We start from the raw sequence: 121,896 nt of genomic DNA, 5'->3' as shown, positions 1-121,896 counted from the left end.
AGTTTCAACTCAAATCTGCACTTAAATATGCCTCTGGTGTATGCACAGGCTTAGGTTAGACAGCAATGATGTGTAAATGGGACTGATGTCGGTATCACCAGAATAGCTGACAGTGGGTGACCCTCACTTACTGCCAGACATGTCTGGTTTCTATGTTCTACTGGATCCACCATTGCCAAGGCTGCCCCTTTCTTCCTAAACTTCCACTATCGCAGAGGATTTCCTTCACGCTCATGAAACCTTTCATCCCCACGCTTTCATCAGCTTGAGGTAAACTAGCTGCAAGGTTACCCCTCAGGGCTGCATATAGCCCTGTTCTCTCGATAGCGTAACTCATGAGCACGCTCCTTCGCTCCTCCTCCATCTCTGCTACCTCTGCTTAAATTCCCGCAGGTGTAATTGTACACAATGCTTAGTCTTTAATGTCCTGTAGCTCTGACCATCTAGCCTAGGAGACCGCTTAAGAGAGGACTACCTAGTAAGAGCACCTTATCCTCAGCGTAGGATCCAGGTCAAAACTTTCCCCCACCGGTAGGCTGTAGCCTTTGAGGCTCACTCCCTCTGCTGGCGCACCCGAGCCTCAGTTTGGCAATCTCAGGGAACAAAGGAAAGGTTGTTAATTTGGTTGGGGCTTTTGGTTAGCCTCTTCCTCCAGTTCGAAGCAGTACATCACTCTCTTATAACTCTTTGTAAATAACCCCGAGCTGTTCAGATCCTGGTAGAGGTGCTTCAGGAGCTTTCCCAATCTGAATGTGCTGTGTTGACATCTGTGTTGTCATTAGTCCAATTGCAAAAAAAGAAAAAAAAAAAAAAAGTCTATACCTTCAGACTTGATTTGTAAGCCCAGACACAAAACTACCAGTTTAAGCATTTTGGCGGAAGCTTAAAAAGCAAGCCTACTCAGGCTGGTACTCATCTCTGCTTCTCAAGCAGCTAAGAGAACACCAGCAACGTGACTGCAAGAACAGGGCCAGGATCAGCATGCACAATTCAGCCATACGAGGAGCCAAAGAGCATCCCAGGACTTCCAGATCACAGGCGGTGTTCTGTATCCTCACTGACCTGGCGTGCTGCCTTTCTCTGAAGCACTTGAACACGCACATACTTCATCTCGACTTCAGTGGGACTACTCCTTTCTTTAAAAACTCAACCATATGCTTTGCTGAGTAAGGGCTCAAGTGAGTTTAGGGTACAAAGTGACTCTTAGTTCATCTACTGCTTTAGTTCTAGACCTTAGATCTCATGAAAAAATTCAGCTGCTCCCTTTCTAAATCCTTTCAGGTCATTCAAACCTGCTTCGCTGTCAATAGAGGATTTGTTGTTCTTCATAGTTCATTTGTTTTGTTTTGTTCTTAAAAAAGGTTTCAGCTATGCCCATATTTAAAATGAGTTCTGAAGTCCTAGGACAGCATACGTCAGTACCTGGTGTTCGCAACCTGTCTCTTCAGCGCTTTGGGCCAGTGTATTATTAGATCTCCTGCACACCGTAGGAATTGAATGGGTATCTGTAAGCTGTATCATGCACTTGCTGCATACGCAGTCCCCTCCCTTGAACTTCATGGAAACTGCATACGTTTAGCTGAAAGCAGATTGACTGTACCACCACACCATTGCTTGCACACAAATGCACCTGCATATTGAAATCCCACTCAAAACGTCTGATTTCAAGTTCTCGAGAAAATAGTTTCATTTCTCTAAGCCTGACACTACTTAAGAAAATTTTAACGCTTTAACAAAATGCTTTACGAATAGGAAAATGCTTTAGACATTATAAGAAGGCTTTACTGTCTTTACACAACCATCAACACACATTCAGGTAGTATTATTTAAAACATTTATTAGTCTTTCATATTACACTGGTCTGGAAAACATTTTTAACCTTTATGAATAAAATGTGCATTTAGCTCCGCTCAAGCCCTAGTCCAGCAAAGCACTTTTCAAAACCAAGCACGGGGTTGTTTGAAGTGATGCAAGTGCTCTGCTGGATCACGGCCTTATTCCACAATTCCCACGTCCTGTTCACTCAGACTAATCAAGGCTTTCGGAACCGCTCCTAGTGTATTCTACTGAGAGAGTCTCCCCTGTCAACTTAAAAACAGGCAGGATATGTGAGAAAGATATCTTACACTGTCTTGCACCTCCCTTGGACCCACTCAGGATTTAGAGTTATTCCTGTTCACCAAAAAAATCTTCCAGTTATATCTGCTGGATTTCGATTTCTGTAAAGTACTTTTTTTTTCCCATCTTTTTCATCTTGTTCATTCATTGTACTTAGCTAGTTTTAGCCTAGGTATGATGTTCATTGACTGCAGTTCTTGGAATAAGAGTTTACAGGCATAAGGGATGCGCAGAGAAGACACATGACATGATGATTTGCAGTAGTGGCACCTAGGGAAACAAACAAAAAGAAAGTCAGATTTGGTGCATAAATGAAGCTCTGCAGAAAAAAAAAACAGTTGCCGCTATCCACTGGTTTCTTTGTCCACCTGTATGTATACACTGGGCTCAGTCCTAGAAAGAGCCAAATGCTTGAGACACATTTTAGCGCTTAAGTAAGTCATAACTTCAAGCCCATAAATAATCTGACTGAAGTCAATAGGAGCTTAATGTTAAACCTGCACTTTTCTTGGAGAAGAATCACAGTGCTCAGCAGCTAACAGGACTGACTTCTACTTTTTCACCACTCACATTATTGCCAGCACAAATTCAGCATTGCACAATGAGAGAAAGGAGGTGAACAAAGCTAAGTATTCCTGAAAACACAGTTAATGGTCCAGTTTCTGTCTTATATATATATGTCACAAAAAAGAGGCAGGAAGAAAGAAGGTTTACACTTAGGTTTTTTCCTTATACTCAGTTTCACCCTATGATGTCTCAAATTAGTTCATATTCCAGAAAAGAGGCATCTCTAGTCTTACGTCTCTCTGTGTGAACAGCCAAAGCTTTAGTCAAGACGGGAAACCAGTAAAACTGCTTTAACACATATTCGTTGCGCTCTTCATTCAAATAACGATCTTAAAATTCTGGGGGAAAGGGATTTTTTGTCATTTAGATATAATGTTGACCATATTAGGAATATATAGGCTGGTCACTCAGCCATCTTTCCAGTATCGGGACTCAAATGCAGCAGTGGTAGCAACTGTTTAAATTACTTCATTTCATATTCTGTGTACACACAAAGGAAATTAAAAATCTTTCTTATAAATACCGGTTTCCAACCTCCCTATTTCCTCATTCTCCTGTATATTCCATCTTCTGGTTTTGGAGAGTTGAGAAAGCCAGGCCTTTGGGAACACAGAGTGACTCAGCACTTCCTAATGGTCTAACAAAGCTCTTTTTTTGCTTCTGTGTTTCAAATCTATATTTCTGGCATAAAGTCATAACAGTCTGAAGATGCAATTAAGGAAGAATTAGCAAAATTCCTACATGCTTCTGTGGTACAGAATGAGGCTGAAAGTCAACATCTACAATAAAGCCAATGCTCAGTCACTTGTTTCTGTTACCAGTAAACTTGACCTAGAGCACGTGGAAGTCAATGGGGACAGGTCCAATAAAGTTGGTTTGTGTTAATAAGGTTCTTGGTTATGAGAGCTGGCATTAGTCTTCCAGTTACTTTTTCAGACTCTGCTACTTCTCTTTTACAGACATACTTAAAGTGCATGTAGAACAGCCGGTTATTTTCCAAGAAAACTGTGGTTGCCTTGACCTCCACATGCTCCATACTTGGGGTATTTTTTTATTTTTTTATTTTTTAAAAAACCAACAAGAAAGCTTTCAACCAATGGTACAGAAGACTTAATTACATTTCTGCAGTTCATGATGAGGAATGAAGCTTCCCTTATTCCCAGTAATTGCTCTGGCTTTGCATCTGACTATAGGCAGTAAGAAGGTAATAGACTGAACTAAGTGTTCCCCTGGAACGGGCTTCTCCTGTAGACACTGTTACATAAGGGAAACGCTACAGCTAGCATGCCTTTGAAACAGAACAGACCTCAACTGCAGGTTTATAACTGCTCCCTTAGTCCGAATTTATAGGGATAGGTACATTTTTATGGTGGGAGGAAGTGGCCTAAACAAAAGCCATTTTCCGATGATAACATAGCAAGCAATTGGTCTCAACAGAAGAAGTCCTGCAAGCCCTGGGAGCCTGACGTGGCACAACTTTTCTGCCATGAGCAGATGTCTGGCATCTGATTACAGCTACTAGGGACTGAGGAACAACGACTACTCACTATACCCAGGCTCAAAGCTACACCGTTCGGGGCCTGCTTTGTAGCGGGGTGGGGATCACCCAGAAAGGTTCAAGTGCTGTAAGCACGAAGCTCTGTCAAACAGAGAACACAGAAACTGAAGTACTTGAAAGACCGTTTGGTACTAGAACTGATACTAAACTGGATAGGAAGAGGCAACTGTGCCAAGTCTGAATCTGGACCAGAAACAAAATTTTTCTTCATGTGTATTTTAAAATGCTCAGACTCTAGGGATCAGAATAACTTCTCATCTCATCATCAAAAAAGGACCAAATTCTGCTTATTGCATTCAGTGAAGTCCTGCCCCTGAGCACCTGTACAACCGCAAAGTTGTAAAATTTGCATAAAACTGGTACGTCACAGTAAGTTTCTACTGTATTTTTTACGGGGACAAATTCTGTCACTGCCACAGCGGTCCCCTTCCCCTGCGAAAGTACCAGTTCAGGCCCCAACACTGATCTCCTGTTACTGTCTTGCAGAAAAACATACCCAGTGGCTAGTCCTTGTCTGGGAGGAAGGGCTCACCTTCCTGAAGACAAGTGCCCTTAATGCTAGCCACTAAACAATACGTTTCTAATAGGTTGCTTGCAGCAATGTCTTATTAACGCCAGAATCACTGAAAAGGCCTGTTTGGAAGTTTCTCTTAACGACTTGGTCTCTACTGCGATGCTCATTATAGGGCCACTTGCTTCAGCTACTGGTAGAGACAGCGTATCATTTAGCAGAAACTACCTCTTACTGATTACTCTCACACATCAGACAGCTTTTCACAGAATCAGATTGCAAGAATGTCTGGCTCTGTCTGAGAGAGTAGTTTCTTTCACAGTTATTTAAAGAGAGTTACTGAACTTTGTTACAAGCTTCAAAATATGAAATATAATAACAACACCTTAAAAATAAAATGTAATACTATTTCTAAAGTTCAAATTCCTGCTTTTCTTCAAGGTGCCCTCACTTCCTGTGGTCTCTGAAAATCTTCAATGACCGCTTTGAAAGCCAAGGTCTTATAAAAAACATAATTGAGCTGCATCTGCAAGCGAGTTTTTTTAAGGCAGTGCTTTACACAGTTAGAAGCGGTTGGTTGTTTGACTTATGGCATGCCCTTCCTTTCAGATAACTTCCTTCAACTGTCATTTGCATTGCAGTAGTTTTAAGAGACCTGGATCAGAAAAAGGCCTCACTTGTTACATACAGTGTACACACACTCAAGAGAAACAGGACTCTCAAAAATACTTACTGCACAAAAGCCAGTAGGACAATGCCCGACTAAAAATCACCAACCACAATAGGATGCGCAGAGTAGGCCTTGTCTCTCCTCTGGATTTCACCTGTGTTTACCTACCTCTGTCTGAACTTCTGCTCCACAAGGAACAGAACTGCTGCTGCTGCTCTTAGCAGGCAAGCGTGGTGCTTGGTTTCTGGCCAGAAGCCACACGCTTCAGAAGAAAGGTCTGACCAAGGGCAGAAGAGGTAGCTGTCACTTTCACACATCTACAAACTGAGAACACACCTTACTTTCCTACTTCATTATATCATGGAAAAATCACTCTTGAAGCATTGAAGTGAATAAAGTCCAATTTCCTGCCTCTCCCAATAGATTGATATTGGTATCCAAGATGTGGCAAGTTTCCAACAATGTTCTTTTGAGGTATTTAGAAATGAATCTTTCTCCTCCTCCTTCCAACTCCCCATCTTCCCCCAACATAAATATTAAAGTAACTTGTAACTTGAGCTCGCACCATTTATTTTTTCCTCCCTTAGTCATGGGATTCCAGGTCACCTGTTTTCATGAAGCTTGCAAGAACGCTCTATCTCATAAATTCCTATTGGTCTCACAAGTCTGTTTTTCTGCCTGGCTAAAACAAAACCAAGCTAAAGCAAAACATTTTCCTCATCTCTAAAGAACATAAAAAGAAGTTTCCCTGTCTTCTAATGATAGTGGTGTATTTCCAACATGCTACAGGGCAACTTTAAATCTAGCATCTCAAAATTACTGTAGAGAAAAGATGGTTAGAGCAAAGCCCATAGTGTTACACGTGGTGAGCTCCACATAGTTTTGACGTTCAGTTTTATGCTTCCCCTACGCGGAAAACCAGTTTGTTTGCAGGAGATAAACTCAGTACTGGCTTAGGACCCTGAGTAAGACAGCAAGACCATTAGCTAGTCTAGAGATAAGTTTCTTAGGGATAAAGCAGATGGGCAGAAGCCAGCTGCAATTTCCAACCAGAGAGCTGCTTGTCTCTCGGGCTCCAACAAGGGATCGGTGCATTTGTCTGATGCTTCGAAGAGGAGCTCCTTGTTTCACAAGACTACAAAGCAAAAGGCATTTGGGAGGGGCACAGTCAAAGAACGCGGTATGCATGTGATCCTGAACTCCATAGCTAGAGAACAAGAGAGCAGGAGATGTTGCTTGCTTCTCTCATTCTTCTGTGCCCACTCTCTCTCTTCAGCCTTGTGAGGTTCAACATGTGATGTACCAGGAAGGTCTGTGACTAGCCTAGCTACTAATCTCATTTCTGATGTCAGAAGAGTCAAATACATTGACACGGCTATTTTCCCGTTTTCAAAAAATAGACGATATACAGCATTGGGCGTTTGCTAATCCCCTGCAAGAGCAGGAAGGAAGGCAGCAGACAGAGCAAAGGTAACTTTTCCCACAAGCACAGCTGGCTGGAGAAGACAATACCTGTGCTCCCACAACAGGAGAGACCCCTGGCCCACTGACTACACACTCACTTCAGTCCTAACTTCAATCAAACCGGAACAAAGAACCATCCCCTGCCACCAATTTTCCAAGTACCAATTTTGAACGTTGACACTGGTTTTGATTAAGGTGCGTGGGACTGTTAATCGGTGTCTGTGAGCACTTTAAAACTGAGAAGCACTATAACTAAGGGCAAGGTTCTGTTACATAGAGACACATTTACTCTGTACCACTTTGCTTTATGCATCTGAGGTCAAGGGGTTTTTTGAAAACATGAAACATGTCACATGCACAAAGTGAGGAGGAAACACCATGATTTACAAAAAGCATTACAGTTAAGACAACTTACCAGCCAGAGTACCCCAGCAAGCCACACTGTCCACAAACATCCACTTCAAAGGCATCACTTGAAATCATCAGTCTCTCCAATAGAAGCATGCTGGCTCCATAACCTATCAAACAATCCCGTTCCATCTCTCCAAGACGTAAACCACCATCACGGGATCGACCTTCAGTGGGTTGCCTTTGAAATAAATTTTGGAAAAAATGTAGTAAGTGTTCCAGAACATACATTCTACAACTCTAGGAACGCCTGTCTCCAAACTGTAGGAACGGTACAGGATCAATGGACAGCAGCGTTCCACAAACCAGAGCTGCTGACGTCGCAAATGTGTTATTCAAGTTAAAGCAATTCATCTTTGCTCCTGCACTAGCGATATGATGGAGTTCTGTGAGTGGCAACTGCAGCGCCAGGCCACAACTCTTTACCTCACAGAATGTGGCTGAATAAGTGACAACAAAAAGAGACCGAACGGTATCCAAGAGAATCTGGACACGGATTTGGTACTCTTTTTTGATGAGACATTCGTTATAGTTTGTAGCTAACTAAATGAAACAATATTCAGCAGCTAATGAATGAATCATCGAGTTAGTGTTTCAGCTGAACTACAGTTAAGACTAAATTCTTAAAATAAACCCATTTTTGATCTGAGAGAGAATACCAAAACAAAGCAGCAAACAAGTAGTATGCATATTACTAACTCATTATTGAAATCCTACTTTTTTTTTTAAGTAACATTTATCTAGTTTATTTTTTTCATGTCTGATGGTTAATAGACTGATTTTCCTATTGTAAGGAAAAGCTTCCCGGTTTTCTAGTTCCTCAACACAAATCAAACTCTCATTTTTTGCCTGGAAAGACTTCCTGTCCTCATGGTGCTAGAGGGAAGTTTTAACAAAGCAATGTAAGTATACGCTAAAGATTTTGAGGTAAAAAGGCAGGGTATAATATATTATTTAACATTATGACTGTTCAAGCTAATTTTTTTTTTGTTGGACACAGTCAAAATTTTTAACCTCTGGTTTGTCATACTGCAATTTCACACAGCATCAGTTCTACTCTCATGTACTATCACAGTGCTGTAATACTTAGGCTGCAAATATTAGAGTGAACTATGAAGCAAAAACAATCTTAAACTCCTGAAGCACTAATATATCGCATGCATTTTATTAAATCTTTCCATCTTAGTATATTCCCTGAAACATGACAGCAAAGAGAAGGAATTTAAAATTTGTTATGGGCAATCATAAGAGGCTTCGCTGCTCAATGAAACTGCATGTTTAGGTGCTGTTTCTGATACCTGCAGCAGCGTAATCCACCTAGAATATCCAATGACAGATCTGGCCCATAACTTTTGGAGTACATTTTGTTTATATTATATCAAACAACCAAATTTGTTAAGCATACTAAATATATTAAAAGTAAGTTTTTGCCGACTTACTGCAACTCAGAGAAAAGGATTTATAAAAGCTTTCAACATCTAATAATCTTTTGTAACAAATGTAAAAAAAAAAAAAAACAAAACAACTAATTACCAGACCAAAATATCTTCTAAAGATGCAAGTTCTATTTGTTTTTAGGGGGAAGTAGTTTCCCTTACTCTGACCACACTGGAACCTTAAAAGTAATCTGCTTGTAATTCAAATTGTCCTTTTCATTCATATAACCTTCTATTTTTCCCACTGTTGGGAGAATGGATAGAAGTTGTTTACATCCTGATTAAACTCCCTAGGGCCCCCTCCCCAGATGATGGCACCATCACTGTTCAGATGCTGTTTTAAAGGACGAACCCTGTGGTGAATGCAGTTTCTCTTCTGAAGTCCCAAGAGACAGATTTTAAAAGCAGTTCGACCTCCAAAGATCCAGGCATTTGCTGCAGTGCTAGGAGCACCCGAGTTCCTTTTACCAGCTGACTCATGTAATATTAGTTAATGCACAAGCCTACTTTCAAAAGTTTCACCAGGTGGTGTTCCACAGGATAAAATGACAAAATAGCTTTATAAATGCGAGTCCCAATAAAGTCTCAATCCAATTAAGGGAGGATAAAACCCCTGGAAAAATGATGGGGTCTCAACTCCAGCCCTTTAAAAGTTGATATGCCATGGGTCTTCCAACAGATACAGGATGGAGATTTCTAAGGCAGCTGAAATCCCATTAAAAATCCCCACAAAAAGCCCCCCAAAACAAAAAAGCCCAACTTGAGTTTTAAGCTCTTAAGTGTTTCACTCCCACTGTCAAAATGACCTCATTAAAAAAACAAAACAAACAAAATCCTTCCTCCCTAAAAAGTAGTTTTCTAAAGTACCAAAAATTTCAATATTGAGATTGGGCCTTTGAAAGAAGTCTATCTTATGCTCCCTAAGTCTATCAGATTTTTCTTCCAGCTCACATGGGTTTGAAAATTCCTCATACCACAGGTTGTTTAAAATGTTAAAACAGTATTTGTAAAGCATTTGTGCTTCCCCTTTCCCGCTACACACACGTACACTGCAGCTGTTGCCCTGGGCAACTACTTCCATTCTTTATTCTAAATATAACATTCTGAAAACAAAGCAGACTCTTGAAAATAAGATTGGGAATATAAATAAAAAGAGATATTTTTCATATGTTAAAAAAAAAGTAAGTTCTTAAAATTCTTAAATGCTAAATAAAACACAGTGATTCTTTAAATAAAAAAAAAAACCAAGGCCAAGTGGTCTTCATACTATTTAACTGCTGCATTTAGAAAAAAAACATAAAACAATTAACTTCAGTGTTTTTAAGCACATTAAGAATTTATAGGCACTAATTCTGCCTTTTCTGGAAGAACACTGGGTTCAGTTTTATGGCCCTGTTCCTTGTTTCATTGGCCAGTGGGGGGAAATAAGTCTACCCCCATGAATAAGAGCAGGCTGCCTAGGTCTCAGCAGATCTCCCTTGTGCCTGGTACAGAAAACCAGGGGCTAACTCGAAATGGAGTCGTTGGCTGAAACACGGATCTCCAAGAAGTGGAGTATTACCTGGAAAAACGCTGCCTGAAGGAGGAGGGCGTACCGTGCTCCCACAGCCCCCGAGCGCAGCGAGGAGCCCTGCCCAGTGTCATCACATTACTCCCTTGCAGTATAATAGGACATCTGATAAGTTCAAAAGACACGCAGGTGGCAGCTCTGACAATGTCCACCAAAACAACTACGCATGCAGAAAGCTTATATTGATCTCTGGTAAGGAAAACTAAAAGCAGTTTATCTATTAAAAAGATTTAGCAGGACTGGGTATCTAGGCAACACCATATATAGAACTGTGTTTTAAATTAATTGTCAACTACTCATGGCAAAATAAATTAAGTATTGTGTTTCATTTAAGAAATACCAATTCAGAGGGCAACATCCTGTTGGTTTTTGACTGTGTTGACAAAGAGCGCTGCTTTGCAATTCTACAAAGTCTTGTTTTAATCAGAACAATATCTAGAATCAGTGACGTTCAAGAAACTCAAGTCTTCTGCCGTATTCCAAATGGAAATAATAGTTTTGCTCTGTCAGTTAAAGTACATTTGATACATAATAAAATGCATTTCAAGACAATGACAGCCAAATTCCATGTTGGAAGCTGTTACAGGATTACTTTTAAAAGCAAAAAACAATGTTAGAGGCAATCTAGTCTCCAGGAAGTGCAATGGATGATAAAACAATAGTGAGTACAAAAGCTGGCAAAGCAGACTCTCCCAGCTGAGGCGATGGCAGTAGCAGAAGTTTAATTAGTTGAGGAGAAAAAAGAAAATTCCTAAAAGACTAGTCAAGAGGCAGCACAAATTGAACATCCACTAGCTTTCCTGAAAGTCAAATAAAGAGCTCTAGCTACATAGTATGATGCTACTGACTGGAACAAAGAATTCAAAGAAAGTAAGGGGCAGGGGAAAATCACACCACCTTCATCTTTACATGTGAACATTACCTTGACTTGGGATTTAGGTTTCATTTAAATTCAATATCTCTAAACAGCTGAGAAGTTGGGGAGACAATACAAAAGCAGATCAAGGGATTTGGGTAAGCTAGGAGGTCCAGTAAACCAACTGCGTTCACCGTTAGCTAAGATGGCGAGTTTTCATTTTCCTGTGAAGCACCAATACCATGACTAATAGACTGAAGAACAGAAAATGGGGCAGACAGCCCATTATTTGGATATATCACTTATGTTCATATAGGCAAGCAGCTGTGGTAGGAAATAATGGTTGTGGTACACTTGCTCTTCTTAATGTGGTTGGTGGAAAAGTTCAGCCAAGAATTACAAAAACTTTTCATGATTTCTCTCCCAGTTCAACCACTGGTATTTACTTCCATGGAAAGTGAGAGACAACTTCAGTTTGTCCTAGAGACAGCATGAGGTTGGAAAGCCAAACGGCATAGGAAATACGCAATGAAAAGCAAAAGAGAAAGATACTTCTGTATCACGTACAGCAGAGACCTGCCCCTCCACCCTCTCATAGCACATCAACAGGTAGAAGTTGCACCTATTAAGAGGACAGACTTGCTAACTTGTTGTGCAGTCCGGCAAGGCAAGAGAAGCAGATCAGCACATGATAAGAGGCATAAAAATAAATTAAGCATTAAAGAATATGAATCATGCTTTTTATAGGGAAGAGTAAGGGCAGGACAGACATGACTTTGTGCTTACATCTCAAAAACAGTACAAAAGGGATTGGTCAAAAAGAGGAGTATCACCGTGCAGCAGGTGAGGTGTAAATGGTGTACATGATAGTCCAGAAAGACTGGCAAAGGACATTTGGAATGATCTTTGCTAGAATATTGAAGACTAGCTGGTAATTAACTTTCTGGCAAGATTTAGCAAATAATCCTACTGTGATGGAGAGAGGTGAACTAAACGATCCACTAGAAGCCTCCTCAAAGCAAAGCCTGTGCCACTGAACTGCTTCTTGTGAGCCAGGAATATCAGCAATTTAGAAGATGAGTGCAAGCAGCCACAGAGCTTGGCTTTAAGGAGAAAAGGTAAGTAACATCAGTGAAAGCAGGATGCTTCCAATTCCCCAAAGGTCCAGATAATCACAAGCCCACCACCAGGAGCATCTATTGCTTATGGCTCAGAGCACATCTGCTTGACTTCAAAATTTGACACCAGAAGATATCAACATGGTAATCAACCTTTTTGTTGGAGAGAAACCATGTTCAGGCTTAGTACAATGATCATGACTCCAAATGAACTGAGGACGTATCTTTAACTGGGCAAGTAGAAATGGAGATCGACTGTTGACATCTCTGTAACTTTTGCAATTTATTAGTGTGAAAGTGCTATTCTCTTGCATGGTATAGAATGATAACTGTGGACCAGCACATACAACCCTAAATTCAGTTTTAGAGTTGAGTGGAGGAGTCTGCAAGGCAAAGTGCAGTATACTAGGGATGCCCATTATTCTAATGCTTGTTTGCACTAGGGCCAATGCATTTGCTTTGCCTTGACAAGTGAAGACATGGGCTGCATCAATATTAACCTGCTGAATACCAAAGGATGCTGAAATATTAAAAGAAATTTCTTCCTTCTACTCATACCTGATTTTGTAAACGTACAAATGTTAAAGAAAAAAAAAATCCTCCTAAAATACCTTCAATATGAGCAATCTGACAGGAAAGGGCCACAGTACACACTGTGAATCAGCAGATGGTATTTTTACCAACTGCTAACAGAAGTCTGAGAAGCAAACTCACTTTTGGAGCACACAGAGCACACCTGCACATTCAGAACAACCTCCTGCCACAGTCTGCTTGAGAGCATTTGGTCTGTAACAGCGTATTAAGAGGTAATAGCATTTTGTGTTAAGTATCAAAAGGCAAACAAACTTTGTTTTATACCCGTCAGTCAGCTGGGCACACTTTTGAATGTACACAATCATTTTGTGCTTAGCCTGTAACGATACCTGGTGAGCACTGCTCTGGGTCCTCGAGCTCTTGCATGCATTTTATCCAACACCATGTGCTTTAGTTTCTGGTAATACACAGGGCCAAAATAGATATATGCTTCCAAAGGTTCCCTGAAGGAATAAAAAACCAAAACAAAACCAATATTCACAGTTAGCACATAGGTACCTTAAGAGAGACAAGAGTGTCGTGTACAGGAGGAATTTGAAACAATTTGGGAATCATGAGTCCTAGAAAAATGTGTTTGGGCTTTCAGGGCAATCGGTCTAAAAACCCCACAGGGAACCCTTCTGAACACAAGAGCAGTACACTTCCAGCACCACATACTGCTGTATCTACCCTAGCGAGGAACAAGCTCCTGACCTCTGGCCACACGCTGTGCAGACAAGCTGCTATAGCTGCAAGTACCTGTTTCAGCTTTACCATGTTAAGTCCTTCCTCTGTCTGTGCCGGAGTATTTCAATAGTGTCATCAGTAACCGATAAAGACTGTAAATGTGTCAGACTCTGAGGAGTTACTTAAGGTATTTCTATCTACATTCCTTCGCTTTACATCATTCACACACAAAACAAAGGTAAGCATATATGTAAACAAATACACGCAGCATAAATGCTCAAAACATCATTTTTATAGGTGCACTTTAAGGAATTTGCGTTTGCAAGGATAGCTTAGCACTGGCACAACATAAGCTTGACAGTCTTCCCATCCACTAATTCTCCCTGTGCACCACTTTGAAGCACAACCCAAGACCCAGATGGGTGAAAGCCCTCCCTGAGCGGCTGTGCATCAGCACAGCTGCTCCTGCAGCCCGGCTCAGCAGCTGTATCCATAGGACAAAAATCGCTGCCCTGGCTGGCACTGGGGGCTCAGACGCGCCCGGTAAAAGGGCTCTTGAGAATCATCATAGAATACCAGGTTGGAAGGGACCTCAACTGGTCCAACCTTTCTAGGCAAGAGCACAGTCTAGACGAGATGGCCCAGCACCCTGTCCAGCTGAGTCTTAAACATGTCCATGTTTAGGCACTTGCATCAGCTTGGGAACATCTGTAAGCAGTACGGGGGGTGTTACTCCATTCTACAAGCTGGAGTAACGGCTAAAGAGTTCTGTGTTTAAGACACTCCGAACTGTAAGAACAGCATCAGCGCCTACATATCAGAAAGCAACAGTTGAAAGCACTCAGTCATTTCCCAGCTACCACCTTCAGGACTAAGAACGACCAGACTTAACACAAACAAACTCAGCACTGCCACTGATTTATTTTTAAAAAATGTATGTGCAATGTAAAAACAAGCAGGAGACAACAGTATTGCATCTCCCATTCAGAGTCATTACTGACATGATGTAGTGTTATTTCAAAAGCTGCCTATTAAAGAAAATAATAAAACTTAACTAGTCATTTGGAATTTGCAAACCTCCGCATTGTTATGAAATCTGCCTTCAGATTTCATAACAAATAGATTAAGCATCTGAAATTTGCTTGTAAGAGTATCTGTATCCTAAAGCAAAGTCTCTAAATAGGGTACGACAAAGTTGAAGTTTGGGGACGGGGGATTTTTAGAGCTAGATGATTTTATTCTCCCTAGGAAACAAGATCAGTCAGATTTGTTAAAAGTTACCATGATGTATCAACAGAAAGTGTTTCAAACACCAGGATACCTGATGTACAATTTATGTAATATGGAGTGGGTAAGGAAAACAAAAAGAGAAACAACATATGGAATAAGTTGGTAGGAAAAGCAATTAAAATAAAAAGTATTAAAAAAAACCAAAACAAACAAACAAAAAAAACTTACAAAAGAGACCTAAACTTGTTCCTTGATAAGAAGGGGACTGGGAGGATAATAAAAATAGCAGGAAGGTAGGATTAAGATACATTTTGGAAGGGCAGGCATGTGAAGCCATATGGCCTTTTCCTGTTCCTAAACTATCTCATGTTCTTTGAACTCTGTGTCTCAGAAGCCAGTCTGATCAACACAGCAGGAAGTTTGCAGATTAGAGTATTATGCCAGACTGAATCATTGTGTAATCGACAGAAGAAAAAAAAAAAAAAAAAAGAAAAAGAAAAAAGAGCACACACACAATATTCCCAAGGAACAGACACCTGCCTCCAAATCCATATTTTACAGTACTATTAATGTCAACATGAAAATGCTTATCTGATTCCAAGCATATATAAGATTTGCTGCCAACAGAAACTTGAAATTTCTTACAATCTCTCAGAAAGAAAACCTTGATTTTACCTTTTTTGTCATGCAGTAGAGGTTGGGAAATTTTTGTATGTACTACAAGGTCCATTCACATTACAGCCATGCAAATACTAGCAATTTTTAAAATGTGGAACCACAAAATACTTCTAAGGAAAAAAAAACCCTGCACCATTCTTCAGCCCCTTCCCTCCATCTCACAGAGCGGTCTGCAAATAAAAGAAAGTTCCTGAGCTCTGAGACACGAGAAGATTTTTCAGATGTGTCTCAACAGGATTTCCCCACTTCCCTGAAACATCTAAATCTATACAGCAGATCCTTACCCAGTGATACCAGATGTTACATAGTCCTTCCCTAGGTAGTTATAACCATGGCGAATAAGATCCTCACACACATCCTTAACTTTACTGCCTCCAAAAGCTGTTCCGTAGTGAAATCTGCCATCGAGGACTCCAGCTTTCCCAGCCAGGAGTTCAATTAACTTTCCTACCTGGGCAAAGAAAAGCAGAGTTAACAGCCTGCTCACTAGTACGGGCACATTGCTGGACTGGTCACAGCGTAAGTTAGCCAGGCAAAGTGTCCGAGACGGCAGCATGGGTTATTGCGTGCAATGGGAGGAGTGGAAGAACCCCAAGAACGGCGTACTCCTTTGTGAAGGGGGAAAACCGGACTCATCGCAGGGTCTGGGAACACCTTTAAGGTCCAGAGTCAGGCAGCTCCTTTTTTTCCAGGTGTCTGGAAAATAAGCAGGATCCAGTGTGGCCTTCTGCTGTAGGAAAGAGCCTCAGAGATTGGCAGGCTACAGTGCAGCAGGGGGAACAGAAGCGAAGCAGCTAACAAAGAAAAAAAGATCAGAGGCTGTACGAAGTAATCAGTGGAGGTCTCATATAAAGGCCAGGCTGTGTGGTATTTAGTGTGACCCTGCAGCACAGGTGCAAGATTTGCATCGGTTCCAGGGAGGTTCGTGTAATGTAAGAAGTTACATAGGTCTAGATCTATTATTGAAACTTCTCTCCAACCTTCACCTCACAGTCTGCCCCAGCAGGCTTAGTGAGCATAGGCAATAGGGAAGGAAGAGGAAGAGCACGACATTTTCAGACAGAAAGGGTGCAAGTGAGGTATTCAGTTGCTTCCTACTAGCTCAATACAGAACAAAATGAGAATGATGCACAAACAGCCTCCATCCCTACTCCTTTTGCAGTAGGATGTTTCAAAACATGCAAAACAGAGGGCTGAATACTTATAGGAGAGCAAGCGTGCGGCACGATGACTGGAGAATATTCTCAGTGAAACCGTGTTTCAAACTTTTTTTTGTTTCTTCTGGCTAATCTACTTCACTTTCCCTATCAGGGGACACTGTCTCTTTAAATCATAACATAACCACTAACCGTCATACGCGATGGGAAGCCATGAGGGTTCATTATGATATCTGGACAGATTCCTGTATCGCAAAATGGCATGTCTTCCTGAGGAACAATCAGTCCACACACCCCTGCAGAAGAGAAAACATTTCAATTCACAAACAGCAAACCACCAGCAGGGCTGACGCACATCACCAGATTTTCTTTAGTGTTTTCCTCCTCCTCTCTTTCTCATGGATCACTTTTTACCCAGATTCATTACCATGACCAGTGCTCACAACCTTGCAGGCTAGAAGAGAGCCCTTGTGACAGGACTGGCAAAATTAGCATACCCTTATATAATGCTCCCACTGATTTGTGAGTTAGCAAATTAGGGAAGAAAGCTTTAGATACAGTGTTCAGAGGCAACCAGAAACTTCTGACCAGTCAGACTGGAACTTCTCACCTAGTTTTTAAAGTTGATGCTATAATTTCCTGAAAAAAAAAAATTAAGAAATCATGCTTCTTTGGACATACAAAACTATTACTCATTTGAAATCTGTTTATCATATGTACCTTTGCTAAATACTGTGAATAAAAGCAAATCAAGTCAGGACTTTGACAGGAATTGAGAGGAGATAAGGGGGGTGGGGGAACATATTTTTTTCGGGTAGCATTCATCTTTCAATGAATTACAAAGTACAATCCACTCCCCAGAATGCTTATATTTTGTCAGTCTGTGAACATAAACTGTACCTTTAAAAGTTTTGCAAGCTCTTTCAGTTTCCATCAGTATTGGATGTAAAACAAACAACCCCCCCCACACACACTCTAAAACTATTTAGGAAAGATTAAACAAACATGAAAACTCGTTTAAAATAGTCTATCATAGATTCCAAAATTTGTCTTCCAACCCTTACAACTGTTTCTACAGTGCACTCTGCAGATCAAAATACTGCAGCTATAAATGACCAAGAGATCTAACATTCAGATTCAGGTGCTAAAATGCAGCTGCTTAAGCCCATACTCCTTTGAACCAAAGCTACTGTTTCAGTTGGACAATTTCTTCCAGAAGCCCTTAGAACTGAAAAAGTCTGCAAGCTATTTGAGATCAGCCTGCTGCAACTGCCAGACCACGCTTTGGGAACAGTCCTGGAGAGGAGGGGGCTCCTGGAAGACTGAGGGTGCTGGTTACATCCTTAAAAAGGCATCCCCTGACCAGCCAGTTCACAGGGGGATATTGGCGTCTGCTCAGGAGGGAGCTCCTCTTCCACTGTCCAAGCAAGACAGGGATAGGTGTATGGGACAGTAGTTAATAGAATGAGAATGGTAAGTATGGGGGAAGGGAGCAGGAAGAAAAAAAAAAAGGATTGGAGCGTCTGGGGCAAGGAGGGGGGGTTGTTGTATTTAGTTTTTAAACCTACTGAAACTAATTTTCGTTGTTCTATTATGATAAATCAATAACATCCTTCTACCCCTGCCCGCCAAGCAGCAATCATTTACTGAAAAAAAAAAAAAACCAAACCAAACCAACCAACCCACTATCTCTTTGTGCTTTTTTATCCTGAAACTGTATACATAAATACTTTATTATATATGTATTATGGCATGTACATTTTGCCATATTCGCATTTACTTCTAAGAAGGCATTAGGTTGCATCTGGACTTCACGGCACCTGTAAGCCAAAAATTAAATCTTAGCTAACTTAAAATTACTTTAGGCTCTGAAAACCTTTTATATGCCAAGCTGGTTCCCATAGCAGACAGCCACTGTGTTGTTTGTTTTGTGTGAAAGTGAATGATAAAAGATCCATGAAATCGACACAGAAAGGCAGAACAGCAGAAAGAACTGAGGGCTCTCCATCATAGCGGCTTCTACCCTCCGCTGACTTGTATAACAATGGGACCTACACACCCAACTGCAGATCTAACACAGCTGTGCATTTCATTAGATGAAGAGCACTAGTGACACAAGTAAATAATTAACTTATTCTGGTCCGCTGACTGTGGTTATGAGACCAGTCATAGCTGACAGATTTTAATACAAGTTAACACAAAGACAGCATAATGAGCTTAGAAGTTAAAAACAAAATATTTAGACAGAATCCAGCAATGTGAAGCTCACTAGGCCATTTATAAAGTTTCTATTTTACGGGGGGGGGGGGAGAAAAAAGAGAAAGCTATGAAACCTCAATTCCAGGCTTCTGTATTTTAAGAAGTCACTGAGTTTATAACAGATCTATAGCATGCCCATGTGTATTTAGAGAACAGCACAGAGAGAAGCTTCTTCCCCCTGTTTTACGAAAGTTCGTTCTTTCTCATAAAAAGCTGTTTAAAAAGCTGAAAGACATCTTTCCTATATACAACACTACTTCTAAAAGCAAGTAACTGCAATTCATTTAAAAATGTAAACTTGATTTCATTCTGCAGTCACTTGCCTTCAGAAGCTCTTCAGAGGCTCATGCTGGCGGGTCTGCACGGTAAGCTCCTGAATTTGCTACTCGCTTTCAGCCCCGATCACTGAGCCAGGGTTTGCAGCAGGGCAGTAAAAGGCAAGCCTAGCAGCTCTCCATTGCTGAGCAGCTGCAAAAGAGTGTGATCAAGTGAATTAATCCATACAAGTGCAATTATCACTTGCAACTGGTTAATAAACCAGTAAAGGAGAAAAGAAGAGGCTGGATTTAAGACAGCCTCAAGTTCCAAATGTTGCCCTGTCTGTATTTCACAACTGAGCTGCTCAACTACTCCCAATCCAACATTCATAAATAGGACACAGCCAAACCAGTAGGTAACTTTGCTTTGTGGTTCTTACTACAGGTTATTAAGATTTCCTAATTGTTACCGATTTAGATATCACATGAAAATTGTTCCTCATCATTGACACAGGACATACAAAATAATTTGGTTTCATTCACTTCTCTTCCCCTCACTATTTTTATATGCTGCATCTAAAATTTAGCAATACGTTTTCAGATGAAACGCTATACTGCGATGGGCCTGAATCTGCTCTCACCTATACACTCTGGAGTTCTCATCTAGGACCAGAACCAAACCTTAACCACCAGAAAGGCCTGAAATTATTTTTCCAGACAAAACAAAAAACAAAATTTTTTTTAATGTGTGGACTAACAAGAGGGTTGCATGCTTGAGTAAGAGAGCATCTAGCAGCTTGCTACATCTAATTTCTTTTCAATTGAAAAACAATTTGAATTCTAGAAAAAAACCTTTGTACATCAATTTCATAATGACAGCTTAGATGAAAAATTAGTGGAAATGCTAACAAATTCTTTTAAGATCTCCCTCTCAAAAAAACCAAAAGTGGATTAATAAGCATGGCAGTTTACTGCAAGGATGATAGTTTAAATTAGAATAAACTTAAATCAGACATCTACAGTGGTTTAACATGCAAGTATAAAACAGCCATAGGCAGTGTTTTTCAATGCTATTGTATGCCAGCCAATAAATGACAGCCCTCTGACTATGCATGATGGCCCCCATCCTCACACACGCTATCTGCATCAGTCCCGACAGCATCTCAACACCCTTGTACCTCCACAAGGCCCTGACAGAGCATAAAGGTCCCCTCACTCCTGTACTTTTAAGAGTTTCTTTTTCTAATCAGGAGAAATTCAGGTTTCCAGAATTGATATCTTCTATGTGGTTGCTGTTACAGCTTGCTGACAAACACGAACGCACGCAGACTTGTAACAACAGCAGTTCAGCGGAGAAGGGGAAGGGGGGCGGCGGGGAGGGGGCAGGGACAGAACACAACAGTATGGGAAAGTTTTTCACCGGCTACGATAAGATGCCTTCTATACACACACATGCCAAATGAAAAAAAATCATCAAATAAGTCAAAACAACCTAATATAGAAAACTAATTACTACCAGCAGGAGGGACATTAGAGAGCAAAGGAGACTAAGTGAATAGAAGCAGCGGTAATACCAGTTTCTATCAGCAAGATAAAAAGAAGCACGTTACTAAATGTGCTTGTTTACTCATTCTAATGATACGGTGGTAAAAGAGCTAAAACTAACTTGAAAGGCGCCTGTTTTAGATTTACCAGATTTGCCAGAATTTGGACATACTCCTGAGAAATAAGACCACCTCACATAATTAAGAGGAGTTGTAGTTAGAGCACAGCACTGTATATTGTGGGCAAGTGACAAAGATTTGCAAAAATTAGTAACGTTAAACAAAAATGTACATCTGCTTTAAAACTCTCTAATTACATACTGTGTTGGCTAACTAAGCATAAAACAAGTCCAGAAGAAAAAAAGTGCTGCATCACATAAGCTTTGTTCAATATTGAATCATTCACTGATCTATCATATCACTTGCTACATCCCATTTGACATAAGAGGTAAAGAACAGAATTAAAATTAACAGATAAATAATGCATAAGTAAACTTGATTAGTTTTCTTATTAAAAACATCACTCTAAATGAGAGGAGGTGCTAGAAGACAATACAGTTTGTACACTGCTTTCCCATGAGCTGCTGAATGGTCTGATGTGATAAATTTGCATAGTCTGAAGCACACAAAGAGCTGATTAATTGAAACCCTTACAATGCTTCTGGAAGCAGCTATTGTAAAACAATAACCATAGGAACTTTACAAAATACACATGGCTGAATGAGTCAAGAGCTTAATAAAATGTGTGTTCAGGATGCACTATTTGGAAACAGAATTAGAGATTTTTATTCTGTGCCATAAAATGCTAAATCACCCTAATTTCAGAGGTTCAGTTGAGGATATACTGAAAAGGTCAGAAGGTTACCTGTTTGCTGCTCGAGATAAAAAATGCTGTAATTTTCTTCTTAAGACAGCAAGCTAAGCAGTGGTTTTGTTAAAAATAAAATAGAAAAAACGGTATGAGAAGTTTTAATGGTATTCTGACATCTCATTTTCTCATATTCAACTTCTGAAGATAAAAATAAAGTAAGGAATTCCTACTTTTCCTGATGCCTAATAACTACTAATCATCCCACATTCCTGCAGTCGATAATAGCAAATTCTTTTTAATGCCACTTCAACCGTTTAATTCCTATAAACCCACTGATGTTTTATTAGAGATAAAGTACTAAGTCTGACTTGTAACGTGGGGGAATATGACACAAGTAGCTATTTAAAACTAACATCTTACTTTACATGTTCTACTTATACGTACTGTACAAGTGCCCATTAAAAAGAGAAAGATAAGTTGCTCTCAACTATGAAGTTAGGCAAGCAGAAGACAGACGCTCAAACTAGTAAAAATTTTAAAAAGTAAGCAAGGTCAGGCTTTGGTAGATAAGCGGTATTGTCATGAAGTTTATGTAGTTGACAATGCTGTGAATGGATTTTGTTTTGACACTAAAGAACATGGTTCATTTAGGAAAACAAAGACCATCTTTCATGAATTTAAACTCGCTTCCTTGTCTTTAGAGTTGTTTAAGTGCAGATACTTCAGAAAGGTTTAATCCTTTATCTTAGATCTTCAGCTATTAAAAAGCTTCTGTTTGCCAGTTCAAACAATCTCTTGCTTAAATACAGTTTTTCCACTCCTCAGGAATACTGTTCAGTATTGCTGCTTAGTTCTGTGATCTACAGGACCTTTGTTGGAGGTGTTAATCCTTTTTCACATGAGAGACTGAGAAATGTTCTTTCAGAGAAGTGATATATTGCTTTTTTCACATCAAAGGAGCCCAACTTTTTCCTCATTGTGACTTGTAGCAAAGGAAGAGGAAATCTGGAAATATAATAATTTAGTTTGTATGGAACTCAGATGAAGCTTCTTTAGCTTAACAATCCTTTAGCCTTCTGTGCTTTGAAAAGTGACTTTGCTTAGAGAACGCAAGATTAAAAAACAAAATAATTACCCAAAAAAGTTTCTTTATCCTTCTGGAAAAAAATACGATGCAATATAGTTAAAACAAAGTCCTAAAGCTCAAGAGAAGTCCTCCCTGGTAGGTATATGGTTTTTTGTGAGATATGAGAAGCCTAAGGGCTAATAGACAAAAGTGACAGTCCCACTCCCAAAGATCTTACTGCAACGTCCAGTTTGAAGATGAATATTGGGATAGAGCAAAATATTTGCTGGTGTGCTTCCCAATACAACGTGATGGCCTCATTTGGGTTTTTTCTCCTCCTCATACACTTCTTTGTTGACAGGTCTTGAAGGAAAGGCTAGCTTTTACAGGCCATTTGGAAGAAGTGTACTGAAAACATGGACTTGAATGAAAAGAGGGTGTTGCGGACAGGCCAGAAGTGGTGACCCTTGCCAATACAGTGTTGACATGTGACAGGACACAAAGAAGGTAGCAAATACAGAGGCAGCGGCATAGTTCTGTATTATTAGAGAGACCTACAAAATCTACCTACACATTTAATGAAAGGCTCTTCTGTAACAAAAGGCTAAAGCTGGATTGTGAGATTTAATCTGTCATATCCCAGACACTTTCCAATTCTGTTACTTCACTTCTTTCTGCCCCAGCGACAAAGTATAGCTGTGGAATACAACAATTTGGAATACAGGAAAAAGCCCATGAAAAAAACTTGAGAAATCTGGTTTGTGCAATCTCTTATTTTGCACATATTAAATTATTTTAAAACTACTACTACCATTCCGTGAAATCAAATCTCATCTTCATGCATTCCTTCTACAAAATAAAAATATTTCACAGAAAAGACTGACAATACAAAAAAGAGAGAAACATGCTTTCTCTCCTTCTCACTGAATCAAGGTACTTGTTAGTTTAAGCTCATCATCGGTTTAAATGGCCCTATGATGGGCTTAAAGCTAACATTCACAAATTAAACTCGAAGTGGTAATCGCCTGCATTCCGCTGAAGATGAGAGAAAAAAATCAGGGCTAATTAAAAATTCTCTCAATGGAAAATGTTAAATTGTTAGTGTTACGATTTCTGTTTCACAATTGCCTATATTCCTCTGTTATGACTGATCCTTCCCTGATTTGATGTCAGAGAAGGATGATACTGCTGGTACTTTTAAACAGCTAGCAAAGAAGATTTTTTCCTTTCCGTTTCATGCCTTTTCTCCAGTTCTATCATTGCCTGTAATTTAAGATTAATGTCAATATCTAGTTATTCACTATATACTGAAGTTGGAAAACAGTAAACTCCACTGTTCTTGTCAGTATTTTTTTCTTGGTATCTAATACATGTATCTTCTCCACTAAGCACATTTCTCCCTTCTCCCATTTATTGTAACATCTTTTCCCATAATGTACTACAAAGCCAGTGAACTGAGAGGTCTGCTACCAGGAAGGATGTGTGTCCTAGCAAAATGTAATAATTTAGAATATGATCACTCCCCCGAGCACAAGAGATTACTACAGACTGATGTACTGGACAGCTAAAAGCACATGCCTGCGAACTCTGTAACACAACCGTTGCAATGTTCCCGCTCGTATCTCCAAAACCAAGCTGAAAGGGACATTTGCTATTCTGAATAATTGATAGTTTTGGCTTATTATTTTTAGAGGTCCAAAGCACAGATACATGGGAGATCTGTCATTCTAACCTGATGCAATGCCAAGCAGAATTATGGGTGCCCTCAAAGTTCCCTACAGCATTTAGGATGCTGTTTTTCTTTACCATGGGATTTCCACAGGTATTTTACTTTGGGGAAAAAAAAAAAATATTACTAACTTTCTATGGCTTTTGGGATATTAAAGAAAATACCACCAAATTCCAATACAGTGTGTATTAGTTGTTTCCGCATTTGACCATGAATATCAGGGTTTGATGAGTAGCAAAAGTACTCGTGAGATATCTGTCCTTCAAGACTTCTAAAATGAGCTTGCTCTAGACTGCGAGATGCCTTATGTGCATTTAGTGGTATGGAAGGCCCTCTGCTCCCTAAAGCCATATTGCAGCCTGCCTGACACAGTTCTGTTTCCTTCTGGCATTCTTCCGCTTCCATCTTTTCTCCTCCGATGGTTCTAGATTTGTGGAGCACCCTTTTTCTTGATTTTTGGAGAGGTATGAAAATCAGTTCCATTTAAATCCTGTTCAACTAACTATTTCAATAGGTGCACATCAATAGTCCAAGCTAGGAGAAAAATCTTACCTTCTTAAATTTTTCATGCAAATGCCTATAAATATTTATCATGATTAACCAAGCACCTTCTTTAATACAATTTGTAGGCATTTTTTTTTAAATTCTAGTAAGAAAAATTGTCCTGCACAGTACTGATTGTATTGTTATATAATAACTTGCAGCTAAAATGCCGCATGCCACTTATAAGGAGAAAGGACTAATTAGACAAAGCTCAAAATATATGAAGAAATGGGCTTTGCTCTAAAAGCAGTCATAGGCTTAAAAGTATTGCACATCTTCATTGTGTATGAGATTTAAAAATTATTTGAAAGAGACTCTAAACAAAATCTTCCTGAAGGAGAATCCTCCTGGAGAGAAGGAAGGAATGGGGCAGTGGAACCATTCCAACTGCTCAGCTCTTTCTGTTTGCTTCTGAAGCTAATGCTCTTCCCTCTCACGTACCGAAACTATGCTGTATGGCTGTAGTGCAAGAACTACACTGGATTTTAAAAGTCAAGTCAAGAATGTACTGCTGCTTCTTTACTTTTTTGAAGCCTTCAGTAGGTTTCCAAATCACTTGAGGACTCTGTGAGAATTGCTTCCTATTTTTACATCAAAAGCCATCCTGAAAATACAATCAGGAAAAATGTTTCAATGCTTATCAGAAGAGTTTCTATTTCTTAATGACAGCAGAAACAACGGAAGGATTTTTTTAGAATACAGAGTTTCAAGAACCAGTTTTATGGGTCTATGGAAAGATGCTGTGGAAGTAAAGGTGATCTTGGAGAGAGCTAGATGTACTCAGAAAGCCTGCGTTGACTGTACTCCATAGAAAACACACACAAAGAAGCTGAGACAACATCTGGTAATGGCTGACATTATGATCAACTACTGCCTTTTGTACCCATTTCACCTCTTTTGATTGATAGGTTTGCTCTAGGTAGATGCCCTGATCACTGAACCTAGAGACTACAGAAATGAGGATTACTGTGGCTAGCCGTGCATCTCACGACATGGATGCAGTCTTTCACTTCAGTTACACCTGGCCACCTCATTGCCACTGATGCTTATGTACTTCCATAGCCCCAGTAAGTCATAAATGAACTCAAGTTTGACTTTAGGCTACACACGTGAGTAAAGAAGTAAATGGTGGCACAGAGCGTTATAAAAATGGCTTCTTATTTGTGCCTGGGGTCCACCCGTAAGCAACCACTCTTCATACCTCTTCCAATCACACAGGCACTAAATACCCTAGAGATGATTCTGTTTAAGCTTCATTTAAGAGAGCTCTAGAACTGGATACTGCCTGTGTACTGGAGATATCTGTTGCAGTTTCATCTCTTTTCACTGGCTCAGATCTACATATGGATGTTGTGCAAGTACCAGCTCTCTGCTGACTTACTCCAGGGCATATTTGCCCACAGAGTTCTCTGGTTCTGCTCCAAGAATACAGGATGTGAATCAGCACAACAAGGTCAGACCTAACATGATGCTGGGAGTACAGTGGGACCGTGTCACAAACTGCTGAAATGGATGCTTTCAGGGTGCTCCTCCTAACAAAAAGCACTCTCTCTTCCACGTGTCTTCTGACAAAGAGAACACTGCTCATGAAAGGCCAGTTTGTTTGCAAGACAACATCCCTTAGGTAGTATCGTAATTTGATGCATGACTGCAAAGTTCACTGACCACAACTAGTTTTAAGTATAAATGTTTCAAATCTAAACAGCGTCCTCCGTTATTTCCTCAGTTCCCTCCCTCTGCAGACCTAGCGGATACTTGTGTTACCAGATGTAAGAGGCTGGTGTGCTTTATACTTGATGCTCTGGTTCCAGTTCCTCAGAAATCAAAGCAAGGATTTTTTTTGTTTCAGTAGTTATTAAGACAGTATCACATTTGTCCAGTAACAGGAAAGGAGTGTATGTGCTGCAATGGAAAGGATTTGGTAATGTCAACCTCTTTGCCTCCCCACCACATCTGACAAAAGACCGAACAAGGTTCTCTAACCAAAATAAGACCTAAAAATGTAACAAGATTACAACATTCGGGTAATAGGTTTAGCACAGTACATGCAGTAAGGCAGAAGGTCATGCTGAAAGTACTAAAAATCTAGATTTTCCAAGTGTACAGATAGATGAAAACATGTCAAAACCTGTCCCACATTGGGACCAATGGGATCAAAACATGCTTTTAAGTCAGTTACAGTCAGACTGTTTTCAGTCACTTCTTTCTTAACACCCCTCCCACAACTCCCAGCCCTTTGAGATCCAGAGAGGATGTTCTGAGTCACCGTTTTTGCCATTAAGGTCAAAGGGAGTCCACTGCTTCTTTCAATAGATATGGAAACAGGCTCCTGACTTTCACCTTACTTATAACATTAACATTAGAGACCTACAGGCCACCAAGCAGCTTCCTATTAGGTACCTATTTTCAACTCTCTGTTTGGAGATCCAGAGGTGTCCCAGATCATGTCCAGGGTATATTTTCAAAAACATTTTCCCCTTCTTTCCGGTCTCTGCTGGTGCACTCCTAGTAGCATTCCTGATTTGCTTCCTTTTTACACCATGGCTCTGAGCTACCTATCTGCAGTCTTGTATTCAGAGCAGTATGTCTGCACAGATGATCTGCAGACATCCCATTCCATCTCTGGTCTTTTCTGTCCATTCAGAATAGGCCCTTTCACTCCTTCCTCCAATCTCTCTCTTGATAACCCACTGACAAACCTATCACCTAAAACCAAATTCACACTAGGGAAAAAAAACCCAAACAAACAAAACTCAAAATCCTGTTCTTGTTTAAAATGGGCAATTACTGTATTTTCCAGATTTGTAAGTCAACACAGAATTGCGTTTGCCAATTCCTCTCCTCAGGTCCAGAAACGTCATTGCTAAATTAGGTGAGCTTAAGCAAAAAAAGGGATGTGGTCTTCTATGGCTGCATTCATAAAAGATCTGAACCAATCAATGGAAACATGCATGATATTATGTATGTATAGTACACATACTCAACATGCATTTATTTTTATTAAATGTGTAGCTTACCTTTCTGCCCATGACGACTGCTAAATTTATCTCCAATTTCTGGACGTCTAGTTTGCCTCAGCAACATTTTGATCAAGAAAGCATCCTCTGCATTTGATGAAATCATTACTTTTTCAATATAAGAATCAGTCGCACCTTTGTAGCTAGCATGAGAAGACAAAGCATGAGTATTACATCTATGAACCAAACACAAGTTACAAACAAGTATCTGTGTATTGGTAAGCTTCTGGCTAAACTGTAATCTTCATGGAACTTATATATGGGAGGCCAATTAAAGTTCCAGAGTATAGTATGTTTCTGGAAAAGGCTTAAGAGATACAATAGAAACAAAGGGAGAATTAAGCTGAACTTATAAAGAACAAGGTATATTTTTTTGTCATGTGGGCTCTTTTTGACAGAAAAAAGCTTCCTAGTATATTGCAAATTTCTGGATCTTCAGTTAAACAAACAAAAGCCAAACAGAGAGTTATAACTGAAGAAGGGAGTTTAAGGAATACACCATGAGAATTTAAGAACAAAATTAAGGCATAGTATCCTGACTGAAACTATGCATCAGGTGCAGGTGTGGAAACGAACCAAGGGCAAAACATAGTATGAGGTACAGGAAGAGAAGAACTCTAAAGTCCGAGATGCAGAGGTTTTGGAAGGAGAGAGGGAAAAAAAAAAAGAAAAGGAAAAAACGGTAGGCATGACAGAGCAGGAAGGAAAAGGAAATTATTCTGGTGTCAGCTTTTTTCTCTATATTGCAGAATGAGGGCAGAGCAGATTTTAATACCTTATTTAGGAGATTATTTTGTCTTGTTATTCAGGTAGCTGAGATGGTCAAAGTATGACACCAAAACTAAGATCCATGTCTTTACCTGGCAGGATTACTTCCTTCCTCTTGATAATTACACTGTTGCCTCACTTCTTTATTAATATCTTGTAGAAGTAAACCTAGAGCTTTCTATTGGTTATGAAACACACAGAAGTGCAACAAAGCTAATTCTGCCTTTCTGACCTGGGCACCAATTGCTTGCCTTTCTCTCTGCTAATTTACCAAACTGTCAAGGCTATTCCTGACAAACCAGTGAAACCCCCTTCATTATTTATTTATTTTTGTATACATTTAAAGCAAAGTTTTCATCTCACACCTCAGAAGCCCCCTCCTGTTCTTTAAGGACAGGATGGGAAAAACTCTTATTGACTGTCCTTTCCCATTAACTGGTGCCTTGGTAAGGGATGTCTGATTGGAGGGGCCAGAATGAGCTGAGTGTCAACCTCTGAGCTAGGAAGGCCTCCATCTCCTGGCCTCCTGCCTGGCAAAGTGAAGGCTGAGCAGCAGTCAGCATCGGCCATTTTCTGTGGGAGCCAGTATGGAGATGTGCCCCCTCACTAAGCACACACGTGTTCTCTGCCCTCCCACTCATCCTGCTTTTCTCCTGTTTCTCCGTCACTTCATCCATGAGTGACTCCTCTCCCCTCTACCACTGTCTTAGCTCTCTCCTCGTTTCTCCTGCGAACCTACTCAGTGATTCCTCTCTACACATACATCTTCAGGAGGGTTCCTCCCTCTCTTTGCAATTCCAGCCTTTCAGGTGTCAGAATCTAACTTATCAGTGATGAAGTGGCTAGGCACTTCTGAAAATAACTAAGGCTCTGAAAAATCCTGTGAGAAATCATGACCTAGAGAACTAGGTCTGATTTGCAGAGGGAAGTTTATTCCTTTGACTTTTCTAGACTTGAATATTTTCTCAGATACCTTTCCTCCATGTACCTTCCCCAAATATAAAGTTACAATGCAACATACGTTACTGGCACATCTTTGTACTGTGGCTGCTGAGGCACACTACTTCCTTCCAGAGGCGTCTGGGTCACAGTTGGCATAGATTTGTTCACAAGGACTTGCTTATTTTCTACTTTTTCACCTTCAAAGAACAAGAAAAAAAGCACCATGAAAACATATCTGGCTACCTATGTTCGAAATATATTTTAAGTTTCAAAAAAAGGTAAGCTGGAAGACAAACTGGGAGGAACACGTCCAGGAAGTAGGCCATGTTATTTTATTAAATATTGCATGGTAAGGGAATCATTAAACTAGCTTTTTTTTTCGTAAACCCAAACAGAATAGCTTGCATGCTGGGTGCACTATGAGAATAGCTATTCAGCATACCCTGGGTCTAAAGAATATAAAAAAGCATCTGAAGTCACCTGCCGTAAGTAAGGGGAAAATTAACAAGCAACACTGTAACTGACAAATTTTAGAAATTCACACTTTAATTCAGGACATCACATCATTTCCACAATGAGCTGTGCAAGACTACTTTCAGCCTCTCCTTGCAATTACTTTTTCCTATTTCTTCTGGCCTCATGCATCTGCTATTTTCCCCTCTATTCCCTTTTTCTGCCCTTCACATAGAAAACCAGATTAGTAGCATACCCAATGATACTAATGCAATCAAGTACCTGCCTCCCACCTCCTCCACAAAATTACACTCAACTTCAGCCTATGTCTCTTTTCTGTCCAAATGAACTATTTCAAAGAGGTTTTTACCTACACAGCGAGAACAGCCTCAGTCTGGAGTCCGTCCCAGTCCTATCTATCCTAATACTTCAGAAGATTCTTGCCTTTTTTTTTTAAGTAACTTTGAAAGCTCTGTTGTGATGTGCTAAAGAGCAAAAGTGACCCAGTTGTGCTGCTATAATGGAATTAAGTTTAGTGCCTTTTACAGCACCTTTCTTATTAGATCTCAGCAGCTCTATTAAGCCATTTCCTAATTGAAGGATGACAGTATGGGAGGATTCTTTCTCAAATTTATTTTGATTGGAAAGTTATACGCCTATCCTCATAACTAAATGTAGTTGTATTTATTTTCTTATCTCTGTCCAAAAGTATTTCTAAAGTGTTAAAAACACAAGGTTTTACTTCCTCAAACAATTGCATTAACTGACAGCATGCTAGGAGGTTTTGACGTACAAAATCAAAATAATAAAGAATCTATCCTTAAAAAACAACAACGACAGAACATATGAGAGACAAACAGCAAAAAACTACAGTATTAAAATTTGCCAGTTTGGAGATATAAGAAGAATAGAAATTCTAATGCTTCAATAGATTCATACTGTTAAAGACTCACTCTTCTACTTAAACATAAAGGTCCATTTCCTCATGCACAAAAAATCCCCCAGTGACTGGTACCACGCTGCTTTCAGAAACTAACATTTTTTAAATTTTCCATTACAATACTGCCACCTTAAAGAAAAAAAATTAATTACACTAAGTATAAAACAAGGTGCACAAGAAATATTAACAGAACATTAATTTCTACCTCAGATTATGAACATATCATGACTGAACATGTAGTTTGACATACCTGGAGAGCAGATACCATCAGCATCTAAAATTTCATGGCGCCAGATTGGTTTACGGGTAGCTGCATCCAACATTGGACCCATAACTTTATCAAATGTCTGGTTTGTGTAACGCTTCAGGGTACACTTGGCATTCTTATATACAAGACACCTTCCAAAACCTAAAATGCAACACAAACTCATCTGCCTAGGAGTTCAAAGATTCTTTACAACTCATTATCAGAATAAAACAAGAATGCTGAAACACCTGCTGAGCTACAGAATATAAAATATTTTTTTATTAGTTAGATTATTCATTGTCTTGAATATGCCTAACATTGTACATGGATACCTAGTAGCTCACAATTTAAAAATCAGATCATGCATGCTACTTTTTTTAGACATTTTAGACATTTAGACATTGGACTACGGTCCAGTTCTGAAGTTGTGCTAATCCCTTTCTATACTTCTGCACACACATGCACGCATCATTTCTCTTACCTTTGGTGGTCCACAGGGAGACATAACATAGAAGAAGAGACTGTAACAGGACGAGAACAGCACCTCTTCCTTTCGGAAGTTGTAAGAAACCTGAACTTTTACTCGTGTTCGTGGTTGACACAAGCTAGGCTACCAGGAAAGTACTGATAGAGTGTTTCACCCATTACTCGCTTTTTCCCCAGCTGAAAGAATTCTGAATTATATATATTGTTATAGAATAGGTTTGTTTAGGTTTTTAGATGAGAAAAGTAGCATCTCTGGAATCTCTCTCCAAGTACAGCAGCTAGCCACAATACTAAATACTTTCATCACATTTAGAATTACAGACAGCCAAGAGCAAGGCTTTCTAATAATCCTACGTTATTTTAGTTCATTTGAAAGATGGTTGCGGCCACATACAGTAGATCTATATCTTTAGATTATGTCAAGTAACTCCTGACAAGCACCACAGCTCTCCCTGTAAATGTTACCAGTCTACCAGAAAAGAAAACATTCAGTTTTAAATCATGCCTGTTGTTGTTTTAGAAAAGGAGGCATAAATTAAATGCGGCAGACATTAATGCCAAAGATACATGTCTAGGAATACTATTATTGCTGCCTAGCAACTAGGAGGCAGGGAGTGTGTGGGGGAATAAAGTCATGGAAGAATCTGATTTTGGCCACCCGAAACTAAAACCAATTTGATCACACTGCACTATGTCTTCTCTCAAGGGAATTTATTTAGAAAAGAGAGAGAAGAGAGACTAAGTTTTCAGGCAACTCTCCTCCAACCCCCAGCAGCATTAACATAAAGCGATGAAGAATTGTGGAGAGAGCGAGACAGGTCAGACCAGCACACACATAGGTTTCACTTTGTTACCTTCTATTTGGTGCTTATGTACTTTTACTTAAAATACACTGCACTGCATAGATTTTTATTTTATTTTTTTTTTTAAGGAAGCGGGTCATTAGTTTATCTCTGAATAAACACTAAATTATTTTGCTTTAGACAATACTATTATTTTCTCTCAGAACGTAGGCAATACTGCTGTTGCTCCCTCAGAGCATCAAGTTCACAATGACACAAACTGTCACGCGTTCCATTCCTTTCCCAAATACATTCAGAAGTCTAATTTCGTCTATTGCTTCTGTTACTGGTGAAAATAATGAGACCCCTCCGTTAGTCATGAACAAAGGTTCAGGTAACCATCTAAAAAGCAAGCCCAACAGAACAGATTATCTAATACCTTACATTTTTTATAAACTAAATATTTTCAAAAAGGGACCATTTACACTTCTTTGTTTGAGGTCAAAAGTTAGCCATTTTTTGTTATAATATTCATACTCAGAAGTTTATTCACACGTTGGCAACTTCACTGCACTATTGCAAGCATGGAATCACAATCACCATTCATGCAGAAAACAAACAAAATGATTCTATGATAAAAGCATTCAAAGCAGTTTGGGAATTCGATTTCTTAATTGGAGATGTACTGTTCATAACTGCAATAAGAGTTATTATAGGATAACACTACGAGACAACAAGTTTACTACAAAATGTATTAGAACACAGACTAGAGAAGTGGGAAAGAATTGATGGTTCTTACCTCTGTCCAAAGAGGCCTTGTTTAAGACAAGAGCATCTTCGATATCGTAACCGCTGTAGCTCATCACAGCAACCGTGGCATTCTGCCCAGCAGGCAGTTTCTCAAAATCTATCAGTTCAATTGTTTTTGTTTTTACCATTGGCTTTTGCGGATAGGCTAGAAGATACATAAGAGTATCTATCCTGTTTCTTTGATTGTATCCAATAGTACCTGTACGTAAAAGAAAAACAAAAGTGTGTGAATATTAGTGAGTTTCCTAGAAATGTTTTGACTAAAAAATTACCAAAATGCAAATTAACTAAAACCACAAACTGAAGAATTTAATCTAATAATAGAAATTCTTCAAGAAAATAAGGGGAAAAAAAAACATAAGAGACCGAACCAAAACAACTTTGCTTTATTATATATTTAAATAAAGATGTAAGTGGCGTCTTAATTTAAGCTTCCAGAAAGAATTATTTATTTTTTCTTAAACAGGGAAAACCTAAGCATCAAGACAAAAAGAACAACAAAAGAAATCAAAGTCAGGTCCTATATGACTGAATGCAAATAAGATTTCTTTTTTAATCATGACACTGAAAAAAAACCTGCAAGTATGAAGTTTGCTTTTATTGTTCTAATAGCCATAGGGTTTTTTTTGAGAGCTGAACTTGTGTTCCACAGATCTGATCCAAAATTTCATGAAAATCAATAGAAAGACTCCCATTGAGTTCAAGAGGAACCGTGGATCAAGCTCTGTGTCTTCCACATCATATTTCCTTCCTTTTCTGGACAATAATTAGTTCAACAGCAGCCTGTGTTACAATGTCACAAAGCATGAACAAAGCATATAGTTAGCAGCAGCCAAGACTGATTTACTTTCTGAAATTAGAAGCATCATTGCTAGAAAGACTACAGTAGAAGTTCACTCACAATATATTTGTCTTTTTACATGAAATTAATTTTAAATTTATGGTTCAGAATTCAATCCTTTGTATAGACCTCCCAGCTTGAGACTGAAATTTTTGGCCCTGTCCCATCAGACTGCCAAAGTGTCTTCTGAAATCTGAGGAAAAAATAATTAACACCCAGCAGGGAAACATAAACCGTTGTGTAGCAGAACAAAAGTTAAGGCAATCGTATGTTTATTAGAGTTTGCTGTACCAGGACCATGCTATGTCTCTAAGCAATTAAGAAATTATAGTCTGAAAAGTAAAAGTTTTAAAGTTTTAAGTGCTAAATATTCTGCGGTACTTGTGCTTAGAAGGTAAGTCTTTCAAAACCTTTCTATTTTCTCCTGCAATTTCAGAGGCTGGCTGCTTTCAAGGAAAGGTCAAAGCAACCAGTATATAATGAAGACTTCACATAGCCACAATATAGTACAGCTGAACACAAATCTGCTCTTGGGGGAGGCCAGCTTCACGTTTTATATGCATCTACTTGCAATTTCCAAATGCCTGCATTTAAATAAAATGTCTAGAAAATAAAAAATCTAGAACCAGGCAGCATCACGGGCATTTCCAAAGACCTATCGTGTCCTTGGCACTAAGCTCTCTCTCCTAAACCACCACAGGTCTACCCTTCCCAAGGATGAGAATGGGGAGATAGCTCAGCAGATACTGTCTGCAAATAAACTGTTCTAACCGGCTCTTGCACACCTGGACTTTCCTTGGTTCTAGAAAGTGGATTTGAAGCCACAGGCACAGCATTTTCAAACAGCGAGGAGGATTTGGTAGAGTTGACAGGCTTTACTTGTCTCTTGCTTTTGGGCAGTTGCTTTTCTGTCTCTTTCTTGGAGAAGGAAATTAATCATCAGTAAGAAGCAAGCTGGTAGGACCTGGATTCATCAGCACTGAAGACCTTCCCAGTCACCTCCCGCAAGACGCACCATCTGAAGGTCCTATTACTTCTGATGTTCTCTTAGCCTAAGTATTAGACGTTGTTTTCATTGTACTTTGATTTAACAAATTATTTTCCCACTATACAGCTAGGAAAATCTACTTCCAAATTAAAAACTTAAGACGTTTAGACCATTTTTCCCCTCTGCAGCTAAAATGAATAATTTGTGTGCTTTCAGCATAGGTTGTCTGCTGTAGAGCTCATCTTAAAAGTTTCATGGATGGGTATGTTTTCCTGTTGTTGAGAGAAATCTTCTCCTGAGTAAGCCATGCCAACTTCCACTTTTGAAATGCTTGCCATTTTTTTCTCCTCTGAGATGCTTATACGCTGTACCTGCTATGGTGCACTGCTTAGGGATGCTAAGATGGGATGAAGTCTGGAGCACCTGATCATAGCTAAACTTGTGCTTTATACTCCAGTAACGATCTGTGGAAGTCCCCTATATATCAAGGACTGCAGATGACACTTTTATATATTTCAGGTAATGCAAATTATTTCTCTCTCAGATGCTTCATGTATTTCAAAGCTGGCATTTTTAAGCCTAATGGAACTGTTACTCTTTATATCAGAGCAGGAGCCATGAACGACTGACATTACTGAGATTTTGAGCCTCAGTAATAAACTGTACTCAGGCAATTCTTCAGGAGTTGAATGCTGTATCATATCAAATGGAAAACATATACATATATATCAATGATGGATATCCTAGCAGGAAAGAAACTGGTTAGAGAATGATTCAAGAGCGTGAGTGAAATAAATTAGCCAAAAAGCATGCTGTACATCAGCAATATTTGTCCTAATTGCTACGATTTAATGGTTGTACAAATAATGCCTTCTCTAGACCAGTCTAATAAACGACAGCCTTAAACCACAATCTGCTTATTTAAAATTAAGAAGCAGCGCTCTTCTTCTGAGGACTGGTGTGTCGGGACGAGACCTCTGTGTGGGCACTGAAATGAAGGAAGTCACTAGCGTTATTTCTGTTTTCTCTCTGAAAGAACAGAGACCTTGTTTGCTTCAGCCAAACAGCCAAGCAAAAGTAAAGTATAATTAAAGTTCACCATAACAAACCCTGCTCACAATGACCCATATTTATAATTATCCCAACAGCAAGAACTGATTTTTTTCATTAGCCCTGTTTAAAGCAAAACACACAAGGTTGACCTGGATGCAACAAAGATTGTTTTCTTGCTTTTCTCAGCGCTTGGTATATTGTGAACGCACATATGCATTCTTTCCTTTTTTCCATTTCCTGACAAGGTGGGTTTTTTTCTTTTAAAGTATCATTTGATCATTCTTCAGTGTGAAGTAATCACTATAAAAATGCTATCTATTGATATTTAGCATAAATGGGCCATTTTTGTTCTGATGCAGAAAGTTTTGAGAACTCACCAGAACAAACAGCCAGCTAAAATAAGCGTTTATCCAATTCTCTAGTGTATTACTTACAGCAACATTAAACTGTACAATCAAAATTAACTAGGATACAGAAATCAATCTACTTAAGACATGAGCCAAAAGGGCTATTATTGCACATGCCAAGAAAAGAGTTGCCGTACTTCTGTAGTTCCCTTGATTTCACCATGGATTTTCTACTATTCTGTCCTTTTACGTGAGCACAAACCAACAGAGAAAGGAGTACAGTTTTTAAACGCTGCACTGAATCTTGTGGAGGGGGCTTCAACTCAGCTCAGAGAGATTTTCACAGTACATGTATTAAGTGATCTGGATGTTCAGCATTTGAAATATCCTTTTCACCGTAGGAAGATTAAGAAGTCAGTTAAAAAGATGATGGGTAAATTGGGGGAAGTAGTCTGGCTCATTTCTGTCTCAGCACTTCTGGGCCTGCTACCAGGGAGAGAAAAGCTGGCAAAAAGAGACCATGTTGCAGAGCACACAGGCTGCTCCTCAAGGAGCAGAGGCAGAACTGAGCCCTGGCCACAAATCACCCAGGTCCAGCTTGTGATGACCAGCAACAGTTGGTTTTGCTCTGACATTTGTTTCGATCCTCTGCCAATAGGCTAGCCGTACGAAATTTGGGAGCACTTCAGCTCTCAGCCCACCAACAAGCCTTTCACAACTGTCAAAAACCAACAACCCCCAGCACTTGGTTCCTTGAAGCACATTTGTCTTCTCAGCACAATCTTAACACATTCAGCTGGTTATGGAACAAGGCAAAGCAGTATATAAAGGGCTTTGCTATTTCCCAGAAGCAAAGCAGAATGTTCATGATACAGTAAGAGGGTTTTTTTGTAATATCAAAGAAGTTGCTTCAACATAAACCTCTGCAACAAAGCTCTGACCCACCTACCACCCTCCCCTCAAATACTTTATGCTCTTTCACAGGTTAAAGTAATAATTAACACCCAAACCCTCCTTTCCTTGCTCAAGACTTGTGTTATGACATTTGGGTTGAAACTGCAGTGCACAGTTGGGCTGTGAGAGCGTACAGCTTGCTTTGTGTACCCACACTGCCGCTTTCACAGATGCGCATGTGCGTGTGCAATATGGTGGATTACTGGCAGGAAAATGTGTACGTTTTCATTTCTTACATTAGGCTTTTATACAACGCTTTGCAGTCACAGAGGCACAGTGGGTAAAACTGACTGATTTTCTATGTTTCAATGGAATCGAGAAGCTCCATTTACAATTATTTCTCTAATTATAGGAACCTTTGATCCTCTTAAACATTATTTTAGCAACACATGGAATGCAAACAGTATGGACTCTTGTATTTTAATCTTAAATACTTCTCAGATTTTAAGCTACAACTGTTAACTTTGCACTGAAACGTCAACGTTCAAGTGAGGTCCTCACAGCTGCTGTTGTATTTGCCACCTAATCATAACTTCCCCTCAGTCTTACAGTTCAACCTGCAACATATGGTAAAATATCTATGCCAAAACAGAGGGATTTCATTTCAATTTCATTTCACTGAAATCCAGTTTGCTCACTAAGCACAGCCCTAGTCCTGCAACAAGATGACTCATTCTGCCCATGAAAGGGAGGTATTTTTCAGGACATTTAATGTTATCCTGCTCAAACATTAATATTTTAATACCTAACACTTGTCAGGGATATCGGATTACAGATCCCATTGCAAGCTCTGATGTCCACCCTCCATTTACTAGTGCTTTCACACCTTTCCCTAGCTTGATGTTACTTAAAAAAGAGCAAAGACTGACCAAAGCTGCTGGCACAGCCCTGTGACGTGGTCAGAGGGGGTCAGTGTTGAGTAGCACAAGGCTCTCCTTTCCCTCTCTGCGTCCCGGGGCTCCCTCCATGCCCCCAGGTTTTGACAGCGGAGAGAGTGACACAGTGGACTTGGACATGAGACTTTCCACATGGCAATGTTGGACCAGAAGCTGCTCTGCAATTTCAGGATGGGGAAAGACAGCAAGGAGGGTGGATGGTTACTCAAAGGTGGGGGTTTGAAGCACTTCATCACATCTCTTCATAAATACAAACAGAAAAAAGTATGTGTAATGTTTCAGGAATATCCTCTAGGTTTCATTTGATCAGTAAGTGTAGAGAAAAATCTTTTCTGCCCCTACATATTGTCACTTACGGTGGCTTTTTTGTAAGCAGTTATTACAAAAAGCTTCAGGTGTTTGCAGATACTTCAGGCAGAGCAAAATATAGCTCAGGTCATGTGCCAACTTTTAAAATGTACTTTTATCTAGCTGCTTATTCTTTGAGTCAGGTGTTTTGTCATAACAAACCGAAACAAAGGCTTTTTTTATTGCTCAAGATATTCAATGGCTTTTGTGTTCCTAGCGTCAGCAGGAACGTCAGAGGATTGTATCCAAGGAGCTAAATGTGCAAGACCTAGGGTCAAAGCAGCTGAATACACCAACCTCAGAAAACACAGACAATGAATTGCAAATGACACTCAAAACAAAACGGGAAAAAAACCTTCACACAGAAAACTACAAAAGAACTCCACAGATACTGAATTGGCTTTCTGTACACACTGATCCTGCTTAACTGTGTGTGGTAACTAACCAAACCTTCTGAGACTAATAGTCATAAAATAGAGACTCGGGGGTGGGGAAAAGATAATGGGATGGGGGAGAACTGTAAGGAAAAAGATTGCATTGCTCCTTTATTTTTTCCTTTTTTTTTTTTTTTTTTTTTTTTTAAATTTAAAGGGAGGACATGCATCTGTTGCTATTTTCTGGTATTTTGATGTGCTGAATGTGACAGTTCAGCACAAGGCAGTTACTTTGCTATTAATTCTGCTGGAGAAGTCTCACAAAAGGTGCAGTGTTTCAGTTTCGAACACACAGCACAAAACAAATGGTTTAGTAAACCTAACAGAAGTGGTGGTTTTTTCATTACACGGAGTTGTTCTACTGTAGCTCTCAACTTGCGAGCAAGCCATCAAGACAAGACATAAAACTGGCATGTACAGCACAAGTCTGAATACAGCTGTCTGAATTGATGTACTACTGGTCAGGTTCTTCTTGGGACTCACTCTGGCTTGATCACAGGCCGTATGACTCAGATGCTTTAATGCTAGTTTAGCTGTGTATTAAAGGAAGGATTAGAACTTACCTAGTGTCAATTACCCACAACAGCAAATTTACAAAATGGTTGTTTTTTAATGACCAGCTATTACATTTGTAAAAATAATTATTAAGTGATCAGGAAATTAATTTTGTGTCAGTCATTTTGCTGAGAGGCCGTTACTTGCCCTCTTCATCCAAAACAGAAAAAGCCCAAAATCTAAACTACAGCTGCAGGAAGTGTTCAAGTAACTAAGCGCTCTCTTTCGCATTTTGATTCCTCTTATTTTCTATTTTCGATTTAACTATTTATTTATTTATTTTTAGGGCACCTACTCAACTATTCAGGGAAATTCTCCTCTCTCCGTGCTCTGCCTCTCTTTGTGAGAACACTTTTCAACTCTTTTTGCCTGGAAACCCACAGCACATCGCAGCATAAAGAGAAAAAACCCTCACTCTGCCAATCCTGCAGCTATGCTGAAATAAAGTCATGACGATTATTGAAAAAAAACAACAAAAAAGCAACAGCACCCCAGTTTCTCCGATTTTACTTTTAAGTATTAAGATCTGCAGGTATGGCCTCCATTAAATAAAACTGATCGGTATTTTTTTCCTTTTAATTTTTCCAACTTTCAGAAGTACATTCTTTCTTCCTCAAAGCTAAAGAAGTGTGCTTTTCCTCTTCCTAGCAAAGTTTTTATGTGAACTAGGAAAGAAAGAATTTCTCTCTTTTGTTGCTTTTGCTACATAACTTCAAAAACTACGTAACACTCCAAAAAGGAATAAAAAAAGTCTTACCCATTGCTTGTTTCCCCATGGCACACTGGTAAGTATTTCTTGGGGACTGGTTGTGGTGAGGATATGGAATCAGCCCAGCACAGACGCCAAGAAGCGTGAAAGGCTCAATCTCCAAATGCGTTGTATCTCTTAAAAGAAAGAGTACAATTATAGCAGCCTTGTGAACAAACATCTTAACTAGAATTTATTTAATTTAGTAGAATCTCATAATACTTCAATTCAGTTCTGTTCATGAAAATGTAAGTCAGTAGGACCTCAAAATATGGATTCACTATGGGATTCTTTTTTTTTTTTTAAACCCTTTCTTTTGGCTTTAAGTGTTTCCACATGAAAAGAAATGAAGGAGAAAGAAATGAGGGTTTATGAATTTCCGTCATGGAGAAAAAGCCTCCAGATAACGACAACCTGAGGGAACACAGTAAAACAATAAAACATCAGGTTATACAGTAAGACCCAAAATGCCTTCAGGAATGTCTTCTCATGTAATGAGAGTCCTCTGCATCAAATTACTGATCTCAGAGATCTAGAAATCCACTGGGGAGGTGGAGGAAGGAAGAGCTAGACAAATTCAGGTATTGAAAAAAATAAAAGTGTAGTTTTAGTTTTCCAAGGTCAGTTATATAATACCAGTTAGAGGGAAAGCATCTGTGTCCAAACCAGATCCAGTGCCATGGGTGACATGGCATAATAAAACACTATTTGAAAAGCTCTGCAAATATTTTGGAAGTGATTATGTTGTTAAAAGGCAGTACTGATGAGAAGTAAAAGGAGTAAAGACTGAGAGATAACAAAATTTGTTCTACCTGGTATGAGCTTCAGAGGAGAAAGTCCATGCTCAATAAAGGCAACTAAATCATAGTGTGCATTGAGATGCAAGCGGAGTGACTAATAACTAAGGATGGAGTGTACAATAAAGCTTGGCTGGAGCAGACCTGCTTTTTAAATCAAGGTACATAATTAGGAAATGGGGAATTTTGGAATAAAGATAATTATAGCTGAACCTATCCAAAGCATATCTTTCATAATGTTCTGGAGTTATTACACAGAGCTTGGGTTTAGGCATACATTGCTTCTCTCACACACCTAAACCCACTGCATTCGGAAAATCCCATCTGTAATGTTTGACTTCTCTTGGAAGTCTTTTGGAAGACTTTTTTTAGGCAGTTAAACAAATTAATTTGATTACTAAACTTTAAGACCTTGCAAAGGAAATGACTGGAAAAATCTTTATTATGACAACACTCAAAAGATGGCAAAGCATCACAAGCTCAAAAAGGCTGAAAAATTACCCACAAGTACATACAGACTGAAGACAAGGACCAGTAGGAACTTCAGTAAACAATGTATGTATTACTGGAAAAAATGAAATCCGAAAACTGAAAAAAAATCTGGAAACCCTGAGGAGCAAGCCTAGTGAAATTATCTATCAGTCCCAGAAATCTTTATAAATCACGAATATGCTTTAGCAATCTAAAAAAATTACCTGCTGGCCAGAGGATAGACACTATTTTTCTCCACTTGTTAAAAAGCCGCTATGTTAATTGAAGCCTGTCTTAAGAAAATATGAATGGTAGAATCCCAACTGCAGTCAAGTAATTGCAAAACAGTCTCAAGAGCCAGTAGTGAACTCAAAGCACACACTGCTCCCCCATTCTGTAGAACTTCACAGAACTGTGACACTTCTCAAACAATAAAACAAGAGGCTTAAGACTTACTGATAGTGAAGTTAGTGAATTTCTTCAGAAGGTACTAGCGCATGGAACGACATGTACATTTTCAGATAGGGATTTCAAACACAAGTGTTTTTCCATTGAGGTCAATTCTATTTCAACCAAAGAAGATGCAACATATGCGGATCCTAGTATCTTATGAGGTGTTCCACAGTGCTAATTAGAGACCTTCAAACTTTACAGAGCAGTTCAATTTCTGCAAGTCAAAATGCCACTGCCAGAAATGGGCCCAAGAAAGGAAGGCAACCTCGTGAGTTTGAAAATCAGAGTTACAAATGGGTAAGGAAGAAATTGAACGCATTAAATAGAGTCAAATCCTCCAAAGAAAAAACCCCTAATTGGATTGGAAAGGTAAAGAGAGGATACTGTAGCTAAAAGAAGCCTACATTACAAAAGCAGGAATGTTAATGGGATACTTCACAATAGTGAATTGTATCAGTTGTTATTACCAGAACAAGTTGTACCAACATGGCGCACCATTTAAAATGCAAGATGATCAGCTGGGGGAAGGGGGTACACAAATCAGCTATTCAGGATGTAGGGAATATCATTACTAAACACAAGGAGCAATGTGCTCATACGGTGCAAGCTCAGATACTTATGGATACAAGCATTGAAGCTAAACTCAAAACAAGTTGACGGACAACACAAGAAGCTCCCAAACTTTTTGACAGTTATTGTGGAGTCATTTCCTCACACTAGTCCATTGGAAGTTCAGCATCTCCTCCTCTTTTTGACTAAACAGTGATTTCATGTGATACGCTCCCATTATTCTTCCTAGCTGAATCAGGTGTCCTGTAACTTAAACTTTTCAGCTCTGGTTCTTTGTGGAAGTTATTTAATTTTGGCACAAATGACAGCAATTGTGTGTGCTGTTCTTTGCTCACGTATACAGAAGCCAGCCAACAGCATGCAAGAGTAATTTCTTAAAGTGATCAAGTCTTCAAAAGCCTGGGCAGGAGCAATACAATTTAATTAGCAGAGTTAATGCATTTCATCTGGGAAAGATTAAAGATAACTGAAGGTCTCATCCAGCTCCGCTGAAATCAATGATGTATTTCTGTTGGCTTCCATGAGTACTTGACCAGGACAGAACACTTAGAAAATGCATTTTCTGCATAAATATAGTGATGAAACATTTCATGGAGATAACTTTTAACACCTTATATGCAGCCTTCAGTTGACAGGACATTATCAGAGAAACATTCAAAAAGTAAAAAGATAGGACGACTTAAAAAATTTAAAAGAATCCTCCCTTTAATGTGGGCTCTTTAGTCACAGTCACAAGACACAGGAAAAAAAAAAAAAAACACAAAGCAGCAGGTCCTTCACCTTCGGCTGGGGCTGCACGGCTAGAAGGCGCGTCCCCTGGGTGGTGGATAGGGGATCCCTCTCTGGAGGGCGCACCGGATAAAATTGAAGAAGGTGCCGCGAACCAATGCAGCCTAAGGGAAGGCCACCCTGAGAGAAAAACCACTGGCCCTCCAAGTCATGGGGGTTGGGCAGGAGGCCAACTACCTCCTCCCGGAAAAAAAAAAAAAAAGTTGCAGAAACGACGAGCATCAACTCGGAGACGGAGAAAATCAGTAATGAAGTGAGGAGGAGGAGATGGAACTGGATCGGTCATGTCTTGAGGAAAAAAACAACAGACGACTGCGCTGTGGCCCTTGGGACTCCAGAGCACGCAGCCGCAGACCGATCGAAGTGGAAGAACGATGTTCGCGCCTTGTGTGCCTCCTGGCACTGAGAGAATTCAGATTCAGAGCAGGTCCTTCATATATGTGGAAAACACAACAAATCTGGAAATCTTTCTAAATGAAAATCACACACCAGGAACAGGTTTAACATATGGGGTAAAGAATACGCAGAATGATACAGACATTTTTATCAGGGCCTATTACACATCCAAAAGTCAAAGGGAAGGTCTCATTCCAATACTTCAGACATTTAGCGTAAGCTGGTTGTCTGGGATCCCTCTACAGCCGTAAGAGAGAGGGATTTTTCCCAATGACAATCATGACATGCTAAGACCATCATCTAACAAGTGGAACCATTTGCCTTCTGGATTCATATTGTATAAAATTACTTACGATGAGCAGCCCAATGATTACAACAAAAAAAAGCCACATCCAGAGAAACAAAGGATACACCTTTAAGTATTTCATATTTTTGAGAGTTAGAAGCACGAACAGATCTCCCAAAACTCAAAAGCTAAACCATTTTTTGTAACTATACCATGGCTAATTTAGGATGTGTGTAAACAGATTTCTTTCTTTAGCTTTCATCTGAAGTTGTTTCAACCATTGGCAAGGGAGCAGCGTGTATGTGTGAAAAGAGTAACATTATTAACATGCTTGCATTTCAGACAGTCACCCTATGAAAGTTTTTCCTACACCAGTGTTTAGTCTGAATGCATACTTACTTATTAATTGTATGTTCATACAGTGCAATGTTACAGTCATTTTCTTCATTCACATCCAAATATTCAACAAGGCCTTCATGCAAGAAGTCTTCAAAATTCCTACAGTTAAATTAAAAAATACAGTAGAAGTACTATCTTTTCTTATATTTCTGCAGAAATAAAACTACATAATACATATATTGAAGGAATGTAACATGTAGAAGTTAAACTAGAGAAATACTTTTACATGAGAAGTTCTGTGCACTTTACGTATTTAAAGAAAACTGGATTTTTAAAAAATTTATTTAATTAAATCTTAATTAATCCCCTTCCCCATGCACTGCTTCACACAGCCTGACTGACCAATGTTACTTGTTTGAACAACTAAATAAAATCCTCCTGTATGTACTCATCATCACTATAAATGTAGGCAAATATAAGGGTAATCTAGTAAGTTTTTGTAATGGTTTTGCAAAATTTAGTTACAGCTAAATTTAAACACTTTTGTGTAAGTGTGTTTTTTTAAACACCCAAACTAAGAATTTGCAAGGGGTTTCAAAACTAATTCTGAATGTGCCTAGTTTAGGGTGGTCAAGTTGATATTCTTTTGAAGTGTTTGATTTTTTAATCAGGAGAAGGACAATACTGCCTCAGGCCTTCTGCTCACAGAAAGATGAGGCTAAGAGATGTATTTATTCTGTATAATTACTGAATTTCATAGCAGTAACAAAATAAGAAGACCAGACTTAATTTGACTTTAAACAGAAAACCTCCAATACACCGATTATTAATTTATATAGGAGAGTAGACTTCTCCTTTACATAGCTAACCCCAAGATTGTGAAATACTGACTGACTGAAATATTTTCACACAGTATTTACTTAGTCAAGACGAATATGGTCTACTTGAATTGTGTACCTGTACCCCTGAGCCAGTTCTTCCATATGCTTGTTTGTAACCGCAGGTTTTTGCTTCTTGACAATTATGTAGGGTCTACAATTTAAAAAAAAAAAAAAAAAAAAAAGAAAAAAAAGAAAAAAAAAAGGGGGGGATTATCATAGCAAATACCTAGGCAGGTAACTTAATTTATACTTACAGTAAGAACCCTGCCTATGCACAACCTATTTTATAAACCACTTTTAAAATTTATCCACCTTTACCTGGTATAGCCACATAAATACAATCAGTAATTATTCAGACCTTGGTTTGATACACAGATATCCTGAACTGACATATTGGCTATGAAGTACCCAAAAAGTGTACAAGAAAAATTAAGATTTCAATTTTGAGGAGGAAGCCTTATTCCACTCCCCCCCCCAATCTTTAAACTAACATTTATAAGTTTTACCTACACATTTTGTTGATGGCGTTAAAAGATTTAAGATTTCCCAATCTACAAAACTAAGAACAGCACTAAGTTCTATGGATATTGCAGGGACTTCATACAACACCGAGTGAACAGATTGTGCTCAAGTGTCCACATGCAGGAATGTATTTTGCTGTTATTTAGATGATGTAAAAGTACAGGCATTTACTACGGGTGACCTCAGATGAATCCATAAATTTCAACAGCACATGCATCTCTGAAGGCTTTCTTACTGCAAGGAAACACTGACACAAAGGATGGCATGCAAGAATGAAACATCAAGGGCTGTTGCTATTTGGACAAGTTGCTCTTATACAGAGCAGCAAATAGCTACAAGATACTTGTGGAGTCCACTCTTAAGTCTAAATAACTGTTTGAAGACTGATGAGCACTTTCAAATGGTTAATAGGGGTATCTGAACAATTGCAGGGTTGGGGGTGCCACAAAGCAAACTTGGTAAACTCCTGGAAATCCACATTATTTCACTTGTCTTTACAAATCGGAAGTTTTGCTGCATCTCCAAACCTGCAGAACGGCCGATGTTAGCCCTGCCTGGAAAAGTGATTTCTCTGCCACTGAATTCGCCCCTACTCTGGATCTCTGGACCCGGTACGATTAACTGATGGTTTGCACATGTACTGTTTTGGAGCCTCTAGCATGCCTCAAACTACATTCAACATGCTCTGAGACTCAATTAATGAATAAGGTGGAATAACAACTGTTAATTGTGGCTGCTGCTTCTTTAAAGTACGTGTAAAACATGCACACAGCTAGTCAATGCTAAAATATGCATATATTTATTAACCCATTCTGCCTCGCCCAGTCTCTGCTTTGTTCATCTTTTATGCCTTGCTCTTTAGGCTAATTACTTGGGCCTGGAGGTGTTTTACTTGTAAATAACCTAGCACAGTACTGCCATAATCTGACTGGAACCTCTAGCCTCTACTATAAATCAACCTGATTTTCTGTCTCAAAATATTGTTATGTTCCACTCTCTCATCTTAGCCACCCAGTTCCTTTTTCTTTCCTCTGTGACCTGACTGTTATTCAGGCACTCTTTCTGTCTCATAAAGACCATAAGCATCTCAAGGCGGAGACCTTCCTTATAGGTTTATTGAACTCCTTACCTATTTAAGGGTAAGCAATGAAATAAACCAAAATTGTGAGACACACTTCTTGGTATTATAGCAAACAGGTATACATGCCTGAGGAAGTTTTACACCAGAAATAAAGGCCCTTGAAGACAAAGAGTAGCTTCTCATTCTAAAATGTGATATCATACTTATGGGATATCAGGAGACTAGCTGCTTGTTTCTCACTTCACAGGAAGTAAAAAAACCCCTTCAAGGACATTGGACATCACGAGAGTTGCCAACCAGTTGATTTTAATCCCCCCTTCCTATTTTTTTCTTTTTTGTAAAGAAGATAGAAGAAACATTTTGTTTTGACTTTTTGTTCACAGATAAAACTGATTTATTTGGGCTTTTTTTTAAGTTGCTTGACTATATAGTATGTTTCTCAGATCTGCCTGTTTTGAATGAGGGCTATTTAAGGAGAAAAGAGATGCTCAAGTCCTACTGAATTTGCTTAAATCTGTACTCGTGAAAGTCTTAGCCCCACTGTATTTACAGTGCATAAAACAGTGTTTATAGTAAGTTCACTAGTGAGATAATTCTGATGAGATGTTTACCTGCACAATCTCCCTCCATCGGAGGAAATGTAGACACATCTGTCAGAAAGATTTGTAGAGATGGAAACGAATTCATTGATATAACCCGCTCGACGCATTATCCGAAACGTGTTGACTAATTTCTGATGATCACGTATGACACCGAGGATGTTACCTATTCAGAAAGAGAATAAATTCATGGTGCACTCTTTGCATATCCGGAACTCTATTTACAAATTCTGAACACATCTAGCATGCATAGAAGTACTTCCTACTTCTTGCAAATAATAAGAGTTGTCATAAAATTTCCCTTTTCTGACATGCATAAGAATTGGCTCTTTTTTTTCTCTCAGTAAACATAAAAAAAAGCATCAGAATTTCACAGGTCATCTATCTGTTTGCCTCCAAATAGCTTCAGAACCAAATGGTGTGCTTCATCCAGCTTTCTTCAAATATGCTCCTGCTTAGGTGCCCATTCACCAATTAGTATACAAGCAAACAACACTTCCAAAGCCTGCAATTTCACCTGTTCTTAAATGGATTCAAGCTTTCCAAGAACAGACCGAGGAACTGTCCTGCTGTCTTGTCAGAAATTTTAGAAAGACCTGATGTTTTTGATATATGTGATCACTCAAAACAGCACCAGAATTCCTCCTTCAGGAACTTAGCTCAACAAGCTATTGCTATCTTAGCAGGGCACTTTAACACATATTTAAGTATTCTGATGCATGATGAACAAACAAGAGTAAAATTCATTTAAAGAGTCACCTGACCAAAGTCATCTTAATATATAAAACAAAAATAAGTATGTTGTCATTTTAAACAAAACTTTAAAGAAGGAGACAAATCATTATAGTTTAGAGAGTTTATGACAATACAAAGGTCTTTATAGCTTAAAGGATATGTCCGTAACAGATTTTCTGCCCTCTTAGGTCACAGGTTTAAATTAATCAAGTCAGCCATCCACAAGCCTGAAATTTTTTTATGGATCAAACCCACAAACTAGTAGATTGAGCACTAAATTGTTTTGCCTCACTTAGTACTAGATCATCTGCGTTTGGGAACATAACTATCTTGTTCCATACCACAGATTGAGCTTGTGAAAGAAGAGTCCAATATTTCTGCTCTGCACTCCCCTTTGGACCATAAAACCAGACAAAAAAGTGTGCATGTGGTTTCACTGAACCTTATCTTTAACATACTGCTACAGAAAAGCAGAGCAAAGGAATGCAGATTGGTCAAGTGTTGCTTTTATGTTACTGGGAAAAGGCAGGATTCAAGAACAACTGCTGTTTAATTCAAAGGTAAATGGAGAACTTATTCATGGTGACAGACATTAAATACTAGTCCCTGGAAGTGGATGCTGTTGACAAAAGGTTATGTTTAAATCACAGTTGTAGTTTTTAAAATGTCAATATTTTGCAATCTGATATCATAGTACCTGTTGATTTAGAAACGCTAAAAGATCAGTTGTAAACGGAACGTAAGCGTGCGGATGCAAAGCACATATGCCAAATCATCCCTTTAACAAAGAAAAGAGGCCTGTTTTCCAAGGTCTATTTTTTTCTAAAGCAAGCTGCCCTTTAAAAGGTAGTTTTAAAGAGAATAGCATTGCTAAACTTTGCAAACAACTGATGTTTCCTTTGTGTTTTTAAAGGCAATTGCAGGAATATATATAAAAATACATAAAGATTACAGTAAAATTAAATACTTTCTGTGAATGAAGCTCTGAATTTGCAAATTTAAGTTATTACAAATTTAGCAGTGTTTTATTCTCTTTTAAAAGTACTTTATGAATGGTACCTCATTTGGTGAATGCCTGAAAAAACAATCAATCAAACAAATCTGTAATAGAATGTACATATTTTTCTGCCTATTTATGCAAGTGTGCTTAAAAACAGCACTGAAATTTGAAAAAGCTTCAATTTCCCAGCTACACACATCTGCAGTCAAAGTTCTGAGGATGCAACTTCAGATAACTAAGTGCCATCATCTGGCCTGTCTACTCTGCCTAACCCTATCAAAGTATTTATAGATGACATTATCTACACATGGAAAACAGCATCTGTGGTTGACTGTGCTCCAAAAACTGTTGGAGGTTTTCCGAAGCCTAACTTTCCATCAGCAACAAATCAGAGTGAGACTGCTGACAATTTACATACCATTAAGGAAAACAAGGAACACATTTGGATATGAAAGTTCTTCACCACAAAGCAAGTTGACATCTTCAACTCCAAGATTACTGGCTAATTTAATAATCGGGCCATCCTCCATATCCGTAGTAATATGAGTCATGAGTGCAAGGTTTTTAACCAAACCACAAGCCTAAAATAAAAAAAATACATCTTTTATCCATTTTATTCCAAAGTATTAATACTACACATATCTTTTTCTTCCAAAACTGTACTTAGGAACAAGAAAAAAAAGTCAAAGTATAAAGTGAAAGAAATGAAACAAATTAACTACACTGAAAATTAGAAGAGAAAAAGGAAGAATTTTCTATATCACACTGAAATGTAATGTTCTAGCATTTACAAGCTAACAAAAAATATAGGTGATGAAGTTGTAGTTCTTAAGTTATCCCACTATGTATAACCCTGTATTTCTCTCTTCAAAGCAACAGCTACTTAGAAGCATAATGGAAATACAAAATCAGTTTATTTATCAATTTGCCAGATATCCTGTGTGTCCTAACACAAACTTTAACATTTTAAAATGAAAAATATCCAGGTATTTTATACAGTGCAATTTTATTTCAGCTGCTTAATGAGACTAGCTCATATTGACTACATATTTATGCCAGAAGGTTCAGAGTTCCCCCAGCACTTTCTGTTCAGGGGAAAAAAAGAAAAAAAAGAAAAACAACAACAACAACAGACTGTCAGCATCAATTGTTTGGTTGAAATAGCTGGATGATGTCTTTAAAGTAAAACATACAAAGGTGTTTTTCTTCTTCAAGCTACAGGCTAAAGCTGTTTCTGTAATAATAATATAAGCTTCTAGAAAAAATGCGGGTTGACGCTGCAACTTCAAAACAGAACATTTATTACAGAGCAAAGGGATAAGGATTTAGGACTTCTCTCTTTCTGCTCTGATCAAAAGAGAGCAAGTAGCTCTGCTGCAAAAGTGGGAGGCCTCATGTCATTCTCATACAGCCAAACGATTTCTGAACAGTTTCCACCCAATCCACTCAGGCAGGAGAAAAAAGGCAACAGAGTAAGGAGGACTAGGATGTAAATAGGCGGGATGTGAGAAGACACACAAGTTGTGTTATCAGGCTGAGGATAATTTATCTCTCCAGAAACCTCCTCATCAGAATTCTTCCTCTGATGGAGGATCACCTGCTTCAAAATAAACAGTGTCTCCATTCCTCAGGACAAGAAATACTGAAAGCAAAATAGACGTTCTTCACCTCTCCTTCAGGAGTGTCAGATGGGCAGAGCATCCCCCACTGAGATGGCTGCAGTGACCGAGGACCACTCACTTTCCTTGTCTTTTCAAACTGAGAAGAGATTCTAGTCATCATTCCCAGAGCAGATATATAAGACAAGCGGGACAATACTTGCGTCACACCTTGGCGGTCCATTTTGAATCTCTTCAGAGACCAATTTCCCTGTAGAATAAAATGAACATTTCAAAAAAGTTATTGCAGTTCATCCCTGTCTTGACACTACGTGTCTTTTTTTAGTATCTAGACAGAATGATATCTGAGGAGCTTTGCACAGCAAATGTTGCCCATTTATAGAAAACAACTTTCTAATTACCTATCTGCATATAAACTATTAGTTACAACATACTTGTACTAAGTATTAAAAAAAGTTGAAACAAAAGAACTGCTCTTTCAGATGAGAGGATACCTTTGCTATTATATATTCAATCACACAAAGATTCTTCATCATCTGTCCCTCACAGGTAAATCACTACTCAAATTTAGCTAAATTAAATTATTTTCTGTTCTCCCGTTATAGCTTTTTTCCGAGTATTTAAAAAAAAGGTATTTTGAGTGAAATACACTTTTACGATAGATCCCACAAACTTTCAGTTCTGCCTTTTTTGTGACTTGTTATTTTTGTAGGAAATGGGCATTTATGCTGGAGAAGTCTGACATCAAAGCCGCCTGTACTTTCTGGAAGCTTTTTGGTTTTAGAATCCAGAGGGAAAAGACTCACTGATGTGTCTTCTCACAGAAGAGGGTGGGGGGGTTAGGTCTATCCAACTTCTCTGGTACTATTACACCAAATATGAAATGCAAGATCCATGCATATGTCAGAGGTTTCATGTTTCAGGACTGTCACAGGCAGTATCACTTGAGGTTTTAATGAGGAGAACAGAGGAGTTCAGAGAATGTTCTAGGACACGATTATGTTTCCATGCCAAGCAGATTCAATAATCTCTACTGTAGGATCTTGAAATTTGGCGCTACAATTTTTGACTTCATGACATCTACTCCATATACAGTTCCCAGCACCTGAGTCAGTGGATGCATCAAGTTTCTCTCCCAGTTAGTACTATTTACTCCAGCCACCATGTTACTACTGGTCAGTCCAAAGGCAATGAAGATCTCAAAGGTAATGCTTTCCCAAGGACTGTCTTCTGCTAATTTCTGTTTTGATAAACTCAGTTCACCAATGCTAACAAATAATTTGAAGCTCACTTGCTGTACTACACTGAAATCCTTTCAGAGGGTGATTTGCTTGGCTTCTTTATTTATACATTAACAGCACAATCCCATTTTGTGATGAACAGCAAGAAACCACCACCCATCCGAATGATTTTGCTATTTGCTTCCATTGGAGAGACTATCAAATAGTCTGCAGAACCTCCCTTTTTTCTTTGTTACAGAAAGTGGGAAGACATAATGCCCATCAGTAAGTCAGTCAAAAGAAACCTGTTCAGTTGCTCAGCCTTCTCGGAAAGGGTTCACTCACCGACCATTTCATTCTTTAAGGACTGGGAGTTATCCGAATATAAGTGGAAAAATACAATAAAATGATTGCATCTGCAGTCTAAACTAGCATGTGGTTTCTTCTTTGCTGCCCAGAAGACTGTGAAATCTCAAAGACTGGAGGAAAGGGGAGGTAAAAACACTGCCTGGAGAAATAATATGAAAAATTCTTTGTGCTTTGGAAGTGACAGACTGGCTCCTTCAAAAGTTGTCCAAAAAACCCAAAACGGGGCCAGGGCTGTTGTGAGACCATCCCCCGTGGAGAACTTCCTACTGAAAACTCCTATGAACTGAAAGTTGCTCCCTCAGCGGCATCTGATGATTCTGCAGATGCTGAAATGTCCATTAGGCCTCTGGCATTACTGCCTGACCTACCCTCTCTTCTGGTATTTTCCAGGGTAAAAAGAAGACCTACAGCAAATATCACTGAACACCACTGTACAGTTGATGCAGTAGTGCTATGAATTCTTTTGCATGCTACTGGTGTATGAATCCGCTGAGTTATTTCATGCTCTTTGAGACTATCATTGAAGCATTCTGGTGAAATTGGAGATTGTCGTTTCCAAGAATGATTTTTATGGTATTTGCTTAATCTCTTGAATAGTATGCACTGGGCATTGTTCCTGAGAAATTATTTTCAATGCTTAAGAGCAGATGGTGTTTAACTGCTTATGTTACAGTAAAAAAACAGTCCAAAGATAGTGGAAGAAGGAAGACTTTACAATATGTACTGAATAGTTTGCAGATTTATCTCTGTCAGTCCAAATGGAAAAACTGGCACCGGCTAGAAGAAAGCACTAGCATTTAGAGAAACAAATCTGTCAATTGTTTTGGTTACGTGCACTGTAGAGATTTAACTACATTTGGGGCACTCATAAAATTAAATAGTGATAAGCTTTAACACTGGGATTTGTAAGTAACAGACTGTTGGTGGTTTTGGATGCAATTTGTGGAGTTAATTTTGTTTACAAGAACTGAAGAAAAACCTCAGTTTCATGCTAGGCAGAAAAGCCCTCTCAAGAGTTCCAAAGATTAAAAATTAAGTTGCACAATTTTTACCAGCTACTAAAATACTTAGACTAATCTAATTTCTTAAAAAATCATGGATTTCAAAGCCATTTACAAGCTAGTAGCTAGACTTCAGGAACCATCTCATAAATTACTCTTGCAGATGTGTGAGGTAAGAGACAAAGTTAGTAATTGTATTTTGTTCTTGTCCACTGGCACAAATGAAAATACCCATTCTAGTAGAAGGCAGACACAGGCTAAAATCTAACCAAGACAAATATTTAAAGTCTTAATTATGGGAGTTTTTTGCAATAATACAGCACGTAGCAGTTTTCCCTGTTAAATAGTTCAGTATCATTAGCAGAGAAGTACTAATTTCTATGCTGCAAATCTGCTCATACTAGCAACTTCACATGAATAAAAAGACACTGTCCTTAAAGAGCTCAAACTTCAGCTGCTTTTTTTTTTTTTCCCCTACCCATCCTCCCCCCATCAGTTGTCTTCTGTTCATGATGTTTTCCTGCTGTTTTTCAGCCACCTTTTGGACATATGATGTAACCTGATCCTAGCTAAATCCATATAATAAAAAATACTATGAACCACATAGTCAAGGAGAACCTAGAAGACAGCAAGTTGGATAAATACAAACATGATCACTATTTTAAATTTGCTTGTTTCTACCATTCCTTCACAAACACTAAAACATCACTTTGAAATAAATGGTGAAATAAAAAGTGGTTTGATGATTAATGATTCTTCAGTGAATTCCAAAAGCCCTGCCCATGACAGTTTTGCAATTTTAATCTACAAAGAATGTTAAATAGATTTGCTTTTATGACCAAAGATAGCAGATTAATCAGAACAAAATTTACACATTTCCATCATTCACTATGGTAGAAAAACTTCACGTAGTAGAATGAAAACAAAAATACTTACTGTGGAGATGGCATTGACCATGCCATTGGTGATTTGGTCTTGACGCATATGCTTCACTACATCAAACTGAGCTGCACGTTGCTTGGGGATTACCTGGTCAGCAATCTTTTTCAGTTCAGAGTTAAATTTTTTGAACAAATCTTCAAATAGAAGAGAAAGAAGCTGGAAATACAAAACAATTGGATTAAGGGAAAAAATTATACTTCTCCAGGTCTGGGAAATGGGGAGGGACGAGACAAGACACATGTTTAATATTTCTGCCTTTCTACTTCTTGTCAGTTAAAAAAATATCCTTTCTGTTTCTCAAATGATATTTTTCTCACAAGTTTTTGCCTTGTAAAGCAGCTAACTAAATTATAAGCTACGCTTTTCACTGGCATCACAAATGCATTTAAGAATAAAAAAATAACAAATAACACCTGGAAACTCAAGATAGACATCTGATTTGCAATAAAATGCTCCCGCTGGCCTTCATGGAGAGCAAGATCTTTGACAGTCTACTCTACAAGACATAAGGAACACTTAGTGTTCAGTCACTAAACTGTAAAACCAGCAATAACACACACTGTATGCTAACCTTTGACAAAAATGGAATCCTATTTCCACTCTGGACAGAGAGTTTTTGCTGAAAACTGGTTAAGTGGGTTTTTTTTAAACCTGGCCTTGGCATGAGAGGAAGGTGTTGTAGACCCTCTTTCCCTTCCTGATGGTTGCAATACCATTAACATTCACAATAACATTAACCTCTCACCACTATCAAAAGAAATCCAGTCACCTGCAACTCACCTGCGATGTCACAGCTCATTTATATCAGATTTCCAACAGAAATAAAAGCATCTTTTATGAAGCATCATATTAGGAAGGAGAACCCACTGGAGTCTCCCAACAACTAGATTATGAGGGAAGTACTTTAAAAGTAGGGAAAAAGTACAAGGAAGGAATGTGCACAGTTTTAAGATGTCTGATAGTCTTGTCAAATAAGAACTAGACTCTTTTGAGATCAATCATGGTATACATTTGAACTCAACAGGTCTGAGCAGGACTTAAACATTTAACAAAACATTTAATGGAACATTTAAAAAAATTCGCTCAGAAAATGTTTTCATATTTGATTTCTTGATCATAAAATTGCAAAATTCTCCTAATTCCACATGCCATAGGGATTATAAATATAAAGCCATGCCATTCTTCCTCTACTCTGAACTAATAAAGTAAATTACACCCCAAGTACGCGAACTTGCTGCTATTTGCCAGTCTGAAAAGTGTCATAGTTCGCTCATTTCACTCACAGACTCTCGGTCTGTAAGAGCTCTGACTATCTGGCAAAGCAGAATCTCAAAATAACCACATTATTTAGGTCAAGAGCAAGAGATTAAAGAAAAAGGATGGAATGCCAGTGATAATATTCAATGGATTTCATAGTTAGTCCAGGGCCTTTCAGCCTGCTTCAGACAGGAACACTAAAGAGCAAATTATATTTAAGAAAAAAAAATACTGACAGCTCATCAATTGATTTTCATTGAAAATCCTAAGAAAAATTAATAAAGAAGTTAAGCTGCTGAAATACAGTTTCACCAATTAGCTTAATGTCAGAGAATTCTAATTAGGCGCCTTGAGATTGCTATTTAGCGTTTAAGCCTTTAGAGTGCCAAATTCTCCCTTTCACACAAACTGGTTGCAAAATTAAAGACATTAGGCAGCCTTAATTATATTATCAGAACAGCTGGGATTAGGCAATCTCTGAAGTCAAGGCGGTATTCTTTTGTCACAGGGTAGAAATCCCTTGCTTTCCAGGGTGCCGGATTTTGGTGCTGTTCCATATCTCACCCATACAAAGCAAGCTGCATTAGAAACAAAAAAAAAAAATGAGGACAAAGAACAGAGTAATGCTTAGCAAATAATGAACACATTAAGGAAAGAGAAAAGGTAGGTGAAAAGATTAAGCCTGAAATCGGTAGGTTTTGCTAACACCTCAGCTGGCACCTGGCCTACCGAGCCTCTAGTGGCAGAAAGACTAAGAGAAAGCTCTGTAAACCAGCTTGGCTAGTGGATACAACTCTGTTATCTAAAGCTAAAGCACATTTCGTACTCTCTTGTCCCATGGGGTGTGAAATTAGCAGCTATTGTTTTCACACATTTTTATAAACACAATGCCTTTTATGTCTTTACATTGTTTAGACCGCTATGTTTTTCTTCTCACATGGGAAGCTTTTATTTTTTTTTCTTTATTCAAATTTTAAATCAACAGGATTTTTATTCCAGGAACATGCTGGTATTAAAAAAAACACTAACCATTTTATCCATGCAAACTTTAGCTAAACACAAACACTTAGAAACTGGCAAAAAATCTCTACACTTTTTAGTCTGTAATCCAATCAAATTAATATTACACTGATAACATGGCAGAGAGGAATTGAACTGTTCAGCTTGAAATGAGCTTTTAAAATATCACAAGGGAGCCAGAACTACTCTTAATCAAGTGTTACACCACCACACCACCCCCCGCATAGTTCTCCTTGATGTAGAAAAAATATGCATTGGCTTTGTTATGATGATCCTCTACATTTAAAACCTCTTCCCAGCTAATTTAAAACGACTTTGGTTGTCAACATCTGTGTAAGCAGAGGCCTTTTTCTTACAGCTTGTAGAAAACTTTTTACCTGCTCTACTTTCTGCCTCTAAAAATACTAGGAAAAAACAAACTACTCCTTCAACCCAGTTAAATAAGAACAATACGATGACAAAGCAACAACTAATTTTACTGATTACAGTCATACTGAACTACAGCAACAACATTACAGCAGAAACCAAATAAATCCATTACAGCTTAAAATATTTGCCCCATTAGAATATTGCACCAATGACCTCTTACTACTCCTTACACTTTAGAAATATGTTCTGCTTCACCACAGGAGTAAAAGTTTGATGAACAGTCAACATATTAAAGAAAGGACTTTTTTTTTTCCTAACAGATTAAGAGGGTTTTTTTTCCTTGTATTTGTGCTTAGAGTGTGTTCAAGAGCGTCATCTTAGTTTCCTCAGAAAACTAGGAAGCAAAGCACACGTTTTTACTCTGAAATGATTGTGCGCTCTGTGTGTGTGTTCACATGCCTGCATGGAGGACAGGGCAGGGTGGGAAGGAGAATAGGAGTATGAGACAATATGCAAGCGCACAGCTTCAAAAGTACAGTAAGATGACAATTCCCACTCGATACAAACAAAAAGGAACGGATATTGTTACTTGCGCTGGAACAGAAATCCCAATACAAATTATGTGGGGAGCAGAGACGCATAGTTTCTCCAACCTGGTGCATTATGTTTACTTGTCTGAATTTCTGATGCTTGATCAATAACCAGAGATGATACTGACTGCCAAAACTCCAACTTAAGTTAATATAGAGCACAGAAGTACAATCCTAATCTAAATTTGTTAATCAAATAACCACACATGGCAAGGAAAAATCCATGCCATGGTAACTAAGCAGTTCCTTCACCTGACAGGCAAATTCCCACTGCATTAGGAGAACGTAGTTTGGCCAAGAGCTGTGAACTGCCACACTCTCTGCAAGAGAACTGTGCCAGTCAGACACCTCAAAGCACTCCCTCCTTCGCAGCCCTTTGTTATTGCTTCTACATCCAGTGCCAAAATTCTGCAAGCAGAGAAGTCCATGCAATCCACTTTCATTAGTTGCTCAAGTTAACTTTAAACCACTTACTTTGCCAATTCATGCTAATCTAGAGGCTAGAAAGGCAGTTGACAACAAATAAACAATCTTATGGGCTTCTCCAAATTACAGGAGGTTTGAGTGGCTGTTCTGTGAGCTGCTACACAAGCTGAGTTCTCTATAGTGACACAGTCCGGACCTGATACGCAGGCACCTACTTGGTCTCAGTTTATTCCCTTACCCAGCTGCTTAGAGGGCGACACTGGAAGATGGATCTTACTGCTGCCTTCTTGGCACTATCAGTGTTATAATGGTACTAGAACTGATGCCGTATTTGCACTGCTCTGTCCTTTTATCTGCTATAAAGAGGCAATACAGAAGTGAGGATATAATTTATTAGTCTCAATCAGGGAAATGTATCTATAAGCCAACACAGAAAAGCCAACAAAAATAAAATGAGAGGAAAAACACTTCAATCAAGAAGACAGGGATGCTTCTTATTCTGCATCTTCTGAAAGCAGGTAGTAACAAAACCCCAAAAGAGCACTTCGCTCTGAAGTAAAAACTTACCTGCCCTGCCAACTCCAAACGTTTATTTCCATAGTAGTCTCTGTCATCTACTTTATTTTCTCCTTGAGCCAAAATTACTCTGCGTACCATCACTGCCGTGTATATGCACTTGGCACGAAAATTGAATTCCTTCACCTGTAAACAAAACAAACCAACCAACCAAAAAAAAAAAAACCAACGTAATGATGTTTCAGGATCAGTTCCTTAGTTCTTATTCAGACAAACATATCCATTTAAATCAATGGGTAATCTGGGCTGACTGAGGAGTTACAAAAGGGATTTGTGCACTTTACTTTCTTAAAAAATGTTAAAAGTAATATACATTAGCGACATTGAAACAGATAGTAAACGAAAACAAATCAGAATAAAGGTATAGGTGATGAGAATAATGTCCTGAACTAACAGCTGATACTGCCTGACTATGCAGGAAAAAAATGCATAGTATCACAAGTAGGTCAATGGTACAGCATTTCATAAACATAAAGATTACTTTTGACTCAATCCAAATCTTCCCCTATATTTTGAGGACGATTTAGTTTATCTCAGTTCCAAAGCAATGGAAGACATTTTTCCCTGCCAACAAAGCTCACACCATAAATAACCACACAAATTTACTCTAGTTTTTAAAAAAAAACATTACATACAAGAACATGGGTCAGAATAGTTGATGCTAGCAGCTCTCGTGCTTCTTCCATCTTTGTTTTCTTTGGGCCTCCCCACATCCTTTGCCTTCGTACTTTGTTTCCAATGTACTTCAATGCCTGTCAAGTGGGGGAATTGACTTGGGTTAATACCAGAATTGTAACCTATACAAATACATACACACACAGAGATCTGTATGTATTCCTCAGTCAGTGTAATCCCACTAGCCACAGATGGTACAAACTCCAAGCAGACCACAAAATACCAAACATGTAAGTGATGCTAATAAAAATATATTCTTGAAAATTGACACAATTGATTATAATTAAATATACATGTTGTTTATCATATGTTGATAACATTTAGAATGGGAAGTGGTGAAAGAGCATGATTACTACAATATTAAAAGAAAGGGGATTGCGGAGATATAGGAAAAAGGATTATATAAATTCCAAAGATATCTAGTTTATTTAATTTGATTTTTCAACTCCAGTTCTTTTGTGTATTTGCTAAGTTTCATTCAGATATTAAACCGTGAGGTGGCACTCACTGTTTAAACACTACTGCATGGCATCCGCATCTGTCTCCAAGAGTACACTGCAATGATTAATGGATTCTTACTCTCTTAGCAGTTGTCCAAGAAATGGAATCAATCTGCAGAATTCAGGGTCAGATGAGTCAAAGAAACTATCCAGGTCCACACAAGAAGTCCTGCCTGGAAATGAAGCCATGCCCCCTACTCCAAAGAATTACCCTCTCCACTAAATGACAGACTATTCTTTCCCTCTGTTACCTTCTTTCCCAAATAGCTAACTTTCTTTTCATTTCATTTGTCATTTCTTGCACAGAGTAACTTCTGTATTTCTGTTTTACTACTTTCCTGGCTGCTTCACTTTTCCCTGTGTTCCTCCAGCATCACCATTTTACTCTTCTGACTCTGAATAAGGAAGGCCTTCATGCTACCTCTAACCCTGAAAAGCCCCAAAAGATGCAAACTAGAAAGACGTTCACTTTACAACACTCAACATCACACATGGAAAGATTCAATAAAGTTTACAATGAAATAGCAGAAATAAGACTAATCTTCAAAAGTTTCTTCTAGCAGATTAATATGTACATGATGGAAATGCTGCCAGCAAAAATAGCCTGTGTTCTGGCTAATTAAAAAAGGACACATGAGCTGAAGAGAATTCTGGTGAGTCTTTTGCAGGATGGGGGGTGGCTATTATTCTGGGCTTTATACAAGAGATTAGAATTGGAGGAGAACATCTACTCATGATGAAATGGTCATGTTTACATGAATGGGGCTTCTGCGAAATGGGGCATGCAATTCCTTTGTAAAAAATGGGAATCGTCCTCAACAAAAAACCCTAATCTTCTGGGCATCACTACTTGTCACATACATTAAAACATAACCCTGGGCTTCTGAAAACAAAGTGTTTCTTGACTTTGGGGTTTTTTTTCCAGTTAGGCAATGAGAGCAAAGCCTCATTTTGGACAAGTCCTGCCCCCTTAAAAACCCTCAGCTTAAAATAACCCCCCAAAACAAACCTCAAAACACAAAGTGTATGTCGATTGCTGACGCAGCAAAGTGGTCAATACCCACCGTCTTTAGACTTTTATGGCCTCTGGCCATGTGAAAAAACACACCTGCATCTGTGTAAAAATCTGAGCTTTTTGGCATTCTTCCAGACTAGGAGCAAATGCAGCCATCACATGTTCCTCTGTGCCAATCATTTGTACAATCTCTTGGTCACTCTCAACACCCATGGCCTAGGAAAGAAGAAAAGACAGACATAGCACAGGCTTTATGTTAACTCACTGACATTTGCTTATGCTAATTTGGTATTGTTTGTCTGCATTACTACTAAGCAAGAGCTAGTTCTTCTCTAAGAAACTGTGCCATCTGGCACTGGCAGCACATATTCTAGCTATGGAAGAACGTTAAATGGAAATCTTGATAAGCAGCAGGAACACACACACACTTTTTGGAGAGCCTTGTTTTCTTCACTGACAGGAGTTAAATTCTGTGCTTTTTTCTTAAGAAAAAAAATAAATACCAGGTAATAACAACTCTACGTGTGTAACGATGAAAACCAAGTCAGAATCTACAATAAATAAAGGAAGGTGAAATTTCTTAAAAGATTACACATGGTCTCTTACCACAAGCAATTTTGCAAACTCAGCTGACTGTGATGCAGCACGTCCTATTTGAGAAACATTTACAATTTACCTCCTTTGCAGCTCTCCGCATTTAGAAGATGACTTCACTACACAATTCCACTTGAAAGCCATTCTATTATTTCACTGATCCTTGGACACCTTGTTAAACTTTATACTGCAGAAAAAGCTTAATAAACTAAGAAAGCGCTTAACAGGTTTAGAAAAATCTCTCTATCAATAAGTGTTTCAAGGTGGCAGCCAGCAGTGAAGGCCTTTGTGGATTCCAGATGGTGCTAAAGCTCCCCCCTTCACACATTTGCCTGGAGCTCTGCCATATCAAGAAATGGAATAATCTCACTAAACCTCTTCTGGCTGAGTTATAATATGTTTCTCAGAACTTTGTAAGGAAGTTACATTTTGCATTCATATTATTCTTCAAACTGCCTGCTACAAAGACCATTGTAAATAATGGCCTATGTAGACCCTAGTATTCTGGTTCTCATTAAAAACTGGCAGTGTCCCAAAAAGTCACATTTTCCTCAAAAATGCAGGAATACCTTTCCTTCTTATTGCCTTCATTGGGTGTCACTTTGCTTAACACCTACCTAACACTATCCCCTTGCAAAACTGTTGCTCTAATGGTGAAGTATCTAGATTTTTTCTCTTTTATTTCTTCTTTCTTTTTCAACAAAGAAGTGGTTGGTTGAAGTTCCTTTAACTTAAAACTCTGTCTCTTCACCTTGTGGTTTATTAGAAATTAAAAGCAGTGCAAAAGTAGCACACACCCATAACAGTATGAGAACATTCCTGTTTCGGCGCAAAGCACAGATCACAATTCCACCATCTCAGACAGACTTGAGTGCCAAATTAAGACACAGTTACTTCACCAGGTAAGCGTGTTTCATCATAGCTTGCTCCCACTAAGTAGTCACCCCTCTGATCTCAGGGCTCTTTTCAGAACCAGAATTTGCCCATGTGATATTACTGTAGTTCAGATCTCTGTTTTTCAAATATTATTACGCTTCCTCACTCTTTTAAATAAGGTCACACAGTAGTTAAAAAACCTCAGCAGAGAAGTTAACAAAATCCCTCATGACCTGAGAGCCAGACTCCTAAGAAAGTCCACAAAAGCATGAAAGCCTCACAGTAGTAATTTTCTATGTGTCTAGGACTTAACAGTTGACCAGCAAACCAGTTTAGGAACCACAACTAGATTGATACAATTATTGCGCTTAGCCTACAGAAGAACAAAATTTTATTGAGGGAAACTTTATACCATTCTAGGCATGTATACCAGGAATACATTTATCTAACGCACACCAAATGCAAGCTGATAATATATCACCCTATTTCTGTCCACCAGGTTAATTTTAGGATGGCAACCAGGTTGTAAGAGTCATGTAAAAAGTGAACAAAACAAGTCGGGGGAAAAAAAGTCAACCTGCAGTTTTACTATGTTCTTTCATCCATTAAAAAAACAGAAAGCCACAGTAAATTAAAGTGTGTTGATGATTTCTTCTAACTTGATGAATTCTCTGATCAAAAGTCTGACAAGAAGATGAGAATAGGACATATCATTATGCCCATGTAGATTTTCTAGTTGAAGTTTGTAGCAGCAAACTCACTTGAGAATTCTGAATTTCTGTGTGGGTAAGGTTGGGATCTGCCACCAAACAATATATGTTGTATCATTAGATAAGTGCAAATCGGGGGAAATTAATTTATGAGTAATGACTAAAAACTTAGGCAAATCACTGAAAAAGATGTGCTGATACAACAGCCTAAAAGTAGACCCATTTATTCCCCTCTGTACTCTGAACAATCACGGGCAGAGCTGCAGACACAAATCCACCTACATGCAACACTAACAGGGCAAGCAACAGGCACATGCTGGTATCAGATAGATTTGTAATTATAACACTTTCCTTTTTAGTAAATTTGGCCCCGATGTTGCACTTCTACTGAAAAAAAAAAAAAAAAAAAAAAGTACTCCAGAGTTAGCCTGTAACATCACTAGGATAGCAACAAAATATTCCTGGGTTGTTGCTTGTGTTACAGAAACACTGAGGACATGCAAAGTAGGAATGGGTCCTATGCTTAAAGTGCTCATGATCCCAGGACAAAGCTGAGGAAAAGGGAATTAACATAAAAGCAAAGCAGGAGCCAATATGTCTTGTTTATTTTTGATTGGAAGGCAATGTTACAAAGGGATAATTTGGGGGGGGGGGGGGAGTGGAGGGGAAAGAGACATTGCAAAGGGATAACTTAACAGTAGCAGTGAAAGGATGAGGAAGGAGACGGTGGCAGGCTGTCGAAGAATATGGTTGGAAGGCTAGTAGTCAATGGACACAAGACAGCCAAGTCAAAGCAAACATTCAGAATATTCAGATCATCCTGAGTTCAAGTGGGAGAAAGTGGTCCAACTGGGGTCAACCGCTTCCTAGGACTGGGGAGGTTCCTGTTGCCCAAAACGTGTGTGTGCACACGCGTGTGCGCACACACACACACGTGTACATATGAGAGAGTGTGCATGAGAGAGTGCAAGCCCAGCTCTTCCTCCCCCAGCTCGTGTCTTAATGATGATGTCTAGGCGTTTCCATGGCACGTCCCTAGAATGTAGTCCTGCAGTCCATCAGGCTAAATTACAGAATGGAGACAGGCAGATGACTGGATTAAAAAGATGTCAGGGAAGTTCAGGGTTGACATCACAGACAGAATTGGTCTGGAGCTTTCATAATTCAAAAGATACGAGCTATGAAACTGCAGCCATGGGAACCCGTAATTCTGCAGATCCAGTAAGACCATCATTCAGCTGTTCCTCTAGAGTTGCATCTTAACAGCTCCAAGACTAACACAGGTTTGTAAAAATGAAACTCGACCTGCTGTTCAAATCTTTTGCCGCAGGTCCTAGAGCGGCTCCTTATAGTTCCCACATAAACTAAAGATACTTCACCTAGCAATTCAGGTCGTAAAATTCAACTTTTAAGTCCCCCTAGGTTACTTATAATTCTCTTCCTTCCCCAGCTAATTTTGGTGCAGCATGCAACCTTCATTTACTTCAGCTCCCAGGACTCACTCAAGTCTACTGAATCAAGATCACAAACCCAAAAGAAAAATAGCCCTTACCTTAAAATGGATCTAGCTCCCTGCAATGTAGGGAGCTCCCTGCAAAAGCAGCAGCACCACCTCACCTGTGACCCTGGTGTTTTTCAGGACAGAAACATCCTTAAGTACTACCCGAATATTCCACACCTCCTCTAATGCTCATTGCTACCTAAAACTGTGCGAGCCCCCCAGGTAGAGTGTGCGTAGCTCATAGCCTGCATATTCAAAAAAGCCACTATGCACAGTTCACACAGCCCTATGATCTGTGCACAACTGACACACAGCTAAAACAAAGGTCTCCTGGGGTTGCAAGTCAACTCGGGACATCCTAAATACCATTTTGGTTGCATATGTATATTAAATAATGAAGCAGTGTTACACAGGAAGCAGGAAGCAAATTAGTTGTGTCTGTTTCCCATTACAAGGCAGTTAACAGTCCTTTAAAAACCTCAACAAATACATACTTTGGGCGCAAAACTGCCCCATTTATATCACTACCTCAAACAAAAAACTGCATTTACATATATAGAGGTTGCACAAATGCTTGTCACTTTCAAGAAGAAAGGTTAGGGGAGAAGTGTTTAAGCTAGCACAGCAACAAAGCACCAACTTGCCCACATCTGAAGAGCAGACACTTCAAGTCTGTCCTAGAATAGTGCCAAGACCATGCCTTTTGTAGCCTATCAAACTTCAGTTAGCTGTGGTCAATGTGCTAAACTTCACAAAACCGCAACTTACATGTGTTCAGCAGAACTAGCTGTTAAATCTCCGAATATGACAATCACAAAGATCCTTACAGGTCTGGATGGCAGAAAAGCAAAGCAGCAGAACAAGGTCATTCAAGCTTGCAGTTTAGAAGAGACTATGCGTAAAGATGCACTAGCAAGGCAGATGCTCCCTTTAGGGTGACTCTACGCAGCCCAGTCCCCCACCTATCCAGACCACGGGACCTTTAGATCCACACTCTTTCCACCCCTCCCCACAGCCTGTGCACCTGAGTTTCCTTCCTCACCATGAAAGAAAAGAAAGGATGGGGAACACTCTATGTTCAGGTCTTGCCCTAGCATGCAGCTAAGATGTGTCCGTGACTCATGCCTGAAACACAGAATTGCTCTTAGATTCTAGTTAAAGGGAGCTCTTTATGAATTTTAGACCTCAGCTCTGTCAGTGGCTGGTGTTTGTAATGCTCTCTACTTTACAGCCCTTGCTTTTGACAAAGATGTCTCGGGGATATTAGTACACTTCCACTTTACAGTTGCAGTAGCTTTAAATCCACATTAGATCACAGATCTCCAATACTTGCTTTCTTTTCTATGAAGTTACAATGATTTTCTGTACCCGATCTACATCTTAAATCATTTGCAGGAACACTGGGCCATTTAAAGCTACCGAGACTAGAAAGGCAATCCAAAATTACCCAACCTTCTCCCACTGACTCTCAGATAGTCCCTGACAAAACTGTCCCCTCTAGCTGGCCCATGCACTGGATAGCAGCCCTCTATCAACTGCTAGTCATTTTCTTAGTCAAAACACGGATGTCTGTGAAACATGGTTGCAGCCTGGATGCTGGTCTGCGAGGAAATGCAGAGCAACAGATTTTTGTCATTGCTTTCTCAGTTTATTTTTTTAATTGAAAATTATACAAGCAGTTGCTACAGTAAAAGTTAAGGATGTAAAGGCAATCAAAACTTCAGACCACAGATTGTCCATACAGCTTAACTTTGCCTCTTGCAGGTACATATCTCTACATTACAAGAAGCGGAACACTTACTAGTAATGAGGAAGACCCATGCTCCATGCCCAAGGCTTGAGTCTCAGCAGAAAGGAATTATTTTCACTGCTTCCTTTTCAACAAATCTCTTATGTATAACACCGCCATGTGAGAGAGCTGAGGCTACACAGGGATCCCTAAGTTAGGGATTTTCCAGTTTCAGGGCTATAGCATTTCCAACCTTGCTTCTAGTAGTTAAATACAATGAAGTAATACCACATTAGAGCAATGCCCAAGAAAGAAAGATCAGAGGCTGGTGTCTGACTAAGAATCATTGAAAAGACTATCTGGAATTTTTAGTTTCCAGCTGGAGACTCACTGAAAGTGGACAGAAGATCCCTGAAGTTCACATGTCATTAAAGGAAAGGTAAGGAAAATGACCCCTCATGAGTACAGTTAAGTGCCGGTCAAGAACGGAACATTCAGAATAGTTAAAGTGGATGCAGCTAATTTGCTACTGGATTAAATCAATATAAATCTTTGAAAAGCACTATGACCAAGAGCTTCTAACAACTGTAACCCCTTATTGAACAAATATATGAAAAATTATGCAACCTTATCTAGAATGTAAAAGATACACATAGGCAGGGGAATAATTATAGCAAGTATTGTCAGAAGGTGATCAAATAGTCAGCAAAATACTGCTTAAAAAAATACCCCAACAACCACCTACTCAGACTTAATAACCCAGAGCAGTTACTCTGCTGTGAGCAGGTATTTATCTATACCAGCAGGGGGTGACAAAATGTAATAAAAGTCTGTAAGTGAAGTGAAGGCAGAATCCAGCTGTTTGGTACTCGAGCAAATGGATTAAGAGCCACATTAACATTTTCCTGCAACAGAAAAGTTGTGAACTTAATCCTGACACTTTTATGTGCATTTCTGTCCACAAAGAATTTCTCAACCTCCTTTAACATTGGTCACTAAAACCAGATGATCTCCAACTACTCGAAGATATTAACTTAATCGGAGATAACAGACATTTGTTTCTCAGGCCTAAATCCAATTATTAAACTATTTTCTCGTACCAAATCCAAAGCAAGTCCTACAAGAAAACCGATTCTTACAACTCTCAATCAGCCAAAGAGCTGTGGCAATACAGAAAAGTCTGTAGTTGCCAACGCCACCAGATCAGCACTGCTGGCACAAACTGTTTGGATGATGTGAGCAAGTGCTGCCCTCTCCTGGCAATTTATTTCCTCGAGCGATTATCACCTCCCCAAACCTTCTGTGCTGTAAACCATTACACTGAAGACGAAAAGGGAGCTACAGGATTTACTTCTCTTGCTGGCTAGATCCAGTCAGAGGCATTTTTGTGCCATAAGGCACCTTCCCTGTGAACAGTGCCTCCAAGACTGCTGCCCAGTTTCCTTCAGCACATGCGCTGCACCAGGCTGCAAGCCTACAGGCAGCAGCGAAGCCTCCAGGACAGGAAGGAGTGAGCTACCAGCTGCTGGAGGACAGGTCTTAGCCCAAGGCCTGCCCATGCCCTGCCGTCTTCTCCAGCGGCCGGACCATGCGTGTCCACCCACCACCTCTACTGGCTGTAGCCCATGCATTCGATACCACAGACAGATGGCTACCAGCCTGCTTCCAGTCCTGTTGGGCAGCTAGGGAGTAATCGTTAGGTCTTCAGTTGTGTGCACCCTTGAGTGAATTAAAATGAAAGAGAGAAGCAGAGGGCGAAAGAAAGTAGTTCTGGCATTTTCACAGGCAACAATGGCCAAGGCATGACACTGTCACCAGCTCAGCTGGCAGGGCAAATGCTCCCTCATTCTTGCCCAGAATCAGTGGTGGATGCCTCTCACAGCCCTTTATCAGTCCCACCGGAGATCACCTCAAAGCTACGATGTCTGTCCATGCATTCACGGCACTGAAGATACTGGTGAGTGTTCCTGAATCAGGCAGAGCTCATTCACAGGGGAAGGTAGTAAACTGCCACAAAATGCGAGCCATTCCAGTAATTTTTAGTAGGTTTTAGGAATAGGTCTAAGAACTGCAAGATGTCCCCAAAGGGTATAAGTTTTGTTTACAGTTATGACTGGAAGTCATGCATAAGGAGCTCATGGCTATGTCATGTCCCTGGATCTGACACAAAGGGTGTTGAGCTACTCAGCAGTCCACAAGTTGGAGGTGAGGGCAGGGGGGACCTAAACCAGAAACAAAGACCCTTAACACAAGTTTGCAACATAGCTCATAACAAAAGAAACCAAAACCCTTCCGACTTTCTGTAGCAACAGGAGCACAGGCAGCAGTGCAGAGGGACCTTACACAGCAGTGAGGGGGTAGCAGGCATTTGTCTTGGCACAGCAATGCTCTCCTTGCAGAAAAACGCAGCACTGTGTCTCCTTTTTGCTGTACAATAAGGATGACTTCCCAGGGGAAAAAAGCGTGCATTCTGTAAGCCCTGCCACGTCCTTCTGTACGTATTAACTTCTGAGAGCTGCTGCCGATCTTCATTCTTGAGCTATAGCACAGCTTCCCCCCCCGCCTTTTTCTTTTTTTTCCAAACCAACAGTTGTATTACCTTAAATATGATAGCAATGGGAATATCTTCTGACAGAGTGTTGTGCCTCAGATAAAATCTTCCTTGTTTCACAACCATATTTGTTCTGCTCTTCTTCTCATGAGTGGAACTGAAGTTAAAAAAAACATATTATGTCCAACAAAAAGTTTGCACTGACACTCCTAGAAATCTTCTGTATAAAACTTATCAAGCTTGAGCAATCTTTCAGCTGAATTAATCTCACTTTCTCCTCTTTTAAAAATTATATTAAAACAGCCAGACATCACCCTGCAACTCCAAGGTAATAGGGTACTATTAAATTTAGACCACCTTGCAATTTTCAATAATTTGTGTAGTACAAAAATATTTGATTTTTGTTTCCTTCTCAATCGCCTTTAAAAGCTTTTACCCCAATTTGATTTAGAGAGTCAGACAAAAGGTTACATCCAATTTCCACTGCAGCAACTTCATGTTACTTGCTGCAAAATGAGACCAAATACCATCAATTAGGAAGTGCACTTTCATAGAATCATAGAATCGTTGGAAAAGACCCTTAAGATCATCGAGTCCAACCGTTAACCTATCACTGCCAAGTCCACCACTAAACCATGTCCTCAAGCACCACGGCTACCCGTCTTTCAAATACCTCCAGGGATGGAGACTCAACCACTTCCCTAGGCAGCCTGTGCCAGTGCCTGACTACCTTTTCAGTGAAGAAGTTTTTCCTAATATCCAACCTAAACTTCCCCTGGCACAGCTTGAGGCCATTTCCTCTTGTCCTATTCCTTGTTACTTGGGAGAAGAGACCGACCCCCACCTCGCTACAACTTCTTTTCAGGTAGCTGTAGAGAGCAATAAGGTCTCCCCTCAGCCTCCTCTTCTCCAAACTAAACAACCCCACTTTGTTATGTCAAAAATTAGACTTGGTTTTCCTAGGCAGGGACAAATCCTGAAGCATATGAGCAACTCCCACTGATTTTTGTGGGAATACTGTACTAACTGATTTCAGGATTTATGTTTTAGCATACAAAATGACAGTAGCAAGAGACAGGCACTGAATGTCTACAGCTTTTTCCTGTTAAACTATACCAGGAAGAAAACTACACAGCTATTTCAACTACAACAATGAACTTTTAAAGCCTTTGTTTTATCTCCTTTATGTAATTGCAGGCATTTACCATACCTGGTAACAGAAGCGCCAACTGTGCCTTTTCTATCAGCTTCCACAATGATTCTGTTTTTGGATAACTGCTCTTGAATAAGAATTACTTTCTCTACACCTTTAACAATGAAGTAGCCACCTATTCAATAGAAAAGAAAGATTCTGCATGTGAGTACCCTTGTGCCTTACTCGCCTCCTTCAATATGCCTTTGAATATAAATTATTAGAAAGTAAACGGTAAGTACACAACAGACAAAACAGGAGAATAAATTCACCCTTAAAAGAGTAAAGAACAAACTCTGTGTGGAACCTATGATAACTATGAAAATATTCCACTAGACTAAGGCTCACACACAGTATTCTGGATCTAAGACTTTATTTGGGAAGTACTTGGATAGCAAGAACGCACAGGCAGACCAAAAACTCCAAAGCTGTAGCAAAACCCAAACCTGTAAGGTAACCACACTTATTAAAAGATGTTATAGAATTGTTAGCTCTACAAATTAGGTAAAAATATTGCTTATCAGAAGAGTATATCATAAGGACATCAAAAAAGAACTGGCCATTTCAGATGCTTGGTATCAAATAAAGAGAGTAACTCTTCCATAATTACCGACTTGCTCTCTCCAGCACTCCAGGGAGAAATTTCTTTTGTATTACTTTTAAAAATGTATTTTAATTCCCTTGTTGTATCTAAGACAATATAAGGAATCTGCACATGAGCCATGTTAGATTCCTCTCTTAAACTGTAGCTATCTGTTAACACTCCTCCAGCACAGCACGTCATGTCGCTGTATCCTGCCATCACAAGCAAGCACAGCACATGTCCAGCGCAGGCTTCAAAGGCAGCAGATAAAAACCAAAGCAGTTGCTTGTTATAACGCTTCATTCCTCTCTACATTTCAAATATTATCATGTATTATCATGTAACACTTTATTCTTGCTTTACAAAGGGCAGCAAGTGAGAGTTCACGCTCTGGAGGACACCATTATACTCCACTCTGCCTTGATCCACTTCATTTTCATGAACGAACTCCATCTCTGTTCCCATATAACACATCACTGTACAATACTATACACACTTCCAAACTTCTTCAAAATTTTGGTGTACTGTTTTTGTGGTTGAAAACTCTGTCTGCAAAGACAAATATTCCATGCTGTCAACCATTTCTTACTATTTTCAAAAGCCTGCCGATTTCTTTTAGTTACAAGCATACACTTGAGCTCAAAAGCTCCCACAGCGACATCACAGTGGCAAGAAACATACCAATGGGGTATTTCTTTGCTGAAAAAGATTTAAAACTAAAAGCACAGATGGGAAAAAAGAACACGAGTGCAAACGTACCTGGATCTAAAGGACATTCGTTAAGTTTGGCAAATTCTGCTGGGGTTTTCCCAGTAAGAACACAATTGGAGCTACGCAGCATTATAGGCATTCTGCAAGAAAACCAGTTACATTTTTACTTTAGATTCAGATAGAAAAATATGAATAGACAAATTCAGAACAAAAACCATGCTGAACAAACTGGAGGAAACACGTTTAAGGTAATTAGAACACATGCAAGCTACGAACAACAGGTTTTTCCTTTAATCCCACCTTATTTCATTGAACGTGTAGTTTGAAAAGAGAAACCTGAAATTGGACATCTACTGGCAGAAACTGTAGACTTCCTATTTAATTTTTATGCAGCTACTACAGACCACCATAAGAAGAACAGTCACCAAGGCCAATGATTACTAGTACAAAGACTCCTGGTCCCCAAAAACAGTACAGTCTGCACTGAAGAACATGCCACTGCAGATCCACTGTTACCAGTTTTAATTAGAAAAAGCTAGTTCAGATCTGATTTTCCCACACAGCAATCACACCCTATGGCTGCAGACAGATAGTGCCTCTAACACATAATCAAGGCATAAAGTTTCCCCAGTAGCAGCTCTGATTTCTCTGGTGTCTTAGAACAGAAGCCTACAGCAAGCATTTTGTGAAGCAACACGAAGTGGTGGAAAAATATTCCAAGAAATTAAAACCAAATTCTACGCTTAGGGAAGGAAAAAAAAAAAAAAAAAGAGGGAAACTAAAGATGCACAGACTGGATATACGGCATAACTTCTTCACCATGAGGACAGTCAAGCAGTGGAACAAGCTGCATGGAGAAGCTGGACAGTCTCCATCCATGGAGACGATCAAGACCTGGCAGGATAAGCACTGAGCGAGCTGGTCTGATCACAGAGCTGACCCCATTTTGAGCAGGAGGTTGTACTAGAGACCTCCTGAGGTCTCTTCCAATCTGAATTATTCTACCACCCTGTGATGAAGTCAGGGAACGTTCAGGTTCATTTGGTTTTGTGTGTTTACACTGCAGTCCTACTAGGAATTTGGCTTATTCAACAACTAACTAGCAATGATTTTGCAGTTATTATTAAAAAGGGTACTTTTATGGTCAGCTTCATAACATACCTTTCCGCTCTCAGATTTTTCATTAAAACTTTTGAAAGAGAGCATATTCTACTTCCAAAGAAAAAGCTGCATTTTGCACAAGATAAAAACAGCTTATCACTATGTCTACCAAAAGACCTCCATGGCCTTTTGTCTCTTCTACAAAAAAGTGGACATTTGATCCAGCTTAAAGAATTTGACTCCTTGGTGGACAGATTTTGTAAGACTTATGTCCCAGGTGTTTGCTAAGACATATTTTGACAAAATTTATCCATGAGTTCTACTATGCAACTATTTGCAACCTCAGAGATATTTCATTCAAAATTACTTCAACAAAAATTAAGATTAAGCAGCTTTTGCTAACGAAGTTATATTTCTTTTATTCAAATCTTATCAATTATTTCAATTTCTTGGCCATTTTCATATTCTTATATCTTAAAAGAAAACTGATGAACTCAAAATTCTATATTTTTGAAGAGAATAAAAAGCTATCTTGTCACTACAGTGCTCTATACAGATAATCTACTTGCTTCAGTCATTTCACTGAGAAAGTGTTTCCTAGAGATAAGAAGCTTCATATGACAATCATAATCTTGTGTCACACACATGAGAAGCCTAATGCATTGGCTATTTGTATCAGAAACAGTAGCCAGCTGGCATAAGGAAACTCAAAATGGAGTACATAAATGCCATCACTGAAAACTCCAGTGAAACAGATGTCACCAAGTATCTAGCCTTTATTTCACTTGCAAACAATAAAGTATTTTGCAGCTAACATAAGACGCAATAGTAAGTTATTCTCCTTTTGAGGACAGAATCTAGTTTTTTAAATATCTGAAGTTATCAGGAAGAATGGGAAGAAAATTTAAAAAAAAAAAGAAAAAGGGAAAATGAAGTTATTGAATTTCTGTGCATAAAGACACAGAAAATGGGTACACTAATTTGGAATGCTATAAACTATTCAAAGGGAATTTTCCTTTTTAAAGACACAAAGATATTGTCCTGGTTTTTTTTTTTTTTTTTTCTAATGCACAGGTTATCAGTGACTCTGCCAAACAACAGAAATAAGAGAGAAAAGAACACAGCTTTCCTGTCACAGTCTGAACCACATGTCAAACAAGAGCATTGTATACACTCACCTGGCAAAAGGAAACCAGCATAATACTAGACACAGATGAGGAAAATAATTTCCCATGGAAATAATAACTGGTTATTAACAGCTTTTAACAGCAAGAAGACTTTTTGCATGTATGTCCTTAAAACCCGTCAGATGATGTAACTTTATTTTTTAATGGAGAATATTTACTTTTTTTGCTGTGACTTCACTTTATAGCAGAAAGAGAACAATTTACAGGAACAGGCCTTAATGTAAGATGCAACATACTACTGCTGTGCAGTCATTTAGTCTTTTCCAGTATGTTATGGATGCTTTACAAGTCCTCTTCACCCCATTTTTTTTCAGAGAGATGTAGACAAATGTCTAGACTAGTTCTTGTTGTGCTTCTTTTAGCTATAACTTATCCTTTAAAGTACTGTGTTTTGCATACATATTGATAATGTATTTTTGTGAAAATACACATTTACTTGAACTTTTTAATTTGCCTATAGCACACACCATGAAAAAATTCAAAGGACTCAAATTTAGATGGTCTTTTAAAAACTTCTCTTTTCTTAAGAAATTACTTAGAACAATAAACTGTTACTACAGCTACAGAAGCTTGGTTTTGTAAATGCATTGCTGTGTATCATGTTCTACTGACAGAGTTAAAGTATTTTTTTAATATGAAAGCTTAAAATTTCACTACAAGAAGTGTAGCTCCTTAAGCATCTATCTTCTCTTTCCTGCCAGTATTCTACCTTTGGTAAGATGCACAGTCACACAGTAAACAATCTCTGTAAGGCACTGACCTTTAAAGCTAGCACGGTTGGTCTTTAAGAAACTTTGTTTACAAAAGACAGGCACCTTTACTGCCTTTAAAATGGAATTTTGCTTTCAATAAATGCTAGACCTGCTAGGTATTTTGCCTTTTTGGTATGGTTAAGAGCTTGTTTTTCTCCCTAAGGCACATTATTTTTTCTTCAAGAAATTATATGTTCTTCACAGTACTAATAACCTCAAGTCATTTGACAGCCTTTAGAAAAAACAAAAACACTAAAAAATCCTCAACATTTCTCCACAAAGCTCAGCCTTGGCTCTAAACAAACCAATTTTATACGAGAGCTTAACCTCATACAGAAGAACTAATGCTTGCTTTACTGGTTTTACCATCCACCTTCCATAGACGTATCCCTACATATTATATATGAAAGACTGAGTAATTTGCCTACAAAGCAAACATGATTATTTTCATTTTGCAATAATGCGACTTGCAGCTCCAGTATTCTTTCATATATTTCCCTCTTTGGTTTTATATCAATGCAAACATAGACAACATCCATCCTTACATACATCCTTCTTTGGAAGGAGACAGATTTCTAGAAGCTTTTGCGAAACAAAATCTTATGACAGAACCTAACAATCACATCTTGTACAGCTGTTCTGCTCACTGTTTCTTTTAACAAGGAAGCAAGGTTAGCCTACATTTATTTTGCAGTAAAAACTCTTCCCAACACAGCAGCAAATTAAAACTAATACCAGAAGCTCAACATATGGTATCTTACCTGCCAATGGGTAATGCATTGCGTATGATCCTCTGGCTACCTCGTGTATATTCAATGTCCACCGTAATCGGGGCAGAATAAGTCATGTCTCTCAGGCGGCACTAAAAGGAGAGAACAGTCATGTGGTTAGATGTTGGCTTACAAGCTGAAGAGTCTCTCTTAAAACATCCCATGTTTGCCCTGTCTCCTGTAAGTCCTCACACAGAAATCAAGCAAAGCGAAGCTTGACCAAGCTCTTCACAGTACCTGGACTATGTTTGACAAAGTCCCCTGTTTAAAACAAAACAATTATTGTGATGTTTCAAAAGCAGCCAGTGGATCTGTGTCTTCAGAGGACAGCACTGCAGAGCTTAACTTCTAAATTGTTTAATTAAACAAACAGGCCTAATCAGCAGAGCTGACACAAAGACCATACCATGCCACAGGCTCTGAGAGCAGTGCTCAGCTCAGGGACAGTTCTATATGAAGACTCCCAACAGCTGAAGAGTTGAGCTGTCGTATGAAGTTTGATAGAAGGGAAACACATGAGTAAGAGAGATACTGCACTACCTTATTAAGAGAATGAGCAAATCTCTCTGTATGGTACCATTTCTAAAGATGACTTACAGAAGGCTCACTACAGTATCACTTTCTGTAAACGTTCCCAGAATTTGTCTGCAAATTCCACAGATAGCAAGACAAGCAGGATATACATATCTAGGGCATTATATAGCTCAAGGCTCAATCATTTCTAATCCGATCTTTCTGGTCTGCTCTTCCCAACCTCACTCTATGACTCTGCTGCTAGCCCTTAAGGTATTGCGTATCTTCATGCAAGACAAGGTTTATTGCATTTGCTGAATACATCAGAGCAACTCACAGCAGGTCATTCATAACCTCACTGAGCATTCTACATCTTTGAGCTCCAGGATTATAGGTTTATCAGAATTCAGATTTGAACATTTATGGTTCTATAGTCTGTCAGTGTATTGATTATGCATTAATAAAAGGCAATTAAGATTGTGCTGTGCATTGAAGATGCAGCTGTATGGAAAAATATGCCTCAAGCATCCTTGCAAACTGGATGCTCCTTCTCTCCACATTAAAAAGTAAACTACTTCTCTAGTAAAAAAATATGGATGTGCACCAGCAGTTTTCAAGCTGTGACTTGTAGGAAACTAGGTGCCATTGTGCTCCCAGCAACTTCATCAGATTTAAAAGTAACTGAGAATATTTCCATTTTCTAATTACTTTAAATTCATCTGTACGAATAGTTCATGAAACTCCCATAAGAACTGCGTGAGAAGGAGAATTAGACAGCTTCATTAGTATTACTTGGGGAAAAAAAGGCTTTGGGATTCTTTGTGTGTGCTTTGTCCACACAAGATACAGATATAAAATAAGAAATACACAGTGTAATATTCCAGCACTTGTATTTTTGTATCACCTTCCTTGTGGTAACTTCTCCTTACATTAGATACCTAGAGGTAAAAGACAGGTGTGGCTTGATCTTCAAGGAAACAAAGGACAAAAAACCTCCCAAATTTGGTTGAAAATAGGTAAAATACTCAGACCCTTATGAAAATCTGACCATTTTAGGTGTCTTCGGGAAGGAATTTTATAAGCCTCTAACAGGGAAATGTAATGACATACTCGTAAGTATCCAATCTTTTTGTTTTGTTTGGTTTTTTTTTTTGAATTGCACCCCTGGTTTGACCTGATCAGCATCCTATTTAAGAAAATAACCATGGCCTTCACATGTGTATAACACACTGAAAAACAAGCAAAATGCACTAGCATTAAGCATCAAGGAGGATATATCTGAGAAGCGAGAGTAGGTTATTCTAAATCCAAGGTCAATATGCTCTATGAAGCATTTATTTTGCCCTCTTCTGCATGTACAGCCACTTTAGTTATAAGGTAAGCAAACATTTTGATACCTAGATTGTGGGATATGAGTTGTTGGCCACAAACAATTTTTCGTATGCAATTTCATTCATATATAAAAAATGTTTCCTGTTGCATTTTGTGCACATTCATATCTACTGATTTAACGTTAGCTACACATTTGTGAGATGCATAAGCTGTCCTGTATTACATCTAATTGCACTGTTGATGGCTGAGTTATTGGCTTTACTTAAAATCTTTCCATCGAACTGAATGAGATTTGAGTCAGGTCACTGGAGACAGAAACGTGGCTATGCACAAGAGGCAGCCACTAGATGGCTTTTTTTTTAACATAATTTCTCCAAAGCACAGAATGTATTTCATGACAGAGTCTAAAGTGTGCCACATACACTACATGAAAAAAAAAAACAATCCAACTTCAAGTATCAAATGTATATAGCAAGGAAAAAAGCATCTGATGCGTGAACTGATTTATTGGGTTGATAACAGGCTGTATATAGGTAAATGGGTGCAAGTTCCAAGCTCAGTTCCCATTCTGAGGCCAAAAAGAGGTTGTCAGTACCTCAGTTGCAGTGGTATAAATCTCAAAGCACAGCAGTAGCAGAGAAATACTTTGTTCCTGAGCAATCTCTGAAGGGAACTGAATGGCTTTAGATACCTGGAAGCAATCCTAAAAGGTCCAAACCTTATCTTAGTTTATGGCTTTCTTATATGTACAGAAGCTACCTTATATCCTGCCAAAAGCAACATGGTCTGATTTCAGTCACAGCAGCATTTGTTCTCCAACATGCATCTTTATTCCAGAAGTACACAATCCATTTATTAACCTACATGCTTACAGCAGTGCAAAGAAGTTAAATATACTGCCCATAAGGCTATCGTTCTTCTGCAGTTTCTTATAATTTTATCCCAACTTCCATCTGTTTCTGCTCAAAGTTTCCATGTTTGCTCTCTGACTCAGACCTAAAAACTACGGGCAAAAAATCAGAGATACATTCCCAAAGAAGACTGGGAGGGAAAGGCAGACTGAAGGCAGACACCATAGTCTGCACTATGGTGCAGACAGTAGCAACACTAATATTAAAAAGAAGTTAATAAAAACACCAAAGAACACTATATTGTAGTGAGAGGACTTCAGTTCTGTCATAAGGAGAGCCGCAAGATTAAGCAAAAGAAGCACTTTTCACTACTTTCATGGAAACCCACTCAAATACAGTTACCATGAAACACTTGACATAGCTATTCGCACATCATAAAAAAAAATCAAATTAAAAAATAAAATAAAAAAATTATTACATGATGTTTAAATCTCTGAGACTTCTTTCCAGTGATGGTGGCATGCACTGTATCACCTAATGCAGCATGCATGTACTCAAAATAAAGTTATATGTAGCTACTATCCAAGACATTCCCAAGATCAAACAAACAAACAAGACAGATGCAAACATTAATACCTCATGAGGTGATACAGGTCGTGTCACATTGAAGCTTTCTTCCACATCTGGAGTACCCACATAGATATTGAGGTACCTGTAATACAAACAGTTCCAAAATGAGCAATGAGCCAAATACTTTTCAGGCGACCTGAAGGAAGCAGAATTCTGCATATACTGAAAAATGAAGTTACTTTGATGAACGTAGGTTGATTAATAATGAGCAATGATTCTTCCCAAAGTAACTCATTGTATTTGAGCTGTGTTCTAGTTAGCTAAAATTTAAACTGCACATGCAACAAACCCCAAGTCAACTTTGCAAAGAGACAAAAAGAAACTCCCATCTGTCATCCAAGATTACTAAATTACAGAAAAACGGAGACATAAGGTATTGTTAACAGTTGGCTATTAAGTCTGCTTCACATGATTATTCTTTAAATCTTGCCATCTTTCAATGCTCCAAATAAGAGATAAGTCATGGAAAATACTCTCTTGAATTATACATACACAGGTGCCTAGAAACATTTTATAGCCAATAACAAACCCATGAGATAGTACGCTTGCTAATCCTGATATGGAAATCATTTCATGCTTACTTCAAGTACCACATTGGGTCAGCATCACTTGTAACTTTTTCATTGGCCTTCATGATTTTCTTTATCTGGAGGGGGAAAAATAAAACAAATCAAAACCATGTGCCTGTTCTGAGTACTAAGAGCCACTCTCTTCTCACCAAGAAAGCATACCTCTACGTTGATGAAATAGTTGAATGAGTCTATGTGCTGCTTCACAAGTCCTTTCACCTGGAAAACACACGCATGCAGCAAATAAAATTAGCTTCACTAACATTAATCATACAAGGCAGAAATTAAAATATAAGCAAATATAAGCATTTATAAGTGCTTTTGGATCCGTGCTAAATTCTTTCAGTTGACAAACTTCCAAGAAGTGCCTGAACAATCAGTCTGGTTCTACACTGTACATTTTCAGGCTTACACGAGAGCTGTCATTGTTCTTTGAGTCAGAAAAGTAATTCAGTAACTGTACAAAGTAAACACCCAACAGACCTCGAAATTCACGTAAACAAACAAGAGCCACTGCAAGTCAAAATATTTTATCAGTTTGCCATTATTTTGAAATAATTTTAATCATTTATAGTATAACTAACCATGTGTGCTGCTTGAGAAGGAAGTTGTCTGCACTCTAACAAGAGCAGCTGGCATAAAGAGGAATGAGAGGGAGGGCCAATGAGACAGGGGAGATGGAAAAGAAGTGGGGTGTGAAAGCGAGAAGTCAATACGCAAGGAAACAGTCACAGGAGGGCAGGACACTCATAAGAAATCAGAGTTTGATTTGTAGGCACAAAGAGCAAGAACATGCCCAGAGGTAATATCACACAGAATCAACAGTACCCCATTCCCTCAGGTAATGAGTTGATAGAGTACATTTCAAGGATTTCAGTTGAAGGCACCTAAGGCAATCAAAAGAAGGGAGATGATAGTATGTAAAATGATCTGGGAAAGAAAAAAAGAAGAAAGATTTTGGCTTGAAGGAATACTAAGAGAAGCATTCATTTTGCTAACAGATTGGCGTTTGGAGAAATAAAAGGCGTAACTATCTCAACTACGGTGCAAAATCCAGCCTTGAAAAGGGAAGAGGGCTAGCTGATATTGAGACACATGCTCACAGAGAGCTTTAAGCTTTGAAACATCCGATGACAACTAACACATTACAAGACTTAAAACTTCATGCAGAAAACAGACACATTTACATAGTTCGCATGATAGGCAACAGTTCGTTCTGAAATTATTAGAAAGAAATGGGAAGCTTAGACTGACAAATCCAGCTGCTCAGTGAAGCCTCCATGGGTTAAGACAAAGGAGGAATGACTCCAGAGCAAAATTCTTTAGATAAGAGTTTCCCTAATTTACAAAACCATTGCACATCATATGATATAGGGACAAAAATATTATGGATTTTTTAGTGTCTAGAAATCAGGCTGGTAGTTCTTTCCATTTTTTATGAGGCGATATTAACAGCTTTATTGAAAGAAAACTCCACTATAGAAACTGTAATGCACAACATCAGCTTTGTATAACTGTATCACCGCTGGCATAAATAAACCAACATGCAACAGAAAGGCCAGACCACCATCAGTAGCCCTAGAGTAAAGGGCTCACTGGCTGGAAATAATGTGGGATGGCTACACTTGGCATGAAGCACACAGTAAATTGCACCTCACAATCAGCAGCCCTCCCTTTTTCACAGTCTCAAGAATTCACACAATATCACTAGCTGAAGCTCGTGATGGAAGTTCATGTGGTTGCTAGGAGAGACACAGAAACAGGATTCGTTAGGGCCCTGAAGCATCTTCACAGCCCTGAACCAAAGTGAAAACGTACACAATCCGTAACTGACTTTTGAACTTTGTTTTCCTGCCAGGATCAAACACTCGAGGGTGCAACAAAAAGAGAAGTGCTGGTATTGAAACCGGGAAGGAAAGAAATTAACAAAACGAGGCTGAAAAGAACCTTGCTGAAAGCAGGCAACATTTCCGAAGACTGATGACGGGTGCAGAGGTGGCTGCAATTCCCTGAAGGTGCCTATGCACATCACAGACTTTACCTGCTGTCTTTATGACACAGTTTTCATTACTGAGTTTCTCCTTCCTAACTTCCAACTGTTTGTTAGTCCTGTTATTGCATCCAATGGCATTTTATACAGAACTGTGCCTTCAACTAGCACCAGATTATATGAGTAGCACTGAAATTAAGACACTAGCAATCTTTGAGTTCAGTCAAGCTCTGACTTCATGAGGGAAGATACACATAGATTCAAGCCTTTGCAGAATTGACATCTGTGGCTATATGCTTCCTATGACAAACACAACTACAAACCTAACACCACAGTCTTACATAAAGACAATGAATAGGGTCTCAGAGTGCCAGTAAAGCAGTAAAATAATCTGGAAACATTACACATATACGTTGCCCATTGAGAATAGCCATACAAAAATACAAACCTCTAAAAGGATGCCTCCACAAATTAATTTCTAAATTAATCAAGAAACCAATCTATGTAACAAGTTTCACCATAACTGCATGGAACCAAAAAAAATAATTGCAAAATCCACACAGAAGGTGAGGACACGTATTCTGGGAAGCAGCAAAAGCTAGAAGATGGGAATGTAAAGTTAGAAAGGAGATGAGGTTTTCATGCTATGAAATGAGTGCATAACACTAACCTTTAGAAATGCTGGAAGAAGTCTCCATTTTTCCTGAAAACAAAAAACAGTTTGAAATATCTTTCCAAAGAGCGAACAAACATCTAAGATGCTTGAGGTTTTTGTTTGGTTTTCTTAATTATTATTTTTAAACAGTAACATTATTTAAAATCAGATCTATTTACCAAAAAAAAGACTGTCCAAAGCCAACCTAAATGAGTAAAAACAAAACAATGAGATGACTTGGATCATCTTAGTAAGCCATATGTGCTATGCAATATTTACTCAGGGTGGAACAGGACATTGTCTTTTCTAAAAGCAACTTACGTGAGAACATATATTTCTTAGAATATTCCTTACTACCATGTCCTCATTTAGGAAAAACTAACTTTTTTTTTTTGTCCTGTTAACACTGTAAATTATATTCCTAGCAAGGGAAGATGTCCTATAACTTTTACTTTACAAAATATGTGCAAGAATCTCAGTCCTGGGAGCTGCACTTGCAGACACGAGTCTCTGTAAAACCTACCAGTACCCTAACTCCTACAAAGATTTAGCAAACCTATCTAAACAAAGTACTGGCAAGTGTAAGTATATCAAGGTTCCTACAAGCTTTTCCCCATTTCTGTTCTTCAGTGATCACAGGGAACATCACCTTACATCAGCCCCACCTTCTCCCCCGACGGCATGGGAGGCCCACCCCGGATTTGGGATGAGAGATGCAGGTGGAATGCAAAGGTGAGGAGGACCAGACAGCACAGAATGAGGCTGCATCACTTAGCTCCAGAAGAGATTGTACTCTAATATGCGAAGAGCATCAGCACCTCATCATTTTAGGCTGACGCTCAGCATTTATAAGTACACAGCAACGCTGTAGTCGTGGCGTAACGCTGTCCCTGACGGTGCAGGAGCACGCAGAGGAAGGAATTCACGGCAAAACACAGCGCGAGGCTCTCGGGCTCCATTTCTGACGTGCTCTTTCTACGCAAAAAGCCCAGCCCAGCCCAAGAGACCTGAAACACGGCCTTCCTCTCCTCCCGCCCCCCACGCGAAGCAACCAGAAAACTGCACAGGAGCCGCCGCTGAGGGCAGAAACCTCCTCGCTGCCGCCCGCAGGACAGCGCCCGGGCGGGGACGGGGCCGCCCGGCAGCAGCCGCGCTCGGGGCGATGAGGAACGGCCCGCGGGGCAGAGACCCCCGCCCGCCCAGCGGCGCCGCCCATGCGCCCTAGACACCACCACCCCCCCCCGGCGCCCACCTGCGCAGGTCTCCTTCCACCCCAGCCCCGCTGCGGGCGGGCCCGAGGCGTGCCGCCCCTTCCCCAACGGCCGGCCGGTCCCCGCTGCCGCCCGCCCCAGGCCGCCGCTAACCTCCACCGTATTCACAGGAGCGGCCGCTTGCTCCGGAGTCAGGGCCCCCAGCTCCGTGGCCAGCGCCTCCATCACCAGCCCGGCAGAGAAGCCGCAGCGGAGGCTGACGGCGAGGGACCCGCGGTGTAGCAGCCAAACGCGTCCCCCCGCCGCACCGGCGCGGCGCCCGAAGGTTCCGGGCCCGGGGAGCCCTGGTGGGGGTGCGTACAGAGACAGGCACAGACGAACGCGGGGCCGAGGCTGGGGGCTTTGCTCAGGGCGGTCAGGTCTCTCCAGACCCCCCCCTCCCCATGCCCTGGCTCCTCGCAGGGGAGTTTAATGCTCTTCAGCGTTCGGGGGTTTCCCCGCTGGATCCTGGAGCCGGTAACCAGCGCTGCCGCAATAACGCGGCGCTGCCGGCCTCCTCACCGCCCCTCAGCCGGCCGCTGCAGGCCCAGGCGCCGAGCAATTAGGGTACAAACTGATTTTTTTACAATTTTTAGCATGCAAAGCAGCGTGGAGCATAAGCTTTTAGCGTTATTGCCTTTTTCCAATCTTAGTGTTGAATGCCGCAGCTGGATCCCTTACAAACTGACCTTTTCTTTTTTTTCCTTTGCAAGTGTCAGTGCTATAGAGACACCAAAATCCCAGTCAAATAGGGGACTACTCATCTTCCCCAGTTTAAGATTAAACAAGATACATTAGTGATCTTTGCAGTAAGTTTTTGGCAGTTTGCGTATAATAATTGCTAAGTACGTTTTAAAAGCAGAGTGTGAGAACAGTACTCAGGCACACAACATCTGCTCTGGCTCAGATTCTGCATGAATAAAGTTCGCTGAGTTTGGTCTGGGCTCCGTGGGTCCTGGACATGGAGGCCCAGGTTAAAGAGGAGAGGAGCAACATTTCAGACCACTGCTATTCCGTTTCCTGCCTAAAGCGGACACTCAGCCTGGAGAGTTTGTTTAATACATGGCAATCCTACAACATCCTACACAGCCTTCCATCTAACTAACCACATGCTCACCAAGCAACTACTTCAGTCCGATGACCCATTGCCCTGCAACCTGGTCTGTTAGCCGTGGTTAGTATGTAATCGGAAATCATGCTTACTTCCACAACAGAAAACTATAATACATGAAAAGTGGGAGTTAGAGGATTAAGAGTTCCTTCTTACCTTTCTAAACCAAGCACCTATTAGAGTTGGTTAAAAGTTCTTTGTCCATTTTTTTTATCATCACTTACAGGAAACCTAAGTTCTATCAGACAGCACAAGCTTTCAGCCTTAAGTTTACTCCAAAATGTTTGTTCCTACTGCATAACTGGCAAAAAAAAAAAAAAAAAAGAAAAAAAGGAGTTTATTAGAAGCAAATTTTTCTGATTTTACAGATTTGAACATTCAGCACTATGTGCTTTTCAGGTATTCTTTAGTGTAATTTTGCCTTGGGGCTATTGTAAATTGTTCACAGGGGTTAAAAAAAATCAGAGATTGTAAAAGATCAAAATCCAGGCATGACTGAGTGGCAGTCATTTTAGAAATGCTAGAAGGTCATGAAACATCATGTTTTCGTCACGTTTGACCCAGGCACATGCAGTACAGCTAGCACTTCAAGACAGGCTGAATTGTGCAGAGTTATTCTGGATAACGCTGCTAACAGGGGAGCAATATGGAGCCATCGGTCACCTTTAATTAAAAAACATAGAAGGAAAAAAGAATATCCATCAGCTGTGTATTGTCCAATTCTCCTGCAACCAAAAAACTTTTAATAGTGCCAGATTCTGGGCAAGGTATTCCACAGCTTATCTCCACATTGTTGTGAATAAAACAGTTCAGTTGTTTTAAACTGACCACCTTTCTTTGATGCTCCTTGTTCTTGCAGCCAAAAAGACAGCAAACAACTACTTATTCTTCTGTCTTTATTGCCACTCATCGCTCTGGCATAGCCTCCCTCCCCAACATCTTCCAGTCTGGAGGCTCCTATCTATTTAATCATTCCCAAGAGTGAAGCTATGATCAAGTATACAAATTACCTTTGTGGTGGGTTGACCCTGGCTTCACGCCAGGTGCCCACCAAAGCCGCTCTATCGCTCCCCTCCTCAGCTGGACAGGGGAGAGAATATATAACAAAAGGCTCGTGGGTTGACATAAGGACAGGGAGATCACCCAGCGATTACCGTCATGGGCAAAACAGACTCAACTCTGGGAAATAAATTTATTGCCAATCAAATCAGAGTAGGGGAATGGGAAATAAAACCGTATCTTAAAACATCCACCTCTCCCTTTTTCCTGGGCTCAACTTCACTCCTGATTTTCTCTACCTCCTCCCCGCCAGTGGCACAGGGGGACGGGGAATGGGGTTTGCGGTCAATTCGTCACATGTTGTCTCTGCTGCTCCTTCCTCCTCAGGGGGAGGACTCCTCACACTCGTCCCCTACTCCAGCGTGGGGTCCCTCCCACGGGAGACAGTCCTCCATGAACTTCTCCAATGTGAGTCCTTCCCACAGGCTGCAGTTCTTCACAAACTGCTCCAGCATAGGTCCCTTCCACGGGGTGCAGTCCTTCGGGAACAGGCTGCACAGGGTCACAAGCCCTGCCAGCAAACCTGGCTCCAGCGTGGGCTCCTCTCTCCATGGGGCCACAGGTCCTGCCAGGAGCCTGCTCCAGCGCAGGCTTCCCACAGGGCCACAGCCTCCTTTGGGCGCATCCACCTGCTCTGGCCTGGGGTCCTCCACGGGCTGCAGGGTGGAGATCTGCTCCACCATGGTCCTCCATGGGCTGCAGGGGGACAGCCTGCCTCATCATGGTCTTCACCATGGGCTGCAGGGGAATCTCTGCTCCAGGGCCTGGAGCACCTCCTCCTCCTTCACTGACCCTGGTGTCCGCAGGGTTGTTTCTCTCATTCCTCTCTCCCAGCTGCTGTTGCGCAGCAACTTTTCCCCCTTCTTAAATCTGTTATCACAGAGGCGCTACCACCGTTGCTGATGGGCTCAGCTTTGGCCAGCGGCGGGTCCATCTTGGAGCCGGCTGGCAGTGGCTCAGTTGGACATGGAGGAAGCTTCTAGCAGCTTCTCATAGAAGCCACCCCTGTAGCCTCCCCGCTACCAAAACCTTGCCATGCAAACCCAATACAACCTTCATCCAAGGTGACTGTTTTGAATGTTGTTTGTGCAGCTGGATTAAAGTCACTACTCTACGCTCCAGCTGCAACTGAGAAGTTAGAAAGAAAGAGTCACAACGTATTATTAGTGCAGTTGTTTTATCTTCGGCATTTAACAATTCGTTACATTTAAGAAAGTTTACACAAATGGCTTTTCATCACCAGTGGTATCACAAACAAAATTTAATGCATACAAAACCCCAAGTATTTGTATTTCAACAAAGAAAGCTGCTACAGAATGGCATCTTGTTTCACAAGGACAACTTCAGAGTAGAGGCAAGTGCATTTCAGCCACAGTAGCATAAACAGCATGCAGCACATGACATTAAACAGATGCAATGTCCATGTTTGAAACATTAAATAAAGATACATTAAACAACCACTTGAAACATAGGCCATGCTATAAAATGCCCTTTGAAAGTCATCTTAATCACAAAAAAACCCCAATGAATCCTCATTTTTGAGTATTTACTGGTAAAAACTAGTGTAACAGTTTCCCCAGTACATTAAAGATCTATAGTTTGATATTTATTTTTACAATAGAGTGCATATAAAGTATTATGATAAAAATTTCATAGTCATGTTCTAAATCATCTTCAAATGTCCATAAAATCCTCTTTTGGCTGAAGCTCAAAATAATTTACATATTTCTAAAGATGTGGCAAATCACTAAGATTTAATTCCCCATAATTGCTTTTGAAATGCATTCCTCTTGCTGATTTTGAATTGCATATCAAAATTTCATATTCATCTGAGCAAGCCTGTTTTACCTAGTGGCACAATTACTATATTCTAAGAGTTCCTTTCTCAGGTTTTTCAGGCTTCAGGAAACAGTTCCCTTTAAAATATGTATTCATCTTTATTTTGTGCAATGTTTTTACACAGGATAGAGCAGAAGTACACTAGAAAAATTTCTTTTCTAAAAAGGCATTTTTGAAGAAAATTTTTCTTATCATGTACATGTGGCCAAAGTCCTCGGACACTGAGGAACAACTGACTAGAAGTACATTTCCTGTACTAAAAAGAGTACACAATTCTGTAAAAATGGGACTACAAAACCACAGTGCTAATAATGCCCAGTTTTTTAGACCTTTATGATAGACATCGTAATGTACATACATAATTTGTGTGACACATTAAGCTTTTACGGGTGATTATTTTGTCTCTTCATAAAAAATAGATTGTAATATAAAGTATTAAAAACAAGCTATATAACTTGTACCACATGGAGTTTTTATATATATATATATGACATTTTAAAAGGACTATTATATGGTAATATATTAAAAGATCATTTTCAAGTAAATTATGATTCAATTTCATAGACAAGAACATGTCTATAATACATATTCCAGCACGATCTATTCCCAGTAATCTGAAATATGCAAAATAAAGCCTGTATAAACTTACAGAAGTTTACTTCCACATTTCTCAGTTTCAAGCGTATTCATTTCTGCATGCAAGATTCCTGATGCCTTAATGGGAACTAAGTATTGGGGCCTATTCCAAAGGAATTTGAAGAAAACTGCAGTGTTTCTCACAGGCTCAGTGAAAGTGAATCTAATCACATTTTCAAGAATGACTAATCATTTGGGTTCTGCCTTTCAGGCCCAAGAGTATGTTTTGAAAAGCTTATGCCCTCATCCAACAGGCTAGAGAAGGGGAAGTTGCTCTGTGGTACTCTGTAAGGTCACTCTCAAGTGCTTTTGGGAATATAGGTCAGAAGACCTACCTTAAAAATACTTAATACCCATTAAGATCGAAAGATCAGTACATACACATATTAGATTTAAGATCCATATGACCTCCACTGGATAAACAAAATGCTTATAAACATTATATACAAAAACTTACTCCACCCCCCCAACATCATGTTTCTTAGGTGTTTATCATTAAACTCAATTACAGTTGAGAAGTTCTGAATGATTCCTACTTTAAGTGGTGAGTGCTTCTTCTGTAACTGCTATACTCCAAACTGCTTATAATACTGGCATTCCTTAATGTAACAGAGGCTAAGTTCTGGTTCCAATAATTCCAGGAGTACCAGAACTTGGCCTAGTATGAACCTGGTTTTGGTTACAAAAGCAGTTATGCTATACTTTCTTGCTTCAAAGTCTTCTCAGAAACATAATTGTTTTATTAGATGTTGCTCTACAAAAATACAATGTAAGCACAGTACATTTTATCTACAATTGTTTTGTCATTTCATAATTGCATTGCTATATGTAAATATATTTAAGTTGAAAAATAACATTATGTTTTAATGGTGGCAAAACAATAAATACTTTTGCCAGCTTTCCCACTGCAAATCATAATAAATGCTTGCCTTGAAAACTAATAATTCGGTGGCTGTTACAAGTGACACAATCCATTAAACAATTTAGTCTATTAAATATGTATGTCCGTGAAATTAATTTCTTTCCAGTGAATTTCAGAAACTATCCGCATACATTTTACAAGATCTCTCTCATTAATAGTCACTGGAGTGGGCTGTTCTTAGTAGGGAAGTCAGATCACTGTCTTGAAAGGTTAAAAAAGGGGGTACAGAAACAGGTCATATTTTTTAATTGGTAGGTGTTTCTGTTTCTGCTTTCCCCATTGGTGCCTCAGGAAAAAGTAGTTTTCTAAGTATGTTTGCATAGAATGGTCCATACACTTGTTTATTAAAGTTTACAATGCTTGCATACTGAGATCCAAGGAACTCCATCTCTGTCTGAATCACAGAAAGGCCTCCTGGCATAGTAGGCATACACTTCTGAAAACTCGGAAGAGCAAGGAAGCCTCTCATGAAGAACTGGATTCGTTTGTCTGAAATGGAATATAAAGCATGCTCAGAACAAATGTAAACCCAAGATGAAGCCATACTCGCTTCGTAAGCGCCCTGCACATCAGCACAGCAACAAAAAAAAAATCCAACAACGTAGGTAACAACTCTTTACCAACCCCATGCTGCAGCGGGAAACAATACTGAAAGCTTCTTAAAAGTTGGCTCCTGCAAGGTGGACACAGCATAAACCTGCTGCAACAAGTTACATGACCTAATATGAAGCAGACTCAAGGAAAAAGACCACTAGGTTTAAACCCAGAACTGACAGAGGTGAGACTGAGTAGCACTCATTTTTCCAAATGCTTCTCCAAAATACTAGCACCTCTAGGCTTGTTTGTACAGACACTTTTAACATTGTTTCTAGCTGCGACTAACCATGTTCTGCAGCATACCAAGAACACCATCTATAGGTAAACATTTCCTTGCTCTTAGTTGACCCAGTTATTTTATTGCAGTAAGAAAGTGCTTTTAAAAAATAATTAGACAGCTGATTAAGCTTGCTGGAAGTAAGTTTATATACAGACACATACAGTAAGACAATTATGCATTATCTTACTAACCAATCAAGGAACTGACGGGATTATTCTCCTCAACAATATGAGCAATTTGACCCATTAAATTACTCTGCATTTCTTCATTAAGAGTAGGAAGACCTCTTTCAGTTAGAGACCTGTTCACTTTGCTGCAAATCTGGACCCCAATAGCATTCAGAGCCTCCTTCAAATCAAAAGTTCTGGAAGAAAGAAATAGAAAAGCATTAACTTTTGCAGTTTCTGTAGCACAGGTTATAAGGTGACCTCCCTTGTCTCCTTTCCCTTTTATTTTCAACCTGCTCTCTGCAATGAGAGAATTTAGAAAAGTTCTTTTGCTTTTGTAGATTTATGTACATCTACAGATACAGGACAAATCTCCATGTGGAAGATAAAATAAGGACCTAATTGTGATTCAAACAGGAAAAAGCATTTCAAGTGTGCAGTAGTTGCACCAGTTCATTTTGCCCTTACACTTAGGTGTTTTCCTGGGCCACACACATAGCATTTAATGAGAAAAAGCAGAGTGGAAAACTATTTTTATGAGACATGCTTTCAGATCACATCAGACTTCCTTGTAGTGCAAGTGGCAGCAGAAATAGGCAGCCAAATAGCTTAAACTACCTACAACAAGTTTGAAGCAACTGGCAAGATGATTTAATTAATGTATTGTCACAGTCTCTCCTGTATTAGGAGCATATGAATGAACTATAGTACTGCACTCCAAATTCTGTAGACTAACCTCAAGATTAAGACTTCATTAAAATATAACTTTGAAAACATGTGCCTAATATACAGTGAACTTATATTGTAAAGGGGCTATAGATACAGATTATTAAGATTTCGTATCTTCCTAGTATTAACAAGCACTGGCTATGACATTTGAATTGTTTCCAAGAGTTTTCAGATCCACCTGGTATTTCCTGTTAAAAAAAAAAAAGAGGAGCAATAAAAACAAGGCCTTACTTCTTGTTCATGCCTTCGAGAAGAGGAACAGAGATCCTTTTCAGTTGGTCAGCAAAATCAGGCACATCTACAATTGCTGCACCCACAGTATTGTTTGTTATGAGACAAACACAAGCTATGATTTTTAATTGATTGAGCTTTTCTCTCAACTCCTGAAGACGAACTTCATCTGTTATTAGAGTCTAGAATTGAAACAATAATACTAATTTAGGAATATGGAGGAAGAGAGGCAGGGAAAAGGACACCTGTAGGATGCAGTCATGAAGGATTAATATTTTTAATCACAAATATGCAAAGTCAGAAGAGACAGCAGCTGAAATACCCTGAATATGTAGTGTTGCACAAAGTGGCATTATGTACGAGTACCAGAAGTAAGCCTGTGGTGGGAAGAAAGGTAATGCCTTCAGTGCAGAGGAAGCTGAGGACATTGCATCTTATTCCTCATCACTGCTGACAGCAATCTGTGACCAACAGTTCAGCTCATGAGGTGGAATGCTCAAGGGATCCGGAGGACATTGTAGTGATCAAGGTTACAGACAGAATAGTCTTCTGGATTCAGCTGTCCTTTGAAAAATGCCATAATCTGTAATGATGCACAGTGATGAACAACTGTGCGTGACAACCACCAGTTCAACCACCAGAGCGGGTTCTGCAAGTGACACATAACCCACTACAGGCAAAAAGCCAGTTGATCATACCAAGAATGTAAGTAGTTCCCAGAGCAAGATGTAGCTGGAGTGGCTTATTTTAGGTTAGAAAGAGTTCATCCTAACCAAAGCCCTCCACTGAGAAGCACAGGGGCATTAACATTCAATTTCATAGTATGACAAACTAGATCCACCAGAGGATACCTGCGTGTAGCTCTTATTCAAAATTGTTCGAAGGAAAGTAAGAATAAGGTGGTTTCCCTTCTGTCCGCTGACGGAGAGCACTAAGAGCATCCCCATGTATTTAGCAAATTCTCTGCCAGGCCACCTTAAGTATAGCTAAGGCGCTCACTGCAGATACTAATTTTAGCCCTGACTGATGGCCAATTTCAAATTGGCTTTACGGAAAGTTGCAGAGGTCAGTAATCAGGAGTTGGAGGGAAAAACTGAACAGTGATTCTTGAAGCAATAGCTTATACGCACTGAGAAAGTGTGACTATCTACTTTAGAGGGCTTCAAGTTTTTACCGATTCTGTTCTAAAGCAAGAGTGATCCCACCAATTCCTGCTGCTGTTAGGAAAACAGGATGCTATAGTCAGTTCTCTCAAAGAGAGCTGACTATAGTCAGTTCTCTCAAAGAGAACAGAAAGCCAAGGGCTGTCAGTACAAGGCCCAGCCTTTGACCATGGCCAAGACTGCTCTTAGGGTGGAGCTGGCGAGCTGTTTCAGCAACTAGACTAGCATATACTCTCCAAATTCACTATTCAGAAATTTAAGAAGTGCAAGAGTATACTTCACCTATTGTCATCAATAGCAGGATTATTATACTACACCAATGTTTTCATATAGCTAGAAATCTGAAGACACTGAAATACATTTCTTACCTCTGGAATTGTTTTGTGATAATCCCATTGTAAGAGTTTCAAGTAGCCGTTGTTTAGCACCAGTGTAGGACTAATAATTGGCTTAGAACTACTATCAGCACCAGGGGATGATGAAGATTCATCAGAAACAGATGACAATTCATCTTCTATTGATTCCTTTATCCATTCTGTTGTGAGGTCCAGGGCACCTAAGCATTGGAAATCAGCACAGGTTTACTGCGTGCTTTCATCAAAATAAGCACTAGCTTGAGGAAAAGAGTTGTACATATAAACGAGAGTGCTTGAACTTCTGAAGACTAAACAAACATAGTGGACAGCTGAGTCTTCACATACCTAAATTCTCTCCCTCACTTTTTTCCACTGATCATCTTCCATTGGTCACCTTAATATTCTAGCTAGCTTGTAGAAACACAACAACAAATTGTTAGGCTTCAGCCAAGATTTTGGGGTAAAAAAAAAAAAAGCCTCCAAGTTCCCAAAGCATTTCTTCCCTCTTTCAGGGAGGCCACTTAATAGGTGGGGCACAGGTCTGGAAAGCAGAGGTGAAGGGAGATAAGCTGTATTAACAGCAAATGAAATGCATTTAAAGAGTTCTGTCACAGGCCCTGCTCCAGATGTTAGTAAGTTTACTTTTTCTTCTTGGAAAATGTATTTTCCTGAAGACCATTTAGCCACATTACACAAAACCTGTAATAGTGGATCAAGTTGACTTTGTATCACCTAGGAAGTTTTCCTCAGAGCCTGCCTTTTGTTTATTAAAAAAATTGATCCTGTACCTTCCAACTTTCACGCACACTTAACTGGTTTTACATGTTTACTTCAGACTAACAACAGACTTGCTGCATACAAAAGAGATAAAGTTTCATCGTTCGGTATGTAGGACTTCTGCCTCCAGACAGTAAAAGCCACTGTTTGTTTTTCAGATACCAACCAATTTAACAAATACAACTTTGTCTGAAAGCACCCCAGATTACAGATAAACATACTTTATAGCAAGTTAAGCAATTGCCCATTGGTAGCTTGCTTTACATTAGTTAGATCCAGACAAGAAACTGAAGTTTTCCTCCAAATTAACTGCAATTGATAGATTTATATAGCATGTCTTTAAACAGTCCACTTTTTAAAGAAAGGTTTAAATTAAATATAGCATGATACCTACTTGGTGTTTCTTCAAGAATTTCCTGGAATTTTGTTCTTTCGTAGTCCACCAAATGACGCTGAAGGTATGGCCTAAGGTTTTGAATCGTGTAATTAGCCATATCCACTTTCATCAGGTCCAAAACACGGAATATTTGTCTGAAAGGAGGAGTTTAAAATTGGACAATTACAATAGTTTATTGATTTTAACCAGCACATGTGAGGTACACCTACCTACATTAGCAGTTTAATTTCAATTTGGGAGAAGTAAACTCCTTCATTGGTATTTCAGTGTAACAGATATGTTGCCTACCTTCCAGGATACCTGAAGGAGTATTGTGTATAAGGCTTGGTGTAAGTTACAGAGAACAGGACAAATACGTAGCATCACTAAATGCTACAACCCTGTAACAGCAAGAGAAGGGTTTTCAAGAACTATATCAATTGGTACATTTCAGCTGAAATGATCAGATTTTAACTTTTTAGTCACTCTAATTGCACCAAGAGAAACAATACTTCTGACCCAGTTGCTTTGGTCCCTGCATATGATCTAAGTTGCAATAAAACTGTAGAACAACAACTACCATTTACTCTTAATATTTCAGTGTACCTAAGGCACAGTAAACTGGTTTCTGCCCTTTTATGCACGTTTTACTGAAGTACAAGTAAAAAGATCTTTACTAAAGAGATTTTTAAATCCAAAGTTTGGCCTCCTAAAGGAAGCATGCAATAAACAGTTCAAGAAGGAACAGTACAAATGTGCTGCTTAAGTTTTGTGAGATGAACAAGACTGAAAAAGCAGTCTCCGAAACACAGATTATTGCAAGAGTGCATTTTTTGTTGTTCAGTGGCTTAGATATTCAGAGCTGATAGTGTTTGATCTAGGCATTCTACTCATTTCATTAAAAAGTAAGATACACATAATATTCTGGTCACAGGGTGTCATAGCTCCTCCCCTTTAATGCTTCTGTATAAGAATAAGTTTTCTTCTGGTTTGAAAGCAGGTGTTATGCAAAATGACACAATTTAAGACTTCTTTCTGAGACTTTAGCTCCCCTCTTCCACTGCCCAGTACTCTTTCAGAGAAGAAGTTTTTCCTCTAAAAAAGCCACCCAAATACCAACCTCAGTAATTCTACAATATTGTCAGTTGCTTTTAACTGTTTTATATCGTTGTCTCTTATCGGAGCACATAACTTTCCCATAGTGTTGATAATATAGTTAGCTAGCCCATGAATATCAACAGCATTATGTTCTGCCTGCTGTCTTATAAGATCTGTATCTAGAACTTCACAAATTTGATTTTGAATCCTGTTTGCTCCAGGAGTCAGGAAGGAAAGAAGAATCTAAAGTGGGGGGAAAAAAAAAAAAAAGGAAAAGCTTATCAATAAAAACCAAACCACGTAGTAAACACACCGAAATAAGATTTTTATATTAATGTGTCAAGTGTATTTAGGTGACCAACTATAATAAGACACGCTAAGACTGAACACATCTAAGATAGCAGGAAAAGGACTGTCAAAAGGATCACAGTACAGTTCTGCAAAAATGCTCAAAGCCAGTAAACCAGAAAGCATGTCAACAATGAGACTCATTCAAAAACTGGGAGGCTGCCCTGTAAAACAAACATTTACTAACTTAAAAATTTTGAAAGACTTAGTATTGTGCCAGGATTGAAGGTTTGTATGCTCCCTTGTATGATTATCATAAACAATAAAGTCTGTCTGGGCAGGTGCAGTCATGTTTATACTTGTGTTCATGCCCTAAGCTCACAGTATGTTGCTGGAAAGAGGTTAGTAGAGATGTGAAGCTCTGAGAAAATAGCTGACTTGTATCTAACCATCATGCAATGAAAGTTGAGTGGACACGCCACTGCACATGTGTGGCTATATTTATGGTTAATATAAATATACTATAAATAGACACCTATTGCAGTTCTGAATAATCATCGTTTCATCTTAAAAGACAGAACTTGAAGGTGTTGGCTTGACTGAGTTAGCAGACCCTTCAGTGAAGTAAGAGACTCTCAGACCTAAGCTGACAAAACAATACTAGGAGCAGGGGAGGAGGAACATTACCTCCTTAATTTCCTCAAAGAGCTTGATAGCATGTTCGTATTCTGGAGGATCTTCGTTCAGTTCCGATTCCAAATGATCCCAAAACGCCTTGTGTACTATTTGTTTCACTGTGCCTGCAAGGCTGTGGAATAAGTCAATTAGATAAAGAAATGACTCCCAATTAGCTGTCATCCTCAGTAAAAGTGTTTTAGATCAGCCTAATCACTTGTTGGGAAACACACAACACCTCATCAGCTATTGTGCCCTGCAACCATATCTTTCTTGGGCTGTGGATCATCAGCTCCCAAAACATGGTCTAGACTGACAAGTCTTTCCTAAAACACCTGTATTTATAAAGTGGTGCTGGCAAGTCACATGTAGGTAAAGAGATACTACCCTTCCTTTTTCGTTATCAAACTTGTATTCATTGTCCTAGACTGGTATGTTTTATACAAAGCTTTCTCAAAAACTATTCTCTGTCATATAACCAATTATCAGTTAAGGGACTTGTGCAATTAAAAACCTATTTGCTTTTTACATAAAAGTTTTCTCAAAGTAAAGACCAGGGTCATTTTTAAGTTAGACATGTCTGTAAGCAAGAACATTTTAGCTACCTACATTAGGGAAGCTACTTCTCACTTCCTCTGGACCTCCAGGTATTTTTGCATCTCTTCTTGGGCTAATGTTAGAGTTATGTTCATGATGAGCTCTATCTTCTTATCACTATGGCACCAATGAGCTACTACATACAACTGCATAGAAGGCCACCATTTCATCTTTTCCACAGGGCTTAGAACTGCACAGAACAGTGATACTCACCTTCACTATGGGCATTCATATATTGCATTAGCCTTTTCTCTTCCACATGACATTTAAGACAGAGCAATATGCTCCAAGACAGTACATCAACTCAGCTGGACTGCAACACTTGTTCCAAGCAAGACAGATTTGACAGTGACTCCTGGAGGATAAAAATCTGTAGCCTTCCAAGATGGTTTTTTTTGTTTGTTTGTTTGTTTTTAATTTGCTGCTCCATTCATTTCTCTTCCTAACCCCAGTGCTGCTTTTTGCAAAATTCAGGCTCTTACCTGTTCCGTGGCAAATCTTCATCTTTTATGCAAAAATTTGCATTTACAGCAATTTCATGAGCTAGAGTCAAGTCTGTCAAATTTCTTGCAGCTGCCATCAGTTCATCAAATGTAATAGTCTTGGGAGGGCTTGCTGCTGGAACAAACAAGATCAATTCAAGCCAAGTATCTATAGTTGATACGTGCAATTGAAAAAATATTAAAATTAGAAATTTTACTGCTTGCTAATTGAACTCTAGTACTCTATAAGAAACACCCTAGGATTACCAGGTCTTTATATCTTCTTAAAACACTAACTCAGGGAACTCCCAGCTTATCAAGGGGGTGTGTGTGGGTAATATCACACAAGCCTCATAACATTTTGAAGAGCAATTTCATATTTCTGCATCTTAACTAAGATATTCTTTTTCCTTTAAAACAGGATCTTGCATTCCGCAGATTTCCTATTGACTATTCTGTAAAATCCACCAGACCAAAAGCATAGGCAATAACAGATACCAGATGTCCATTATAATTCTGAGCACATAATGGCTATATTGTGGTTTTATTGCCTGTAGAGAAGGTTCTGAAGTTACTGACTTGAGAACCCCCCACTTATGCTCCATAGCAGGTACCTAGTAAGTTACACTCCCTTTTCACAAATCAATATTAACAACATAACACAAACTCTACACTGGAAAGCAAGAGTAAATTCCCAGAGTTTCTAAACCCCCAAATTCTGTCATTTAATTTAGTATTTGGAATTAAGCCTTCGAAGACTGGTAATAAAGAAAGACAAAGAGTCAGCTGCAAATTGCAGCTCCACTAACAAGTTTGTTTTAATGTATAACTTCACTTACATAGATGCTAAAAAGCATGCATGGCCTGAGAATGCTTACAAACGTGAACATGAAGCACATCTTAACCAACATTTTCTCATTACTCAAAATACCTGCCTTGTGCAAATGTGTGCTTTCTGTTTGATCCTAATATTTATGAAAGAAAAAATGTGAATGAGATTAATTTATGTAACTTGATGTAATGTTATAAATGTGTAAGTTACAGATTTAATTTTTAAGTGTTTGGAGCAAACAGAAGAAACCACCCTTTGCACAAAGCCGTATCTGGTTGAGCGGGAGACCACTACCAATGTCATGATTAGCTCAAGATTAGGATGTCCACGGTGGCACACTTTTCTTACACTTTCTGAAGGGAAGGAGTGCACAGGGAGACCCCCACGGATACAGCTGCTGGTGGTGTTCCACACACGAGATGAGCTGCTTCACAGCAGAGAGAAAGCCATGCCTTTCTCTTAATACTCAGAATACTCAGAACAGAGATTCAGAATCCCAGGTTCTACCCATGACAGCAAAGAGAAATGAGGTAAGTTAGCCTTATCTGTCTATGCACAATGCAGGTAAGGTTGAAATAGGCTTACACGCTGGGGAACTGGGTTTGCTTGAAGAATCACTGTTAAAGCTCTGTCTTGAATATTCAGAGTCACTAGAAGAAGCTGTGCTTTCAGAGAGGCGTGAAGAATCTGAATCACTGTTCTGGTCATCATTGAGAGGCATTCTGATTCACTTTAGTTGCTACAGTAAGCAAGACCTGGAAAGACAAATAACACATCCCATAAAACCAGCACTTACTAATTTTTTGTTTGTTTCTGAAAAGTCAGATACTGATCATTATATTGTGAATGAAGAAAAGTAGTTGCCTTTCTTAAGAAGGTGTTACAGAAAGGATCTGGCTTGATGGGCAGAATCATACAGTTATTAACAACCTACACCTGTTCTGCAAGAAAGTTTTATACCTTCTGATGTTTCATACTTTAATAGTTATATTAGAGACAGTCTGTAAATTGGTTATATTTTAAAAATAAAAGACTACCCATGGTAACCCCTGAAGTTGCTCGTTGTTGGAATTTTGGAAGTTCTCAACATCCATAAAGGCATCTCATGATGTTACCATCCCCCACCTGACTTCACCAACAAGTGCTGTTTAGCAATTAGCTTCCTTCCACAAACAGGCTGCACGGAGTGTAACAACTCCAAAGCAAACACAGAAGTTGCTGGGGGAGAACAGGCAAATAATTCAGAATACTACATTTCTGACAGGGTGTAGCTAGAAGTCTGGCCTGCTGTTTTAGGTGGGTCTTTGCTCAGAATCAGATGGCAATGGCACAGACCCAAAAAAAAATACTCCTCCTAGGGATGAGGGTTTTCTGTTTTAAGTCAAATGGTAACTCTGAGCCTCTAACATTACATTCAGCATATATGACAAATAACACTGAGAAGTGTCATGTCTGTCTACATAAAGAAGCTGCCTCCCAGGCAGATAATCTGCAACTGCAGAGAATTTGGACAGCTGCATACTGCGACAGAGATGATTAATAGCTGTATGACAGGAAGTGAAAAATACATTCATAATCATATTAAAATGAGAACCTGGAAGTCAGCCATAATTACTACCAAAGGAATTTGGCCCAGATACCAAAAGTAGCTGTCCATCTTTGATTACGGCCAGGAAGCATTCTGTAGTAGACTTCATGAAGAGACATAGCCAACAATGCTTTCCATCAGCAAATTTAAGTAAGATGACTCCATTTATGATAAAATTGCATCAACTTCAGCAGGCAAAGAATACCGCACTTTGCAACTGTTGAACTTGGGAGAAGCCACTTTTGGCAGCAAAAGTATGATCTTTGTGTGTATTTATGTGAAGCAAGGTATTGTTGGGTCAAGAGGTAGATAAAAGGGAGTAAAAAAAAGATTTCTTTTTTTACGCTGGCACCTAGTTACAGCTTAGAATGTTTGATTTTTCAGGTGCCAGCTCATCCTGAATAGGCCTTTATAACTTGACGAGGTATTAACTGATGAGTACTCCCCTGTTAATTGAGATGATTAACATTTGTTAAGTGTATGTTTATTCCTCCTCTCCCAAGAGGAAAGAGGATGCATTTGAGTGCCATATTTATGTAATGTTTTATGCTGGTTTTTGTGAAAAGAGTTAATCACATCAGCAAGAACACAGCTGACAGTTTATTACCTTACTGGAGAAGCCAGTAAGAGAGACTTTTGATCAGGACATGAGGTCATGGGTTCAAGACTTACAGCATTCATTGTGATCCTTAATATCATAACTTATTAGAACAGCAATTTTATAATTTCTAACAAGCAACTGAAAACAAGCAGATATTTAAAACAGTATTGACTAAACAAGACAGAGTTGAGAGAGAACCTAGAAAACCAAAAGGCTAAGTATTTTTGACTTGGAAATTGTATTTGTCCAAGTTACAATGAGAAATGAGTCACTAGTTAACATTACACAAGAGACTAAGACTATTTCTTCGATTAAGATCTGTGTTATAGATGTCAAAGCTAGCACTGACTAGAAATTAGTTGTGACAAGTAACCTACCTGTAGAACGCACTCCAGGTTCTTGATGTGGAACCGCTCACTTAAAAACAGTAACCCTACAGAGCCTGCAAAGCTTACATTACTCTCCCACTATTGTTTCTAGATCAGCATCAGAACACTATTTTCAAGCTTTAATCATGTATAAACCCCCTTTTTTTATACATAAATAACTAACCTCAAAAAGGTTAATGTTGCATGTGGTCCATTGAAAGAATTGATTAAGGTTGTTAGCAGTGTACTGGCCCAAAGGGTCTCGTAAATCACTCGCCTGGTATGAGCACTTCAAGATGTGTCTACTACTTCAGTCTAGGTGTTAAGAACATGGAAAAATTAAACTACCATTAAAAACCCAAAATTCTCACACAATTTATACATCATAATTTCAAGTACTTCCTCTTAACTGTCAGTATGATAATTCTAATAAACATTCAAATTCATAAATATTCAAATATTCAGATTTGCAAGGTGGTCCTGACAGCAAGTACTAAACCAGCCATGGAAGCAAGTCAGCATTGCCATTTTTTACTCCAGTCTTGATTCCCAAGACGACCAAATAGTTCAGGTAGAAATTAAAATTCTATATACATTAAGTCTTTACATACTAGTCCCAGCAAAGGATCTTTTGGCAACAAATACTTGCATTTCAAGGAGACCCATGACATATTTTGATGTACTAAGACCACACCTGTTCCTACAATACAAGCACACATACAGATAGCAGAGTTGCCAATAGAGTGCTTCAGAAGACTTAATTTAAAGAAGTTTCAGCCATGCAACAGGAGACAACGCACTAAAAAAAACCACCGCAGTCTTTGCCACAGTAAATATATTTCCTAGTAGGATGCCTCAAATGGAATGGTAAGGAAGAATGGGTGTATTCTGCAGATTCAGAACATTATTGCTAAATTCTAAGTTTAAAAGATAAACAAGGCAGCAAGTACATCAAAGTAAACATACATGAATACACAAGCAGAATCCAGATATGCCATCTACAGTTTTTAAATATGCCGCCCAACAGCTAAAAAGCTTAGAGAAAAGTACATTCATTGAGCATATCAAAGGGAAGTACAAACCAGAAAAAAAGGCTTTTTAATTAGTTACAACAATAGAAAACAGACTTACTTAGTCCTTTTCTTTATAGCATACACTGGAAGAGCTGCTTTTCCTTACACGTTTGTCAACAGCATAGAGCTTCTCATAAATTACTAAGGGCCAAGTTCACATGTAATTTTAAGTTTAGATGAATGTAATTCTCAAGTAAAATTATTTCAGAGAGCCCTTTAGCCTTCCAAGATCTCTTTGTAACTCACCACCTTGAATAGACAATACCATCTTCTTATTGAGTTGGTCATTAGGTATTACATATTAGGCTGTTGTTTTAATACACAGCCTAATATCCTACCTATTCTATTAAAGGATGAACCTGTGGTTACAACCTGCTTTACTCTTCCTGCATTAAAAACAACTGATGTTTACTTTTATATTAGCTTGGATACCTTCACAGTGGGCTTCATTACACTGTTTGCTTTCTGTCGATCAGCACTATTTTGCAGGTTTTTTTAAGGATATACTCTAAATGGGAGACCAAGCTAAAAATAGCTTCTAAATGTACAAAACCCAAGATTCCAGTTAATTTAACAAGGAAGAACTAAATTATCATGGTTTCTGCTGCTATTTAGACAGTTTTGGATTATTCTTTTTAGTAAAGATGCCATGAATACAACACCATAGCAGCATAAAGGCATCTTGCTCTTATACAGTCACCACATCACGCAACCCAATCATTCACTTAGAACTGATCAAGGCTGCAAGATCAGATTAGTTTTAGAGAACACAAACACGCTTTTTATTCCTGAAGACTTGCCTTAGAAGTTATTTCATGAAGCACCGGGGGGGGGGGGGGGGGGGACGGACACACACACAGTTTGGAAGTTTTTTTTTTTCTTCAGATACCATCTTGAAGTAAGGTTTTTCCACAGCCCTGCTTTGTTCCAGTAAGTCCCTCCATCCACACGCACTTTTTAAGTGCTCTGTCCAGTTTTACCACTGCAAATGTCTTAACTTTGTTTATTCTACTGGGCTTAGATCCTTACTATCTTCAAGCTGGCACCGACTGAATCTCATTTGGGCTCGAGTTTCCCTTTCCCCGACTCCACCTTTGTCAGCACTCACGGCACCGGAGCAGAAAAGAGCCTTTGTTAAGGGTGACGGGATTTGCCTCATTTTTGACAGCTTGGAGCCGACATTTCCCTCCTTTAGCGTCCTAGTTCCGCAGCTCTTCCCTTCATACATAAGCTTCTCTTGCTGGAGGCTTAGAAATAGCTAAGAGCGGGACGAGCCGGCGTCCCCGCGGCCCGGGCAGCCGGGGGAGCTGCCCTCGCCTCAGAGGCCGGGGCCGCGCCGAGGCCGCGGGGCCCCCGAGGGGAGGCCGGGGCCGCCCCTCCCGCCCCGCCGCCGGCTCCCCTCAGCGCCGCACGCTCCTCCTCTTCCTCCATCTGTTTCGGCGTCCGTCTCCTCCCCCGGCCCCATGTTTTTACCAGTTACCAGAGGCAGGAGTTTGGCACCCGCCGACCAAAACAAACAGCGTTGCCAAGGACGGGCCCGGGGGGAGGAAAGGAGGAGGAGAAGAGAAGGGGGAACCCTCTCTCTGCCAGCCCCGGGGAAGGCGAGCCCGGCTGCCCGCCTCCAAGTGTCCCGGCCTCGCGTCCCCCGGGGAGGGAGCCAGGGTGCCCTTGCTCTGCTGGAGCGGGGCTGGAAGGGGGAGCCCCCGCGGCTGCGCCCGTCGGGACGGATCGTCCCGGCAGACAGCGGGCACCGAGGGACGGGGACAGCCCAGGAGACCGGGGGCACGGGGTGCGCGGCGGACCCAGGGCCGGGGCTGCGAAATCCCCCTGCTGCAGCGGGAGCAGCGGAGCGCCCGCCCGCCACCCCACCGCGCGGGAGGGCAGCAGCCCCCGGGCCAGCGCTGACCCGGACTCACCCCGCAGCTCATCGCCAGGACGCGCCCGGACACCCAGGCGTGTGCTGCACGGTACCGCCGCCGGACGGCTCAGGCTCAGCCGCAGGCTCAGCCGCAGCCCCGGCGCTGCCCCTGCTCGCCCCGGTCACTCACCACGGCCCGGCGGCGGCGGCGGCGGCAGCAGCAGCTCGCCCTCCTGCGCGGCGCTGGCCGGGGCCTCGAACCCCCCCGGATTTATGTGCCCAGCCCGGACTATTAGTGTCTTCCTTGGGCGCGTCCATCTCTGCCGGTGACGGGGGGGGGGAGCGTAACCTTTTCCTGCCTGCCAACGGCGAGTTAGCCCGAGGGACTTGGGTCAGCCCGCGCCTATCCCCACAGAAACAGCCCGTCTCTCCTCATTCTTCCCGGGCCCGAGCACCGAGCGGGAGAAATATGAGCTGACGGGGGAAGGCGCTTGCGCGGACTCCCCCGCGCTGAGTGGGCCCTGCCCGGGGGGGAAGGCCGGGGGAAGGGCTGGGTGGTGTTTACGGAAGAGCCGCGTCGATCCGGAGCGACCCCGCCCCTTCCCCAGCGCGGGGCGGGGCCTGCGCGTTAGCCCCGCCCCGGAGTCGTCTGAGGGGATGGGACGAGGCGGCGGCCCCGCAGAGGCGGGAACGGGGAGGGGGCAAAGCGCCCCTTCTCGCCGCGGGGACAGGCAGCACCTCGCGGCGCATTTGTCCGTCTCTGTTCACTGCGCTGGCAAGGAAGCTTTAAATATGCCCCCACGAGCTTTCCTGCCCTGGTTTCCTCAGTCTCTCGACGGGGGGGTGAGGTGCCCCCTTCCCCCCCCCTCCCCCCGCCATCTTAGCCTCACGGAGCCACTCAGGACTGTGCCGAGTTTAGTCACCCGCCTTGCTCACGGCTGTGGTGTTAGGAGGCCTGCTGAGCGCCCACTGAGGAACGCGGCATGAAGCAGTACAGCACTATTATTATAAATGCTTTGCTTATTGCTGTATTGACCTCATCCACCGGGCAGCTTCACGCGCCCGCTGGGCCAGCAGTACCTGTCAGGGTCATCATCTCCTCCTGTCACAGGAGCTACGTGCCACCATTGCCTCACCTACCGGGAAGCGTGGAGGGCAAAACACTGGCAGTCATCTCTCAGGCAGGAGCTAACTACATCAAGCCTTGCTTGTCATGAAGACACAGAGCTCCCCTTCCTGCAAATAACCTTTAGCACGCGTGATGAACTATATGGGATGGATGTATTCGCATAGACCAAAGCCCGCTGCACGTCCTATTAACCTCTGCTGTAAAAGCAAGGGCTTGAAGCAGGGAATGGAGTTTGGCTACGCAAGTGCCAAGTGCCCTGCTCGAGCGGGAGCGCTTGCTCCCAGCGATGCAGGGCACCTGTCAGCCCTGCCGCTCTGAGCCCAGCCTTCAGAGACATTAAGTGGGATTAAGTCCAACAGCCTAATCCGATAGCTTCCATAAAGAAGACGATGTTTTAAATAACTGTGTTTGCGCTACTTTGCCCCAGTTTGTGCACATCACATGGCAACGACAATCTGAGAGAGGCTCAGAAGAGCTCTGGAGAAGACTGCCTGTGATGGTACAGATGGACTGCCTTGTACAGGACTGTTTTCACGTGCAAGGACATTACTTGTTATTATTTTTTACATACGTTTTGGCTTAAATGCCATCTGAAAGATGGGGGAAACTTGAGTTCTGGTCTTTGCTGTGATCGCTGCCGATGCCTTTTATTAATTAACCAGCTATATAATCTAAAACTGCACAAGGAGTACTTGCAGCAAATACCGGGGCCAGTGACTCAGTGTCCATTTTGTGTGTGCTGTCTGTGTGGACCGGCAATTGTGGAAACCTGTGGTGCTCGGTGGCCTAGCTTGCACAGGGAGGGAAAGGGATGCCCCAGCCTCACGAAGTAAAATAGCTTCTAAATATTTATATGAAAGATCATCTTTAAAGGAAAAAGTATCTCAGGGGTATCACTCTACATCACGGAGTAACAGATGGAATTCCAGAAAGGGATGGCATTAAAACAACTTTTTTTATCAGCTGTAGCAGTGCCCTTCTCCCACAGCACACCAGCTGTTTTGGAGCCCATTCTTAAGTACCTAGCTTGCTCTGTCTGTCTGTCTGTCTGTCTATCTATCAGAGATGTGCATCTGTATGCATTATGTATGTATCTGTATTGTCTGTATGCATATGTATGTAGCTGAGGTGCCAAAGACATGCTTCAGGATTCCAGTCCAAAGGCCAAGAATAAGTTAGACACTGCAGTACTCAGCACTTACCCTCCTTTTTGGTTTCAATTCCTTCCTGATCCAGAGGCACTGAAGCTATAGGCCATTATATGGATCTTGAAGTAGATTACCTACTGTGGAGATTTTCTCCACGGAGAAATGTCACTCATTTCTTGTCTGTGTCTTCCACAATGTCAGCCAGGAAAATAATTGTACAGCCTTTAAATTTGTTCTGCTCAATTAAGATCAATGCCCATGTGCTTTATATAGGACATGCAGGTATGTGCTGGTTTTGGCTGGGATAGAGTTAATTTTCTTCATAGTAGCTAGTATGGGGCTATGTTTTGGATTTGTACTGAAAACAGCATTGATAACACAGGGATGTTTTCGTTACTGCTGAGCAGTGCTTACACAGAGCCAAGGCCTTTTCTGCTTCTCACACCACCCCACCAGCGAGCGGGCTGGGGGTGCACAAGAAGCTGGGAGGGGGCACAGCTGGGGCAGCTGACCCCAACTGACCACAGGGATATTCCACACCATATGACGTCATGCTCAGCAATAAAAGTAGGGGGGAGGTTGGCGGGGGGCGCGACTCGGGGACTGGCTGGGCATCAATTGGTTGGTGGTGAGCAGTTGTTTTCATTTGCAACACTTGTCTTTCTTGGGTTTTATTTATCTCTCTTTGTTATTTTCCTTTTCATTACAATTTATTATTATTTTATTTTATTTCAATTATTAAACTGTTTTTATCTCAACCCACGAGTTTTCTCACTTTTACCCTTCCAATTCTCTCCCTCATCCCGCTCTGGGGAGTGAGTAAGCAGCTGTGTGGTGCTTAGTTGCTGGCTAGGGTTAAAACACGACAAGGTACAAATTTGGGATTTTGACTAGTGTCTCAAGTTGGCCTTAATTCTTGGCCTTTCACTACAGAAGCGCTGTTAATTGAAATGAAGGACTAGTTTGTGCTTACCCTTTGCAGCAAGTTAGTTCATAACCTTTCCTTACTGTTACCAGTAAAACTGGCAAAGACGAGAAGCCTACAATTAATGCACTGCTTTATCCAGCAAACAGCAACGCAGCTAGTGAGCGGGTAAGACACGCAGCTGCATTTGGCCCTGCAGGTCAGAAATGTCCCAGTATGCGGCTAACTGATGGTTAGAGTGGAGGAGAGGGAAAGGGCAAGGCATGTTATTGTTTACACCAGGGCCCATGACAACTAAGTTGAGAACATAACTTGAAGTCACAAGATATTTTGCCCTAATCCTAATAACTGAGCCAGGCAGACTGGCTTTAGCGCTAACAGATGGATGTTAAGACTCTGGGTTGACTGAGACCTTCAGGCCCAGATTTGATAATAGGCTCACGGGTAAGACAAAAAGTCTACAAGGCAGGTGTAAGGATGCTTTCTCAGCTTGGTCTTCTGTGGTGTTTCCTGTATTCCAAGGAGAAATAAGTCTTGTGAGAGGCAAACAGGGGTGCTGCTTCTCCCCACTGAAGTATTCGGCTTCAAATTCACACAGAGGCAAAAGAGAACATTGAAACTTCTGAGAGAAAATGGGACATCAGTAAACTCCCCAACCGCACCAGTCTGCAGTGCCTAGCTACTTTACCACCTCAGCAAATTCCTAATGCACGCTCCCCTCAGCACTAGTGGCCTGTCTTTCTGTACATAGGAAATACCGAGCTTGACCCACTGGGTCAAATGCAATGAGAAGCTGTTTGTAAAGTGGTACTCTTGGTCGGAAATAGTTTGTGTTGGTTCCTTGGTGAGAAAAAGCCTTAGCTAGTACATCGCTAACATTTTCCTTGTCACTGCCAAGCTGGCGAAGGAGAAATGGTATGACAGTTACCTACGCTGCCTTACTACCTGAAACAGATTTACATCCCCTGATGCTTAACTTTGATGATCCTCTTTGTAATTGTCTCTGGTAACATCCATATGGCTCAGTTCTTATGGTAAACTCTCTGAAATAAATGGCTTCAGAGCTAAAATCCTGGGTCTTAGGGTACTGCTACAAATCCTGGCCTTTTTAGGCCCTTCCTAAATAGAAATCTGAGATCCCCCTTGTCATAAAGCGTGGACAGCTAAGGCTGTGGCTAGATGTTCCCTGTGGAAACTCTGCTATTCTAGCCTTCCCAGGCTGCTTTGCTTACTGCTGAAGATTTCTACTCCCACGGTACTGAGGAGGACAGAGCACTGCGAGGGTTCCTCACCCGTTTCAGTGCAAGCCCCCCTCCCCGTATCAGCTCCAGCCACCTCTGGGATGTATTTAAGAAAACCTCCTGACCCTGTGCAAGCTCTCCGCTACTTGTTAGGGTCAGGGCAACCGGCTAACCAAGTTCTGTCGTGGTGTCCGTAACCTGCAGTCACTCCAGCATCCTCTCCCGCCTAGTGACTTTTGGCCTCAGGTCTGTGCATTTGACAGAACTGTGCCGGCAAAATGCCTGAGACAATCAACTATAAATTCTCCTTCTGTCACCCACGCTAGTAGCTCCTGACTGGAGCACCACGCACAGACCAAACAGTCCAGCTCATCCTAAGCCTTGGCAGAAGTATTGAATGGAACTGGATTTGCCGGGCTGACATCGGGGCTGTGATCCTGCCTAGGTTTAAGATTCACTGTCTCTGAAGAATACTCAACCTGAAATTTATTTAAAAAAAAAAAAAAAAAGAATGTACTGGGAATCAAAGAAAAGACCAGGAAAAGAAAGTGTCTTCCAAGACAAAACGTGACTGGATTCCTTGCTGTAATCAAATTGAGAAACATACATTAGCACCTCAAGCTTCTATCTTGCAAGGAGTTACGGCTTGCACATTAATGTAGTGAACTTCCACTCGTGGAACGACTCTTGGCAAGCAATGCATTTCCATGTAACATAAAAGCACGAGAAGGAAATGCATTTGCACCAGCAGTTCAGCAGCCTAGGTGTAGAACTGGAAAGAGCTTGTTGCTACTAACATTTTTTTACGTCTTAGAGACACTGAAGCTACATGTGTAAGATCTTTGCCCAGAAGCCCCAGTAGAGCTTTAAAGCATTGTTTTCATTCATTGACTCTGTGTCTTGAACGGAATTTTCTTTCATCCCACACAGACCTTTAATACGGGAAAATATTAACAAACATGAATACAGACTTTTAAAAAGTCAGCTTTAGGCAGAAAGATGCGCATTAAAATACAGAAGAAGAGTAACATGTCTGCGGGAGAAACCAACTGCCAAGAACTTTTCATTGCACTGTTCTTAAAAAAACAAACAACAAATCCTTGTGAAACGAGCACCATTACGACTGACTGTCTAGCAGTTGTTTGCTTTTAGCCCAGGTCTAAATCCATTATTGCTTTGTGTGATCCTAGTCATGAACCCCCGAGAGAACACGAGACAGAGGAAGGAACAGAAGTCTGCCATGTAAGCCTCTTTGGTCTTAATAATTGTGAAAGAAAGGGGCAAGACGGGATCAGCTTACTTTGTTCATTGATTGTTTTGTGATGAAATGAAAGGCAGTTTTCAAAGATGCTTGAGAGTCCATCCTGATACGCTAGCTACTCAGCATGTCTGTCGGATAGGAGGAGGGAGGTGTTAGAAACTGAGTGGCCTCACTGGTCAGGGAGCTGGACTAGATGATCGTTGTAGGTCCCTTCCAACTGGAACTATCCTATTCTGTTCTAACTTCTGTCTGAAACGTGGGTGAGTGTGGGGACAAAGCAGCGGAGAAGATTTTTTAGCACGTTTTTATTTTTAGGATCCTCCAGTGCAAACTCTGTCACAGAGGACACGTTGTTACAACACTGTCCTAGGTCCAGAACCCTGGGTCCAAGTGCCTCACAGAAGCTGCCAGCAACGTGCGGACTCCACCTGATGGCAAGCTCTCTTGTACTAACTCTGAAAGAGCAACTCCCAATGGGCATCTTGCTCTGAATCTTCAGGCAACTCACGAAGCATAGTTTCTGGAGAGGAGAGAAAGTCTTGCTTCCAGTTTCAAAGGGAGCAGTGAACAGGACCTCAGCACGGGGGAGTCAAGAACTGAAGAAGGGCAAGACCCAAAGAAGGCCAAGCAAATACAAGTGCAGTGTACTCCATCAGCTAGTCTATGAAAAAGTCTGTATTACTGTTGCCTGCCATGTACCTATTGAGGTTAACAGAAAATATGCCCCAGTCCTTTCTTGTAAAAATTAGGACTCCCTTCCAGAATTGTAACCCATAGTTAGAAAAATCAGACGCAGTGACGCACCCTGGCCTCGCACTGCGCCTGTGTGGACAACTGTACAGAAAAGGCTACAAAAGTCCTTCCCTGTAAGCCATCCGTGATTAAGGGTCTAGACCCAAAACATCAAAAAATTCTTTGGTGACCTGGCAGAGCAGTTAGATGTCTATCGGACAATAGTCACGACGTTACCCTGCTCCGTTAGGGCTAACGGACATAAAGAGAGGTACAATACCGATGAATTCCAGGTGTATTTTTGAAACAGTTAGTTAGGTTTTTCCGCACGATCACCTGCCCTATAGTCTGGCCCAAAGTGGTAGGCAGACAGCAGAAGGGGACTTATGTTGTATTTTTTTGAGTTCCTACAGTCACGCAAGCATGGGGTAACAATTTAAGACACAACTATTTGTTTTCTGAAAAGGTTTTAAACAGCTCTGTGATGCCGGAAATTTTAAGGGATTTTCAAAAGAAGCTTTAAAGTTACCCCCATATGACATCTCCCACCCAAACACCGGTGTCGAGCCCGTTCTCCCCCCCTTCCCACCATGCAGAAGGGTACCCACCCCCCGGCCCTCTACTACCTGCGCCCTAAAACCGCAGCGTCAAGCCCACCCAGTTCCCTCACGTACGGATCCTCTCTTACACGACCAGATGCAATTTCTTCCCCCCGATATGACCGCAAATTAACTCAATGCACGGCAGACTCTTTCCTCCACCAGCGCCTCATCCCTTGGCCTTGCTCTCTCCTGCCCCACTCCCCTCTCCTCGCCGGCATTTCCGAATCGGTCAGCTCCCACCTCCCTCCAACCTTACAAGCAGGAGAAAACCAGAGCACGGAGAAGCGGGGGCGGCGGGCCCGCGCCGGGGGCCGGGGCAGCCCCGGCGGTGCGGGGGAGGCCTGCCCAGCCGCTCCGCCCCCGCCCCGGGACGCGCTCCGGTGGGAGGGTGAAGGCAGCGGGCTCACGGCGAGGCGACCGGGGGTGCTCGGAGCGCCGGGGCTCCGCGGGGGCTGCGCTGCCCGGCCCCCAGCCTCTGCCCACGGCGCCCAGACGAAGCGGTCCCTGGAACCCACGGGAGTTTGCGTCGCGCCGCTCCTGCCATCGGGGCAGCTGTGGCGTGCCCGAGGGGCCGGCCCGATGCCAAGTCTCCGCTCTGGAGGCACCAGGAACGGGGGCGGGGGAGGCTGCGTGTGGACGAAACAACTTTTCCTCCACGCCTCGCTGTCGGAGCTTGCCGCAATCCCTCGGCCGAAATCGCAGTCAAGCACAACGGCAGTGGCGGGAGGCGGGAGCCCGCCGCGCTCTGCCACCGGCACGACACGCGGGACTAAAAACCGGCAGCGGGACGAGGCTGGGCTTGGGGGGGCCGGGGGCTGCCGGGGGCAAGGCCCGGCGCGCCCCGCTCCCAGAGCCCCGGGCCGGCGTGGCTGAGGCGGCCGCGGCCGGTAGCGGGTCCGTCACCCCGCGGCTGAGCGGGGGCGGCCCCTCCGCCCTGCCCGCCGCTCCCCGGAGCCGGGGCCGGGCCCGTGTGCGTGGCGGCTCCCCCGGCAGGGAGCGGGGCCGTCCCCGTGTGCGTGGCGGCTCCCCGGGGCGGGGGCCGGGGCGGGGCGGGGAGCGCGGCGCTGCCCGGGCCGCCGCCCCCGCCCTCCCTCCATCTCTGCCTCCCTCGCTCCCGCTGCTCCCGCTCCGCGCACGACGGCGGCGCCGTCCCGCCATGTCGGCCGCCAAGCACCGGGGCCCTAAGGGCGGCAGCCCGCCCGCCGCCGCCAACGAGCGGGGCGCGCAGCCCGGCGGCGCCGAGGAGGCGGCGGCGAAGAAGCCGGCGGCGGCGGCGCACGGCCGGGGCGGCAGGGCCGCCGCGGGGGGCGGGGGGGGCCGCTCCGGCGCCGGCCCCCGCCGCGGCTGGGCGCTGCTGCTGGGCGCCGCGGTGGTGCTGGGCGCCGCGCTGCCGGCCGGCTGGTACGTGCGGCAGCTGCGGGAGGAGGTCGGGCGGAGCGCCCGGGAGAGGGAGGCCTCCGGCCGGCAGCGGCAGGAGCTGGCCGCCACCCTGGACGCCGTGGTGCAGAAGGTAGCGCCGTCGGGGGGCGGGCGGGGCGCCCCGCGGGGCCGCCCGGGCGGCGGGCGCAGGGCGGGCTGGGCGCTCGGCGCTGCTCGGCGGGGCGGGGGGCAGCAGCCGCCCCGGCGGGAGGGCGGGCGGGGGAGTTCACCCCTTAAATAGGGGTAGCCCGGCGTGCGGGGAAGCAAACGTGTCCCATTCCCGCCCCCCCCCCCTCCGCGCTCCCTCCGTAAAGATGCTTCCATGGCATCAGAGGGACAAATGGAGCCTGGGCCGCGGTTTTCCCAGCGCCTGCAAACGTGGCCTCGGCAAAGCGAGACAGCCCCGGCAGGCGGGGCGGGGCGGCCCCCGGGACAGCCGGCGGCGGCGGCCGGCTCTCTGCCCGCGGGCTCTGCCCGGCCTCGGGCGTGAAGCCATTTTATGTAATGCGGTCCGCACGCTTACGTGTTGGCAGAAGCGCAGACCCGCAGTTCCGAGAGCCTGCCGGCGGTAACGTTATACCCTCGGCCCTCGGAAAGCACCGCACGGCGAGCGTGGCAGATGGGCTGCTCGGCGTCGCCGCGTCGAGCGGGCAGGTGCGCGCGCCAAGGCTGGACATGGCAGGGTCCTGCCTCGACGTCCCCGCGCGCTTCGGCGAGCAAAACCCGTGCCGGCCTCACCGGGCAGCAGAGGCTGCGCAAGGGACGCCGCTCCTGCCCTGCCCTGCCCTCCCCGTTCCTCCGGCTGCCTCCGGCCGTCCGGTGTCCGTGGCAGTCCAGGACTGCGGAAGGGCCGTGAAGTTGTTGGCCAAGGGTGTGGCTCAAACGAAGTGAAAGAAATGCTCATTTATCTTCTTTTTTCACTCAGGCCTTGTTAGCCCCCGAGCTAGAGTTTTACGAACGGCACTGTCCATCTGCATATGTCTTAGGGTGCCTAAAACCTTTAAAAAAATGGCGTACGTGAAGGCATACCGTCAACATACAGTCGGGCCTCTGTCTAGGGAGTAGGTAGATTGGTTGGAAAGCAGTAAAGTTATGACTGAGTCAGATCAAAGAAAAGGAAATTCTTGTCTCGGCTTGACTGCTTTCTGCACAGTGAGCCGTGCAGATTCCCCGCGTTCCCTGCGAGCGCGGGCCCTGGCCGGTGGCGGGGGGACAGGGCGGAGGGACGGGCGCCGGCGGGGATCCCCCGGCTGTCCTGTGGCCCTGCCGGCAGCGCGGCGGCCTGCGCGCGTGGAGTTCGTAGGGTCAGGCTTGGTGCTTCCTCTCCCTTACGAGGAGGAGGAAAAGGAAAACTCGCATGCGGGGGGGGGAAAGGGTTGTAAAATGCAGGGCTATGGTGTTGTTTCTGAAGCTCATTTTAAATCCTGGGTTTTTTACTCGCTGATGACTGGGCTGGGATTTGAACTAGCAACGGTTATTGTTTTTTCCTAGTTTTTAAGGCATTTTTAGAGACACTTTGTATGAAGAAAGACATTGCAGTGGCAGGACTTACAGGACGTACGATTACAATACATGAGTATAGAACCCAGATGTACGTGCAGTATGTAAGCCCTTCCACGCATAGGAATGGGTCCAATTTGCTGCTTCTGTCTCCGTGTCGTTGCAGAAAATCCTAGGTATATGTTACATGTTCTAGGAGAGAGGTGTATACCAGAAGTTTATAAATAGTTTGTTTCAAAGAGAACTGAAACTATTTGCCTGTATATAGCAGATGGCCGATGTTAGACGCACCTACAGTAATGCAAGAATAGAAGTCAGGGGAAGAGATCCTGCGGAGTTTCGATGTAACCCTTGAAAGCTTTGCTTGCCGTGGTTTGCTCTTCTCCTTACAGAAGAATGTACTTGAGGGAGAGGAGACCAGGCTGTATTTCATTGCTTTACGAAAGCGTAGGGTCCTGCCTTGTACTTTTGGAGTGCCGTCAGCGCAGGCTGCTGTGCGGAACTGGCTTTCCCCTTCGGTCTTTTACTGCAGAGAGCTCCTGTCAGGAGTAAGCGTTATATAAACTCATCTGCTTTACACATCAGCAGTAGGAGGAGAAAGGAAATGATGTGGACGTTTAGTCTTTAATATAGCACAGCTCTCAGGAAGGCCAAGGTCGTTTGGTGTTTGAACACCAGACAGTATGACTGGTTAGAGAAGACTGAGTTGTTAGCTATAGACATATTTTTATGTGCTATTTATGGTGTTAAACCTTTCAGGGGCTATGGTTTCAAACCTTACCAGCCATGAACACCAAACAGGCAAACTCAAGACGTAGGTGCGCACACAAACCAACTGTGTAGTGAATGTGAACTGTTACTTTGAAGTTGTGAGTTTTACCCCTCTCGTGCAAGGGATTTGATTTGGGCCCTGGTGGCTCTTGGTTACGACGGATCAGATTAGAAGCTGGTCTAATCTGAAGACCTCGGTCCATTTTCTTATATCAGAGCTCTCTGATCTTCAAGTGGCTGGCCCAGCTGGAAGTATAGGAGGATAGCTTCAGGTTACACCATGAGCATTGCCCAAATGCAGTGGAGGAGCAGGTATGAAGTACTTCCACTGCAGAGGGGTGGGATCCCTCTCTGTCAAACCTACACCAGTGGAGACCTCCTGGGCCTCTGGAGGGTTCTCCTGGGCGTTTCTGAAGTCTTTTCTTAGACTAACATTTGAAGATGGTTAATTGCAGATATGAATTTGGTGATTTAGTTGGAATGTGTCAAAGAAAAATAAATTCTGTCATAAGAGGAGGAGGAGGAGAACTTCCCTATGCCCTCCTAGATTTCTGCAGTCCATTTATAGTGATGGAGAAAAAGCTCTCTATGTGGAAAAAATCAGAATGAATGACAACTAAGACATAATGAAAGTGAGGTTGGTAAATCAATGTAATGCTGGTGTCCTGCTGCAATACGTATGGCGGTACTACCTGCTCCCCCCCGCCCCAGCTCATTTGTAGTTTCGTATGTGAGCAGTAGAGAATACAAGTACAGGGAATGGAAAGTCATTACAAACCTTTCTAGGTAAGAGGGAGGAAAAGGAAGTCACCTTTATGGGTATTCTTCAAACTGCAGGGATCTGTTGGAGCAAGGGCACGTCTTGTGGCCAAACTCTGAAATCCTTCCACGGTGCAGACTTCCATGAAAACCAAGGAGGATTTGGCCTGGGATTTAATCTTGCAGAAATACACGTGACTAACTTAATTTCTAATTAGTGAGTCTGTTAGGTCTTTTGAGATTCATTTCTAGGTTCAGAGGCTGACTGGGAACTGCTGGAGCCTCCTTCAGTGAAAAAGGAAAAAAGAAGGAAGCTCTATATATTTCTTTCTGAGAACATATAAAATATACTTCCTTCTATTTATAAATAAAAACACCCCTCCAGCTGTGTATCTAATCAGTAAACATGGCAGCCCATGTGGCATGACTGATTAATATACCCCTCAGACATAGGGAGTAGCATGAGGCAAGGCAACATGTATTACTCAGCACTTGCCATCCTGCCAAAGCCTTGAGGTATTTTCTACATGATGGATTCCTGTTGCAGCCAGTGGGAGTTCTTGCATTGCTTTACAACGTTTAAAAAAAAACAACCCACACACACACAAAAAGATTTCTCCACAGTCTTGAGGCTGATATTCTGCTTGGCCTCAAAATTAAGTAACGTGTGCTTCCCCATTGGTGTGCCTGGATCTTACCTTTAAATGTGAGAGTAAATGAATGTGGTGGCCACTCTCCCCTGGACCTTTTCCCTCTTGCTGCTACTAAAACCAACTGTAGTTTTTGTAATTGGGAAGCTTAATAGCATGCCTGACTCGGTGGTAACAAGTTTCTGTACTACCCTGAGCTAGATGCAAGTCAGTCCGTTTGGCGGCTGCTATGGCTTTGCTCTCTGCCTGTGTCCATACATGTGCCCCTGTTCACTGAAAGCATGTGGGTGTATGCACATGTGTGAATAATGAGCTACTAAGTATTTAGAACATTAAAGCCTTTCTGTGGGTTTTTATCTTAAAAAATAGTTAACAAGAAGAATCTGTGTCTCCATTGGTGTTGAGGAGCAGCAAAATGTCATGATTACTACTCCCATTCCCCAGCCATTCCCAGCTTCCCTTTCCCCCTAATTTTTCCTGTTACTCTTTCTTGTCTACTTTGAAACTTCTTTGATGTTCTGGAATTGGCTTTGGGTCTGATTGCCTGCTAAAGTTTAATCCCAGCCTTTCTGTATTCAGAAGCTGATGCCAGATGTTCTTTAGGTTTTTTTTTTCCCCTCCCTTTCCTCCCTTACGGACTTGTGGCCCATAGAACCAGGAATCATATAGGGGAAGGATGCAAACTGTGGAGACTGGACTTTGATTTTCACTGCCACGGATTTACTGGATCATCTGTGGCAGGTCAGTGAGGCCAGGGATCCTCAGCAGCAGATGTACGTATCTATAGAGCTGTAAGGCTCTAGATGCTGGGCTTTTTGTGCCTCCCGTATCTGCGTGCCATAGGGTCACCTCAGGTAGGGAACATCAAGGATTGCAAGGTGATCATTTCATACGGTAACAAGGGCCATAAGGATCTTAGACACAATGGGTAAGGATGTAGGTAAGGATGCAATTGTAAATATTAACCGTGTGGATTTCTCTTTTAGGTGCGTTCCCTTCAAGCCACATTTGGAGAATTTGAATCCATGATGAAAATTGCTCAGCAGAAGCAGGAGGTTACTGAGAAGGCTGTTAAACAAGGGGAGAGTGAAATAAACCGGATCAGTGAAGTGCTTCAGAAGCTGCAAAATGAAATTTTGAAAGACTTGTCTGACGGCATCCACATGGTGAAGGATGCAAGGGAACGAGACTTCACATCTCTGGAAAACACAGTGGAAGAGAGACTAACAGAGCTAACCAAGTCTATAAATGATAACATTGCTGTATTCACTGAAGTCCAGCAAAGGAGCCAAGATGAAATCAACAATATGAAAGCAAAGGTTGATTCACTAGAAGAGGCAGATGTGTATAAACATGAAATTAAGGTGCTAAAAGATGCTTTTGATGAGATGCAAGCATCCATGAAAACCAAAGAGAAGGACATAGAGACCTTGAAGAGTACAATAGACTCCATGGAGTCTGATGTGTATACTGAAGTGAAAGAGCTAGTCAACCTCAAACAAGAACATGAGAAATTCAAAGAGGCTGCGGACACCGAACACCTTTCATTAAAAGCTTTACAAGAGAAAGTTCTGAGAGCTGAGGAGTCTATTACCCAGCTCCCTGGTGACATTAAAAGACTCGATGAAGATTTACTGCAAGTTAAAGCTGACCTCAACAAATGGGAAGAAAATGAACTCTTCAGAAAAGCATTAGAAACTTTTGGGAAGAACAGTGAAGGACTGGAGTCTCGATTGAGACACATAGAAGACAGCCTGGAGTCTCTAACTTCTGTTGCTGCTCAAAACAGTGAAAAGTTGCAGTCTTTCCTTTCTAAGGAGGCAGAATACGAGAACAAGCTCAGTACCCTAGAACAAAGCATTACTGCTCTTCAGGGAATCTCAGATATGGACGTAACTTCAGTCACAGACGTTCTGAAAAATCTTGGTGAATCACAGACCTCGCTGTACAATGACGTAGAAAACTTGAGGAGAAGCATCAGTGACCTGCCATCCTCCGGTGCTCTTCAGGATGTCCAGAAGCAAATTAGTACTTTGTTGGATCAAGGAAGTCTTCAGACAGATCAAGCACATTCTCAAGGCTATCTTGAAAAATTTTCTTCTGTGGAAGGCTCTGTAGATGAACTGAGATCTTCTGTCAGCCAGGTTGATTCCGATTTGAAAATGATAAGAACTGCAGTGGATAGTTTAGTCTCCTACTCGGTGAAAATTGAAAATAATGAGAACAACCTGGAGTCTGTGAAGAGCTCAATAGATGACCTGAGGAATGATCTGGAAAGGTTGTTTGTGAAAGTAGAAAAAATACATGAAAAAGTTTAGGCAGCAATGCTCCTTGTGCAAATAATGGATTAAGGAGAATAGCTTTTGTATGCCCAGTTTTTTACTCTTTTTAAAAGCAATTTGATACCTCCAAAGAGAATAAGAATACTTTAATAATAGAGACAGTTCTGCTTATTTCTTTTATTTCTCTTTTGTGTAGTGTTTTTTTTTTTTAAAATTTTGGTTTCAGAAAACATGAGTTTAGTTGGGGGTTGAGTTTCTAAGGGCTCATCTTCTCTATAAAGTTGTACCGCTGTAACTGCAGTGGTGTAACTAAGGCACTACAGCCTCGTTAGCATGCGCACGTATTTAATGGCATGAAGGTGTTTCACACTATGACACTAGATATCCCACACAGAAGGGCTACACCTGTTCTGGTACAAACACACTGAGAATTTTACTGGTATGTTTTGGTTTAAGAAACAAATGAACAAAACTACACCCCTATCTTAAACTGTTTAGACCCATAAACTTAAGTGTGGACCAGGTTTGAAGCAACTCATCCTTTTCTGCAGTTTGGGACTCGGCCATGTGGTCAGTTTACCAGGTGTCAGTTGAGCTGTAGTATATTTCTGCGAGTCCTTAATCTGTACCAAGCAAGGGGTTAGCTGAACCCCCTGAAAGGAAGGTTTGAGGTAAGTGGCACTGCTTGGGGCTAAGGCCTAAGAGAGGTGTTCTGCCATGTGGCTGGAAAGATTCATTCTTTATGAGCACAGGCCGCTTTGCCATCATCTTCAGCTGCTGGTGTAGAAGACCAGTGCTTTGAAGGGACATCTGAATTACGGGATTAGTTTCAAGAAAGTACAGTATTATTTTTGTCGTATTTTGGGGCTGTGTCTTTCCTGGAAAGGCCTAATTTGTCTGTGATACAGGATTTTCTGTAAAAATGATTGCGAATTTTAATAAGGAAAAAGACGGACTAAAATTGCACCTCTCGTGTTCCATGTATAGCAAGCATGCTAATGACAGTAGTACACTCCAAAACACACAAGGGGGAAAATCACCATGAAATCAGCAGAATTGCTTCTAAGGTGTATACATTTCCAAGTTTTCACACAGCTGACAGTGACCTGAACTGTTGTTACGTATTCAGGACTTGGTGCCTGATTCTTGTCACCGTTGTTGTCACCGGGTGTCTGCCTGGGGCACTGGTAGCAAAGGATCCTTCTAGGAACTGGCTGAGAGTGAGGAAAAAGTGTCATAATTCTCAAGATGCTCATTTAAAAACCACTTTCTCACGGAGCTTTCTTGGTTTTCTCTCTTTTCGGAAAGGATTTCTAATATCCCTCTATTTCAAGTTTACTTTTGAACTTTATCCAAAGATTTGGTAACGGGGTCTGCACGCGGATACCTTGGAAATAGGTCGTGCGCGCCATGCCCACCTCAGCCTGCACTAGCCAGATCCGTGGCTACGTTAGAAGAATAATTCCTAGAAACAGCACCTCCCAGAAGCGGTGTGCTTGTGGGAACAGCGCAGGTGAAAAGGAGTTCTCCTCAGTAAACAAGATACTGAACCATATCTAGTGTTGTTCCCACTGTAAACAGGAAAGAATTGCTGGCAGGGAAGGAGGGACCCACAGCATTAAGGTAACTTGTCACTGTTGGAACTGCACTGTTCTTTGTTGACTTACCGAGTTCTTGAACAATGTTGTTAGGTTACTGTGAAATGAACTGTATGGCTTATTCGCGGTATTTTTAATACATAATAAACATTGGGAATATTCTTTGCACCTTTTTTTTGATTGCTGCTTACTTAACGTTATGCTTCCTGGGATGCTTCCAGTGGGATACAGGAAAGGGCTTGGGGGAAGAACCAGCCCTATACTTGTTCTCAGCTTTCATAGGGGAACACGGAGGCAATCGTACCTGTTGTGGTTACAGAGGAACTCTTGAAAACAGGATTTGAGTCAGATCAATGCCGTGGTGTTGACCACCAAGCCTAGAAGCCCACGATGATAGTTGTGAGGTGTGAAATATGTGATTTATGCAATGAATGTCAGACGCCACCAGCAATGCCTTGGTAAGACTTTCACAATGTCCAAAGCATGTAGAACAGGAATAATGTACAGAAAGGATCATACAGTCTTTCCAAAGTGGCTGCTCCTTTTGCATAGCTTTGAATGCTGGATTGCAAGGCCCATAATCTCATACCATCTTCCTGATGGATGCCTGGCTTTCAAAAGTTTGGGAAAGGGTCATTTCAGGAGTATGGGCATCATCATGTCCTGGCAATTCCCAAGGCCAAATTCATAGAGGTAGGTAATCCCTGTTATTAGACTACCTATGTGTTCAACAAAAGAAGTGAGCACCCAAGCCCTTCCATCTAAAAGAGATTTGACATAACCTGTTGACTGGAAGCTGGCCACAAGCATGGCTTTAAAGGGTAGTAGCTACGTGATGAAGGAACTTAAAGAGGCTGTAAAGCCAGCAGTGCAGCTGGGCCAAACTGGATGTCAAAGATTGAATGAAAAATTACTAGTTATGCCTCTAGTAACTTAAATTCTATGTCAAACTATTGAAACGACTTCACTAAATAAAAAGAAGAATTCTCTATAAATAGTAATGTGGCTGGAGGCAGGCACAGCGGCAAGGATCCCTTGGCGGGCTGGAGGTTCAGTTTTTCTATGTGGCTTGACGGCCTCATCGAGCACAAACACTTCCTAATTCCCTCACAAATGCTCACAGAGCACGTCCCGTCCCGCTGCTGCTCTTGGCCGTTGTTTTTAGACTTTGCAATAAAAGCAGCGGAGAAGGACTCAAGCAAGACATAGTCTATGCTGCCAGTGTTCTTTTACATTCTTGGTAGTTCATCAATAACGTGGTGTTGCAGTAACAAATTTCAATGGAAACCGTCCACCTGGTTGATGAGGTATTGATCGAGCCAGTTCGTTAACATTTGTCTTCATTTTCAGCTCTCATCTTATAGATGGAGAAGCTGTTACGCCAAGGCGCTGTGGACTTGATGGCGCTGGAAAGGGCTTGCCCAAATACCTGTGCTGGCAAACGTGGTGGGGATACATCTTGTGCTGCTGCAGGAACTTCTCCCAGGAGGGCTTCGACCACTGCCTCCAGTGAAATAACCTGTAACAGCAAGCAGAGTTTCTGGCGGCCTAAATGCGCGTGTTAGAGGTTTTATTAAAACATGGATCAGCGATTTAGCCTTTTCACCATCTTATTTGGCGTGACTCAGCTAGTAGTGTAAACGGAGCTGCAAAGGAATGAAACGACTCCAGGAAAAAAGGCTTTCTGAGATGCACAAGCACGGCAATAGCCGAAACCCGCGCCCTTGCCGCTGCGGCGGGGGCGGCGCAGGCGGCGGGGCGCGCTGCGAGCGGGCGGGAGCGCTGCCGGCGGCGGCGGCGGGCGCCCTCCGGTGGCGGCGGCGCGGGGCGGCAGCCGGCGCGGCTCGGGGAGGGCTGTGCGCCTGCCTGCCCCTCCCGCCCGCCCGCCCTCCGTCCGTCTGTCCGTCCGCCCGTCCGTCCGCCCCACTGGAACGCCTTCCCCGGGCAGGGGGCGGGAAGGTGCCCAGCCTGGCGCCTCCTGCTTGCAAAGGCCGGGCGCCAGCTCCCCCCCCAGCTCCCTTCCCCGGGTCCCACAGCGGCATCTGCTCGTGTGCCCTGCTTAATGCCCTCCTTCTGCGGTAACATCCCCCTGAAAAAACCTTCTTCATCCAGTGCTGGGCTCATTCTAGAAGCAACAGCTCCTTACTCTGCGCAGTTCAGCCATTTGGCTAATAACTGGTCCCTGGCCCCTTCGTTGTGTCATCAGCTGCTCAGTGAGGAGATGTTTAGGGAGGGGGAAACTGTGGCTGGTTTGGTTTTGGTTTTAATACCAGCTGTATATGATATTTAGCACCGTGAGATGCTAATCCTCGGTGGTCCTCTGCGTGCTCGTACATTGCTGCTACCCTGCCCTTCCTGCGAGCATTTCAGTCATCGTCAGCCTCCGCCAGCCATGAGCAGGTATTCACGGATATCAGAGATGCAGAGTCAGAATATTTACACGCAGGACTTTATCGACACTTATTTGTAAATCCTGGCATGAGATGGTCAAAAAGCATACAAAGCAAATCCCTTTCCCAAGAAGCCCTTTGGCCTAACACTGACCAAGGATGCTCAAAGAGCAATTCTACCTTGGAAACCAAAGCAAAAAGTATATTTTCTGCTTGCTCAAATAGCAAAACCTTTCCAGAATCTCTAATATGCAATATTTTGCAAGCTCCCAATATAATATATCTTCTCAGGAGTCAATGCTTGCTCATGCACTGAGAAAGGGAACTCAGAAATCTCTTTATAAGAGCAGAGCCTGATGATTCCTGCATTTATAATGCAAATACTAAACCCCGGAGCTATTCAGAGTTAATGCAGCATCGCAGTTGCAGCCTGCTAGACCTCAGACAAAGACATCCTTGAACTCTGCTTTTTTTTTTTTTTTTTTTTTTTTTTAATATTGGAGCTTATGTAGCAGGTGTTTCTTTGGCTGATACGGATATACAAATAATACATCTCAAAATGTTTTCCAAGACAATGCTATCTAGATGCTCAGCTTAGCATTGGAGGACAAATCTTTTCTCAAGTGATTCCAATTTCACTGTGAGAGGAATAAAAGCCAAAGAAGCAATTGCTCATTTTGCTAAATATCCTGTTTAGAAAAAAATAGTTCAGACGAAATACTTACTACCCAGTTAACTCCTGTGCCCCACCCTGGTGTCCATCCATAATTCTAGAGGAAGAAGCAAGTTCAAATAAAGCCGGCTTTGTTCCACTCAGAAAGA

The 121,896-nt window shown here is 41.1% G+C and overlaps 3 protein-coding genes across 20 annotated transcripts; 1 reads left to right on the top strand and 2 right to left on the bottom strand.

Moving 5' to 3' along the window:
* Positions 1–714: 714 nt before the first annotated feature.
* Positions 715–83,195, bottom strand: POLR3B (RNA polymerase III subunit B). 9 transcript variants are annotated; one of them, XR_014228014.1, is made up of 29 exons: positions 83,079–83,195; positions 81,730–81,762; positions 79,232–79,288; positions 79,082–79,146; positions 78,507–78,582; positions 75,166–75,266; positions 71,413–71,504; positions 70,089–70,206; positions 68,927–69,035; positions 61,011–61,133; positions 59,363–59,479; positions 58,719–58,853; positions 54,484–54,645; positions 51,007–51,207; positions 49,757–49,919; positions 47,616–47,769; positions 45,478–45,552; positions 44,581–44,679; positions 40,429–40,556; positions 33,245–33,454; positions 31,181–31,339; positions 29,617–29,734; positions 27,828–27,970; positions 16,794–16,897; positions 15,729–15,895; positions 13,200–13,313; positions 7,304–7,477; positions 2,127–2,388; positions 715–767 (listed from the first exon to the last, which is right to left on the bottom strand). XR_014228014.1 is itself a non-coding variant. In XM_082310145.1 (28 exons), exons 1-28 carry the CDS (start codon positions 83,148–83,150, stop codon positions 2,259–2,261), a joined length of 3,399 nt encoding a protein of 1,132 aa, XP_082166271.1. In that variant the 5' UTR covers positions 83,151–83,195; the 3' UTR covers positions 1,848–2,258. The 9 variants fall into 9 exon arrangements, 5 of the variants coding, with proteins under 5 accessions (XP_082166271.1, XP_082166273.1, XP_082166274.1 ...); XM_082310145.1 differs by lacking the exon at positions 715–767 and having other exon boundaries at positions 1,848–2,388; XM_082310147.1 differs by lacking the exons at positions 715–767; positions 83,079–83,195 and adding an exon at positions 82,967–83,040 and having other exon boundaries at positions 1,848–2,388.
* Positions 83,196–86,306: 3,111 nt separating this feature from the next.
* Positions 86,307–103,152, bottom strand: TCP11L2 (t-complex 11 like 2). 10 transcript variants are annotated; one of them, XM_082308254.1, is made up of 11 exons: positions 102,726–103,131; positions 99,921–100,051; positions 97,765–97,934; positions 96,348–96,483; positions 95,281–95,401; positions 94,328–94,548; positions 93,226–93,362; positions 92,067–92,254; positions 90,536–90,717; positions 89,600–89,772; positions 86,307–89,020 (listed from the first exon to the last, which is right to left on the bottom strand). In XM_082308254.1, the coding sequence occupies exons 3-11, from the start codon at positions 97,898–97,900 to the stop codon at positions 88,776–88,778; spliced, it is 1,539 nt and encodes a 512-aa protein (XP_082164380.1). In that variant the 5' UTR covers positions 97,901–97,934; positions 99,921–100,051; positions 102,726–103,131; the 3' UTR covers positions 86,307–88,775. The 10 variants fall into 10 exon arrangements, with proteins under 10 accessions (XP_082164380.1, XP_082164382.1, XP_082164387.1 ...); XM_082308256.1 differs by having other exon boundaries at positions 102,858–103,131; XM_082308261.1 differs by having other exon boundaries at positions 96,348–96,480; positions 102,726–103,129.
* Positions 103,153–110,861: 7,709 nt separating this feature from the next.
* On the top strand, positions 110,862–118,805 carry CKAP4 (cytoskeleton associated protein 4; the record flags this gene model as incomplete). Its single annotated transcript, XM_082309697.1, has 2 exons — positions 110,862–111,215; positions 115,791–118,805. The coding sequence occupies 2 exons, from the start codon at positions 110,862–110,864 to the stop codon at positions 117,120–117,122; spliced, it is 1,686 nt and encodes a 561-aa protein (XP_082165823.1). The 3' UTR covers positions 117,123–118,805.
* Between the last annotated feature and the right edge of the window lie 3,091 nt (positions 118,806–121,896).

Source organism: Platalea leucorodia (assembly GCF_965183815.1).
Source record: "Platalea leucorodia genome assembly, chromosome: 4".
Lineage (NCBI taxonomy): Eukaryota > Metazoa > Chordata > Aves > Pelecaniformes > Threskiornithidae > Platalea > Platalea leucorodia.
Note: the sequence above shows the minus strand (reverse complement) of the source record. Positions and strands in the feature narration are given on the sequence as shown.

Excerpts from the sequence above, each read along its gene's own strand:
- POLR3B (XM_082310145.1), bottom strand. The coding sequence starts at position 83,150 with ATGGAGGCGCTGGCCACGGAGCTGGGGGCCCTGACTCCGGAGCAAGCG. Across the intron at positions 79,289-81,729 it reads TTCTTCCAGCATTTCTAAAG|GTGAAAGGACTTGTGAAGCA; the intron begins GTTAGTGTTATG and ends TGTGTTTTCCAG. Across the intron at positions 27,971-29,616 it reads TACAAAGATGTGCCAGTAAC|CTACAAAGGTGCGACTGATT; the intron begins GTATGTTGCATT and ends TTCTCATGCTAG.
- TCP11L2 (XM_082308259.1), bottom strand. The coding sequence starts at position 97,900 with ATGCCTCTCAATGATGACCAGAACAGTGATTCAGATTCTTCACGCCTC. Across the intron at positions 94,549-95,280 it reads TCTTTGAGGAAATTAAGGAG|ATTCTTCTTTCCTTCCTGAC; the intron begins GTAATGTTCCTC and ends CCCCCACTTTAG. Across the intron at positions 90,718-92,066 it reads ATCACAAAACAATTCCAGAG|ACTCTAATAACAGATGAAGT; the intron begins GTAAGAAATGTA and ends TTTCAATTCTAG.